Source organism: Lepidochelys kempii, chromosome 3 (genome assembly GCF_965140265.1).
Source record: "Lepidochelys kempii isolate rLepKem1 chromosome 3, rLepKem1.hap2, whole genome shotgun sequence".
Taxonomy (NCBI): Eukaryota; Metazoa; Chordata; order Testudines; family Cheloniidae; genus Lepidochelys; species Lepidochelys kempii.
In genome coordinates, this window is record NC_133258.1 from 192,231,803 (window position 1) to 192,361,067 (window position 129,265).

Here is a 129,265-nt window from a genome sequence, read left to right on the forward strand (position 1 = left end):
CCCCCCGATTTAGCCCCATTAAGCTGTTTGAGTTTCGCTTCTACCTCAGATATGGTGATGTCTACCTCCATATCCTCATTCCCATTTATCATGCTACCATTATCCCTAAGATCCTCTTTAGTCTTATTAAAGACTGAGGCAAAGTATTTGTTTAGATATTGGGCCATGCCTAGATTATCCTTGACCTCCACTCCATCCTCAGTTTTTAGCGGTCCCACTTCTTCTTTCTTTGTTTTTTTCCTATTTATATGACTATAGAACCTTTTACTATTGGTTTTAATTCCCTTTGCAAGGTCCAACTCTACTTGACTTTTAGCCTGTCTCACTTTATCCCTACATATTCTGACCTCAATAAGGTAGCTTTCCTTACTGATCCCTCCCTTCTTCCACTCCCTATATGCTTTCTGCTTTTTCTTAATTACCTCTCTAAGATGCTTGCTCATCCAGCTTGGTCTACAACTCCTGCCTATGAATTTTTTCCCCTTTCTTGGGATGCAGGCTTCCGATAGCTTCTGCAGCTTTAATTTAAAATAATCCCAGGCCTCCTCTACCTTTAAACCCATAAATTCTTCAGTCCAATCCACTTCCCTAACTAATTTCCTTAATTTTTGAAAGTCAGCCCTTTTGAAATCAAAAACCCTAGTTGCAGATTTATTTTTGTTAATCCTTCCATTCAGTTTGAACTGAATTAGCTCATGATCACTTGAGCCAAGATTATCCCCTACAACCATTTCCTCTATGAGATCCTCATTACTCGCCAAGACCAGATCTAAAATGGCATCCCCTCTAGTCGGTTCAGCAACTACTTGTTGAAGGAATCCATCAGCTATCGCATCTAGGAAAATCTGAGCCCTATTATTATTACTAGCACTCATCCTCCAGTCTATATCTGGGAAGTTAAAGTCTCCCATGATCACACAGTTTCCATTAGTATTTACTTTATTAAAAACATTAAAAAGGGCTCTATCCATATCCAAATTAGATCCCGGCGGTCTATAGCACACCCCAAGCACTATCCCAGGGGAGGCTCTAATAGTTTTCTTCCCCAATTTAATTATTGCCCAGACAGACTCAGTCATATCCATTTCATCGCTTCTTATTTCTTTACATTCTATCTCATCATTGATATACAGTGCTACTCCACCACCTTTACCTTTATTTCGGTCTTTCCTAAACAGCACATACCCTTCAATACCTGTAGCCCAGTCATGACTACTATTCCACCAGGTCTCTGTTATACCTAGAATATCTGGTTTCACTTCCTGCACCAGTAACTCTAGTTCCTCCATTTTGTTACCTAGGCTCCTTGCATTAGTGTACAAACATCTTAATTTTTGCTGTTTGGCCTCACTCACATTCTGTACCCTATTAGGCACGGTTATTTTACTACCAGTATAACCTATTAGACTTGTATCTACACTGCCCTTCCTCCTACCTACAGCTGTATCCACTCTTACTTCATTTTCTTTCCACTCTATGCTAAATTCTGGCGTGGAGATTACCTGGACATCTCCCAACCATCTCCCCCAAATTCCTAGTTTAAAGCTCTCTTAATCAGTTGTGCCAGCCTCCATCCTAGAAGTCTATTTCCTTCCCTACTCAGATGAAGTCCATCCCGAGAGAACTGTCCTCTATCCATGAATGCCTCCCAATGGCCATACATCCCAAAGCCCTCCTTATAGCACCACTGCCTAAGCCATCTATTGATAGTCATAATCTTGTCACACCTTTGTTGCCCTTCTCTAGGAACAGGCAAAATCCCACTAAAGATCACCTGAGCCTCAATTTCCTTAAGCGTCCTCCCCAGCCTAACATAGTCTCCCTTAATACTTTCCAGTGAGAATCTAGCCGTATCATTTGTTCCCACATGAAGGATAATTAGGGGATTCTTTCCCGCTCCCTTTAGAATCCTTTTTAACCTCAGGTCTACATCCCGTATCTTAGCACCTGGAAGACAGCACACCCTCCTATTTTCTGGATCAGCTCTGGTTACAGGCCTATCTATTCTTCTCAATAAAGAGTCCCCAATCACATAGACCTGCCTTTTCCTAGTGACGGTGCTATTCTCCAGTCTATCCCCTGTTCCCTCTGGCTGCAAGTTTTTTCCATTCCCATTCTCCCTTGTAATCCTTTTTAACCCATCCTGTATCCTCCTGGGGCTCATATTTGGTGTAATCTCCATTAACTCTTCCCCTTTTCCTATAGGACTAACCGCTCTTCTCTTCTTCCTTGCCCTGTCACCTTCAGTGACTACCTGCTGAGCCCCTTCTTCATTTTCCAACTCTGCAAACCTATTCTGAAGCTCTATTTCTCCTTCACTAGCCCGTCTTTTCCTCTGCCTAGTTCTTTTAGTCACATGCTTCCACTGACCACTTTCCTCACCCAGTCTCCCCTCAAAATTCCCTAGTCCTGCTTCCATCTGCAAGTCTGAGCTTTTCCCTTCAGATACCTCATGTCTTTGCTCCATAATCTGCTCAAACCCCTTCCTAAACTCTACCAGACTTTCCACCTGCATCTCCAAACCTCTGATCTTTTCCTCCATCAGCTCTATCAGACGGCATTTCATGCAGACAAAACTCTTACCAGGTGCCCCCTCCAGGATCATGTACATACCACAGCTTCCACATCCAGTCATCTTCATTGTGTCATCTGCTACATGGGTCACTCCCACTGCCACCTCTGAATCTGTCATAGCCTTCCCACCTAAATCCTGTTAATCTGGGAAACACAAACCACACCAAAACACCACCACCCACAGCAAAACCAAACCCCACACAAGCACCACAAGACAAAACTCCGCTGGAAGCAGGCGGGGCACACCCTGACTGTTTCCTAGAAGCAATGCACACATTGCTCTATCCAAGGACAAGGGCTAGATATGAACCCTGAGAACTTGATTGTTTGGACAGCAACTGTGGGAGGCTTTTTTAGCGTGGGCTCAAGGCCTGAGAACCAGGATTGTAGTAGATAGAGGATGGTAACTAAGCATATGAATCAACGTCATACATTCCTTTGTGTAGCAGTGTGTAATGCTTAGGGGGAGAAATATAATAAAAGGAGAAGGTGGAAGGCGGGGGGGCAGAACAGCCCATCTCCGCTGACCAGCCTGTTTGCTTGCATAAAGCTGTGTTCTGTCTCATCACTGAACAGCCACGCTGCTCAGAGACAATTAAAGCAGAGAAGCAGCAAAATTTGTCAACCATACGACTGGTTATGACTTATTTACTTGGTCTTAAAAGAGACCAACAAGGACCTGAGTCAACTCCCTGTCAGTAAGCCCCTGCTCAGCCAATCAGAGTAGAGGGGTGGGAGGTTGCAGGTTCTTACCAGAGAGCCCAAAGGATGGCCCCGGTCACCGGTGGGGATCACTGTCCAAGCACTATTTCAGTCCCACATTTTTGGGTGGATGTCCCACAATGGGAGCTGCAGAGCACCCCCCCCCAGGACACACACAGGGACACCCCTCTCCTGGTGGTGGGAAAGGAACAGGGGAAAGGACAAAAGAAGTAAGAGATGAAGAGAAAGGAGAGAGGGATGGAGGGAAAGGTAAAACCACAAAAGGGCAAACCCTAATGTACCCAGTGATTCTAAGGGACAAAATCCTAGGTGTTTGGCTGAATATTCTGCCATCTTAAACTAGTGTTTTCCATGCCTAGATTTCAGCTGGCACCAGATGGATCAGATGGAACAGGTTCCAAACCTCTCAGAGGCTCTTACCTTCTCAACAGGGACGTATGTTTTCTAGTAAAATCAGTAAAAGGAAAGGAGAAAACTTCAAAGAGGTTCCTGCTCGTGCTCACGTACGTGAATCCTAATACTCTCTCAGTCCTCAAAAGAGACCTCGAGAAGGAGACTTGCTGAAGCAAAGCCACAGGGATCTCTGACGTTCCCTGGACCTGCACCCCGTCCTGCCTGGCTGATGTTAGCATCTCTCTGTGAGGTCACCACCTCTCCATCACCTTTGACCAATAGGCTGAGCTCCTGCAAAAGGCCTTTGTGATCTCTCTGCCACACCCACCCCTCCCCTGCAGAGCTGATGTCCTGCCGCTGTCCAGACACTTTGGAGGTTTCAGCTACTAGTACCCTGTGGATCACCCCACTCAATGAGGGTTCATTCTGGGAAGGAAGCCGGCTAGACAGTAAAACATCAGAGGCTGCTCCCAATGCTACACTCAGTTTTTCAGAAATTAGGAGACTGTATGGCCAGAAGAGGCCATTAGAGCATCTCATCTGACCCCCTGCATATCACAGGCCTCCTGTAGACCACAATAGCTCCTGTCGGGGCAAACAGATTCCAGAAAGGCATCTAGTCTTCATTAAAGACATCAAGAGATGGAGAATCCACCACTTTCCTTGCGGGACCCAGGGCACTTCAGGACCCACACTTCCCCCTCTCAGTGATGCCTTCAGCCCCCAACTCCTTCAGGAGCCCATAGCAAAGAGACCCTCCCTCCCCCACAGTGTCCTGGACTCACCTGTCCCCACCTGGAGCATCAAGGACCAAAGTGGCAGCATCTAGTATCACTGGGGTTCATGTGGCTCAAGCCAGACACCTGGGCTGGGGACCCATCCCCACAGCACTGGTCGAGTGCCTGGGCCCAGGGTGTTCACAGCCCCCTCCTCACCCTCCCTGAGCCCAGCCTGGTTCCTCACCTGGAACAAAGCAGCGGCGCACCTCGGCCTGGCTGCTGCCTCAGGCCCCGGCGCTGCTGCTGTCCCATGGGGAGCGGGCCGAGCTGCTGGTGCTGGGACAGGGTTCCTCCACCTCCTGCCTTCGGGAGGCTGGAAGGTCCTCAGTGACTGGGCAGGGCGATGCCTCCTCCTGGGAATCAGGGCTGGGATGCTGGGGCCCGTGATTCCCACACAACAAGCCCCAGGGCAACCCTCCCCGGCTCCCCTCCTGGTTTGGGTCTTGCCTGCCCAGCCGCATCCTGGGACAGCTCCATTTCGGCCTGGCTGGTGCCTCTCCCACCTCAGTGCCTGCGCTGGGAGCGGGTTTCCTCCACCAGAAGGCTGGGCGCTTCCACCTCCTGGCTCGGCCGGGAACTCCTTCCCCGCCAGAGGGGACAAAGGGACTCCTCTGCTCTTGGGGAAGATGGCAGCTGTTTCCCTCAGGCTCTGAGGCCACCTGCAGAGCCTTCTTTCTCAACATCCTCAGGAGCCTGGCCAAAATGGAACCGAGCGAGGAGCAGCCGTGAGTCTGGGCCCAAGGCAGCCTCTCACTAACCACCCTGTTTGGTCCCTCCCCATCCCTGTCCCTGACAGAGCAGCTCCTCCTCCCCACACAGGGGTGCAGGGAGTGCAATCTACACACACTGCCAGGAGTTCATTGCATCATCTGTTCCCAGCGTTCCCGCTCGTCATCCCTGGTGCAGCAATCCCCGGGGAGTCTCCTCCTTTTCCAGCACTGGGGTTAGTCACAAAGACCACCTGTCAATTTGGACGAGCAGCTCCCTCCTCCATCCCAGGCCATACTCCCCCTCCAGGCTACAGAAGGAACAGAATCCAGGAGTCCAGATTTCTCCTGGGAAACCATTCCCCATGTCAAAGTCCCTAGGCATAGCAAGCCCTGGGTCTCCTTGTTTCCCACTGATGTCATGCTCAGCAGCTCACAGGGTCTAGCCCAGTTCAGAGACTCTCAGCCTTCGGAACAGTCTCCCACAAGGGAAGGACTGGGAGCCCCATTGCTGGGACCTTTCCAAACACATTGGAGATGGCTCTGGAGAAGACCCTCCCCTGACTGAAAGCGAGGGACTCCTGGGGTCGCTTTGCAAATCCGATCTCCTTTCGGAGAGATTCTCTCACCCTCTTTCTGCCTCTCCCCAGATGGACGGGGGATGCCACAGAGGAACCCTAATGCCACTCACTTGTTCTAGGTGATAAAGCGATGCATGGTGGATGTTCAAGGTTGCCAGCTGTTGCTCTCCCACCTCCTCATTCTCCAAGCCCAAGGCAGCCTGGAAAGGGTGGTGACCTGAGGAATTACCCTGCCGAGACACCAGGCAGGGTGGTGACACTGGGTGATCGACTGGCTGTGAAGAAAGAGTTTGTCTTATTGCCAAGGGATGGAGTAACTCAGCCAGCAGCAGGGGGTGCAGAACACTGCCCTAGTGCAGGGGAGACAGCGCCTCCCAGATCCTGACATCCCAGCACTTTACACACCTTCCTGGAGCCTGCTGCTTTTATCAATTTCAAAATAATAAAATACAAATCAAATAGAATATTTCAGCTCTTCGATTAGGTCATAATCTGATCTGAGTAAACGTGATAGGACACCTCTTATTATCTCCTGCTCCAAGTGATACTCTCCAATGGATTCCCATCCTCCCCGCACCTTAAGGTAGGTAGGAGCGGATTGTTATCCCTACTTGAAAGAGGGAGAAGCAAAGACTGAGAAAGGAGAATTGACTTGTCTTAGGTCACACAGCCAGTCAGTGGCAGAGTTGGGAATAGGACCCAAGAGCCCAGACTTTCAGACTAACCATCGCATCTTGAATTTCATACATTGAATGACCTGAATAAAGAAAAGGAGTACTTGTGGCACCTTAGAGACTAACCAATTTATTTGAGCATAAGTTTTTGTGAGCTACAGCATCCGATGAAGTCAGCTGTAGATCACGAAAGCTTATGCTCAAATAAATTGGTTAGTCTCTAAGGTGCCACAAGTACTCCTTTTCTTTTTGCGAATACAGACTAACACGGCTGTTACTCTGAGACCTGAATAAAGTGTTCTCAAATGAACAACCACAGTTCAAACTAATTATTCACAAAGTATTTTAGAAGAACTGGAATGTTAGAGAGAATCATGAACTGCTCAGAGACAATTCATGCAGAGAAGCAGCAAAATTTGTCAACCATATGACTGGATAGGTCTTATTTACTTGGTCTTAGAAGAGACCAACAAGGACCTGAGTCAACTCCCTGTTAATAATCCCCTGCTCAGCCAATCAGGGGAGAGGGGTGGGAGGCTGCGGGTTCTCACCAGAGAGCACAAAGGATGGCCCCGGTCACCAGTGGGGATCACTGTCCGAGCACTATTTCACCCCACATTTTTGGGGGACATCCCACAATGGGAACTGCAGAGCACCCCCGGACACACACATACACACATCCCTCTCCTGGTAGTGGGATGGGGAACAGGGGTAAGGACAAAAGAAGTAAGAGATGAAGGGAAAGGAGGGAGGAATGGAGGAAAAGGTAAAACCAAAAGGACACACCCTAATCTCCCCAGTGATTCTAAGGGACAAAATCCTAGGTGGGGAATAAAATTCTGCCACCTTAAACTAGTGTTTTCCATGCCTAGATTTCAGCTGGCACCAGATGGATCAGACTGAACAGGTTCCAAACCTCTCAGAGGCTCATACCTTCTCAACAGGAACATCTGTTTTCTCGTAAAATCTGTAAAAGAAAAGGAGGAAACTCCAAGGGGATTCCTCCTCACGCTCACGAACGTAAATCCTAATACACTCTCAGTCCTCAGAGAGAGACCTTGAGTAGGAATCTTGCTGAAGCAAAGCAAGGGGGATCTCTTGACGTTTCCCTGGCCCTGTGCCCCTGTCCTGTCTGGATGATGTCAGCATCCCTCTGTGAGGTCACCACCTCCCCATCACCTTTGACCAACAGGCTGAGCTCCTGCAAAAGGCCTTTGTGATCTCACTGCCACACCCACCCCTCCCCTCCACAGCTAATGTCCTGCTGCTGGCCAGATTCAATGAGGGTTCATTCTGGGAAGCAAGTCAGCTAGACACATGGGTGCAGGGAGTGCAATCTACACACACTGCCAGGAGTTCATTGCATCATCTGCTCCCAACGTTCCCCCTCGTCATCCCTGGTGCAGCAATACCCGGAGAGTCTCCTCCTTTTCCAGCACTGGGGTCAGTCACAAAGACAATTGGTCACTTTGGACAAGCAGCTGCCTCCTGCCATCCCAGGCCACACTCCCAAACCAGGCTAGAGAAGGAACAGAATCCAGGAGTCCAGACTTCTCCTAGGAAACCATTCCCCACGTCAAGGTCCACCTCAGCCAATCGGGGTAGAGGCTGAAGGGCGGGAGGCTGCGGGTTCTCACCAGAGAGCCAAAAGAATGGCCCCGGTCACTGCTGGGGATCACTTTCCGAGCACTATTTCAGACCCACATTTTTGGGTGGACATCCCACAATGGAAGCTGCAGAGCACCCCCGGGGGACACAAACACACACACCCCTCTCCTGGTGGTGGGATGGGGAACAGAGGTAAGAACAAAAGAAGTAAGAGATGAAGAGAAAGGAGGCAGGGATGGAGGAAAAGGTAAAACCACCCAAAGGACAAACCCTATTGTCCCCAGTGATGCTAAGGGACAAAATCCTAGGTGGGGAATAAAATTCTGCCACCTTAAACTAGGGTTTTCCATGCCTAGAACACTTGGCACCAGATGGATCAGATGGAACAGGTTCCAAACCTCTCAGAGGCTCTTACCTTCTCAACAAGGACGTCTGTTTTCTCGTAAAATCTGTAATTCCCTGTAGAAGGAAAGGAGAAAACTCCAAAGAGGTTCCTCCTCGTGCTCACGTACGTGAACCCTAATACTCTCTCAGTCCTCAAAGAGAGACCTCGAGAAGGAGACTTGCTGAAGCAAAGCCAGAGCGATCTCTTGACGTTCCCCTGGCCCTGCACCCCTGTCCTGCCTGGCTGATGTCAGCATCTCTCTGTGAGGTCACCACCTCCCCATCACCTTTGACCAATAGGCTGAGCTCCTGCAAAAGGCCTTTGTTATCTCAATGCCACACCCACCCCTCCCCTGCAGAGCTGATGTCCTGCTTCTGGCCAGACACTTTGGAGGTTTCAGCTACTAGTACCCCGTGGATCATCCCACTCAATGAGGGTTCATTCCAGGAAGGAAGCCGGCTTCACAGAAAAACATCAGAGGCTGCTCCCAATTCTACACTCAGTTTTTCAGAAATTAGGAGACTGTATGCCCAGAAGAGGCCATTACAGCATTTAATCTGACCCCCTGCATATCACAGGCCTCCTATAGACCACAGTAGCTCTTTTCGGGGCAAACAGATTCCAGGTAGGCATCTAGTCTTCATTAAACGACATCAAGAGATGGAGAATCCACCACTTTCCTTGGTAGCTAGTTCCTGTGGTGAATCATCCTCGCTGTTGAATATTTGTTCCTTATTTGAAATATGAATTTCTCTCTTTTCACCTTCCAGCCATTGGGTCTTGTGATGCCGTGATCTGCTAGATTAATGACCCCCTTCATACCCAATATTTTCTCTCCATTAAGGCACTTCAACACTTCAATGAAGTCACCTTTCAATCTTCTTTCAATAAGCTAAACAGGTTGAGCTCTTTCAATAGCTCACTAGAAGGCATTTTTCTCCACCCCTCAGAACATTTGGTGGCTCTTTGCTGCCCCAGCTCCAAGGTCTCAACATCTTTTTCAAATGAGAACACCAAAACCGTATTCCAGGATATGTCTACACTACGAAATTAGGTCGAATTTATAGAAGTTGGTTTTGTAGAAAGCGTTTTGATACAGTTGATTGTGTGTGGCCCCACCCAAATGCTCTAAGTGCATGTAGTCGGTGGAGTGTGTCCACAGTACCGAGGCAACCGTCCCCTTCCGGAGCGTTGCACTGTGGGTAGCTATCCCACAGTTCCCGCAGTCTCCGCTGCCCATTTGAATTCTGGGTAGAAATCCCAGTGCCTGATGGGGCTAAAACATTGTGGCGGGTGGTTCTGGGTACATATCGTCAGGCCCCCCTTCCCTCCCTCCTTCCGTGAAAGCAAGGGCAGACAATCGTTTTGCACCTTTTTTCTTGAGTTACCTGTGCAGATGCCAGATCACAGCAAGCATGGAACCCGCTCAGCTAACCTTCACCGTATGTCTCCTGGGTGCTGGCAGACGTGGTAATGCATTGCTACACAGCAGCAGTTTATTGCCTTTTGGCAGCAGACAGTGCAGTATGACTGATAGCCGTTGTCGATGTCGTCTTGGGTGCTCTTTTAACTGACCTCGATGAGGTCAGAGGCGCCTGGGCAAACATGGCAGTGACATTCAGCCAGGTCATTTCCCTTTTAAGTTTCCTCTCATGGAGATTCAGTCCTGCCGAGCACCCAGGAGATGATGATGGCTAGCGGTCGTACTGCACAGTCTGCTGCCAGCAAGATGTATAAAGAGAAATGAAGTGGCTCAAAACAAGAAATAGACCAGATTTGTTTTGTATTCATTTTCTCCTCCCTCCCTCCGTGAAATCAACGGCCTGCTAAACCCAGTTTTGAGTTCTATCCTTGAGGTTTTGAGTTCTATCCTTGAGGGGGTCATTCTGTTTCTCGCAAAGCCATCCCCTTTGTTGATTTTAATTCCCTGTAAGACAACCCCTTAAGCCATGTCGTCAGTCGTCCTTCCCTCCGTCAGAGCAACGGCAGACAATCGTTCCGCGCCTTTTTTCTGTGCAGACACCATATCACGGCAAGCATGGAGCCCGCTCAGATCACTTTGGCAATTCGGAGCACATTAAACACCACATGCATTATTCAGCAGTATATGCAGCACCAGAACCTGGCAAAGCGAAACCAGGCAAGTAGGCAATGTCAGCATGGTGACGAGAGCAATGAGGACATGGACACAGACTTCTCTCAAAGCACGGGCTCTGGCAATGTGGGCATCATGGTGCTAATGGGGCAGGTTCATGCCGTGGAACACCAATTCTGGGCTCAGGAAACAAGCACAGACTGGTGGGACCACATAGTGTTGCAGCTCTGGGACGATTCCCAGTGGCTGCGAAACTTCTGCATGCATAAGAGCACTTTCATGGAACTTTGTGACTTGCTTTCCCCTGCCCTGAGGCACACGAATACCAAGATGAGAGGAGCCCTCACAGTTGAGAAGCGAGTGGCAATAGCCCTGTGGAAGCTTGCAATTCCAGACAGCTACCGGTCAGTCGGGAATCAATTTGGAGTGGGCAAATCTACTGTGGGGGCTGCTGTGATGCAAGTAGCCAACGCAATCAAAGATCTGCTGATATCAAGGGAAATGTGACCTGGGAAATGTGCAGGTCATAGGCGATGGCTTTGCTGCAATGGGATTCCCTAACTCTGGTGGGGCCATAGATGGAACCCATATCCCTATCTTGGCACCGGAGCACCAAGCCGGCGAGTACATAACCAAAAGGGGTACTTTTCAGTAGTGCTGCAAGCACTGGTGGATCACAAGGGACGTTTCACCAACATAAACGTGGGATGGCCGGGAAAGGTACATGAAGCTCGCATCTTCAGGAACTCTGGTCTGTTTCAAAAGCTGCAGGAAGGGACTTTATTCCCAGACCAGAAAATAACCCTTGGGGATGTTGAAATGCCTATCGTTACCCTTGGGGACCCAGCCTACCCCTTAATGCCATGGCTCATGAAGCCGTACACAGGCAGCCTGGACAGTAGTCAGGAGCTGTTCAACTACAGGCTGAGCAAGTGCAGAATGGTGGTAGAATGTGCATTTGGACTTATAAAAGCTCGCTGGCGCAGTTTACTGACTCGGTTAGACCTCAGCAAAACCAATATTCCCATTGTTATTACTGCTTGCTCTGCGCTCCACAATATCTGTGAGAGTAAGGGGGAGACGTTTCTGGCGGGGTGGGAGGCTGAGGCAAATCGCCTGGCCGCTGGTTTCGCACAGCCAGACACCAGGGCGGTTAGAAGAGCACAGGAGGGAGCGGTGCACATCAGAGAAGCTTTGAAAACCAGATGCATGACTGGCTAGGCTACGGTGTGACAGTTCTGTTTGTTTCTCCTTGATGAAACCCCCTGCCCCTTGGTTCACTTTACTTCCCTGTAAGCTAACCACCCTCCCCTCCTCCCTTTGATCACCCCTTGCAGAGGCAATAAAGACAATGTTGCTTCACATTCATGCATTCTTTATTCATTCATCACACAAATAGGGGGATAACTGCCAAGGTAGCCCAGGAGGGGTGGTGGAGGAGAGAAGCACCAGGAGGGGTGGTGGAGGAGGGAAGGACAAGGCCACACAGCACTTTAAAAGTTTAAAACTTTAAAACTTATTGAATGCCAGCCTTCTGTTGCTTGGGCAATCTTCTGCGGTGGAGTGGCTGGGTGGCCAGAGGTCCCCCACCGCGTTCTTGGGCGTCTGGGTGTGGAGGCTATGGAACTTGGGGAGGAGGGCGGTTGGTTACACAGGGGCTGTAGCGGCAGTCTGTGCTCCTGCTGTCTTTCCTGCAGCTCAACCATATGCTGGAGCATATTAGTTTGATCCTCCAGCAGCCTCAGCATTGAATCCTGCCTCCTCTCATCACGCTGCCGCCACCTTTCAGCTTCAGCCCTTTCTTCAGCCCGCCACTTACTCTCTTCAGCCCGCCACCTCTCTTCCCGGTCATTTTGTGCTTTCCTGCACTCTGACATTGTCTGCCTCCACGCATTCGTCTGTGCTCCGTCAGTGTGGGAGGACAGCATGAGCTCAGAGAACATTTCATCGTGAGTGCGTTTTTTTCGCCTTCTAATCTTCGCTAGCTTCTGGGAAGGAGAAGATCCTGTGATCCTTGAAACACATGCAGCTGGTGGAGAAAAAAAAGGGAGAGTGGTATTTAAAAAGACACATTTTATAGAACAATGGGTACACTCTTTCACGGTAAACCTTGCTGTTAACATTATATACATAGCACATGTACTTTCGTTACAAGGTCGCATTTTGCCTCCCCCCAGCGCGTGGCTAAAAGTGGGGAACATTTCGTTCAGCCACAGGCAAACAGCCCAGCAGGAATGGGCACCTCTGAATGTCCCCTTAAGAAAAGCACCCTATTTCAACCAGGTGACCATGAATAAGATCACTCTTCTTAGGATAACACAGAGAGATAAAGAACGGATTTTTTTGAACGCCAGCAAACATACACTGCAATGCTTTGTTCTACAATGATTCCCGAGTACGTGCTACTGGCTTGGAGTGGTAAAGTGTCCTACCATGGTGGATGGAATAAGGCTGCCCTCCCCAGAAACCTTTTGCAAAGGCTTTGGGAGTACATCCAGGAGAGCCGCGAATGCCAGGGCAAATTTTTCATTCAACATGCTTGCTTTTAAACCATGTATAGTATTTTAAAAGGTAAACTCACCAGAGGTCCTTCTCTGCCTGGTAGGTCTGGGAGGCAGCCTTGGGTGGGTTTGGGGGGGTACTAGCTCCAGGTCCAGGGTGAGAAACAGTTCCTAACTGTCGGGAAAACTGGTTTCTCTGCTTGCTTGCTGTGAGCTATTTACAACCTCATCATCATCATCTTCTTCATCCCCAATACCTGCTTCCGTGTTGCCTCCATCTCCATTGAAGGAGTCAAACAACACGGCTGGGGTAGTGGTGGCTGAACCCCCTAAAATGGCATGCAGCTCATCATAGAAGCAGCATGTTTTCGGCTCTGACATGGAGCGGCCGTTTGCCTCTCTGGTTTTCTGGTAGGCTTGCCTCAGCTCCTTAAGTTTCACGCGGCACTGCTTCAGGTCCCTGTCATGGCCTCTGTCATTCATGCCCTGGGAGAATTTGAAAAATGTTTTAGCATTTCGAAAACTGGAACGTAGTTCTGATAGCACGGATTCCTCTCCCCATACAGCGATCAGATCCCGTACGTCCTGTTTGGTCCATGCTGGGGCTCTTCTGCAATTCTGGGACTCCATCATGGTCACCTCTGCTGATGAGCTCTGCATGGTCACCTGCAGCTTGCCACGCTGGACAAACTGGAAATTGAAATTCGAAACTTCGTGGGCCTTTTCCTGTCTACCTGGCCAGTGCATCTGAGTTGAGAGTGCTGTCCAGAACGGTCACAATGGAGCACTCTGGGATACCTCACGGAGGGCAATACTGTCTAACTGTGTCCACAGTACCCCAAATTTGACCCAGCAAGGTCGATTTCAGCGCTAATCCCCTTGTCGGGGGTGGAGTAAGGAAATTGATTTTAAGAGCCCTTTAAGTCGAAAAAAAGGGCTTCGTCATGTGGACAGGTGCAAGTTTAAATCGATTTAACACTGCTAAATTCGACCTCAACTCCTAGGGTAGACCAGGGCTTACTGATGCTGTGTCACCTCCCTATCCTGCTCACGGCTCTGCTCCTACGTCTAATGATGCCTTTACCCTGTTCACCACAACATCACACTGGGAGCTCATGTTGACGGGCTTCTCCACTGTGGCCCCGAAAACCCTTTCAGAGTCACTGCTTTCCTGGACACACTTCCCCATTCCAGAGGTGTGACCGGCATGCCCTGTTGCTAGCTATAGGACCTTGCATTTGGCTCTGGTCAAATTTCCTTGCTTTGAATGGGTCCAGTTTGCCAAATGAGCCAGATCCTTCTGTATCACTGCCCTCTCCTCATCAGTAATTACCACGCTGCCAGTATTTTGTCACCCATCAATATTATCAGCAGGGATTGTATGTTTGCTCCTAAATCACTGATAAAATTTTTTTTTAAAAATTTGTCCTTGAGAGCTTCTTCAGAGGCTTAGTACCCAGGACCAGCGCCCCACAGCACAGTGAGAAACGGACCCCTGCCCCTCCCCTGTCTCTGTCCTCCCTCCAGCGGCTGGGCGCTGTGACTCGCTCACCATAATTCTCTCCACCACAGCCACCTTAAAGCAGTGCGGCTCCAATGTGTCCTGTGCTCTCTGCTGTGCAGGGAGAAACGCAGGGTGGATGGCATGCAGGAACATGAGTTGCTGGTCCTCATCCTGCACCCACCAGGAGTGGGGTTAGGGGAGAGAGAGACAGTTAGCCAGGGACCTCCCTGCCCCACCCACACCAGCTGCAGGACTCAGGCCCGAATGGGGGACAGTGGGGTCCCAGCCATTATCCAAATCACCCACACCTCCTACACAAACAGGGTCAGGAACTGGGAAGGTGCATGTTGTGGGAGGAGACTCTGGCTGGTCTGTGACAAACAACCCTATTTCGGGGGTCCCAGATTATAGTGGAGAAAAATCCCTGTTAGAGCTGGTGGATCATCAGAGACAAAACGCTCTGCAGGGGGTCAGGGTGCTGGGAAGGGGTAGGACAATCTCAGTTCCAGCACAGCTGGGAAAGGTTTCTACCTTTTCTCAGCCTTGGAGCTACTCTCAGATGTTGTTCAGAGCAGCCTCCTCATGGCCATGTCCACGGCTACCTCCTCCTCGTCCTCTGAGTCCCTGGAGGTCCCTGCACCAGGGAGAGAAGGGAACAGGGTGACTCCTGCTGCCACGCAGGGGAAGGACAGGGGCATGGTGCGGCAATGTGCCCCCTTCCCACCTGCGGGACCCAGGGCAGATCAGGAACCACACTTCCCCCTCTCAGTGATGCCTTCAGCCCCCAACTCCTTCAGGAGCCCATAGCAAAGAGACCCTCCCTCCCCCACAGTGTCCTGGACTCACCTGCCCCCACCTGGAGCATCAAGGACCAAAGTGGAAGCATCTAGTATCAGTGGGGTTCATGTGGCTCAAGCCAGACGACCTGGGCTGGGGACCCGTCCCCACAGCACTGGTCGAGTGCCTGGGCCCAGGGTGTTCACAGCCCCCTCCTCACCCCTCCCTGAGCCCAGCCTGGTTCCTCACCTGGAACAAAGCAGCGGCGCACCTCGGCCTGGCTGCTGCCTCAGGCCCCGGCGCTGCTGCTGTCCCATGGGGAGCGGGCCGAGCTGCTGATGCTTGGACAGGGTTCCTCCACCTCCTGCCTTCGGGAGGCTGGAACGTCCTCAGTGACTGGGCAGTGCGATGCCTCCTGCTGGGAATCAGGGATGGAATTCTGGGGCCCGTGCTTCCCACACAACAAACCCCAGAGCCACCCTGCCCGGCTCCCCTACTCGGCTGAATCCTGCCTGCCCAGACACATCCTGGGACAGCTCCATTTCAGCCTAGCTGGTGCCCCTCCCACCTCACCACCTGCATCCGGAACAGGTTTCCTCCTCCAGAAGGCTGGGCGCTTCCACCTCCTGGCTCGGCCGGGAACTCCTTCCCCGCCAGAGGGGACAAAGGGACTCCTCTGCTCCTGGGGAAGATGGCAGCTGCTTCCCTCAGGCTCTGGGGCTACCTGCAGAGCCTTCTTTTTCAACATCCTCAGGAGCCTGGCCAGAATGGAACCGAGCGAGGAGGAGCCGTGAATCTGGGCCGAAGGCAGCCTCTCACTAACCGCCCTGTTTGGTCCCTCCCCATCCCTGTCCCTGACAGAGCAGCTCCTCCTCCCGACACAGGGGTGCAGGGAGTGCAATCTACACACACTGCCAGGAGTTCATTGCATCATCTGCTCCCAACGTGCCCCTTCATCGTTCCTGGTGCTGCAATACCCGGGAGTCCCCTCCTTTTCCAGCACTGGGGTCAGTCACAAAGACCACCTGTCACTTTGGACAAGCAGCTCCCTCCTGCTGTCCCAAGCCACACTCCCGCTCCAGGCTAGAGAAGGAACAGAATCCAGGAGTCCAGATTTCTCCTGGGAAACCATTCCCCACGTCAAAGTCCCTAGGCATAGCAAGCCCAGGGTCTCCTTTTTTCCCACTGATTTCATGCTCAGCAGCTCACAGGGTCTAGCCCAGTTCAGAGACTCTCAGCTTTGGGAACAGTCTCCCACAAGGGAAGGGCTGGGAGCCCCATTGCTGGGACCTTTCCAAACACACTGGAGATGGCTCTGGAGAAGCCCCTCCCCTGACTGAAAGCGAGGGACTCCTGGGGTCGCTTTGCAAATCAGATCTCCTTTCGGAGAGATTCTCTCACCCTCTTTCTGCCTCTCTCCAGACGGACGGGGGATGCCACAGAGGAACCCTAATTCCACTCACTTGCTCTAGGTGATAAAGCGATGCATAGTGGATGTTCATGGTTGCAAGCTGTTGCTCTCCCACCTCCTCATTCTCCAAGCCCAAGGCAGGCTGGAAACTGTGGTGACCTGAGGAATTACCCTGCCGAGCCAGCAGACAGGGTGGTGACACTGGGTGATCGACTAGCTGTGAAGAAAGAGTCTGTCTTATTGCCAAGAGATGGAGTAGCTCAGCCAGCAGCAGGGGGTGCAGAACACTGCCGTAGTGCAGGGGAGACAGCGCCTCCCAGATCCTGACATCCCAGCACTTTACACACCTTCCTGGAGCCTGGTGCTCTTATCAATTTCAAAATAATGAAATACAAATCAAATAGAATATTTCAGCTCTTCGATTAGGTCATAATCTGATCTGAGTAAACGTGATAGGACACCTCTTATTATCTCCTGCTCCAACTAATACTCTCCAATGGATCCCCATCCTCCCCGCACCGTGAGGTAGGTAAGAGCGGATTCTTATCCCTACTTGAAAGAGGGAGAAGCTAAGGCTGGGAAAGGAGAATTGACTTGTCTTAGGTCACACAGCCAGTCAGTGGCAGAGTTGGGAATAGGACCCAAGAGCCCAGACTTTCAGACTAACCATTGCATCTTGAATTTCATACATTGAATGACCTGAATAAAGAAAAGGAGTACTTGTGGCACCTTAGAGACTAACCAATTTATTTGAGCATAAGTTTTCGTGAGCTACAGCATCTGATGAAGTCAGCTGTAGTTCACGAAAGCTTATGCTCAAATAATATGGTTAGTCTGTAAGGTGCAACAAGCACTCCTTTTCTTTTTGCGAATACCGACAAACACGGCTGTTACTCTGAGACCTGAATAAAGTGTTCTCAAATGAACAACCACAGTTCAAAGAATTATTCACAAAGTATTTTAGAAGAACTGGAATGTTAGAGCGAATCATGAACTGCTCAGAAAACATTAATGCAGAGAAGCAGCAAAATTTGTCAACCATATGACTGGTTAGGTCTTATTTACTTGGTCTTAGAAGAGACCAACAAGGATCTGAGTCAACTCCCTGTTAATAATCCCCTACTCAGCCAATCAGGGTAGAGGGGAGGTAGGCTGCGGGTTCTAACCAGAGAGCCCAAAGGATGGCCCCGGTCACCAGTGGGGATCACTGTCCGAGCACTATTTCAGTCCCACATTTTTGGGGGACATCCCACAATGGGAACTGCAGAGCACCCCCGGACACACACATACACATACCCCTCTCCTGGTGGTGGGATGGGGAACAGAGGGAAGGACAAGAGAAGTAAGAGATGAAGAGAAAGGAGGGAGGGATGGAGGAAAAGGTAAAACCAAAAGGACACACCATAATCTCCCCAGTGATTCTCAGGGACAAAATCCTAGGTGGGGAATAAAATTCTGCCACCTTAAACTAGTGTTTTCCATGCCTAGATTTCAGCTGGCACCAGATGGATCAGACTGAACAGGTTCCAAACCTCTCAGAGGCTCTTACCTTCTCAACAGGAACATCTGTTTTCTCGTAAAATCTGTAAAAGAAAAGGAGGAAACTCCAAGGGGATTTCTCCTCACGCTCAAGAACGTAAACCCAAATACTCTCTCGGTCCTCAAAGAGAGACCTTGAGTAGGAATCTTGCTGAAGCAAAGCCACGGGGATCTCTGACGTTTCCCTGGCCCTGTGCCCCTGTCCTGTCTGGATGATGTCAGCATCTCTCTGTGAGGTCACCACCTCCCCATCACCTTTGACCAATAGGCTGAGCTCCTGCAAAAGGCCTTTGTGATCTCATTGCCACAACCACCCCGCCCCTGCACAGCTAATCTTCTGACGCTGGCCAGGCACTTTGGAGGTTTGAATTACTACCTGTGGATAACCCCACTCAATGAGGGTTCATTCTGGGAAGCAAGCCGGCTAGACAGTAAAACATCAGAGGCTGCTTCCAATGCTACACTCAGTTTTTCAGAAATTAGGAGACTGTATGGCCAGAAGAGGCCATTACAGCATCTCATCTGACCCCCTGCATATCACAGGCCTTCTGTAGACCACAATAGCTCCTTTTGGGACAAACACATTCCAGAAAGGCATCTAGTCTTCATTAAACGACATCAAGAGATGGAGAATCCACCACTTTCCTTGGCGGCTAGTTCCTGTGGTGAATCTTCCTCGCTGTTGAATATTTGTTCCTTATTTGAAGTATGAATTTCTCTCTTTTCACCTTCCAGCCATTGGGTCTTGTGATGCCGTGCTCTGTTAGATTAACGAGCCACTTCATAGCCAATATTTTCTTTCCATTAAGGCACTTCAACACTTCAATGAAGTCACCTTTCAATCTTCTTTCAATAAGCTAAACAGGTTGAGCTCTTTCAATAGCTCACTAGAAGGCACTTTTCTCCAGCCCTCAGAACATTTGGTGGATCTTTGATGCCCCAGCTCCAGTGTCTCAACATCTTTTTCAAATGAGGACACCAAAACCGGATGCCGTATTCCAATCTCATTCTCACTCATGCTCTGTCACCTCCCTATCCTACTCACCGCTCTGCTCCTACGTCTAATGATGGCTTTAGCCCTGTTTACCACAGCATCACACTGGGAGCTCATGTTGACGAGCTTCTCCACTTTGGCCCCAAAATCCCTTTCAGAGTCACTGCTTTTCTCGACACACTTCCCCATTCTGGAGGTGTGACCGGCATGCCCTGTTGCTAGCTACAGGACCTTGCATTTGGCTCTGTTCAAATTTCTTTGCTTTGAATGGGTCCAGTTTACCAAATGAGCCAGATCCCTCTGCATCACTGTCCTCTCCTCATTGGTAATTACCATGCTGCCAGTACTTTGTCACCCATCAGTCTTCTCAGCAGGGATTGTATGTTCGCTCCCAAATCACTGATAAAAATTATTTTAAAAAATTTGTCCTTGAGAGCTTCTTCAGAGCCTTTGTACCCAGGACCTCCTCCCCACAGCACAGTGAGAAAAGGCCGTCCAGCCCTGCTGGTACATAGTGGAGAAGCACAGAACAAACACACCTTTAAGACCTGTGCTGTCCATAGGCTCTGAAAAACATGTGGGGGTCAGCAGCTTACAAATGCACTACAGGCCTGTGTTGTAGACAGGTCCCAACGGTGTCTCGGTTTCCCACCCTCTAACATAGGGAGAACCAACAAAACCTTGATTAGCTCTATTTGATAGTTGGGGAAACCGAGGCACTCAGCATTGAAGACACTCACTCATAAGCCCAAATGCAGGAATACAAAATGGCAGGTCTTCTGATAGCCAGTCCTGGGACCTAGCCCCGCTTATCCTGGCCTCGCTACTCTAACTTTGGTCACAGCCTCCTTGGCTTTTCCTCCATGTCCCTTAACCCCACGTCACTGCAGAAGAAAGATTTTCTGTTAGCCAGCTGGCTCTAATACACGTGGATGTCATTCCAAAAGATGTGGTCTTGCTCAGTTCCATTTTATGGTTGGCGGAAGGAACCACTTGGTGACATTCTAGGGCCTGAGTTATACGGGCCAAAGGATTTCCTCTTCCATTGTGTCGTCAGCACCTTTGAGAGGAAGAAGTTGCTGTTAGCCCACAGCTTTCCGGTTTCAACCTGTCTCAGGGTGACATGGCCAGGAAAGGGGTTTGAGCTGAACTGCACCTAGCCCAGGTTATGCAGCTCCCTAGGGTGAAGGGAATAAGTGTGCGGGTCACGTGACAAGAAGCAGTATATGACTCAGACTCAGGCCTCTTGAGAGATATAAGGGCAGCCTGTGCTCAGCCAGGAGAGAGACCCCAAGGGGCGTAGGCATGGGAGGGGCTTGGATAGTCCTTGTAAGGTCAGGGACAAGCCAGCTAGGGGACAGGCTGAGAACTTAGGACAAGACCCTAGGAGGGAACGACATGGTAGTTCAGGTGACGGGGCAGACAGTCCACTTGGGTTAGGCTTCCAGGGCCAGACACCCACAGGTGAAGGTGATTGTCAGGGCTCCTGGTCTTCTTCCCCAGGGTAGATTTGATAGGGGAGAAGACTGATGCCGTAAGGGGGAAATAAGTTAACTCCTAGGTCACCCAGTGAGTTTATATCACGAATGCATAATCGGAAGGAGCCAATAGAAACATAGACTGCCCACAGAGGGAAAATGGAATGTCCCATGGAGGAAAGAGGCTCTCCCCGCCATTTCTTAACCTCGTGGGCTGTTCTCATGATCCCTTTCCTCCTTGGCTCTTTTGAAAGCAAGGTGCTCCTTGTTCCTCACTGCCCCATCTCCAAAAACTACTGCATGGTTCTCCTCATTCTGGCCCACTGCTGGCCACTTGTAGCACCCACTGTCCCAGGCAGCAGGCTTGACACAGCAGGTCTGGAAGTGTCTTCCAATGGAATGAAATAGAGGATATTTTCATTATATTGCCATGGGGAGAGGAAGAAAGAATAACCCACTTTCCTTTCTGTCTGTCCACAAGGCCATGATTTCCAACTTTGTGGAATGGGTCGATATCACTCATAAAGTCTCAAGTACACTCCATCTCATTTCTGCCCTTGGAGGATTCACACATAAACACCCTATGCAGGTGTGTGAGTAACATTGATTTTACTTTTAATCAATACCAAAGAAATTAAGAGGCTGGATCTGGCTGATGCAGGGTAGGCTCAAGTCGTCTTTTGGGGACTTTTCCCAGTACTGACTCTCACTTTGTTTCATGCTCCATCAAAAACTTCCAAACTTCACCTTCCGGGAGCAGAACAAAATCAGGACCCAAAGTAATATACTTTTGGTTAGAATGCAGCGTTCTGCAGGCAGCAGAGTGGATTCTCACCAACCCTCCTCTCGAATCCAGCAACAGAAAAGCCCGGAAGACACAGGGCAAAAGAATGCCTGCTGCACGAAGCATCATCTAAAGTCGCCTTCCAAGGAGTTAAAGAGAAGCCAGGATAAAAAAGGATTCAAAATTTACATTGTCACTGCTTCATGAGATAATAATTCGCTACCCAAAATATGCATCTGCAGCATTTGATCCGCGTCTGCAAGATAACAAAAAGCTCTCCTTGCCAAAATACGAACTCAGGCCTGCTAGGCCTTTTAGCCATTAACAGTATGAAAAGCTGTATCTTCAAGGTTTTTTCCCCTCTGTGTGGACTTGTGATGGGGAATACAAACCCCACATTCGGGAAGAAGGGGTTAAGGAGCTGCTCTGGCCTCAGCCAGCCCAGCTCCATCACACCTGCACGGGGTGCACAGACTGGACGAGGACTTGTGGGCAGACCAGGCAAGAGGAAGGACCTCTACCTTGAAGGCTCTGAAGGAAGGCAGGATCTCTCCCTCAGCAACTGCCTGAGGGAAGGGATGACCTGCTCCTGTTGCACCAGGGTTTAGTGTTCTGCCGCATCCACGAGGCAGCCACTGCAGAGGACCCAGCCACTGCCCCCCTCAACTCCCTGAGCTGTCTCATGCCCTGGCAGAGTGTCCTTACCTCCCCGACCCTGGCTGTGTTCCTGTAGCCCAGAAGCCTGCTCTCCTGGTGCCAGGCCCAGCACCACAGGTCTTTGGCCTCATGGATGGTCAGCCCCGGGAAAGAGACACACACCCACATCTGTCATTCTGGTTGCCGTGCTTGTGTCCTTCCAATCCCATTGGTGGCTGCACAGTGGGCAGAGTCCTCGCTGCGTGCCTGGCCCAACAGAATTGCAGGAAGTGGTGAAGAACGGAGATACAGAGAGACTCAACATCCAGACGGGGTCAGTCTGAGAGAAACTGCCTGGGGTCCCAGTCTCACTCTTCTATGGGGTGCCTTTTCCCAGCTGGGTTCCTTACCCCTCTGGTGCAGCAGCAGCTGGTAGAGCCGGTAAACCCCCTCCCTGGCCTGCCAGCTCATGTCCTTGGCTGGGTCACTGATGAACAGAGCCAGCTCTGCCACATGGTGACCCATCCTGGGGAATTCTGCTGCGTTCTAATGGAAGGGAGAGGGAGAGGGGACTCCATCAGCATTTCCCTGTCAGCTCCCAGTCCCCCCTGGGACAGGACTCTCCTTCCCCTCAGCCCCTCTGCAGGAAATGCTAGAGGATAGAAGCTAGAGCTAGACCCTTAATTTCCTCTGCTCCCAAGGGAGCCTGGAGCACAGGGATGTGGGCAGGGCCCTCCATGAGGACTTGCTTCCCCAGCTGCTCCAGGATGACACGAAGGCATGAGCCTGGAGCATGGTCCCCTTAAAAGCCCAGAGTCACCACTTACCAGGACAAGAAGTAATGGACTCAAGCCAAGCTCATTCTCTGCTCTCACTCTGCCTCCCCAAGAGGAACACTCCTAACCCACAGCCCCTGCAGCACCAGATCCTACAGCCAGTTGGAGCCAGCCCACCTATGCCTGGAGTCAGGAAGCTGGGGTCACAGGTCACTTACATCTAACTCAGGGAGGGTGATGGTGAATCTGAGGAGGGCTGTGCTGCTCCTATTAGCCCTGGCTCTCTCCTGCGACACCCTGGACATGATCCAGTAGTTCATGGGCTGCGGGAAAAGGAGGCAGCTCAGGATCAATGGGCAGGTACACGTATTGTGCAAATGCGACCCCCGCGTCCCGCATCCCCAGAGAGCTGAGACATTGTGCGCAGGGTGGAATATCTAATTCTTTGATTACAGGGCTTTAGAAAGGGATTGTTGCCCCCAGGACTATGCTTGTATCCTGCAGGTCACAACTTGTCATTGTCTCTCTAGATTGGAAGAATGTCTGGTGTTGGGGCTGGTCCCATCCGCCCTATACTCCCTCCCTGGCTCTCAAGTCCTTGGTTGGGTGAAGGGACTGAATGTGAGCACAATCCCCCCAGGAATCTCAGGGTCCCTTGGAGAGAAGGGCTGATTCTCTGGGGTCCTCCTGTTTCTCTAGAAAGGAGCCCATGACTCTTCTCTGAGGACGATCTTCTGGATCTCATAGGAGGGGTTCAGACTCTCACTCCCCAAGCCAGCCAGGGGCCCTGTGGTTACTGCGCAACAGAACCAGGCAGAGCTCTGGCTTGAAGTCCCAGCTCCTTCCTCAGTCCATCAAGGAGGAAGGGCCCGACACTGCATTGCACTGACTGCCCTGACCAAGGACAGACCACTGGGGGCCCAGCTAGGAGGACACACTGGAGAATGGATCGAAGAGTTAAGGTAAAATTGCCCCCACTCCTCTCATCGGGCTCACCTCCAAGATGTCGTGGAGCCTGTCGCTGTCTGGGGACTCTACCAGCAGGTTCCCCAGCAGGGCATCCATGAGGTTTGGCAAGACCCTATGCAGATCCTGCAAGCAAGGGAGAGCCATGGCTCAGAGCTAGGGAAACTGGGGCTACACCTGCCACAGGATGGGAAGAAGGGTCTCTGGGAAGCGCTGGTGAGATCCCCAAAACACATATCCTGGCCTCCCTCATTCACATCCCACTGCAGGCAATTAGCCAGGATTCATGGCAGGATGACAGCAGGCCCTTCGATCCATGATTTAAGCATGATCTACCTGGAGGTGGGTGGTGTCCTTCTCCGTGCCCAGGGTGAAGACGGCATGCGGGGCAGCTCGAAGGAGGTGGGTCTCTAGCTCTGGCTCCAGGGCAGCTGTCGTGGTGCTGGCAGGAGAGAGGAGCTGGTATTAGACCGTGCAGTGCGGAGACGGCACTGGTACCAACCCGGACGTGAAACTGCAGGGAAATAGGCCCAGACTGGCGAGAATGGAAACTGAGGCACCGAGCCAGGGAATGACAAGGCCAAGGTTTCCCAGACAGACAGTGGCAGGGTAGGAATAGAGCCTGTTCCCTGGACCCTGCTGCCCCCTCCTCTATCTGATTCTGGGAGTGAGCCTCTCCCCAAAGCCACTGCAAAGTAACTGGAGGGAAAAGAACGGCCCAGCCAGGAGAGTGTGAACCTTCCCAGCACCTCTGCCACAGGAGTCACCCTTGGGAGGTGAGCAGGGAGTGGGAGGGGCAGTGACTCCCAGCCGGGGGCCTCAGCAGCACCAGAATTCGGGGAACCGGGGGGAGGGTCTCGGTACCTGAGGTTGCCCACAGGAATCAGGGAGTTAGTGAGGATGGCGCTGGGTGGAGAGATATCAGGCAGCTCCTCAATGAGCTCCTGTGAGACCCAAAGGAGACAAAGGAGCGTGAGATTTGGGCCTGACTGACGCTTCTCAGTGAGGACATAACACAGCCAGCACCCCACACAGCCCGCAGGTCCCCCCACCTGCCTCCTGCTCCTCCGATTCCTATGCAGTAGTGACCAATCTCAGAATTTCTCCCATCTCTTCTCCCCAATCTTCAGCCCCAGCAATCCCTGCCCTCAGCTGCCCCCCCCAGCACCAACCATGCCCCATCCATTAGGCCGGGGTGACCCCTGCCCCTCCCATATCTCTGTCCTCCCTCCAGCGGCTGGGCGCCGTGTCTCTCTCAGCACAATAATCTCTACAACAGCCGCCTAGCAGCAGTGCGGCTCCAATGTGTCCCGCTCTCTCTGCTGTGCAGCGAGACACGCAGGGTGGATGGCATGCAGGAACATGAACTGCTGGGCCTCGTCCTGCACCCACCAGGAGTGGGGTTAGGGGAGACAAAGCCAGTGAGCCAGGGACCTCCCTGCCCCACCCACACCAGCTGCAGGACTCAGGCCTGAATGGGGGGTAGTCCAAATCACCCACGACTCCTACACAAGCAGAGTCAGGAACTGGAACAGTGCCTGTGGGGGGAGGAGACCCCGGCTAGTGTGTGACAAACACCCCCATCCTGGGGGTCCCAGATGATGGTGGAGAAAAGACCCTGTTACGGCTGGTGGATCATCGGAGACAAGACGCTCTGCAGGGGGTCAGGGTGCTGGGAAGGGGCAGGACAATGTCAGTTCCAGCACAGCTGGGGACTGTTTCCACTTTTCTTGGCCTTTGAACTGCTCTTGGGTGTTCTTGACAGCAGCCTCCTCCATGGCAACGTTCACCCATTCCTCCTCCTCGTCCTCCGAGTCCCTGGCGGTCCCTGCACCAGGGACAGAAGTGGGGAGGCTAACTCCTGTTCCACTCGGAGGAAAGACAGGGGCATGGTGGGGCAATGTGCCCCCTCTCCACCTCTAGGATCCGGGGGGGGGGATCAGACCCCACACTCCCACCTCTCAGTGATGCCTTCAGCCCCCAACTCCTTCAGGAGCCCAAAGCAAAGAGAGCCCCCCAGACTGTCCTGAACTTCCTGCGTGGTGCTTCACCCGCCCCAACCTGGAGCATCAAGGACCAAAGTGGAAGCATCTAGTATCAGTGGGGTTTATGTGGCTCAGGCCTGACACCTGGGCTAGGGATCTGCCCGCAAAGCACTGGTCGAGTGCCTGGGCCCAGGGTGGCTTCTCACAGTCCCCTCCTCACCCCTCCCTGAGTCCAGCCTGGCTTCTCAGCTGAAACAAAGCAGCAGCGCCCCTCCCTGAGTCCCAGGAGCTGCTGCTGTTCCATGGGGAGTGGGCCAAGTTACTGGTGCTGGGACAGAGACCCTTCACCTTCTGCCCTGGGGAGGCTGGAATGTCCTCAGTGACCGGGCAGGGCAATACCTCCTCCTGGGAATCAGGGCTGAGCTCCTGGGACCTGTGCTTCCCACACAACAAACCCCAGAGCCACCCAGCCCGGCTCCCCTCCTGGGTTGGGTCCTGCCTGCCCAGCCACATCCTGGGACAGCTCCATTTCGGCCTCGCTGGTGTCTCTCCCACCTCGGTGCCTGCGCTGGGAGCGGGTTTCCTCCACCAGAAGGCTGGGCGCTTCCACCTCCTGGCTCGGCCGGGAACTCCTTCCCCGCCAGAGGGGACAAAGGGACCGCTCTGCTCCTGGGAAAGATGGCAGCTGCTTCCCTCAGGCTCTGGGGCCACCTGCAGAGCCTTCTTCCTCAATATCCTCAGGAGCCTGGCCAGAATGGAACCGAGCGAGGAGCAGCCGTGAGTCTGAGCCCAAAGCAGCCTCTCACTAACCGCCCTGTTTGGTCCCTCCCCATCCCTGTCCCTGCCAGAGCAGCTCCTCCTCTCCACACAGGGGTGCAGGGAGTACAATCTACACAAACTGCCAGGAGTTCATTGCATCATCTGCTCCCAACGTTCCCCTTCATCATTTCTGGTGCAGCAATACCTGGGGAGTCTCCTCCTTTTCCAGCACTGGGGTCAGTCACAAAGACCACCTGTCACTTTGGATGAGCAGCTCCCTCCTGCCGTCCCAGGCCACACTCCCTGTCCGGGCTACAGAAGGAACAGAATCCAGGAGTCCAGATTTCTCCTGGGAAACCGTTTCCCATGTCAAAGTTCCTAGGCATAACAAACCCTGGGTCCCCTTGTTTCCCACTGATTTCCATGCTCAGAAGGTCACAGCATCTGGCCCAGCTCAGAGACTCTCAGCCTGGGGAACAGTCTCCCACGAGGGAAGGGCTGGGAGCCCCATTGCTGGGATCTTTCCAAACACACTGGAAACAGTTCTGGAGAAGTCCCTCCCTGGACTGAGAGCGAAGGACTCCTGGGGTCGGTTTGCAAATCCGATCTCCTTTCGGAGACATTCTCTCCCCTCTTTGTGCCTCTCCCCAGACAGACAGGGAATGCCACAGAGGAACCCTAATGCCACTCACTTGCTCTAGGTGATGAAGAGATGGATGACAGATGTCCAGGGTGGCCAGCTTTCGCTCACCCTCATCCTCATTCTCCAAGCTCAAGGCAGGCTGGAAAGGGTGGTGACCTGAGGAATTACCCTGCCGAGACACCAGGAAGGGTGATGACACTGGGCGATCGACTGGCTGTGAAAACAAGAATCTGTCTTATTGCCAAGGGACGGAGTAAGTCAGCCAGCAGCAGGGGGTGCAGAACACTGCCCTAGTGCAGAGGGGTGGGGGAAACCCCACCTCTCACTCCTGACATCCCAGCACTTTACACACCTTCCTGGAGCCTGCTGCTCTTATCAATTTCAAAAGAATAAAAGACAAATCAAATAGAATATTTCAGCTCTTCGATTAGGTCATAATCTGATCTGAGTAAACGTGATAGGACACCTCATACTATGCACTGCTCCGAGTGACACGCTCCAATGGATCCCCATGTTCCCCCAACCCTGAGTTAGGTAGGAGCGGATTGTTATCCCTACTTGAAAGAGGGAGAAGCTAAGGCTGAGAAAGGAGAATTGACTTGTCTTTGCCACAGACTGGCTGTGTGACCTCAGTTGGGAATATGACCCAAGAGCCCCGACTTTCAAACTAACCTTCGGACCTGGAATTTCATACATTGAATGACCTGAATAAAGTGCTCTCAAATGACCAACCACAGTTCATAGTAATTATTCAGAAAGTATTTTAGGAGAACTAGAATGTTAGAGCGAATCATGAAATGCTCAGAGACAATTAATGCAGAGAAGCAGCAAAATTTGTCAACCATATGGCTGGTTATGACTTATTTCCTTGGTCTTAAAGGAGATCAACAAGACTTGAGTCTCCTCCCTGTCAATAACCCCCTGCTCAGCCAATCAGGGTAGACGGGTGGGAGGCTGCAGGTTCTCACCAGAGAGCACAAAGGATGGCCCCAGTCACCAGTGGGGATCACTGTCCGAGCATTATTTCAGTCCCACATTTTTGGGTGGACATCCCACAATGGCAGCTGCAGAGCACCCCCCAGGACACACACAAACACACACACCCCTCTCCTGGAGGTGGGAAGGGAACAGGGGAAAGGACAAAAGAAGTAAGAGATGAAGAGAAAGGAGGGAGGGATGGAGGAAAAGGTAAAACCACCCAAAGGACAAACCCTAATGTCCCCAGTGATTCTAAGGGACAAAATCCTAGGTGTTTGGCTGAAAATTCTGCCATCTTAAACTAGTGTTTTCCATGCCTAGATTTCAGCTGGCACCAGATGGATCAAATGGAACAGGTTCCAAACCTCTCAGAGGCTCTTACCTTCTCAACAGGGACGTATGTTTTCTAGTAAAATCAGTAAAAGGAAAGGAGAAAACTTCAAAGAGGTTCCTCCTCGTGCTCACGTACGTGAACCCTAATACTCTCTCAGTCCTCAAAGAGAGACCTCGAGAAGGAGACTTGCTGAAGCAAAGCCACAGGGATCTCTGACGTTTCCCTGGACCTGCACCCCTGTCCTGCCTGGCTGATGTCAGCATCTCTCTGTGAGGTCACCACCTCCCCATCACCTTTGACCAATAGGCTGAGCTCCTGCAAAAGGCCTTTGTGATCTCTCTGACACACCCACCCCTCTCCTGCACAGCTAATGTCCTGCTTCTGGCCAGACACTTTGGAGGTTTCAGCTACTAGTACCCTGTGGATCATCCCACTCAATGAGGGTTCATTCCAGGAAGGAAGCCGGCTAGACAGTAAAACATCAGAGGCTGCTCCCAATTCTACACTCAGTTTTTCAGAAATTAGGAGACTGTATGGCCAGAAGAGGCCATTACAGCATCTCATCTGAACCCCTGCATATCACAGGCCTCCTGTAGACCACAATAGCTCCTGTCGGGGCAAACAGATTCCAGGTAGGCATCTAGTCTTCATTAAAGACATCAAGAGATGGAGAATCCACCACTTTCCTTGGTGGCTAGTTCCTGTGGAGAATCATCCTCGCTGTTCAATATTTGTTCCTTATTTGAAATATGAATTTCTTTCTTTTCACCTTCCAGCCATTGGGTATCGTGATGCCGTGCTCTGCTAGATTAAGGAGCCCCTTCATACCCAATATTTTCTCTCCATTAAGGCACTTCAACACTTCAATAGCTCACTAGAAGGCATTTTTCTCCAGCCCTCAGAACATTTGCTGGCTCTTTGATGCCCCAGCTCCAAGGTCTCAACATCTTTTTCAAATGAGGACACCAAAACCGGATGCCGTATTCCAATCTCAGTCTCACTCATGGTCTGTCACCTCCCTATCCTACTCACCGCTCTGCTCCTACGTCTAATGATGGCTTTAGCCCTGTTCACCACAGAATCACACTGGGAGCTCATGATGACAGGCTTCTCCACTATGGCCCCGAAAACCCTTTCAGAGTCACTGCTTTCCTGGATATACTTCCCCATTCTGGAGGTGTGACAGGCATGCCCTGTTGCTAGCTATAGGACCTTGCATTTGGCTCTGGTCAAATTTCTTTGCTTTGAATGGGTTCAGTTTGCCACCCACCAGTCACCCACCAGTGTATTTTGTCACCCACCAGTCTTCTCAGCAGGGATTGTATGTTTGCTCTCAAATCACTGATAAAAAATATTTTAAAAATTCCTCCTTGATATCTTCTTCAGAGCCTTAGTACCCAGAACCTGCGCCCCACAGCACAGTGAGAAAAGGACCCCTTCCCCTCCCATGCCTCTGTCCTCCCTCCAGCGGCTGGGCGCTGTGTCTCGCTCACCACAGTCCTCTCCACCACAGCCGCCTTGCAGCAGTGCGACTCCAATGTGTCCTGTGCTCTCTTCCGTGTAGCGAATCACGCGGGGTGGATGGCATCCAGGAACATGAGCTGCTGGGCCTTGTCCTGCACAAACCAGGAGTGGGGTTAGGGGAGAGAGAGCCAGTTAGCCAGGGACCTCCCTGCCCCACCCACACCAGCTGCAGGACTCAGGCCTGAATGGGGGATAGTGGGGACCCAGCCATTGTCCAAATCAACCACAACCCCTACACAAACAAGGTCAGGAACTGGGACAGTGCATGTTGGGGGAGGAGACCCTGGCTGGTCTGTGACAAACACCCCTATTTAGGGGGTCCACGATCATAGAGGAGAAAAGTCCCTGTTAGAGCTGTTAGAGCTCTGCAGGGGGTCAGGGTGCTGGGAAGGGGCAGGACAATCTCCGTTCCAGCACAGCTGGGAAAGGTTTCTACCTTTTCTCGGCCTTGGAACTGCTCTCGGATGTTCCTGAGAGCAGCCTCCTCATGGCCATGTCCACGGCTACCTCCTCCTCGTCCTCTGAGTCCCTGGAGGTCCCTGCACCAGGGAGAGAAGGGGACAGGGTGACTCCTGCTGCCACGAGGGGAAAGGACATAGGCATGGTGGGGCAATGTGCCCCCTTCCCACCTGCGGGACCCAGGGCAGATCAGGACCCACACTTCCCCCTCTCAGTGATGCCTTCAGCCCCCAACTCCTTCAGAAGCCCATAGCAAAGAGACCCTCCCTCCCCCACAGTGTCCTGGACTCACCTGCCCCCACCTGGAGCATCAAGGACCAAAGTGGAAGCATCTAGTATCAGTGGGGTTCATGTGGCTCAAGCCAGACACCTGGGCTGGGGACCCGTCCCCACAGCACTGGTCGAGTGCCTGGGCCCAGGGTGTTCACAGCCCCCTCCTCACCCCTCCCTGAGCCCAGCCTGGTTCCTCACCTGGAACAAAGCAGCGGCGCACCTCGGCCTGGCTGCTGCCTCAGGCCCCGGCGCTGCTGCTGTCCCATGGGGAGCGGGCCGAGCTGCTGGTGCTTGGACAGGGTTCCTCCACCTCCTGCCTTCGGGAGGCTGGAAGGTCCTCAGTGACTGGGCAGGGCGATGCCTCCTGCTGGGAATCAGGGCTGGGATTCTGGGGCCCGTGATTCCCAAACAACAAGCCCCAGGGCCACCCTGCCCGGCTCCCCTCCTGGGTTGGGTCCTGCCTGCCCAGCCGCATCCTGGGACAGCTCCATTTCGGCCTGGCTGGTGCCTCTCCCACCTCAGTGCCTGTGCTGGGAGCGGGTTTCCTCCTCCAGAAGGCTGGGCGCTTCCACCTCCTGGCTCGGCCGGGAACTCCTTCCCCGCCAGAGGGGACAAAGGGACTCCTCTGCTCCTGGGGAAGATGGCAGCTGCTTCCCTCAGGCTCTGAGGCCACCTGCAGAGCCTTCTTTCTCAACATCCTCAGGAGCCTGGCCAGAATGGAACCGAACGAGGAACAGCCGTGAGTCTGGGCCCAAAGCAGCCTCTCACTAACCGCCCTGTTTGATCCCTCCCCATCCCTGTCCCTGCCAGAGCATTCTCTCCCCTCTTTCTGCCTCTCCCCAGACAGACGAGGGACGCCACAGAGGAACCCTAATGCCTCTCACTTGCTCTAGGTGATGGAGAGATGGATGTCAGATGTTCAGGGTGGCCAGCTTTGGCTCGCCCTCCTCATTCTCCAAGCTCAAGGCAGTCTGGAAAGGGTGGTGACCTGAGGAATTACTCTGCCGAGACACCAGGCAGGGTGATGACACTGGGCGATCGACTGGCTGTGAAAAGAAGAATCTGTCTTATTACCAAGGGACGGATTAACTCAGCCAGCTGTAGGGGGTGCAGAACACTGACCCAGTGCCGGAGGGTGGGGGGGGAACTGCGCCTCCCAGCTCCTGACATCCCAGCACTTTACACAGCTTCCTGGAGCCTGCTGCTCTTATCAATTTCAAAAGAATAAAATACAAATAAAATGGAATATTTCAGCTCTTCGATTAGGTCATAATCTGATCTGAGTAAACGTGATAGGACACCTCATACTATGCACTGCTCTGAGTGACACGCTCCAATGGATCCCCATCTTCCCCCCACCGTGAGTTAGGCAGGAGCGGATTGTTATCCCTACTTGAAAGAGGGAGAAGCTAAGGTTGAGAAAGGAGAATTGACTTTTCTTTGCCACAGACTGGCTGTGTGACCTCAGTTGGGAATAGGACCCAAGAGCCCCGACTTTCAAACTAACCTTCGGACCTGGAATTTCATACGTTGAATGACCTGAATAAAGTGCTCTCAAATGACCAACCACAGTTCATAGTAATTATTCAGAAAGTATTTAAGGAGAACTAGAATGTTAGAGAGAATCATGAACTGCTCAGAGGCAATTAATGCAGAGAAGCAGCAAAATTTGTCAACCATGACTGGTTATGACTTATTTATGTAAGCAGTGTCAGGATGAGCTCCGCCCTGACATCTGGTGGTGAGGTGTGGCAAGTTGTGGAAAAGAACTTCAGGGGCCGAGCTCATTTGCATAGGCACACCCACCCCGCCCAGAATAGCTGCCCAAATGGTCACTTTGGCTGCTGTGGGATCCCCAGTGTCTCTGTTATTGGGGCAGGAAGAATAAATTGTTATTACCCTGATTATGGGAACTGTGCTTGGAACTGTACTTGGCCTTTTGTTATGATGGAGGGACTCACCATCAACTAAGTAGCACTCGCTAGGCAAGGGTCATGGGTTCCAAAACTCTGTGAATTGAGAGAGGTTTGGGGACAAGTATTAATACTTGGTGGTATGGGCCCCTTGGTGAGGGCCTTACATGTTAATTGCACTTCTTCCTCTCTCTATTGTAGAATGTCAGAGCTAATTTTGATTTCATTAGGAGTCTAGTTACAGGCAGCTGAGCTCACTTTGGGTTAATAGCGCACCAGTACTGAGGCTCCCCTACTACAAGCTGAATTCACCAAAGAGCTGAACTGACTAAAAGCTGAAATCACTGAGCGTTGTGTTAAGTAGTGGGGGAGCCTGAAGATATATTGTGGAGAAGTTTGCGGGACGGCGGGAGCTGCTTGTGGGCCGTGGAGCGAAGCTGAGCAAAGCAGTGCGTGGGGTGGCTGGTGGAGTGGAGCAGAGAGGAGCGAAGGCCTATGGAGCTGTGGGGCGGTCAGCTTCAGATCATGTAAGGTGCCTTTTACCCCCGCCCCCATCTCCACCCAGGTTGGGAGGTAAAGCTCTGCAGATAAACTTTTGAACTCTGGGGCTGCCCTGACCAGGGACAGAGACTTTTGGGTCATTGGACTTTTGGGACTTTGGGTGATTTGGGGTTGCTGGACTCAAGAACCCAAGGGAAAGGGCATGCCCAAATTTGCTTGGGGTGGGTTTTTTGCTCATGGGTTGTGTTATGAATCCTGTTGGTGGTGTTTCCGCAACATAATGCCACATTGTTTCTCTGTTATTAAAAGACTTTTTGCTACACTCAGGCTAGGTGCTTGCGAGAGGGGAAGTATTGCCTCTTGGAGGCGCCCAGCGGGGGTGGTATATACTTGTCCCAGGTCACTGGGTGGGGGCTCGAGCCGATTTGCATTGTGTTATTGGAATGGATCCCCTAGATATTGAACCCGGACCTTGTTGCTGCCACCTCTGACGGGCAGAAAGGTTGCATTTACTTGGTCTTAAAAGAGACCAACAAGGACCTGAGTCTCCTCCCTGTCAATAACCCCCTGCTCAGCCAATCAGGGTAGACGGGTGGGAGGCTGCAGGTTCTCACCAGAGAGCCCAAAGGATGGCCTCGGTCACCAGTGGGGATCACTTTCCGAGCACTATCTCAGTCCCACATTTTTGGGTGGACATCCCACAATGGGAGCTACAGAGCACCCCCCCAAGGACACACACACACACACCTCCTGGTGGTGGGAGGGGAACAGGGGAAAGGACAAAAGAAGTAAGAGATGAAGAGAAAGGAGGGAGGGATGAAGGGAAGGGTAAAACCAAAAGGACACACCCTAATGTCCCCAGTGATTCTAAGGGACAAAATTCTAGGTGTTCGGCTGAAAATTCTGCCATCTTAAACTAGAGTTTTCCATGCCTAGATTTCAGCTGGCACCAGATGGATCAGACTGAACAGGTTCCAAACCTCTCAGAGGCTCTTACCTTCTCAACAGGGACGTCTGTTTTCTAGTAAAATCAGTAAAAGGAACTTCAAAGAGGTTCCTCCTCGTGCTCACGTACGTGAACCCTAATACTCTCTCAGTCCTCAAAGAGAGACCTCAAGAAGGAGACTTGCTGAAGCAAAGCCACAGGGATCTCTGACGTATCCCTGGACCTGCACCCCCGTCCTGCCTGGCTGATGTCAGCATCTCTCTGTGAGGTCACCACCTCCCCATCACCTTTGACCAATAGGCTGAGCTCCTGCAAAAGGCCTTTGTGATCTCACTGCCACAACCACCCCTCCCCTGCACAGCTAATCTCCTGACGCTGGCCAGACACTTTGGAGGTTTGAATTACTCCCTGTGGATCACCCCACTCAATGAGGGTTCATTCTGGGAAGCAAGCCGGCTAGACAGTAAAACATCAGGGACTGCTTCCAATGCTACACTCAGCAACACTTCAATGAAGTCACCTCTCAATCTTCTTTCAATAAGCTAAACAGGTTGAGCTCTTTCAATAGCTCACTAGAAGGCATTTTTCTCCAGCCCTCAGAACATTTGGTGGCTCTTTGTTGCCCCAGCTCCAAGGTCTCAACATCTTTTTCAAATGAAGACACCAAAACCGGATGCCGTATTCCAATCTCAGTCTCACTGATGCTCTGTCACCTCCCTATCCTATTCACGGCTCTGCTCCTACGTCTAATGATGGCTTTAGCCCTGTTCACCACAGCATCACACTGGGAGCTCATGTTGACAGGCTTCTCCACTATGGCCCCGAAAACCCTTTCAGAGTCACTGCTTTCCTCGACACACTTCACCATTTTGGAGGTGTGACCGGCAAGCCCTGTTGCTAGCTATAGGACCTTGCATTTGGCTCTGGTCAAATTTCTTTGCTTTGAATGGGTCCAGTTTGCCAAATGAGCCAGATCCTTCTGTATCACTGCCCTCTCCTCATCAGAAATTACCACTCTGCCAGTATTTTGTCACCCAACAGTATTATCAGCAGGGATTGTATGTTTGCTCCCAAATCACTGATAAAAATTATTTGAAAAAAATTGTCCTTGAGAGCTTCTTCACAGCCTTAGTACCCAGGACCTGCGCCCCACAGCACAGTGAGAAACGGACCCCTGCCCCTCCCCTGTCTCTGTCCTCCCTCCAGTGGCTGGGCGCTGTGTCTCACTCACCACAATAATCTCTACAACTGCCGCCCTGCAATAGTGCGGCTCCAATGTGTCCTGCTCTCTCTGCTGTGCTGCGAGACACGCAGGGTGGATGGCATGCAGGAACATGAGCTGCTGGGCCTCATCCTGCACCTACCAGGAGTGGGGTTAGGGGAGAGAGAGACAGTTAGCCAGGGACCTCTTTGCCCCACCCACACCAGCTGCAGGACTGGGGCCTGAATGGGGGATAGTGGGGACCCGGCCATTGTCCAAATCACCCACACCTCCTACACAAACAGGGTCAGGAACTGGGACAGTGCATGTTAGGGGAGGAGACTCTGGCTGGTCTGTGACAAACACCCTTATTTTGGGGGTCCCACATCATAGTGAAGAAAAGTCCCTGTTAGAGCTGGTGGATCATCAGAGGCAAGACCCTCTGCAGGGGGTCAGGGTGATGGGAAGGAGAAGGACAATCTCAGTCCCAGCACAGCTGGGAAAGCTTTCTACCTTTTCTCGGCCTTGGTACTGCTTTCGCATGTTCTTGAGAGCAGCCTCCTCATGGCCATGTCCACAGCTGCCTCCTCCTCATCCTCCCTATCCCTGGTGGTCCCTGCACCAGGGAGAGAAGGGGACAGGGTGACCCCTGCTGCCACGCGGGGGAAGGACAGGGGCATTGAGGGGCAATGTGCCCCCTTCCCACCTGCGGGACCCAGGGCAGATCAGGAACCACACTTCCCCCTCTCAGTGATGCCTTCAGCCCCCAACTCCTTCAGGAGCCCATAGCAAAGAGACCCTCCCTCCCCCACAGTGTCCTGGACTCACCTGCCCCCACCTGGAGCATCAAGGACCAAAGTGGAAGCATCTAGTATCAGTGGGGTTCATGTGGCTCAAGCCAGACACCTGGGCTGGGGACCCATCTCCACAGCACTGGTCGAGTGCCTGGGCCCAGGGTGTTCACAGTCCCCTCCTCACCCCTCCTGAGCCCAGCCTGGCTCCTCACCTGGAACAAAGCAGCGGCGCACCTCGGCCTCGCTGCTTCCTGATTCCCAGGTGCTGCTGCTGTCCCATTGGGGGCGGGCTGAGTTGCTGGTGCTGGGACAGGGTTCCTCCACCTTCTGCCCTGGGGAGACTGGAACGTCCTCAGTGACTGGGCAGGGCAATGCCTCCTGCTGGGAATCAGGGCTGAGCTCCTGGGGCCCGTGCTTCCCACACAACAAGCCCCACAGCCATCCTGCCCGGCTCCCCTCCTTGTCTGAGTCCTGCCTGCCCAACCGCATCCTGGGACAGCTCCATTTCGGCCTGGCCTCTGCCCCTCCCATCTCGGTGCTTGTGCCGGGATCGGGTTTCCTCCACCAGAAGGCTGGGCGCTTCCACCTCCTGGCTCGGCCAGGAGCTCCTTCCCCACCAGAGGGGATGAAAGGACTGCTCTTCTCCTTGGGAACATGGCAGCTGCTTCCCTCAGGCTCTGAGGCCACCTGCAGAGCCTTCTTCCTCAACATCATCAGGAGCCTGGCCAGAATGGAACCAAGCGGGGAGCAGGCGTGAATCTGGGCTCAAGGCAGCCCCTCACTAACCAGCCTTTTTGTCCCTCCCCATCCCTGTTCCTGTCAGAGCAGCTCCTCATCCCCACACAGGGGTGCAGGGAGTGCAATCTACACACACTGCCAGGAGTTCATTGCATCATCTGCTCCCAACGTTCCCCCTCGTCATGCCTGGTGCAGCAATACCCGGGGAGTCTCCTCCTTTTCCAGCACTGGGGTCAGTCACAAAGACCACCTGTCACTTTGGACAAGCAGCTCCCTCCTGCCATCCCAGGCCACACTCCCAAACCAGGCTAGAGAAGGAACAGAATCCAGGAGTCCAGACTTCTCCTGGGAAACCATTCCCCACGTCAAGGTCCACCTCTGCCAATCGGGGTAGAGGCTGAAGGGCGGGAGGCTGCGGGTTCTCACCAGAGAGCCCAAAGGATGGCCCCGGTCACTGGTGGGGATCGCTTTCCGAGCACTATTTCAGCCCCACGTTTTTGGGTGGACATCCCACAATGAGAGCTGCAGAGAACCCCCCGACACACATACACACACTCCTCTCCTAGTAATGCGATGGGGAACTGGGGAAAGGACAAAAGAAGTAAGAGATGAAGAGAAAGGAGGGAGGGATGGAGGAAAAGGTAAAACCAAAAGGACACACCCTAATGTCCCCAGTGATTTTAAGGGACAAAATCCTAGGTGGGAAATAAAATTCTGCCACCTTAAACTAGTGTTTTCCATGCCTAGAATTAACCTGGCACCAGATGGATCAGATTGAACAGGTTCCAAACCTCTCAGAGGCTCTTACCTTCTCAACAGGGACATCAGTTTTCTCGTAAAATCTGTAAAAGGAAAGGAGAAAACTCCAAAGAGGTTCCTCCTCGCGCTCACGAACGTGAACCCTAATACTCTCTCAGTCCTCAAAAAGATACCTTGAGTAGGAAACTTGCTGAAACAAAGCCATGGGGATCTCTTGACTTTTCCCTGGACCTGCACCCCTCTCCTGTCTGGATGATGTCAGCATCTCTCTGTGAGGTTATCACCTCCCCATCACCTTTGACCAATAGCCTGAGCCCCTGCAAAAGGCCTTTGTGATCTCACTGCCACACCCACCCCTCCCCTGCACAGCTAATGTCCTGACGCAGGCCAGACACTTTGGAGGTTTGAGATACTACTACACTGTGGATCACCCCACTCAATGAGGGTTCATTCGGGGAAGCAAGCTGGCTAGACAGTAAAACATCAGACGCTGCTCCCAATGCTACTCTCAGTTTTTCAGAGATTAGGAGACTGTATGGCCAGAAGAGGCCATTACAGCATCTCATCTGACCCCCTGCATATCACAGGCCTCCTATAGACCACAATAGCTCCTGTCGGGGCAAACACGTTCCAGAAAGGCATCTAGTCTTCATTAAATGACATCAAGAGATGGAGAATCCACCACTTTCCTTGGTAGCTAGTTCCTGAGGTGAATCATCCTCGCTGTTGAATATTTGTTCCTTATTTGTAATATGAATTTTTCTCTTTTCACCTTCCAGCCATTGGGTCTTGTGATGCCGTGCTCTGCTAGATTAACGAACCCCTTCATACTCTTCTTTCAATAATCTAAACAGGTTGAGCTCTTTCAATAGCTCACTAGAAGGCATTTTTCTCCAGCCCTCAGAACATTTGGTGGCTCTTTGCTGCCCCAGCTCCAAGGTCTCAACATCTTTTTCAAATGAGAACACCAAAACCGTATTCCAGGGTATGTCTACACTACAAAATTAGGTCGAATTTATAGAAGTTGGTTTTGTAGAAAGCGTTTTTATACAGTTGATTGTGTGGGTCCCCACACAAATGTTCTAAGTGCATGTAATCGGCAGAGTGTGTCCACAGTACCGAGGCAACCATCCACTTCCGGAGCATTGCACTGTGGGTAGCTATCCCACAGTTCCCGCAGTCTCCGCTGCCCATTTGAATTCTGGGTAGAAATCCCAGTGCCTGCTGGGACTAAAACATTGTGGCGGGTGGTTCTGGGTACATATCGTCAGGCCCCCCTTCCCTCCCTCCTTCCGTGAAAGCAAGGGCAGACAATCGTTTTGTGCCTTTTTTCTTGAGTTACCTGTGCAGATGCCAGATCACAGCAAGCATGGAGCCCGCTCAGCTAACCATCACCGTATGTCTCCTGGGTGCTGGCAGATGTGGTAATGCATTGCTACACAGCAGCAGTTTATTGCCTTTTGGCAGCAGACAGTGCAGTATGACTGATAGCCGTCGTCAGCGTAGTCCTGGGTGCACTTTTAACCGACCTCGATGAGGTCAGGGGCGCCTAGGCAAATATGGGAGTGACTCAGCCAGGTCATTTCCCTTTTAAGTTTCGTTTCATGGCGATTCAGTCCTACCAGCAGTGCACTGTCTTTTAATCAGCAGCCAGTAGATGATGTCCAGCAGTCATACTGCACCATCCTCTGCCGAGCACCCAGGAGATGATGATGGCTAGCGGTCGTACTGCACAGTCTGCTGCCAGCAAGATGTATAAAGAGAGATGAAGTGGCTCAAAACAAGAAATAGACCAGATTTGCTTTGTATTCATTTTCTCCTCCCTCCCTCCGTGAAATCAACGGCCTGCTAAACCCAGTTTTGAGTTCTATCCTTGAGGGGGCCATTCTGTTTCTCGCAAAGCCACCCCCTTTGTTGATTTTAATTCCCAGAGGTCCCTTCTCTGCCTGGTAGGTCCGGGAGGCAGCCTTGGGTGGGTTTGGGGGGGACTAGCTCCAGGTCCAGGGTGAGAAACAGTTCCTGGCTGTCGGGAAAACTGGTTTCTCCGCTTGCTTGCTGTAAGCTATCTACAACCTCATCATCATCATCTTCTTCATCACCAAAACCTGCTTCCGTGTTGCCTCCATCTCCATTGAACGAGTCAGACAACACGGCTGGGGTAGTGGTGGTTGAACCCCCTAGAATGGCATGCAGCTCATCATAGAAGTAGCATGTTTGGGGCTCTGACCCGGAGCGGCCGTTCGCCTCTCTGGTTTTCTAGTAGGCTTGCCTCAGCTCCTTAAGTTTCACGCGGCACTGCTTCGGGTCCCTGTGATGGCCTCTGTCCTTCATGCTCTGGGAGATTTTGAAAAATGTTTTGGCATTTCGAAAACTGGAACGTAGTTCTGATAGCACAGATTCCTCTCCCCATACAGCGATCAGATCCCGTACGTCCCGTTCGGTCCATGCTGGAGCTCTTCTGCGATTCTGGGACTCCATCATGGTCACCTCTGCTGATGAGCTCTGCATGGTCACCTCTGCTGATGAGCTCTGCATGGTCACCTTCAGCTTGCCAAGCTGGCCAAACAGGAAACTGAAATTCAAAAGTTCGCGGGCCTTTTCCTGTCTACCTGGCCAGTGCAACTGAGTTGAGCGTGCTGTCCAGAACGGTCACAATGGAGCACTCTGGGATACCTTACAGAGGCCAATACTGTCTAATTGTGTCCACAGTACCCCAAATTTGACCCAGCAAGGCCGATTTCAGCGCTAATGCCCTTGTCGGGGGTGGAGTAAGGAAATCAATTTTAAGAGCCCTTTAAGTTGAAAAAAAGGGCTTCGTCGTGTGGACAGGTGCAGGGTTAAATCGATTTAATGCTGCTAAATTCGACCTCAACTCCTAGGGTAGACCAGGGCTTACTGATGCTGTGTCACCTCCCTATCCTGCTCACGGCTCTGCTCCTACGTCTAATGATGGCTTTAGCCCTGTTCACCTCAGCATCACACTGGGAGCTCATGTTGACAGGCTTCTCCACTATGGCCCCGAAAACCCTTTCAGAGTCACTGCTTTCCTCGACACACTTCACCATTCTGGAGGTGTGACCGGCATGCCCTGTTGCTAGCTACAGGACCTTGCATTTGGCTCTGGTCAAATTTCTTTGCTTTGAATGGGTCCAGTTTACCAAATGAGCCAGATCGCTCTGTATCACTGCCCTCTCCTCATCAGTAATTACCACTCTGCCAGTATTTTGTCACCCACCAGTCTTATCAGCAGGGATTGTATGTTTACTCCCAAATCACTGATAAAAATTATTTTAAAAAATTTGTCCTTGAGAGCTTCTTCAGAGCCTTAGTACCCAGGACCTGCTCCCCACAGCACAGTGAGAAAAGGCCGTCCAGCCCTGCTGGTACTTAGGGGAGAAGCACAGAACAAACACACCTTTAAGACCTGTGTTGTCCATTGGCTCTGAAAAACATGTGGGGTTCAACAGCTTACAAATGCACTACAGGCCTGTAGTGTAGACAGGTCCCAATGGTGTCTCGGTTTCCCACCCTCTAACATAGGGAGAACCAACAAAACCTTGATTAGCTCTATTTGATAGTTGGGGAAACCGAGGCACCTAGCAGTGAAGAGACTCACTCATAAGCCCAAAAGCAGGAATAGAAAATGGCAGGTCTTCTGATAGCCAGTCCTGGGACCTAGCCCCGCTTATCCTGGCCTCGCTGCTCTAACTTTGGTCACAGCCTCCTTGGCTTTTCCTCCATGTCCCTTAACCCCACGTCACTGCAGAAGAAAGATTTTCTGTTAGCCAGCTGGCTCTAATGCACGTGGATGTCATTCCAAAAGACGTGGTCTTGCTCAGTCCCATGTTATGGTTGGCGGAAGGAACCACTTGGTGACATTCTAGGGCCTGAGTTATACAGGAGGTGCCACTCGATGCACATAATGGTCCTTTCCTACCTTAACATCTGTCAATCTCTACATTTTCTGCTGCTAGGAAGATAACTCTGGACCTATTTTCTCTCATTCACTTTCAGTTGGAATGATTTAAATCCAGGCCAAAGGATTTCCTCTTCCATTGTGTCTTCAGCACCTTTGAGAGCAAACAGTTACTGTTAGCCCACAGGTTTCCAGTTCCAACCTGACCCAGGGTGACATGGCCAGGAAAGGGGTTGGAGCTGAACTGCACCTAGCCCAGGTTATGCAGCTCCCTAGGGTGAAGGGAATAAGTGTGGGGGTCACATGACAAGAAGCAGCATATGACTAGGACCCAGGCCTCCTGAGAGATATAAGGGCAACCTGTGCTCAGCCAGAAGAGAGACTCCAAGGGGAGCAGGCATGGGACGGGCTTGGATAGTCCTTTAAAGGTCAGGGATAATTTGTGTGCAGGTGGTTCCCAAGCTGGATTGGGGAAACTGCCTCCTATTTGCACCCCCCGCTTCCCCTCTCCCACAGAGTCGAATTCAGAGTTTAGAAACAGAAAGGGGTATTTCTCCAAGGTGCTCCAAGGGCTCTTTGAACACCATAGCTTGTTTACAAATATAAATGCACGGTGCTCTGAAAGGGTCCATGATGATAGGATCTGCCAGAACTCAGCTCTATTCATTTTAAAGAATAAAGGACATTTGCCCCCAGGATCACTATGGACGTTAAAGGTTTGAAGATTGCTCCAGTTATCCTGGGAGACCCATCTTATTCCCGGCTTCCCTGGCTCATGAGGCCATTCACAGGCCACATGGACAAAAGGAAAGAACTGTTTAACTGTTGCCTCAGTAATTGCAGAGTGACAGTGGAGTGTGTGTCTGTCCGTTTTAAAGGAAGATGGTGCTGTTTGCAGAATAGGTTGGAGGCAGGAGAAAAAAGTAAGTCAAAGATTATAGTGGCATTTGGTATTTTGCCGAATATTGGGGAGAGTAAGGGAGAAAATATTAGCAGTGGGTGGGAGGCTGAGGTGCAGAGACATGCTCATTGGGTCCTACCAGCAGCATGTGCTGCAACAGGGCACTTTGGCTTTGAATTGCCTCCAGGAGCTGCCTGTGCCTCTCCCTATATTTTTCCAAGCTGTCTTTGGCCATGGCGACACTGTCCCTGGCAATTGCCACCTTGTCTTTGGCCACTGTAACGATCTCCCTGGAAAGATCCCTGTCTGTTTCCCTGTCGGTCTCCAAATTCCACCTCCACTTCTCCACTGTTTTCAGGTATTCGTGGTAGGCGGGTAGGGAACTCTGCAATGAGGTCCACAAACATTTCAACTTTTTTTTCCCACTCAGGCTAGACAGCCAGTCAGCACTGATAGAGGCCTGTCCTTGAGAGTGTGGCCACTGAGCTTGCTGTGACTCAGGGACTAGGAAAAAACTGACAAGTTGTTATTGTTCTTATTCCCAAGAGGGTGGTATCATTTTTACATGCATTTCAGACTTACCCTCCTGGAGATTCTTCAGCGATGGTAAGTGCTGTGTGCATGAGGAAGGCTAGATCGGGATATTTGACTGTGCAGTATCTGCTCTTTGAGTTTGCCATTTGCATCCGAGACTGCAGAAGGCTGGGAATTGTGTAATTGGCATTGTAGTTGTGCTGTGCCTTCGAGGTGCTTATATAATGTCAGAGGGCTAAGTGGAAGGCATCTGGGAGCACGCTGGATTGCAAACCCCTCGACATCTCTGAAGGAGGCCACATATCCACTTTTATACCGGATTGTCCCCCTTTTTTGGTCCGATACACAACAGAGGACGTCATTTTGAAGAGCATGGCACTCCGCCCCCGCGGGCATGCAAGGTCACACTGGCAAGTGCAGGGTAGTGCACTCTTCCAAATGACACCCCACAGGTAGCTTGACCTTACACGCACCATGCGTATGAGGTCGCACAGGCAGGGGCAGGCTCATGCCATTCCTGGAAGTGCCAGAATGTATGGTATTTCAGGAACATGTGAGTGGCCCCTGTGACAGGTTTAGTCACAGAGATCCCCTTGGGACTCTCACCTGAGGTACTGCAATTACCTCTGAGCCCGTTTTCCCTGCCAGCCTGGGACTCCAGAACCCTGCCTTGTTGAGCCAGACATGCTAGCCTGCTGCAACCCAGACTCAGGGTCTGGGCCACCATCCAAAGCTGCAGACTTTAACCAAAAACAGCTCAGCGGGTTACTTCTCCAGCACCCAGACACCCAGTTCCCAATGGGATCCAAACCCCAAATAAATCCGTTTTACTCTGTATAAAGCTGATACAGGGTAAATTTGTAAATTGTTCACCCTCTATGTCACTGATAGAGAGATATGCACAGCTCTTTGCTCCCCCAGGTATTAATCACTTACTCTGGGTTTATTGATAAACAAAAGTGATTTTATTAAGTATAAAAAGTAGGATTTAAGTGGTTTCAAGGAATAACAGACACAACAAAGTAAGTAGCTAAGTTGCTACTAGATCTCTCAAGGTCCCTTCCAGATCTATGATTCTATGAAAAGTAGCACTAGAAACCAACTCCCCCCCAACCCCCGCCGCTCACACACACACACCTACCCACCTGATCTCCAAATGTCTCAGGTGGCTAGTGTGAGGTGGGAACAGACCCAGAAGAAGGGGAATATTTTCTCCCCAGTGAAAGAAGCTGTAAGTCTGGCAATCAGATCACCATTATCTGGGTTGAAAAATGTCACTTGCTCAGTTTCATAGTTTACATAGATCCGTACCTTCTTGGGTGGCTCACTCAGTGGCAGGGGGCTCTCAGGGGCGGTGAGAAGTGAGTAGTGATCCCTGGTCTGTTCTAGCCCCCAGATCCCCTCCTCAGGGGTAAATTTGATTTGTTCTTTCCTCCTCACAGACTCTCTGGCGACCCCTATGACCCAGATTCTCCCCATCTCCTCCACTTCCCAGTAAATTCTCCCTGAAGTGAATCCCTCAGAGCCCAGCACACAGAAAACTTGGTCAAATCTCTTGAGATTCTCACACAGAACCTGAGGTTTGGATTGCCATGTCACAGTCTTCAGGTCCTTAGACAGCTTCAGACCAGGATTAGCTGTGGATGGATCCAGAGTCACCTTCACTTCTGGAAAAGAGAATCAGAGCATCAGAGGCAGAGCTCAGCTCTGGGGGAGGACTTAGCAGCCCTGCTCTGGCCAGGACAGCCCCTAATTTTCTGTCTTGCTGCCAGGAGCTGACACTACTAGAGCTGGCCAAGGATTAACTGCAGCTCCCTCCGCCCAGGTACCTGGATCTGCTGCTGTGCTGTTTGCAGGTCTGGGATGGCCGGGTCTAGGCCCACCCAGAACTAAGGCCCATCCACTCAACTAACGGAGAGGAACCACTAAGCCCAGGCCACAGTTGAGTACCTGGGACAACAAAAGAGAAACCAGGAGCAGGAGTGAGCTAAAATATGAGGGATCTGGAGGGGGACACCAAGCAGAGAACCCCTGCCCGCACCCCCCCAGCCCCCACCCGCCACAGGCCTCTCAGAAGTCAGTGGACACTGGCCAGAGGTGTGATCAGACAAGGGAGAGTAAATAGGTCACACAGTCACAGAGCACCACCCCCGTCCAGCTTCCGCCTCCTGGCATGATGGATGCTGTCTTGGCCAGCACCAGGAGGAGGCTGAAGAGGAGGTCCTGTGACTTAGCTGCCTCTGCCTCTCTCCTCCCTTGCTGTCTCTTCTCCTTTGGTACTCTGCTGACACTGGTCCTGGCATTTGCTCACAGGCAGCAAACGAGGAGTGGGCGTATCACTACACTCCTGCCAGGACCCTTTGGCCTGCGCAGAGGTAAAGGGATCCCTGCCCGGCTTTGGGGGAAGAATGGGGTTTCTGTGGCACTAAAACCTCATTCAAAAAAAAGGGCTTGAATGCCACTCTGGAGTGTTCTGGCACCATTCCAGAGCTGCCTACCGCTGCCATTTTTTGGGGAAGATTGTATTGGCCAGGTGCACATTATTTGTAAATACGCAAATTAGCACAAGAAATAATTTGTAGACATTTCACACATGAAGCTTCACAAAATATTGCAGCTATGGTTGTAACAGCTCTGGCATTCTTCATGGGCATACACACACAGATTTGCATCAAAATAACTAAGGATGTGATATCAAACTGACTGAGTTATTTTGGTTCCAGTTACCAGGTCGGCAAACTCAAAAATCTACTAGGCCCAGAGAATGAAGTTAAGATCCCAGGAGGTTTCAAAATGCTTAAGTGACTTAGTCAAAACACTTAGTACCTCAGTTCTGCTTGGGGGCAGATGGCATGATATGGTATTGCCACTCTTACTTCTGCGCTGCTGTCTGCAGAGCTGGGCCCTCAGTTAGCAGTTGCCACTCTCTGGCCACCCAGATCTGAAGGCACAGGAGAAGTAAGGGTGGCAATACCGCAATCCCCCTAAAATAATCTTGTGACCCCTCTGCAACTCCCTTTTCAGTCAGGACCCCCAATTTGAGAAACACTGGTCTCCACCATGAAATCTGTAGAGTATAGGGTAAAAGCACACAAAAGACCAGTTTTCACAGGGGAAGATGAGATTTCACAGTCTGTGGTGTGTTTTTCATGGGCGTGAATTTGGTAGGGCCATAACTATAGTTATAGATATCTTGCTACTAGGAAGAAAATATTCAGCAACTTAATGATTAGATAATGTCAATACAGGGTCAATATTCGGCATAAAACAAGGACTAACCCAAAAATGCATGGCTAAATTCAGTGGAGAATTAGGTCCATAATGTCTAGGGAAAAATATCCCCTCACTACTCACCGCTTTAGTAAAGGGGCACATCCCTAGTCTATAAAAAACCTAGGGAACCATCTGTCTCTTCCCATCCCCACTGAAATTACTATTTTTAATCCTTTACTTTTCACGTGAGACTCATTCACTGTAAAAGAGGGGGAAGCAGAGAACTATTGGGGTCAGGTCAGATTTTGACATTGGTAAAACATCAGCTTTATTTACCTCGATATACTTGAGTTTTTCTCCAACCTGAAAACAAGCACAAGCATAGAGATGAGAACTCCCCTGAACACAGATAGTCTGAGTATGACAACAATTTTTACAGAGTTTAGACTAAAGATAAAAGGAACTTACAAAGATCAGTCTTGAGCTCGTCTAAAAAACAAATAAAAAGAAATTAATATCTAATAAATTACAAAGAAGCTCTTGTTCAAGTAAGTCCGTATTTTGATAATGGTTTTGCTCATAAAGAATTCCTTTACTTAGAAACTGAAACCGAAAACTTAGTTAACTTTAAGTTAAGGTTAATATTATCAAAACAAACTGTATAGTCTAGTATAGAGACAGACAGACAGATAGATAAGAGGATGCGTAGAACTCCTCCAATAGCTGTTTCACTGGAGGAATAGAGATGAGAACTCTACTGAACACAGACAGATTCATAGATATTTAGGTCAGAAGGGACCATTATGATCATCTAGTCTGACCTCCTGCACAACGCAGGCCACAGAATTTCACCCACCACTCCTACAAAAAAAAACAAAACCTCACACCTATATCTGTGCTATTGAAGTCCTCAAATCGTAGTTTAAAGACTTCAAGGAGCAGAGAATCCTCCAGCAAGTGACCTGTGCCCCATGCTACAGAGGGAGGCAAAAAACCTCCAGGGCCTCTTCCAATCTGCCCTGGAGGAAAATTTCTTCCCAACCCCAAATATCGCGATCAGCTAAACCCTGAGCATATGGGCAAGATTCATCAGCCAGATACTACAGAAAATTCTGAGTATGATAACATTTCTTGCACAGTTTATACTAAAGATAAAAGGAACTTACCAAGCTCAAACTGGAGCTTTACTAAAAAAACAAATAAAAATAAATTAATACATAACAAATTACAAAAGAGCTCTTGTTCGATGAATACACATTTACCTAGCTACTGAAACTGAAAACTTAGTTAACTTTAAGGGAAGGTTAATATTTTCAAAACAAACTATAGAAGTATATCTCTATATCTATATAGATATATAGATCAGGAGGATGTACAGGACTGGTCCAATAGCTATTCCATGGGTGGAATAGCAGCTTACACCTGCTGTCATCTAATGTAAGTAGTCCTTTAGCTCAAATGGTAGCGGGACATACTACAATATTAAAGGGCTGGGATGCAAATTTAATGATGTGAGCTGAAGACATCTTAATTACAGATTTTTTTAAAACTAAAAACCTATGAACCTATTGACAAACTATGTTGATATAATGAAGTGATCTGTAGCTCACGAAAGCTTATGCTCAAATAAATTGGTTAGTCTCTAAGGTGCCACAAGTACTCCTTTTCTTTTTATGTTGAAATAATGTTATTTAGGTTGCCAGGTCAAGCACTCAAAATTAGAAAATGCCAGAATTAAGTTTCCTTGTACAACTTTAATTCAGGCCCCTTCTGCATACTCATACAGTCTTTAATGAAATGATCACATAGTAGTTTTTTCACAGAACCCTTGTCTCATTCCATACACAGGCCTATTCAATCCCCATGTAAACCAAAAGGGCCTCCAGGACCAGAAAAAAAAACATGGATCAATTGATTCTGGGGAACAACAACTGAAAAAACAGGAATGGAAGTGCGGGTCACAGGTTTACAATCAGGGTTCCAGAGGGAAGACATGGAGCAGAGAACATTGGAAAGTGCACACTGCTCCTCAAAAGAGTCCAGGAAGCTAGCTGATACCGTGCAGAGGAATTCTGCCGAGAGATGTGAATTGACAAGTGCACAAAATTGAGTCCCACAGTCTTAGTCGCAGGGAACTCCTCCATCTAACCCCTCCTCCCTGGTTAATATATGGCCAACAGGAGGTTGAGGAGGAGGTTCCACAACTTCATGGAGCCAAGGATAGGAAATGCATAAATAAAAAGGTACAGGGAAAAGTGCAACCAGAACCTCAACAAGAGGTTCTGGAGGAGGCAGAAAAGGGACTGCAACCTGATGCACTGTAGGTATGCATGTGCCAGGGCCTCCATCTCACCACAATAAAAAACATCAGGGGAGTCTGAAAACCACATCAGCAACATGTCCATGAACTGGGGTTCAGCAAGAAGGCCTACACACTCAGTGACTACAATGGACCTGGCTGCAGAGATCAACTTCCAGGTCCTGAGGAGGTTCTTGTGAAAGACCAGCAACCTTGAGAGATCTTGAGGGAGACCACTTGGATGGAGATAAAACAGCAGCCAGTCATATCAGAGCCTTTGGAGGTGGCTGAGGAAGGTGTGCTCCATGTCAGACTATGCTCAGTATAAAGGAGATTCTACAGGGCCTCAAGTGGAAAGCATGGACTTTGTTGTGAATGCAACCTATGCTGTGCCCTCCCTCTTCCAGAGGGAGGCTCACAATACCTTCAGAGACCTAGTGCTTCCCCAGCCAGAAGAAAGTCCAGGACTTCCCTCTGGAGGTTGGCCAGAGTATCCAGGGGTGGGTTCAGGCTGTTGAACTGGTGTCCAAATGACTGGAGGATAGCTAATGTGATGCCAATTTTTGAAAAGGCCTCCAGAGGTGACCCCAGCAATTGCAGGCTGGTAAGTCTGACTTCAGTATAGGGCAAACTGGTTGAAGCTATAGTAAAGAACAAAATTGTCAGACACACAGATGAACATAATTTGTTGGGGAAGAGTCAACATGGTTTTTGTAAAGGGAAATCATGCCTCACCAATCTACTAGAATTCTTTGAGGGGGTCAACAAGCATGTAGACAAGGAGGATCCAGTAGATAAGTGTATTTAGATTTTCAGAAAGCCTTTGACAAGGTCCCTCACCAAAGGCTCTTAATCAAAGTAAGCAGTCATGGGATAAGAGGGAAGGTCCTCTCATGGATTGGTAACTGGTTAAAAGATAGGAAACAAAGGATAGGAATAAATGGTCAGTTTTCAGAATGGAGAGAGGTAAATAGTGGTGTCCCCCATGGGGGTGTACTGGAAAAAGGGGTAAACACTGGGTTATCTGTAGCACAAGAACAGGAGGCGAAAGAATGTTGTAGATGGTACTGCAGACTTGAAGTATCCTTTCTTTCACATATAGTGCCACTCCCTCACCAGCATGACTGCTCTGTCCTTCCAATATATTTTGTACCCTGGTATTACAGTGTCCCATTCATTATCTTCATTCCACCAAGCTTCTGTGATGCCTATTATATCAATATACTCATTTAATATGAGGCACTCTAGTTCACCCATCTTATTATTTAGACAGCTAGCACTGGTATATAAGTACTTGAAAAACTTGTCACTTTTTAGCTGTCTCCCATTACATGATGTAATTGAACGGGATTTTTTTTCATTTGACTGTTTCTCATCAGATCCTACCTGTATTTTATCATCTTCCATCCTCTCCTCCTTACTAGGACATAGAGAATCTCCATTAAAAGATTCTCCCCTAAGGGATGTCGCTGTCCGAAGGACGTGCTCCTCCACACCTGTCAGCTTCCCCCCAGCCCTTAGTTTAAAAACTGCTCAACGACCTTTTTAATTTTAAGTGCCAGCACTCTGGTTCCATTTTGGTTTAGATAAGTTCATGGAGGACAGGTCCATCAATGTCTATTCGCCAAGATGGTCAGGCACACAACCCCATGCTTTGGGTGTCCCTTAATCTCTGACTGCTAGAAGCTGGGACCGGATGACAGGGGCTGTATCACTCAATATATTGCCCTGTTCTCTTCACTTCCTCAGAAGCATCTGGAACTAGCCACAGTTGAAAGACAGGATATGGGGCTTGGTCTGGATCATTGGTCTGACACAGTATAGGCTGTTCTTATGTTCTTATTAGGAGCATCAAAGTATTTTGGTTCAACAGTACAGACACCTTTTGTTTCATAGTGTTAAAATGTTTGATTTCAAGTTGCTTGTGTTCAGTTATTTCATTTATACCTGTATATTACATTAAAATATTAAATGTGGAGCACAGACATAATACTATACGTATTATATAAATACAATATAATTTAAAAATAATATTTTAATATAATATAAAAGTCAAAACAAAATGAATTAAAACGATGATGTCAAAACAAAACATTTTGACGTTGTTTGACGTCACATTTCATCTTTTTCCTATTGAAAATTTCATCAAAACATTTAAATGAAACTTCATCTTTTGTTGGAAAACTCTTCAGTTACAAATTCTTTGACCAGCCCTAATTGTTGCAGGACTGTGTGTCCATAATCTCTTTCATTGTCCTAAACTCAAGGTTTAACTCAGGAAATAGCTATGTCTAGGAATCACTGGGCTACTTGTAGTCTGTCGACAGACTCCAAGAGGAAAAGGTTCAGCCCAGACCATTCATGGTGCCTTTGCTGACAGAGTCAGGGAGGGATATGACTGGGCTTCAACCGTGGAGAAGGGCATCACCAAGATGGCCCAGCCCCTCTCCTCCCAATGAGGTTGGCAGCCTTGCTGGCTGTGTTTAGAAAATCCTCCACGTCATCTTCCAGGCCAGTTTGGGCCTCAAACACCCAAGAGACACCCCCCCGGTGGTCTTTAAATTTCCATCCAGGACAGATCTGTGAACTGCCACAGGAGACCTTCTCTCCGCTGGTGAGTCCTTTCTTGCTCAGCCAATTGCACCTCTATCTGCCAGCCCATGAACTGTTCCTGCTGCTGACAGAGCTGGGTTTGCAGCAGCTGCAGCCGTGCAGTGGGGTCTGCTGCTATAGCTAGGCAGGATCATGAGGTTGTTGCATCAGTAGAAGAGATCTTCCATGATCCCTCATCCCATTAACCACATCATCCAGAGAAAAAGAGACAAACTCTCATTTTCCCCCCTCCTTTGGAGACATTTACATACAATTGCTAACACATTGTCACTGGCCCGAAACGTTTACCTCTCTCGCTCTCCATTTCTGATTTAAAGAAAAAAAAGGGAAAAATATGCAATCTCATGCTGTCAGGTACCTGAGGATAATTCAGACTGTAATTTAATGTAGCTGCGCTGTGATTATTAAAGAGATTGACTGACAGTGTGACATGGATAGACCTCACTCTGGAGGCCAGAATACAATCAATCAGAAGCTACAATATCTTAATGTAGATTTAGTTGTTGCTTTATTTTATGTCTTTGTAAGTAGATGAATTTTGATGCGTTCTTTCAAAATTATGATGAGAGCATCACCCTATGAGCTTGTTTTTCTCTAATTTGTCAAAAAGTGCAAATATGCCCTTCCTTATATCTTGCATACCATTCTGTAGGGCACATTTCAAAGAACATTACAACAAACACAAAACTTCCCCAAACTCTTTTTAAGCCTGAACTCCATGCTGAGCAGAGGTGCCACCAGCCTTCCCACCCCCCAAAAAAAAGTCAAAAAAGAAAGTATTTTAAACTCTCAAACTTTTATAATTGTGGAAATTAAAACTTATGGTTCCACTTTTAAAAATACTAAAAAATAAAACTACTGAAAACCATACTTAGTCACCCAAACAAATTGAACTCTAGCAAGAAGTCAATATAGGAGTAAAGCTTGTGAGTAGAGAACTGAAATCTTGGCACTGGTTCTCCAGCACACTTGTCTCTGATACTAAATGTGATCCTTCAACGTGACCCTGATCTCATTCTGTGTTAGTGCCAGAATGTTATGATCTCAGCTTTGGAATTTATATAGAAATGCTCAAGCTTAACTGGAAACAAATGGTTTTGTGTTGGAATATCCTTGTTTTGTGTAAGTGTAGGGACGTGGGTGTGCATGGAGTTGGCAAGGGTCAATGTTGGTGAGGTGGTGGGAAATGATTGTGGGGGTCATGGCAATGTGGAAAGGCAAGTAAGAGTCATGGGCCAGGATGCGACTCACGAGTGAGAGTGTAGAGGCAGAGTCAGGCAGCTGGCGGAGACCATCTGAAAGTTGAAGGGCAGAGGGAGACTTGGGCAAGGAAGACAGAGGGAGTTGGGGGATGTGTAATGTCAGGTCAGGTGGGTATGTGGATCAGGGAAGTTGCATCCCCCTGTGGAACAAGGTTTATAACAGGGAGAGGGTTATGACACTTACCAAGGTCATCAACGAGTTTCCCTAAAAACAAGAACAGAATGTATTGTAGGTTTCTCAATAGCACATCACATAAATAATTCCATAAGAGTTCGGGCTCAGGGCCTACCTCAGTCCCATAAAAGTCAATGGAAAGACAATTATCCCAAATGGAAAATGCTGTTAACTTTAAGAACTTGAGGCTGTGGTTAAAACAAACCATAAAATAATGTTCTAGTGAAGAAATTTACCAAAACACAAGTTTAAGATGTCAGAAAGGCTGGAAATTCTGCTTCTGATACTGACCTTTTCCCAGCCACTCTGCCCCAGCCACCATCTACATAAAGGTTATGTTATAAACTTAGGAGGATGTGAAAAACACCTTCACCTCATTGACATCCCAGTGAGTGACAGAGTGAAGGGTCACTGTAACGTACACTTGCCTCCACCCTATGCCTGTCCATGTGAGGCAAACTCCTGCCATCCTTGGGGATCTCTGGGGTGCACTGCAGAGACTTGCAGGGTAGGAGCAGGGCGGGCAGCAACTCTGCTTTGCATGTAATAACCACCGAGCTGACCATTCGTTCATCAGAACCCCTAACAGAAGGCACCAGCAACTTGTTCCAAACCTCGAGATGCCCCCCCACTGCAGTTCCCATAGAAGAGCCTTACCTTTCTCTGCAACATGCGCCGCTATGAGAGAAGAGGAGAGACTTGTTAGAAAGGGGGAGAGTCCAGTACAAATGCTGCACGGTCTACAAACCACTGGTTGGCTGGTAATGAACTGTATCAACAGACTTCCACTAGAACCACTCCCACTGACCCCCTTGTATTGTGTCTCACAGGGGCCTGCGCTTGCCTGTCGTAGCGATCCTCCCGCCTGTGGTTAAAGTTCTCCTGTTCAACTGGAACCCAAACCCTGTAACATATTTGTGCAGCCTCCTCAACTGACTTGGGGAATAAAGATCAGCTTGGCTGGATTGGACTGGTTCTGAGCTAGGCCCAACAGCATGAAACTAACCAAATCTCCTCAGCTACCCAGGCTTCAGTCACAGCCCATTTCAATACTCCTGTGGAGAACAGCCTCCTGTGCCTGACTGGGAGCCAGCCCCTGAGAATGGCTATCCACGCTGAACTTGGGAGTACAGAAAAATACAGAATTGCTGGAAAGGAGATAGTGAATCTGTAGCCCCATAGGATTGGGCACCATTGCTTCACCCCTGTGCAGGATAAAGAAAACAGGCTACAAGAGAGGAAATGGGACTGACACTACCAGAGCTAGCAGGCAACTTGTGAGTCTCAGACACTGCAGTGATGAACATCATGGGAAAGCCAATGAGGAAATGAATAGCTCCATATTCAGAGCAGGGTTTGGGTGGTGACTGTCAATAATGCCACGCTGCAGGAAGGGAAATAATAATTGCAGGTGTTATTTTTAAAGTGGTCTCTATTTAGCTAATCATTGGTCCTCTGCCTTAGATCTTGATAAGCTAAAGGAAGGGGGCGGCCACCTTCGTAGACAGGGCCCTGAGAGGCAGGGGTCTGAACCCTAGCCTGGGACTCGCACCACAGCTCAATTCCTGGCTCTACCACAGACTCTGTGTGAGTGAGGGCACGTCACCAAGGGCTTGTCTCCACCTAAAAGTTGGGCTGCTTTAACCTTGCTGCTGTACAATACCTGGCTGTGCTCTCTGCTAAGGGTTCTGAAGTGCACAAAACCAATCAGAGGCATATGTAAGCCCAGAACTCTCATTTCCAAGCCCACTGCAGTGTTCTTAGGCTAAGGGCATTTTGACAGGTGAGCATCTCTCTACTGTGCTGCGCAGGTGCTCTATTAGCACTCTGTTTTTCCAAAGGGAAGGGCTCATCATTTCATATTGTAAATCATGGACATTGGTTTTGGTATTTGGTTTCATCCGTTAGACACTACCTATGGGAATCCAGTGATATGTTTCATGTGGCTCCTTTTTTTATTCATTTATTTCCCAAGATATGGGCAAAAAAGTAATGGAAGACTTCAGATTTCCCTCACAAATTCCACCCGAGGGCCTGTCCTGAACTCCCAGTTTAGGGTAATCTGACTTTTCTTGAGAAATTTAGAGAGGGTGCAAAATGTGGCTTCACATAAAAATGTAGCTGCATCTTTAACTGTGGAGAAGCCACCTCCACTCTCATCTCATTTATATTTTAAAGCAAATCTCTGAGTACACTGTAGTGCCCCCTTATAACTTTACCTTTTGCCTTGTGTTGCTTCCAGAAGAAGTAGCTTGCTGTGAAAGTGAGAAAACCCACAACAACCAGGAGTATGTACACAGCCACCTTCCAGGGGTAGCCTCTCAGGAAGAATGGATCTGTAAGACAAAACCTCATCCTCATTAACTTGGAAACACTGACAGAACAGATGTGTGCGACCTTTGTGGTGATCATGGCATTGTGCCACTGGCTGGAAGCAGAGGTGGTCAGGAATTTTTCAACTAAATTGTTTTGTTTTTTTGGTCAGAAAATGCCACTTCATCATAACCAAATATTTTTACAGGAAAGGGTTCTTGGGTCCAGGATGGGATTTCTGGTCAAAACCACAGAAGGAGTGAAACCCTTGAATATCCACTAGCCTAGTGGCTAGGACACTCACAGAGGATATCCAGGGTCAAATTCCTGCTGATTTGGAGCAGGGATTTGACCTAGCAGACTATTGTGACTCTTCTCTCTCTTGTTTTTAATGAAAACTTTTGAAAAGTGTCAGTTTTGTCCCCATGGGGAAAAGGAATTTGTTTTGAAAACTAGAAAATCTTCATGGGACAGGAAACCATTTCCCTCCCAGCTCCAGTTTGTGAGAGCCCATTCTGGCTGCACAAAGGGGCCTTTTCTACACTACAGAAATTTTCCAAGCCTCCCTCTCCATTGTGAATGCCAATTCAACTCCAGGCATGTTAACTGTGTTAACAATATTAAGACACACTATTAAACACTCCTCCCCCCAAAATTAGCCATGTTTCATTATACTTCATCTGCAGCTTGGAAGGCCGGTTCATGAAGTCTAACCTCCCCTAAATTCACCACACATGGTGTTTAATGAATAGCCTCTGAGCAGCGCTATTCACATGCACGTTGTAAATCCAATATTTAAATTAGCCCTAAACATACCCCCTTTTTGGTGAGTGGCTGAACTGTGTGGCTTTGATGAACACCAACCTGCAATGTAGACCACAGACTCTTTCCATGGGTTGAGGTGGGAGTTCCTGACAGAGCAGGACAGATCCTGAATGGAAGTTTCTGTTGCAATAATGGAAATTTGTGCTTCAAACAGGCCGTTATCACGTTGAGTTATTTTTTCTGTCAGGGATGGTAAGTGCTTCCCACTGAGGTCTCTCCACTGCACCTGGGGCTCCGGGTACCATCCAGCAGACTCACACACCATGTGGATCCCTCCGCTCTGGTAGCTGTCAATAGAGATGCGAGGCGTAGAACCCAGACCTGGAGGGAAATGGAGTGAACCTGTGTGAACCCTACACAAGCATTATGCATCTCTTCAGCCTCGAAGGTAAGCATTTAATTCTTCAGGAGAAGGGAAAAGTGGATCATTGTCCCTCCTGCAGAAGGGCAAGAGCCTTTCGCTGTGTCACTGCTGGGCTCTGGCTGTGAGAAGTGTTTCATTATTGCCTGAGTCCTAAAGCTGGAAGCCTATCTCAATGTGAATAGCATATTTCAGCTCCAGGATAAAATGATAGGCCGTATCATTGAACAGAAAGAGCAGCCCAACTAAACCGGCTGTGAGCTCCAGGAAATAACAATTCCAGTGGCAGGCAGTTGAAGCCAGACAAAATATGGTGCAAATTTTTCACAATGTGTGTACTTAATCACTGGAACAAAGGACATGGTGGATTCTCCATCTCCTGTAGTCCTTCAATCAGAATTGTAAGTCTCTTCCTTAAAAATAAATTAATTAATAAATAATTGCTCTAGCTCACCCATAAGTTACTGGGCTGGATGTAGGAATCACTGGGTGAAATTCTCTGGCCTGTGTCATACAGAGGATCAGATTAGATGATCATAAAAGTGCTTTCTGGCTTTAACATCTATGACTCTATGGAATGTTTGAGGGGCTGAGGATTAGAAACCTTAAGTACCAAGCTGCAGTAGCAGGTGAGCAGTTACTGCACAGACTTAGTACAGAGTAAGGGAGAAGAGCATATATGGCCTGTTGCCTCTCCCCGGCCCCCACTCTCTCTCTCACACACACACACACACATTTGCGACCAGGACTCGTATGACAATTGTCTACAGAGATGACATGCAGAAGCAGATTGAGCCAGTGGTAAAAATTAAGTGCCAGCAGGTTAAGTGTTAACAATCTCAGATCCACGCAGGTGAAGATTTAACAGCAATCAGTGCTGTAATTCTCTACGCATGCCTCAGGCCTGTTTGTTTGAGAAGTTCAGTTATTTATTGGGACAAGTTTAAAGAATGAAGAAAGGGTGATGCAGCAGTATATTGTATTTATAGTCTCTTTAAAATTAGTTGTTTAATCACCAGAAGGCCTCCCATTTTCAGGGGTCTCTCACATGAAGCAGATACATGCACGGGCTGTATGCTGAAAGTTTGTAGGAGCCATCTTGTCATGTCATAACGAGAGCTCTGGTTTAAACTTTATATCCCTGGTCCTGCTCTGTTTCCTGAAGTCTGTAGCACACTCATAAGGAAGATACTCTCAGAAGCCTGACAATGTTAGAAAGCAAGACAAACCTAGTGTAGACACGGTTATACTGGCAAAAATGCAACCATTCCCCGTAAAACTTGATTTGCTCAGTGTGGGTGAAATAAGGTGGTACAAAGTCACTTTGCCAGTATAAGCCACCAGGAACACTTTGCCGGTATAGTGTATGTAGTACAAAGAGGGCCTGAAACATAAGCCCTTGTATCAGAGGCCTGGTGTGAGGCCTGAGGCCTGAACTAAAGTAGTTTTGTTGAAATAAAGCAAAGAAGCAAAGTCGGGTTTTGCCTGCTTGGAAGCAGACAGAATCTGGCAAGAATAGGGCTGATATTGCAGAAACACACATTCCTAAGTAATATTAGGCACAAATATATGCAAGCACATTCCAGAAAGGTGGCACCAGAACACCTCAATAGCAAACACGTTCCCCAAAGAGAACAGGAACACACTGAGCCATCTTAAGGAAAAGGTCAAGATGACAGCATGATGGATAGCAATTTTTTGATCCAACCAACATGTACAAGCTAATGGGTATCTCCTCGATACGTCAATGGGTGGCACCCTAATACGTCAGAGGGTGGCACCGTGGTACATACTGAGTAAAGTGTAACTTGTTTGTCTCTGTGTATAAAGATGTATCTCAGAAGGCGTGTCTTTGTCTGGCCAAGGGGAGAATGGAAAGTCCCGCCATTCACTGAGCTGGTCCATTTTCACGGGCATACATGTGTTAGTGCATTAGCACCATGTCTCGTCAGCAATAAACCTGACCAAGTATCTTTGCTGAAAACTGAGTCTGTAGATTTATTGGGTGGTTCAATCAAAGTCTGCTGTCTCTGCTACCTGCGCAGAGCTGAAAGAACACACACACAGCCAAGTATCTCTCAACATCTGACGACAGTGTACTCTGGGAACAAACTCCTCGGGTAGACCTGGGCTGTGGCACCATGGGCTGCTGCAGGTTTTAGTGACTAAGTTGCTAAACATGGGCCTTGTGAAGCAGCAGTGATTTCACACAAGGTGTAAGTTTAAAACCATCTAGTTAAACAAATATGGAACTGATTTTTCCATAAGAAAGGCCTTTTAGAATATAGAATATCATAGAATATCAGGGTTGGAAGGGACCTCAGGAGGTCATCTAGTCCAACCCCCTGCTCAAAGCAGGACCGATCCCCAATTAAATCATCCCAGCCAGGGCTTTGTCAAGCCTGACCTTAAAAACCTCTAAGGAAGGAGATTCCACCACCTCCCTAGGTAACCCATTCCAGTACTTCACCACCCTCCTAAGTGAAAAAGTTTTTCCTAATATCCAACTGTAGCGGGGTACTCACCCCGCTCCAGCCCTGAAGGGGTTAAAACAGCCCCGGGAGAGGGCTTCCCTGGGGAGCCAATAGTAAAAGCAGCCCTGGAGAGGGCTGTGGCTGAGAACAGCGAGGCTGATTGGGGGAAGCAGCCACAGCTGGGGCCATGCCCCAATCAGGGCCCAGCTGGCCCTTATAAGAGGGCTGTGGGCCAGAAGTTGGAGGAGTCTCACTCTAGCCCTGGAGTGGGAAGGGCTAGCTGCCTGGAAGTAAGATATCTGAGGTGGAGCAGTGCTGGGGAACGGCAAAGGAGCTGAGGAGCTCCAGCCTGGCAACTCTCCAGGCTGAGGCCTTGTTGCAGGCCTACAAAAGGTACTGGGGCTACAGAGGTGCAAGCCTGGGATTAGGCAGAGGCAGCAGGTCCTAACCCCTTGCCAATGATGAGTGGCCATTACAGTCTGCCCCAGTGAGTGGGGGCTAGTTGATGACTGGCAGTCACCACTGAGGCAACGTGGGGATAGAGCACTGGAGATTCCCTGGGATGGGATACCCAGACTGCAGGGGTACTGCTGGGGCAGCACCCCAAGGTAAAGGGGCACTGGGGTCTGGGAGGGACACAGTGGCAAGTGAGACATCAGCCTGCAGAGGGCACTCTGTAAACTGGAAAAGAGCTAATTCCCAGATGACCAGCAGGAGGTGCTGTGCCGGTGAGTCTCACCCTCACTACACCAACCTAAATCTCCCCCACTGCAACTTGAGACCATTACTCCTCATTCTGTCATCGGCTACCACTGAGAACAGCCTAGATCCATCTTCTTTGGAACCCCCTTTCAAGTAGTTGAAAGCAGCTATCAAATCCTGCCTCATTCTTCTCTTCTGCAGACTAAATAACCCCAGTTCCCTCAGCCTCTCCTCAGAGGTCATGTGCTCCAGCCCGCTAATCATTTTTGTTGCCCTCTGCTGGACTCTCTCCAATTTATCCACATCCTTCTTGTAGTGTGGGGCCCAAAACTGGACACAGTACTCCAGATGAGGCCTCACCAATGCCGAATAGAGGGGAATGATTACGTCCCTCGATCTGCCAGCAACGCTCCTACTTATACATCTCAAAATGCTGTCAGCCTTCTTGGCATCAAGGGCACACTGTTGACTCATATCCAGCTTCTCATCCACTGTAACCCCTAGGTCCTTTTCTGCAGAATTGCTGCCTAGCCACTCAGTCCCTAGTCTGTAGCAGTGCATGGGATTCTTCCATCCTAAGTGCAGGACTCTGCACTTGTCCTTTTGAACCTCATCAGATTTCTTTTGGCCCAATCCTCCAATTTGTCTAGGTCCCTCTGTATCTTATTCCTACCCTCCAGCGTATTTACCACTGCTCCCAGTTTAGTGTCATCTGCAAACTTGCTGAGGGTGCAATCCACGCCATCCTCCAGATCATTAATGAAGATATTGAACAAAACCAGCCCCAGGATCGACCCTTGGGGCACTCCACTTGATACCAGCTGCCAACTAGACGTGGAGCCATTGATCACTACCCGTTGAGCCCGACAATCTAGCCAGCTTTCTATCCACCTTATAGTCCATTCATCCAGCCCATACTTCTTTAACTTGCTGGCAAGAATACTGTGGGAGACTGCATCAAAAGCTTTGCTAAAGTCAAGGAAAAACACGTCCACTGCTTTCCTCTCATCCATAGAGCCAGTTATCTCGTCATAGAAAGCAATTAGGTTAGTCAGGCATGACTTGACCTTGGTGAATCCATGGTGACTGTTCCTGATCACTTTCCTCTCCTTGAAGTGCTTCAAAATTGATTCCTTGAGGACGTGCTCCATGACTTTTCCAGGGACTGAGGTTTTTCCAGGGACTTCTGTTTTGTTTGTTTTTAACTCGGTTTGGAACAGGTTTAATTAAACCAGTGATAGCTGCCTTTAAACAAGAGATCTCAAAGTCCCATCCTGCGGGCCAGGGCCATCCCTAGACATTTTTGTGCCCTACATAGCCCCCCTGTGGGGAGGGCTGGCCCCAGACCTCCGCAGGAAGAGGAGGGGGGCGTCCCCAGGCCTCCACAGGGGGGCTGGTCCCAGGCCTCTGTGGGGGTGCAGGAGGAGGCTTGGAGGGCAAGGGGGAAATCACCCCCTAGCATGAGTCAGTGGAGCGGAGCGGGTTGGGGCTGGCTCACTCCACTTCCCTGCTGCCCTGTGAGTGCAGGACACGCCTGACCCCTGCTGCAGTCCCCTGGGATGTAGCTCAGGGGAAGGGGTGGAGTGGGGGTGGGGCAGGGGCTTTGGGGAAAAGGCGGGGTGGGGGCGGAGCCAGGGCAGGGGCTTTGGGAAAGGGGCGGAGCAGGGGCAGCTTTCCTGGCTGGCTCAGCAGGCCGGGGGATTGACCTAATTTGGTGCCCCAAATTTCCTGGTGCCCTACGCAGCTGCACAGTTTGTGTATGGCTAAGGATGGCCCTGCCACTGGCCATCTGCAGCCCTAGAACCTCCCCACTGCGGCCCATGGAGGAGAGACGCATGCAGACACGCTGCCGGCAATGTCTGCTGCAGGCGTCGCCCCCTGTCGCTCGCTTCCCCCCCCCCGCAGCTCCCATTGGCTGGGGGAGAGGGACAGAGATACCATCACTAGTCGCTGGGCAGAGTGAGCCATGGAGGCAGCATCACTTTTTTCCACAATGAATATAAACAAGTCTAAATACCGAACACAACTATCTGACGCGCACCTTGATGCAATCCTGAAGGTTTCAACTGCTCAGTCACTGAGGCCAAACATCAACAAACTGACAGAACTGAAGCATTGCCCGGTGTCTGGCAAACACTAAAAACTCTCTGGCAGGCGAATAATTGTATAAAGTTATATGACAGTTTTATTATTTCTAAGAAATTTGAAATAAAGAACACACTATAAACACTTTCTTTTCTGAACACCATCTTCAGTGACATTATTGGCCCGCTGGGAGGATTTGAGGACTGGCACCGGCCCTGAGGTAAATTGAGTTTGAAACCCCTGCTTTAAATGGATATAGGAGCGTCCACACAGGAGTTTGCACTCATCTAAATAAACTGGATTAAAAACCAATTTAATTCCAACTGATAAAACTTTCCCATACTGTGAAGGCCAGAGGCTCTAAGGCCTGGTCTACACTTAAAATGTAGATTGACACAGCTGTGTCACTCAGGGGTGTGAAGAATTACAATAGAGTGCTTCTATTGCTAGCTCCTGTTGCTTGGGAAGGTGGATTACCTACAGCAATGGGAAAACCCTGCCATTGCTTTAGTCTAGGTCTGCATTCTGGGGTTGCAGCGGCATAGCTGGGGTGCCATGGCTGTGCCACTGTAGCCCACATAGTGTAGGAGAGCCCTAAGTCACATTTTGGCAGCCTCATTGTGAAGAGGCACCAGGAGCTGCTTGGCAGCTCTGCCTGGGGAGCTCATGGTGTATTTATTGCCTCAGTGAATATTCTCTCACTGTGCTGAGCAGTGGAAGCTGAGACCAAAAGGGTGAAATCCAACAAGGTTTATTAAGAGAACAATGAAGCAACACCCATACTTACAATTCCTGTTTCCTGTTGGTTTCTAAATAAAGACTACAGCTCCCAGCAATCAATGCTGGATCTAGCAACACCACATATCCCTTGTCTTAGAACAAACTCAATCTTACAGCAGTAATAATAATCCAATAACCTGCTACTATAATAATAAACAAATTATGTAATTAACAAATAAACAATAACTAAGAAGTAGTTATGTAACTGTAATTAGAATTCAAGTTATAATAGAAGACTGTTCCTTTAATAATTACAGAACACAGTCTCTAGCCAATACAGTTGGCTGTCAGACTCTAACAGCATATTCATCAGGCCCAATATCCTGTCAGTTATCCTGTATTGTCAGCAGCAAAGTAAAATAATTGGGGCTAATTAGGTAGTATGAACATTGCACTTTGTCTTAGTAAGCAGGGACAAGATGAACAGTGCTCCAGCCTGACCATCTGACAGCTTGTAAGTGTGAGGTCCTTGTGACGGGGTCCCTGGGGTGCAACATGGACTGTGGGACCACTGAGCCTTCTGTCCCTCCAACACAGGGTGCCCCTCACACTGTGATGCTGTGTCAAGCCACAAACCCCTGGCAGGCACTACACTTACACAGCCATCCATAGACAGCAACACACCCAGCTGAGTTACATGAACGCTTCTCCCAGTCACTCATGAACCGACAATAGAGAGGCCCCAGCCAATTCCCCCCAGCTCCACAGCCATGCACACCATGTACCGTCTTGCCCTGGTCAGAAGCCTAACCAGTATAAGTTCATTATCCAAACTGCCCCTTCTTTGATGTAAACTGAGCTGAGATTTCCCAAGCACTTCTACCAAACCACACTGTTTGAGGTAAAATATAAACTATAGAAAGATAGATTTTAAGTCATTATAGGTAGCAAGCGTAGAGATCAAAGTTGGTTACCTAAGAAATAAAAGTAAATTCACAATCTGAGTTCTATAAACTAGACAGGATTTCAATCAAGCAGTGTCTCACCCTGACAAATAGTATAGTTCCTCAATACACAGACTGGGACTCTTCTTCCAGCCTGGAACTGCCCACCACGTACAAAGTCTTTGTCCTCCAAACCTGTTTCCAGGTGTTGAGTTGTGGGGGGAGTGAGGTCAGGTGATGATGTCACTTCCCCTCTTTTACAGTTTCTTCCAGCTTGCTGGAAAAATCCTTTGCTGTGGTGTGGGGATCAGGTAGTCTCCATTGGTCAAGCAGTCTCCATTATCTACATGTTCTCTCTGAGAAGTTTCCATTGTATACAGTTTCTGAGATCCCTTCCTGGATGGGTGTTGATGAGCCAATAACCACTGTCTGCCTCCTCCATTGTTGCACCTGAAAGGTTGGTTGTTGGTGTTCCCAACCTCACAACATATTTCAGTAACACATACATAGCAAAACTTCATAACTTCTCACACCATGATAGCACATACAGTCCAACAGGATATTAATGTTCAACAGATCAAGACTTTTAAAATGATACCTCTCAGGGCAGACTGTACAAAACATATCATAATTATATGACAGTGATGAATATGGGAGGTCCAGGGTGCTACTCTGAGGTACAGAGTGTCAGTCCTTTTTAGAAACAATTTTCGGTTGAGAAGTGAACCTGGGTTCTCCTTTTCCTAACATTTGAGGTTTTCATACTTTTATAAATAAACCACATTTGAATTTCAATTCCCTGGCCCCACAACATTTATCTGCATCTTTTATTTTTGTAGTTTCCACTGAACTTTTTGTCGGATATCCGGCAGCAATGATATATGAGATATAGGCCGGTGTAATCCAGCAGTGTTTAATTTAGTATGCACCTCTCTACCGTGCAATAATTCAGCAGGTGACTTTTGCATTGTGGCATGGCGTGTAGCCCTGTAGATTTATAAGTAATTGTTATGAAGGTTGTCCACACTTTCCTTTCCAGCACAGCTGTCTGCAGACTGTCTTTCAAACTTCTATGGAATTGTTCAATTTCTCCATCAATTTGAGGGTAATACATGATGATTTTCTACATCTAAAGTTAAAGTGTCATAGAATCATAGAAGATTAGAGTTGGAAGAGACTTCAGGAGGTCATCTAGTCCAACCCCCTGCTCAAAGCAGGACCAACCCCAACTAAATCATCCCAGCCAGGGCTTTCTCAATTCAGGCTTTAAAAACCTCTAAGGATGGAAATTCCAACACTTCCCTAGGTAACCCATTCCAGTGCTTCACCACCCTCCTAGTGAAATCATTTTTCCTAATATCCAACCTAAACCTCCCCCACTGCAACTTGAGACCGTTACTCCTTGTTTTGTCATCTGCCACCACTGAGAACAGCTAAGCTCCATCTTATTTGGAACCCTCCTTCAGGTAGTTGAAGGCTGCTATCAAATCCCCCCTCACTCTTCTCTTCTGCAGACTAAATAACCGCAGTTCCCTCAACCTCTCCTCATAAGTCATGTGCCCCAGCCACTAATCATTTTTGTTGCATGCCACTGTACTCTCTTCAATTTGTCCACATCCCTTCTGTAGTGGGGGAGCCCAAAACTGGATACAATACTCCAGATGTGGCCTCACCAGTGCTGAATACAGGGGAATAATCATGTCCCTCAATCTGCTGGTAATGTTTCTACTTATGCAGCCCAGTATGCCTCCTTCTTGGCAACAAGGGCACACAGTTGACCCATATCCAGCTTCTCGTCCACTGTAATCCCCAGGTCCTTTTCTGCAGAACTGCTGCTTAGCCAGTTGGTCCCCAGCTCTAGCGGTGCATGGGATTCTTCCGTCCTAAGTGCAGGACTCTGCACTTGTCCTTGTTGAACCTCATCAGTTTTCTTTTGGCCCAATCCTCCAATTTATCTAGGTCACTCTGGACCCTATCTCTACCCTCCAGCATATCTACCTCTCCCACCAGCTTAGTGTCATCCACGAACTTGCTGAGGGTGCAATCCATCCCATCATCCAGATCATTAATGAAGGTGTTGAACAAAACTGGCCCCAGGACCGACCCCTAGGGCACGCCGCTTGTTGCTGGCTACCAACTAGACATCGAGCCATAGCTCACTACCCGATGAGCCTGATGATCTAGCCAGCGTTCTGTCCACCTTATAGTCCATTCATCCAATCCATACTTCTTTAACTTGCTGGCAAGAATACTGTGGGAGACCGTATCAAAAGCTTTGCTAAAGTCAAGGTATATCATGTCCACCACTTTCCCCATATCCACAGAGCCAGTTATGTTCCCTTCTGCCAGAAAGGTTTCAAATTCCAGTGAGGAAAATTGAGTTCCATTGCCCAACACAAATTTTTCGGGTTCCCTTCCCTGCTACAGTCGACACGAACTTGATGAGTGTAGCAGAGGTGACATATAATAATAATGGACATATAATATCAATGGCAAGCTTTTCCCATGCGGCATCTGGAAGAAGAACAGCCTGAAATGGTGCCACATGCATTACCACCATCTTGTCGTGTAACTGGCTAGTAATGCTTGTTTTTACAGCTGCTTCAACCTGAGCATGCATTCTCGGCCCCAATACAGGTCAGATAGACACAGTTTCATTCTTTCAGCCTCTTGATGTGTATCATGTGCCAGATGTATGAATTTTGTCTACAGTGTGTCTAGTATAATCAACCAGTCAGTACCTCATAATACCCATCCATCTTGTACAAAAATTTTTTGAGTACTCTACAGTAAAGTGGCAAAGCTAGATCAAGCATTTGGGGTTGTGTGGCCATTTTGTTATGAGCTGTTCCTGCAGTCTTTGTTGAATGGGGCATGCTAAGCAAGCAGCTTTGAATTATTCTTGTGTAACAGCTGTGGGGGTGCCTGCTATAAGTGCAACTATATTGTCATCATCTGTCTGTTCGTCAGGTGAAGGCAAGGGCAGGCAGGACAAACAATCAGCCATCACATTTTGAATTCCAGCCTTTATTCTGTGACATACATGAAAGACAGTAGTCTTGCTGACCATCTAGCAATTTTGCCTCCCACTCATCCAAATCCTTTAGAAGTTAACAGTGTCATCAAAGAGCTATGATCTGTATGCCACTTGAAAGTCTGGCCCCAGAGCTAAGTTCTCCATTTTTCCACAGTAAGCAAGTGCTTTCTTTTCAACAGATGAATACTTCCTATCAGCTTCTGTAAGTGTTCAAATGCAACAGTCTCCTCCATGTTGTCATCATGGATTTGAGTAAGTGTTGCTCCCAGTCCATAGTCTGAGGCAGGGTCAAACAATGCAAGTGCTGGACTATTTTCAATCAAATCTTTCACTGTTTCAAAACAACTCATGCAACAGTCATCCAGGCCAAGCTTGAGATTCCCTGGTGTATGTCTGTAATGATGATTGAAGTGTTGTTCAGAATAAACTTGGCATACCATGACGTAAAAGCTAAGAAAGCATGTAAGATTTATGTGTCTTGGAGGTGGTGCTTTTATAACCACCATGACATGGTCCAGGTCAGGTTTCAGTCCAGTTTCCAAAATTATGTGCCCCAGAAATAACAACTCTGTTTGTCAGAATTGGCATTTGGCCAAATTCAGTTTCAGCCCTGCTGTTTTGATGTGGTGTAGTACTGCATGGAAATGTTTTTCATGTTCCCCACAAGTCTTCTCAAACACAATAATTTCATCCAAATAATACTGGACTCCAGGCTGATTCTTCAGAATCACTGACATCTTTCTTTGGAAAGTGCTGGGTGCCAATACAAGTCTGTATGGTGCACGTTTCAAATGGAACAGATCCTCAAGCATAATAAATGCTGGGAGATCTCTCTGTCCTCCTGTAGTATAACTTGGTGATATGCATTCTGTAGATCGAGAGTAGAAAATATCTTTGTGCCACAAAGATCCACCAATGCTGCTTCTATGTGTGAGTGGATAGCTGTCAATCATAATGGCTTTATTAGCCTCCCTTAAGTCTATGCTAAGACAAATACCTCCAGTCTTTCTTTTTGTCACCACTATTGGTGAGACCCATTCAGATGATGCAATCTCTTCAATAACACCATTCTGTACTGATTTTTTAACCTCTTCTGCTACAGCATCCCTGACTGAGAATGGTAGAGAGGTAAATTCTGTCCTACAGCTGTCACTTGAGGTCAAAATTTAGTTTTGTGAGCAAATCCAAATGCACAGCCACGGGGCTCCTCTGTACCATCCTCCTTAAGAGCAGAGACCAGAGTTTGTGCTATAGTGGTGCCAGGTGGGGCAAAAGCAATGTGCCCATTGACTGCCTACATGTTTGGTGAGGGAAATAAATCGCTGTTTAGGATAGCAGTACCCCAGGCATAAGACAGAATTCTGCCGGTATGCGTTATGTATCAAAAGTCTCGGTTGCAGGTAGTCAACCAAGCACAGGGATGCGGTTCATCAAGTAGCATGCCAGGTGTAAGCTCAGCGCAGTAACTGACACATGTCCAAAGTATTGCAGGCAAATCAATTCAGGTAGTATAGAAACTGCTGAGCCCGTGTTCAACATTCATTCCACCACCTGGGGCTTCACTCCTGCTGCAGCAGAGACATGGACAGCACATGTTATTTTATCCACAATGTATGCGGTACTGCTTCCATCCACACTCAGTGCAGTAACTTCAGGCATGGTAACTGCACATACCTGTTGATTAGGCTGGGTTGCTTCAGCATCCCTTAGAGAAATGTCCGCTCTTTTTGAAGGCCACTGAGCTCCCCCTGCAAGCCTTCCTGTGTAGTCTGAAGTGTGGTGTGTACATTCAGAGTGGTGACATTCTTTTCCTTGTATGTTTTGAAATCATTGGGCAGGTTACTTCTTATTTACATTGCCATTGTCATTTTTAAACTGCCTTGTTGTAGTCCAGATGCAGTGGTTCCCCGGTTTGCATCGGACCCGCTGTACCTGAGCTCATTATTTTCACCTCCACCATCTCTGGCTCGATGGGATTAACAATAGTTATGGCTTTCTGTAATGTCAATTCCGATTCAAGCAGTAGGTGCTGTTATAACTATAAAGGGAAGGGTAAACCCCTTTAAAATCCCTCCTGGCCAGAGGAAAAATCCTCTCACCTGTAAAGGGTTAAGAAGCTAAAGGTAACCTCGCTGGCACCTGACCAAAATGACCAGTGAGGAGACAAGATACTTTCAAAAGCTGGGAGGAGGGAGAAAAACAAAGGGTCTGTGTCTATCTGTGTGATGCTTTTGCCGGAGACAGAACAGGAATGGAGTCTTAGAACTTAGTAAGTAATCTAGCTAGGTATGTGTTAGATTATGATTTCTTTAAATGGCTGAGAAAATAGCTGTGCTGAATAGAATGAATATTCCTGTCTGTGTGTCTTTTTTGTAATTTAAGGTTTTGCCTAGAGGGATTCTCTATGTTTTGAATCTAATTACCCTGTAAGGTATTTGCCATCCTGATTTTACAGAGGTGATTCCTTTTTACTTCTATTAAAAGTCTTCTTGTAAGAAAACTGAATGCTTTTTCATTGTTCTAAGATCCAAGGGTTTGGGTCTGTGGTCACCAATGCAAATTGGTGAGGATTTTTACCAAACCTTCCCCAGAAAGTGGGGTGCAAGGGTTGGGAGGATTTGGGGGGGAAAGACGTGTCCAAACTATATTTTTTCAGGAACCCAGATAAAGTTTGGTGGTGGCAGTGGAAGTCCAGGGGCAAAGGGTAAAATAGTTTGTACTTGGGGAAGTTTTAACCTAAGCTGGTAAAAGTAAGCTTAGGAGGTTTTCATGCAGGTCCCCACATCTGTACCCTAGAGTTCAGAGTGGGGAAGGAACCTTGACAGGTGCTCTCTAATACGTGGCACAGCTGTTTTCTCTATGAGCCGATCTCGAATAATTTCATCTGCCCTGTTGCCAAAATCACATGTGACAATCAGTTCCCTTAAAGCAGCAATATACCGATCTGTCAATTCCCCTGGTTTCCACGCTCGTGGAATTTATAGCATGCAGCTACCACATTCACTTTAGACACACACAAAAATTAATGCAGTAAGTGCTGTATCATATTTATTATTCAGAAGGGAAGAGTGTAAAATATACGCTGCCCTTCTGCTCCAAGGCACTAAATAAGCAAAGCACATTTTCTTGCTTCAGAGAGTTCTCTGTCATTAATTGCAAGGACATAGTACTCAGATACTCTTATACAAGCATTAAAGGCAACTGCAAGCTCTTCTAGGCTTTGAAGAAAGGGTGCAGGTGGATTCAGGGGCAGGAGAGCCATCCTAGTCACCAATTTGTTGAGCAGTGGAGGCTGAAACCAAAAGAGTGAAATCCAACATCAAGCAGCTCCAGAAGCAGCAGCTGCAGCAGCCGCTGGCCTCAGCACATCCCCTTCCTGCTAGTTTTCTAACCTCAAAGACTGCAGCTCCCAGAAATCAATACTGTATCTAGCAATATCACACTGTGCTCCGCTAGGCCTTGTTTGCACACTGTGGGGAGTTGGGTTGGGGACTCTCAAGTATTCACAGAATATCCCCACAAAGCATGGCAGGGAGGCAATTGACTGCATTGCCTTCATTGTAATAACCTGGAGCTATCCCCTCTCTGAGCACTGAGTATTTTTCCAGGGGAACCCCCTCACTTCACACGAGAGTCCCAAAGTGGATTTGGATCTCAGTCAGTGTAAGTCAAAGACAAAGAAACATAATCAAAATAAGAAATAAAAGATCTGGTCCTGCTGATGTAGATACTGCTCTCTCTGTAGCTTCCAGCCCTTTCTAGGATGGACACTTCAAGCCATCAAAAAAGGATGTTTCTCTTTCTCCTGCACACACTCTTAGAAGTTGTGTGGCAAGAAACAAGAGCCGATTTTAAAGTATTTTTCTTCACCTTTTTATCTCCTCTTGCTGTTTTCTCCAAAATTAAAGGTCTAATAGTCTTTAAAAGGCTTTCATAGGTTCATTCATAGATTCCAAGGCCAGAAGCGACCATTGTGATTCTGACAGCAGACCTTTTAGAAAAACAGCCAATCTTGATTTTAAAATTGCCAGTGAAGGAGACGCCACCACAACCCTTGGTAAGTTGTTCCAATAGATCAGTGGTTCTCAAACTTTTTTTTTTCACGGACCACTTTAAAATTGCTGAGGGTCTCAGCGGACCACATAATGATCTTTCCAAATGTTGTTTGTACCATTAACTGACTATTGTAAAGCACTTTGGATAACAGCGATATATAAAAAACCACCTTAATAATAATTAACTTTTTTTGTTCTACAAATAAAAGCACACAACTCATATTTTAATATAAGTATTCTTACCTTTCTAATGCAATGGATGTACCTCTCTCCCCTGCCGTGGCAGCCCCCAAGCTGGGGCTGGGAAGGAGAGGGGTCTCTCCCCCACCACAGCAGCCACAGAGCTGGGGCTGGGAAGGAGAGCCTTCTCTCCCCAGCAGCCACAGCCTTGGAGCTGGGGAAAGTCGCCTCTTTCTCTGGCCACTGCAGCCCTGCATGTCCCAAATTCCCCCCACCCCCTCTTCTCACCCCACTGCCCTCTCCCACCTAACCCCTAGTCCCCCCAAGACCACCACCTCACCTTACATGCACATTTTCTCCAGGGTCCAGGCACCTAATTAGTGGAGCCACGCCCGCGCAGCTTCACTAATTAGGTGAGTGGCCCTTCATTCTCTCATGTGCGGCCACCCAGGCGCGCACCTTAGAGAGAACTATCCGCGGACCCCCTGAATGGAGCTCACGGAGCACTGGTGGTCCACGGACCACAGTTCGAGAACCACTAATTAATTACTCTCACAATTAAAAAAAGTATGCCTTATTTTCAATCTGAATTTCTCTAGCTTCAACTTCCTGCCATTAGCTTGTGTTACACCTTTCTCTACTAGACTGAAGAGCCATTATCAAATATTTGTTCCCGTGTAGGTACTTATAGACTTTCTCACAGTTCTTGCACAACAAAGTTGTGAAAAAAACATCCAGAGTGTGGAGAGACACACATTGAAATCTGTCAGCTTATGCCCAGGGCATAGGCTCCTGATGGGAAATAACTGGTAGATAGAAGGGAATTCTGGATACTGGCATGAAAATAAGACACATCTAGTTCCACCTCAAAATAAATTATTATTCTGCTGAGAATTCAAATTAGCAGCCCAAGTTACTGACCTGACACCTTCAGTTCCAGAACGGCTTCTGCATAAAAGCTGTGTGATTGGAAGGAACAGATAAACTGCCCATGGTCAAAGGGGGTGATGTTGCGTATATGCAGGACAACGCTTCCATCCACAATACCATCCTTCAGAAGCTCTGTTCTGCCCCGATAATTTGGTATTTGCTGCTCAGGCTGATCTTTTCCATCCTGATACAGATGGACAGGTTCAGATGACGTGAATTGGTACCAGCGCACCTCCATCTTCTGAGCACTCATGCTGGGGGAGAGGTAACAGGGTAAAAGGGCATCTTCACCTGCAGAGGCCATGATGGGATGATCAGGTCCAATCACCTTGAAATTCACTATTAAAGGAACCAAGACAAACAGAAAATTAGACCAGAGGGGAGCTGGATTGTTTTCATAGGTAATAAATGCTGATCTCTCACAATTGCCTAGGCTGCAACTTGACCAACTAAAAGTGAGCTAATGGTGTCTCAGTGTATCTGCACTGGAAAACAGGTCAAGTTAGGACAGGCTTAGCTAGCACATTAGCTGACCATTGAGCTAAACTCACAGCCACTTTTCCTAGTCAATACCAATCCAGAGAGGATTAAAAAATGGGTGACCTCTGTTTCTAAATGTTGTGAGCTGGTTAATGTCTGCAACCAGAACAATTAACCTGTGGAAGACTGGTTTCAGAGTAGCAGCCGTGTTAGTCTGTATTCGCCAAAAGAAAAGGAGTACTTGTGGCACCTTAGAGACTAACAAATTTATTTGAGCATAAGCTTTCGTGAGCTACAGCTCACTTCATTGGAGGCAGACTGTTTGCTAGACTGGAACCAAGGCAGGTGGCCTCTAGAGAGAAGGATCATACAGAACACCTGAAAGGAGAGGCTGTCTGTGACATGCTGTGGAGCTTAAGGCCTGGTGTACATGGGAAAGTTTTACTAGTTATGCAGGTGTAATTATACTGGTATAACTCCTATGTGGACATCCTTATTCTGGTATAATAGTGACCTTTTTCAGATTGCCTTAAACCCTTTCCCCAGTGACATAAGCTAAACTGAAAAAAAGTATTTTGTTTTATATTTGTAACTTGCTATGTATCCTTTCAAATATAGGTATTTGAAAAACAAGAAAAAATAGTACAAAATCCTTCTTTACCCCTTCCACTTTTGACATTCTCTACTTGGTAGCACATCACACAAAATGAATTTACAGCATGTGTCAGTTACATTCAGCAGCACAAGATCCAGCAAACAGAGCTGTAAACAGGGGAGTCTGAGCGGGAGTTTACAATGGGAGTTTGGGGGGAAGACTAAGAGAGCCAGGGAGAGGAACAGACAGGCTAGTGACGGGAGTGTGTGGTGGTCTGGCAGTGTTTTGGTGCTCATTGAGGGTTTGTTTTGCTGTGGGTGGTGGTGTTTTGATTTGGTTTGTGTTTCCCGGACTAACAGGATGTAGGTGAGAAGGCTATGACAGATACAGAGGCAGTAGTGGTAGTGACCCAAGCAGTGGAAGACATAATGAAGACGACTGGATGTGGAAGCTGCGGTATGTACATGATCCTGGAGGGGGTTCCTGAAAAGAGTATCGTCTGCATGAACTGCCGCCTGATAGAGCTGATGGAAGAAAAGATCCGAGGACTGGAGAAGCAGGTGGAAACTCCGGCTGAGTTCAGAAGGGGGTTCGAGCGGATGATGGAGCAAAGACATGAGGAGGCTGAAGGGAAAAGCTCAGACTTGCAGATGGAAGCAGGACCAAAGAACTCTTAGGGGCGACTGCTGGGTGAGGAAAGTAGACAGTGGAAGCATAAGAGACTAACAGACCAAGAGAACCAGGCAGAGGAAAAGATGGGCTAATGAAGGAGAAATAGAGCTCAGGAACAGGTTTGCCGAGTTGGAAAATGAAGAAGGGGCACAGCAGGTGGTCACGGAAGGTGGAAGGGCAAGGAAGAAGAGAAGAGCAGCTATTCCTATAGGAAGAGGGTAAGAGTCAATGGAGAACACCACCAAATATGAACTCCAGGAGGATACGGGATGGGTTGCAGAGGATTTCAAGGGACAATAGGAATCGAGAGGACTTGCAGCCAGAGGGAACAGGGGATAGACCAGAGAATCGCACCATCATCAGGAAAAGGCAGGTCTACATGACTGGGGACTCCTTACTGAGAAGAATAGACAGGCCTCTAACCAGACCTGATCCAGACAACAGAAGGGTGTGCTGTCTGCCGGGTGCTAAGATATGGGATGAAGAGGGTCCTAACAGGAGCAGGAAAGAATCCACTAACTGTCCTTCATGTGGGAACAAATGATATGGCTAGATTCTTGCTGGAACGTATCAAGGGATACTATGCCAGACTGGGGAAGACGCTTAAGGAAATTGAGGCTCAAGTGATCTTCAGTGGGATTCTTCCTGTTCCTAGAGAAGGGCAACAAAGATGTGACAAGATTATGATGATCAACAGATGGCTCAGGCAGTGGTGCTATAAGGAGGGCTTTGGGATGTATGGCCACTGGGAAGCATTCATGGACAGAGGACTGTTCTCTCGGGATGGATTTCACCTGAGTAGGGAGGGAAATAGACTTCTAGGATGGAGGCTGGCACAACTGATTAAGAGAGGTTTAAACTAGGAATTTGGGGGAGATGGTTGGGAGATGTCCAGGTAATCTCTACGCTGGATTTTAACATTGAGAGGGAAGAAAACGAAGTAAGAAAGGATACTGCTATGGATAGGAGAACGGACATAAGGAGGAAGGGTAGTGTAGATGCCAGTCTAATAGGTGATACTGGTGTAGAATGTCTGTGCTAATTGGGTACAGAATGTGAGCGAAGCCAAACAGCAAAAATTAAGATGTTTGTACACTAATGCGAGGAGCCTAGGTAACAAAATGGAGGAACTTGAGCTACTGGTGCAGGAAGTGACAGCAGATATTATAGGGATAACAGAAATGGTGGAATAGTCGTCATGACTGGAGTACAGGTATTGTAGGGTATGTGCTGTTTAGGAAGACACAAATAAAGGCAAAGGTGGTGGAGTCGCATTGTATATCAATGATGAGGTAGACTGTAAAGAAATAAGAAGTTACGGAATGGATAAGACAGAGTCCGTCTGGGCAAAAATCACACTGGGGAAGAAAGCTACTAGAGCCTCCCCTGGGACAGTGCTTGGGGTGTGCTATAGACCGCCAGGATCCAATTTGGATAAGGATAGAGACCTCTTTAATGTTTTCAATGAAGTAAGTACTAATGGGAATTGTGTGATCATGGGAGACTTTAACTTCCCAGATATAGACTGGAGGACAAGTGCTAGTAATAATAATAGGGCTCAGATTTTCCTGGATGCGATAGCTGATGGACTCCTTCACCAAGTAGTTGCTGAACCGACAAGAGGGGATGCCATTTTAGATTTGGTTTTGGTGAGTAGTGAGGACCTCATAGAAGAAATGGTTGTAGGGGACAACCTTGGTTCGAGCAATCATGAGCTAATTCCGTTCAAACTAAATGGAAAAATAAACAAAAATAGATCTGTGACTAGGGTTTTTGATTTCAAAAGGGCTAACTTTAAAAAAATAAGGAAATTACTTAGGGAAGTGGATTGGACTGAAGAACTTGTGGATCTAAAGGCGGAGGAGGCCTGGAATTACTTCAAGTCAAGTTTGCAGAAACTATCAGAAGCCTGCATCCCAAGAAAGGGGAAAAAACTCATAGGCAGGAGTTGTAGACCAAGCTGGATGAGCAAGCATCTCAGAGAGTTGATTAAGAAAAAGCAGAAAGCCTACAAGGAATGGATGATGGGAGGGATCAGCAAGGAAAGCTACCTTATTGAGGTCAGACCATGTAGGGATAAAGTGAGAAAGGCCAAAAGCCATGTAGAGTTGGACCTTGCAAAGGGAATTAAAACCAATAGTAAAAGGTTCTATAGCCATATAAATAAGAAGAAAACAAAGAAAGAAGAAGTGGGACTGCTAAACACTGAGGATGGAGTGAAGGTTAAGGATAATTTAGGCATGGCCCAATATCTAAACAAATACTTTGCCTCAGTCTTTAATGAGGAGCTTAGGGACAATGGTAGGATGACAAATGGGAATGAGGATATGGAGGTAGATATTACCACATCCGAGGTAGAAGCCAAACTTGAACAGCTTAACGGGACTAAATCGGGGGGCCCGGATAATCTTCATCCAAGAATATTAAAGGAACTGGCACATGAAATTGAATGCCCATTAGCAAGAATTTTTAATGAATCTGTAAACTCAGGGGTTGTACCGTATGACTGGAGAATTGCTAACATAGTTCCTATTTTTAAGAAAGGGCAAAAAATGGTGATCTGGGTAACTACAGACCTGTTAGTTTGATATCTATAGTATGCAAGGTCTTGGAAAAAAATTTGAAGGAGAAAGTAATTAAGGACATTGAGGTCAATGGTAACTGGGACAAAATACAACATGGTTTTACAAAAGGTAGATCATGCCAAACCAACCTGATCTCTTTCTTTGAGAAGGTAACAGATTTTTTAGACAAAGGAAATGCAGTGGATCTAATTTACCTCGATTTCAGTAAGGCATTTGATATGGTTCCACATGGAGAATTATTAGCTAAATTGGAAAAGATGGGGATCAATATGAAAATTGAAAGGTGGATAAGGGACTGGTTAAAGGGGAGACTACAACTGGTCATACTGAAAGGTGAACTGTCAGGCTGGAAGGAGGTTACTAGTGGAGTTCTTCAGGGATCGGTTTTGGGACCAATCTTATTTACTCTTTTTATTACTGACCTTGGCACAAAAAGTGGGAATGTGCTAATACAGTTTGCAGATGACTCGAAGCTGGGAGGCATTGCCAATACAGAGAGGGACCGGGATATCATACAGGAAGATCTGGATAACCTTGTAAACTGAAGTAATGGTAATAGGATGACATTTAATAGTGAAACGTGCAAGGTCATGCATTTAGGGATTAATAACAAGAATTAATAAACTGGGGACACATCACTTGGAAGAAACAGAGGAGGAGAAGGACCTCGGAATATTGGTTGATCACAGGATGACTATGAGCCACCAATGTGATATGGCTGTGAAAAAGGCTAATGCGGTCTTGGGATGCATCAGGCGAGGTATTTCCAGTAGAGATAAGGAGGTTTTTGTACCATTATAGAAGGCACTGGTGAGACCTCATCTGGAATACTGTATGCAGTTCTGGTCTCCGATGTTTAAGAAGGATGAGTTCAAACTGGAACAGGTACAGAAAAGGGCTACTAGGATGATCCGAGGAATGGAAAACCTGTATTATGAAAGGAGACTCAAAGAGCTTGGCTTGTTTAGCCTAACCAAAAGAAGGCTGAGGGGAGATATGATTGCTCTCAATAAATATATCAGAGGGATAAATACCAGGGAGAGAGAGGAATTATTTAAGCTCAGTACCAATCAATCCCCTCCATAAGCTTCAAGTCTAAACTTCCTGATGGCCAGTTTATATCCATTTGTTCTTGTGTCTTCTTGGAGAAGGCACATATGCAATGGGGCAGCCTAGCCCACGTCACAGCAAGGATCTTTCTAGCAGCTAGAAGAAAGCATAAAAGAGAGATCGTGACATCATCTCTTGGCCTCTCTCCCCGTCACCTCCATCTCAACTCTTGGAAGATCGTCTAGAAGACAAAGATTTTTAACTATGGAGATTGGTCCCAGGCTGGAAGGATGTCCATCTGTGTATTAAGGAACTGTAAGCTACCTGTAACATCTGTTAGGGTGAGAGACTACTTAATTCAAATCTTACCTAGTCTTTTAAAGTTAAAATTTAGACTGCATTTCTATATTTATTACTTAGGTAACCAACTTTGATTTCTATGCCTGCTACTTATAATCACTTAAAATCTTAGTTAGCCTTTTTTGCATCTCCATCACATTGTTGACTTGTATTTAAGGCAAAGATTTTGGTATGGGTATTTTTAATAAAAGTCAGGGGCAGGCGGTGGGCAATAAACAATAAATCATGGAAGCCCAAGCTCCGCCATATGGGGCTGGAGCCTCAGCGCCACCTCCCCGGACTGAAGCCTTAGCTCTGCCGCCCAGAACTGAATCATAATTTTCAGGAAGTCACGGATTTCCCATAAAATCATGGAATCCATGACCTCCATGACTGACTCGTAGCCTTATTCATATTCAATCGGTGATCCACCATAAGCCCTGGATCCTTTTCAGTAGTGTTACCACCTAGTCATTTATTCGCCATTTTGTAACTGTGCATTTGCTTTTTCCTTCCTTCCAAATTGAACAGCTTTGAACTTGTCTTTATTGAATTCCATCCTGTTGATTTCGGACCAATTCTCCAATTTGTCCAGGTCATTTGGAATTCTCATCCTGTCTTCCAGAATTCTAGCAACCTCTCCTAGCTTGGTGTCATCTGCAAATTTTATCAGCATACTCTCCAGTTCATTATCCAAGTCATTAATGAAAATATTCAATAGTGATAGGTAGAGTGGCACAAGTTTAAGGTGAAACATGATGTAAAAGTCCACTGAGTACAGGTTACACTGAGACCAAGGGGAGTAAAAAGGAAGAAAAATCAATATCTTCCCCTGCCTCCCCTCCAAAAAAAGGATTTTATTTCTCAAATTTACATAAAATGCTCTTCTTATGAATTGTTTCAAAATAACAAAAGATCAATGGTATTAAAACTGTTGAGAGAAAGTAAAATACACTCTGTGACAAGAGGCTTCCTACCTGGTTCCCGTGTAGAAACACGGACAGCAAAAAAGAAAATGAGGTAACTGGACAGAGAGGGGTTGCCCATGGCACAGTGCGAGTGGAAGGAAATCCTCATCTTCATTGTAACGTGATCCAGACATCAGAAAGGAAAAGAAAAAACAAATGCCAAGTGAGCAACATGCTGTAATTCAAATTCATTGAGCACAAATACAAATTCATTGAGCACAATATGAACCCTAGGACATGTGCTAGTTAATAATTGCATCAAAATGTGCATGCTTGCTACTGTTTTTGTCAAAAGACATGTTACAAGACATAGCAAAACTCAGCTTCACCGTTCACCATCTCAAATTACAGTCCAATATTCTGGACAAAGGCCTTAATACTAGCATTTGCAAAATTCATTGAAAAATATTATCACAAAAATCACTAAATTTTGTAGAGTAATAGTCTGGTTGTAGAATTACAAAGAGAAAGTCACCAAGAAGAAAAAACCCTTAATGTATTTTGTATCTGTTTTTATAATGCAGTGTGAGAAAAGGCATTGCAATTTCTAGGTCTGGGTCACTTGGATAAATACAGATCATCTAAAGTCATTAATGAACCTTTTCAAGTAGAAAAAGAAGCATTTTAAAAACAAATTAAAGGATGAGAACTTCCTGCCACCTACCTCATGAACCCAGGAGAAACTTCCCAGCAGTTACAGGATCACTGGGACATTTCCAGCTTCTCACAGTCAGTGAAATGGACCCTTGGTCCGGTAGGTGCCTTACAATGAAAGAATTCATATTACAGTATAAAGCAAAAATAATTTAGGAAAAGAGAATCGGTTCAGTATCATCTGTCCTTGTGCAATTTTATGATAATGTTTTGTAAATAGCAGCAGAATTTACTCTTTTCTCCTGCATGTTGCAAGGTTGAAGATGCAAGTTAAATTGTAAAGCAGAAAGCCACCATTATCATTTAGATGGTGATATGAAATTAAAGAGTCCTTATGGAAATCTGCACGCAGCAATGTGCTTATCCTCTCAAACCCAGCAGGTTTAGCCTCACACACATCCCTGTTGGATCAGAGTCTGCTTCATCCCAGTATGATGGAGTGATGATAGTCACTCCATAGTTTAAGACTCTAATAGTTTCCTTTATAACCCTGATTTTTGACCCTACACCTATAAACTACAGGAAGATCCTATCACCTTCAAAACTGGAATGTTAGATCTGGGGCTGAAGTAAACTATATCTACTAAATTTGATGTGAATTGGACAAGTGGTTGCTGAATTATAACATCCTGTAAAAGAGGGTTCACCAAAATTAAAAAAATCTTTTTTTGCTGCTTTATAGCATAAAAAACAAATACAAACACGCATTTTGTTATGGTTCCCTGGTCCCTCTGCTCCCTGTACCCTCTACAGCAGAGGTTCAGGGGCTGCCCCACATATCTGATCCCTGGCACAGCACCCTAACCCTCTGAACATTCTGCTTTACGAGACTTGCCCAATGCTTGGCTCTTCCTGCAGCCTCTTGTCTCGTTCACGTGGCTGGGCAGGGGTAGCTCCATTGCACAGACAGCATAGCTAAGCACATAGATTCGGCACACTCATTGCAAAAGGCAGTGGCTAGCTAGGAGTGACTTGGGTCTGCCCCAGGAGAGACTGACGTTCTGTTCCTAACTCTGCTAGAAGTCACCTTGGGCAATGTCTCAGGTCCTCAGTTAACACCTCTGTTAGAAGGGGGAGGCCTCCTAGAATAGGGACATGGGGTGGTATTCACAAAGGTACTTACGTGCTCGAGTCCCATTTTTAGGCATTGCTGAGACCCACAAAACCACTGCTTGGCTGCTCCCCAACTCTGTAGGTGCCTTAGCTCACTTGGCTGCTCAGTGCCAAAGTTTCTGCAGCACATATTCCCTATGTGCCTAAGTTTCTGCCTCCGTGCATGTGCACTGCTGCCTCCTTCTAGGGTTCCAGATTCCTATCCCCTACCTAACCCCCAAAACAAACCACACCACTGGGAGACAGCAGCACCATGTTCAATCCCCGCTCCTTCCTCAGCAGAGAGGGGGATGTAAACCATGGGTTCCCATATTCCAGGTGAGTCTCTCTAGCCCCTGGGCTAACCATTATTTTGTGTGACACTAGGCAGCCCGAGCCCAGATTGGGCCCCACACCCAAGTTGGGCAGAGGAGCACTTATCCTCCCTCGGCTCCGGAATCACCAGCAGACCTAAGCACATTCCTGCAGTCTGTCTCTGAGGGAGGGGCAAGGCTTAGCACACACCCCTTTTGCTTTGCTTCCTCTGGTTATTCACATAGCTGGAGTAGTGTAACTTAGGTCAACTTACCCTGGTAGTGAAGACAAGCCCAAAGATTGTGACGTGCAGAGGAACGTTAACACTAGAGGTGAGACTAAACCACATGATCTCCTGGCTCCCAGCCCACTACACCTCTCTCTAGCCTCAGGGTGTTAAACTCATTCTGTGCATGGGGCCAAATTCCATTTTTATTATGATCTCTGTGCCAGGGCATCCATTTAGGGCTCACCACTCTCCTCATTCCAAAGTGGTGCCCCCATCAACCCCAATGGTAGACTGAGAGCAGAATGCAGCCTTTATAGAGTAAATTCACTGTTCATTATCATCAGTGTGTTACTTCTTCAAGACCTTTGTTATCACGCTCACCATCACTCAGTGGGGAAAATGCTCACCACTATTCTCTCTGTCCTATCTTCCTTTTTCTCTATTTCTTCCCTTACTTTGCGGGTCTCCTCCTGTCTTCCCTCAGCATTCCTTCCCTTCCGCTACCACCACTTCACCTTCAGGACTTCCCACCCACCCCCTTCCCTATCCCAGTGGCTAAAATGGGTGAAATAGTTAATGCTAAGGTACTGACAGAAAACAACCCCACGTGCACACCCTACACACCATTGCAATAATGTTTGTACAAGGTATGCCTTCTGAGGTGTCATTTAAAAACTTATCGTTTGCTGATCAATCATATCATGGCAAAATGTGTGTAGGAGTGTTTTATGTTAAATTATCAACATAAACTAAAATCATAACTAAAAATATGTTTTCTAGGTAAATCTGGGGAGTGGCCAAACTACTTCCTCAGAGACAAAGGGCAAGCTGACACCTCAGCCAGGTGAAAACAAGGATGATGGACCAATACCTGCTAAGTGGCCACTCTTTGGCACGGAAGGGGGAGAGACAAAAATCTACATCCTGGCAAAGAAAAAGCATGGAGTTTCCATCCACACAGACTGCCTGTCACCTTGCTCCCAGCTGGAAATGCTTCTCAAAGGGCGGACGGGATTATAAAAAGGAGGGGTAGACAACTCTAGGGTCCCTCCTCTCTCTCTCTCTCTCTCTCCCTGCCAATCACATTTTCTCCACCTGAAAAGACATAGGAAGCAACTGTTGGACTATAGGGAAGGGGTCCTGACTTAAAGAATTTGGTCTATAAGACTGCCGACAGCATAGGTGAAAAACTTGGCTTGAATCTAATATAGTTTGTTAAACTAGACGTTAGTCAGTTTTCTGTCTTTATTTTTCTTGTAACCATTTCTGACTTTAATGCCTCATTACTTGTACTCACTTAAAATCTATTTCATTGTAGTTAATAAACTTGTTTTAATGTTTTACCAATCACAGCCCAGGAGCACCCATGGAGTCAGTGCCTATGTACAAGAGGGTTCTGTTTGAACTTCACTGAGAGCAGTTCCAGAGCACTGACCCTGTGCACACCATGAAAAATGGCACGGGGTCTTAGTTGGGGAAAGAAAACTGAGCCTCCTTCCGAATACAGTGAAACGGAGACACAGATCCAGCTCTTGGTCTGCAAATAAAGGGTGGCAATGTATCTACTGCTTTCTGTATAGTGCTGTACTAATCTCTGGTTGATAATCTTAGATTAAATAATTCCAATTGAGCCTGATATTCAACAATCTTGAGTCACTAATTCAGACATGCAACACTACTTTGTAAATGGAGATAACCACACATTCCTTTGTTTAAGATGGACCTCTTTAACAACTTTTGCCTAGGCAGGTCTCTGTGGTTTTGAACGTGCTAATAACATAATACAGGGGGATGTCATAACTTTACATGTAATGTTGCTACAAACATTTCACCAGGATATTACTGACCAGTGAGATTTTTTCAGAAGATACCTCACAAGGCATATTTTGTACAAAGATTATTACAATGGTGTGTAGGATGTGAACACAGGGTGCATTCCCTCACACCGACACAGTAGATCTCAGCAGAGGGAGTCCAGTGGCGTGATTTATGTGTCTCCTCTCCTTCAGCGTGTAGCACACTTGCCAGACAAACCAAGGGGGAACCCCAAGAAAACATGAGACAATATTGGCCAACATGCATCCAGACACTAGATGGATTCACCACGTTCTGGTTTTTAAAAAGCAGGAAGGAGTGTGGGGAAACATACTGCTTCATTACCGCATAGTTTCTCTCCTTCATGCAGTTACTCAATCCTTCATGCTGCCACGTGGCTTTTGTCTTTTCAAACATTATTTTTTATTGAAACACACATGGAAATATAGCGTATCTGGAGTGACATTTCCCTCAGTGCTTTACCTAAAATTTTATTGTAAACCCTCAGTTGAAGAGTGTCATGTTCAGGGTCTCAAAAGTGTGTGCGTGTGTGTGGGGGGGGGTGTTAACGGCAGAAACCCATCTCAGTGGCTCCTTGGGAGGAAAAGGAGTCAAAGGGGCCAGCTAGGCCCTGGCAGAGAGCCCAGGGCTGGGGTTACCTGGACAGACCCCTCAGATCGCCTCCTGTTGCAGCAAGCAGGGGTCTAGACGGAGACACCGCATGCAACAAGCTCAGAGTCCATTGGTCCTAGCTTGAGTTACTGAGCCCCTACCACAAGGATCAGGCTGTCCCTCCCTTGCAGATCAGGGGAGTCACAGGAGGGGACTCCTTTTATTCCTATGATGTGAGTAAAAAAGCATTTGAAGGCTAGTGGGTGTTGAAATCAACTCATTTGTCAGGTGCTCCAGCTCTGCAATGCCTTGTCCAAATAACTCCAGATTTCCCCACAAACACAATCTCACCCCGACCTTCGGCAGAGCTGACTTATCTTTTGGAATTTAGAGAAGATGCAAAAGCTGTCTTTAAACAAAAACTTTGCTGCAGACTTAACTCTGGAGAGGCTGCTGCCTATGTCTCCAGCTCTCCTCCAAGGCCCACGCTGATTTCTGCCAGCCGCTACCCTGGTCAGGGTTTCCAATGGCAGAGGGTTTACCAGGAATCCAGGTTACGGTGGCACTTGTTGTGTTCACAGCACACACAGAGAGAAGTTAAATAGCAATAACTTTTCTTCTAGGAATTCAGAACACACAAGAACGCAACACTTAGAGAGACAGACAAAGCTGGCTGCTCCCTATAACAGGGATGGGGCGGAGAGGAGATGGGGCATGGGATGGGGAAGAGAAGGGATTAGGGGAAGCGGGGGCAAGGGGAAGAGGCAGAGGTTGGATGGGAATGAGATGGAGTGGTGGGGAAGGGGCATGGGATGGGGAAGAGAAGGGGATGGGGAAGCAGGGGTGGGGGGAAGAGGCACTGGGGACAAAGAGGATGAGGTGGGAAGGAGATGGAGTGGTGGGAAAGGGGCATGGGATGGAGAAGAGGTAGTGGGGATGAAGGGGGTGGGGTGGAGAGGAGATGGGGCAGTGGGGAAGGGGCATGGGAGAAGAGAGGAGGGGATGGGGGAAGCGGGGGTGTGGGGAAAAGAGGCAGTGGGGACAAAGGGGGTGGGGTGGAGAGGAGATGTCACAGTGGTGAAGGGGCATGGGATGGGGAAGAGAAGGAGACAGGGGAAGCAGGGGCAGGGGGAAGAGGCAGGGGTCAGATGGGAATGAGATGGAGTGGTGGGGAAGGGGCATGGGATGGGGAAGAGAAAGGGATGGGGGAAGCGGGGGCCCAGCATGCGGAGCCCCTTGGCAGCAGCTGGGGCTCCCCTGTTAAGCAGGCCCATCAAACCCTTACCCTGACAAGCCCCACCTCCCCTGCATCTGTACCACCCCGATGAACCCCCCCAGACACCCTCCCCACTGAGCCCCAACCACCTACCACCTGGACCCCCACCTTCCCTGCACCCAGACACACACACACACACCCACCCTGCTGAGCTCCAACCACTTTCACTTGGCCCTCCCTGCAGACTCCCATTGCTCCATGTTAGGATATAGATATTCAGGCCTGTCTGTAAAGGCCTATACTCTAAGAATTTAGGTGTATTCCTATCACTTGGCTAGTTAGAGGTATAAAAGAAAGAATCAAAATCACTGTCTGCCAGTGTAAGGGCCTTCTCTTACTGTGACAGTCTGAGGCCCTGTTCTTAGGCTAAGGCCTTTGGCTAAGCGACAGAGGCAGCCATAAGCTGGGAAGTGAATGGTCACATCCTCACATTCCAAACTAGTCACATTGAAATAAGGTGCTATTCGGCTGTTAGGAATTTAATCCTGTCCTTATAGTGCCTATCACCTCCAGAGAAAGGGAAGTGCCTAGAAGCTGTAAAAGGAAATTGAGGTTGATAGTTTTCTGTCTGGTAAGAACTCACTTATCAATAGACATAGCTGGGAAACTCTTATGTCTTTACAGATGTAGTTGTGAAATCCTCACTTCTGTATTGTTTTGTCATTATAGTTCCCACTTTGCTATTGTTTATTGGCATGGTCTCTGTCTGGTTCTGTGATTGCTTCTGTCTGCTGTATAATTAATTTTGCTGGGTGTAAACTAATTAAGGTGGTGGGATATAATTGGTTAGCTAATCCATGTTAGGATTGGTTAGTTAAATTTTAGTAGAATGATTGGTTAAGGTATAGCTAAGAATATTACTATATAAATTAGGGGCAAACAGGAAGTAAGTTGGGATTCAAAAATAAGGAAAAAAGGAACTTGTATTTAAGCTTGCTGGAAGTTCACCCCAATAAACATCGAATTGTTTGCACCTTCGGACTTCGGGTATTGTTGCTCTCTGTTCATGCGAGGACCAGGGAAGTGAGTGGGTGAAGGAATAAGCCCCCTAACACTCCTGCACCTGGAACCTCCCTGTGCATCCAGATCCACTGAGCTGCCTGCACTCAGACTGCCCCACACAGAACCCTCTTACCCCCATCTGGATCCCCCCACACTTGGATCCTGCTGCCAGGCTGAGCCTCCTTGCCCACATCTGGTGTGCCTAGCACAAAAGGGGCAGGGCCCCAGGGTGTTTCTGTGGCAGGCGTGGCCCTTGTGCTGGGTCAGGGTCAGGTTCAGCCTCACTGCCAAGTCCCTGTCCTGGGGGAGGCTGCGGGGTATTCTCCCAACTCCATGCAGCCAGTGGTCTGTGTTCCCCACTGCCATGGTGGAGCTTCCACATTTATTTATTGTAAAAAAAAAAAAATGCAGAATTTTGAAATATTATGCACAGAATTTGATGTAGAATTCCCTCAGGAATAAGGGGCACTGTACAGCTGTGATGGTGGGAATGTGAAGGGTGTGCTGGACAGTAGGGGATCTGTAGGTGGGGGAGCTGGGCAGGGGGTATGGCATGTAGGGTGCTGTGCAGTTGTGGTGGGAGGTCAGCAGGAGGAGTCTCTGGGCAGGGGGTGCTGGGCATAGGAGGTCCGGGGGCATTGGGATCTGTGGGGGAAGTCTCTGGGTGAGGGGGTGCTGGGTATAAGGGCAGGGCACTGGGCAGGGGTTCAGTGTGGAAGGGGCACACTGGCAGCGCAGGGCTGGGTGGGCCAGTGTGTGTCTAACAGTTGTGAATTTGTAAACAGTGCCCTCGTGCTGGACTGAGTGGGGCCACTCCCACTGCGCCTCATTGCCCCCAACTGGCCCCTCGCTTTGCAGACCGTCCCCCATCACATGCCCTATTCCTCAGTGGGGGCCCACAAATATGTTTGGTGCCGGGCCCACAAAAAGTTAATCCGGCCCTGGGCCCAACGTGCTGGAATTGACCCCTCCCTGCACCAGCCTTATTGAATCTGGCCTACGGCATTTCCCTTCTTCTAGTCTCTTAAAGCAGAATTTCAGTGGAGTGAGCTGATGGCAAATACACACAGTCACCAGAGAAGGAGAAAGCACACACTCCTCTGCAGTCTCTAATTCCAGGAAATCATGCAGAAGAGCGAATAAACAAACACTATTTCAGTCTGTTACAGGGTAATGGAAAAGGGCCCCAAAGGTCTCTGAGCATTTTAAACATTTCTGCACCAATATTGAAAGTAGGTAACTGAGAGCCCCAGATGGACTGCTGCCCATAGGAACAGCTTCTACGAAGAATAACAGAGCCATCACCCACAGCAATTGAGGGCTGACACTCACCTGCCTGCTGGATCTTACAGGGATGGGCTTCCAGCTATAGCTGCATTGCCCCCGGGCATGTCTGACTCCAGTCTGTTCAGACAACTATTGCTGGATAAAGTACAGCAATTTTATGGGAACTGAAACATTCTCCATGCACCCAGCAGCTCTCAACTTAAAGTGAAAGTGAAAACACACACACAGCCCTAGGGCAGTGACAGTTTTAGTTTTTAAGGCTTTTCCCTGCTTGCTCAGAGTCACAGTAATCAGTTGTATTTCTGTCGTACACACACACACACCCCTCCCCCCAAGGCTGTCTGCCCCTACGAGCACTACACTTTTCAGACCGAAGCAGTGTGCCAGAGGGGTGCAGAACTAATCAGACCTCAGCAGTAGTCCTTGGCCAAGTTAGGAAAGGCCTCCCTATGGTTGCAGGTAATTCACAAGTTTTCTGGTGCAAAATAAAACAAACTCTCTGAGAAACAGGCCACATTCTCCTTCCACAGTGGGGAACAAACAACAAGAGCCATATTCTGCCTGGCCTTCACGCAGGTGGGTAGTGTGAGTTTAGAGAGGCTTTCCCTCCCTGCTTGCATGGCCTAGATAAAGTCCCCCCAACCCTGTGCCAGCAGGACTAGAGCAGGGCAGGCAACCCTACGAAGTGGTGCAGCAGTTGGCATGCTCCCACTGCATGTGCTCTAACCCAACCAATATCCACCTACCTCCAGAGCTCTTTGTCCTGGTTTCTAATCAGAAAGGCCCTGTCTGGCTCCCCGGTACAGGAGAAGGGACCAGCCCCTTCACCAGAGCCTAATGGGTCTTTCTTTATTTGATAGAGTTATGGGGGAGGGTTGAGGGTTGTTCCTGGGTGGCTAGCAGGGCTGTTTTGCAGCTTTGATTTATTGCCTGAGTTCATTCATTGCGTGTGGGATGATGCTTTCCTGCTGGGTGGGCACCATTAGCTGTTCATAGAATATCAGGGTTGGAAGGGATCTCAGGAGGTCATCTAGTCCAATCCCCTGCTCAAAGCAGCACCAGTCCCCAATTTTTGCCCCAGATCCCTAAATGGCCCCCTCAAGGATTGAGCTCACAACCCTGGGTTTAGCAGGCCAATGCTCAAACCACTGAGCTATCCCTCCTGTTGGAACCCTAACGAATTGGTCAGGCACCCAGAGCTCTTTGCAGGTGTATTTTGGTTGGTATTTCATGCTAAGAAAGGCTAATAGTAAATAACAGAACTTGTTTTCCATGTTTTCCGCCAGGGGAGGTGTCAGAATGCAGCAGTGTCCCACAACTCAGCCAGCCTGCCCAGGAGACTGGGCTCCCCCACGGAGGCTCCCCCACTCATGTTCACACCAGGGCTGTCCGCCTCTGATCCAAACATTCCATGCGAACTGCTGCTGGAGGCTGGAGGATGCAGGGAGAACTGGTAGCTACAGGGCGGTGAGGTTCCAGCTCCATGCAGCCTGCTGCTGCCCCATCCACCTGCGTTGGCATGTGAGTACACAAATGAAGGATGCTGCACAAAGCAAACAAGGTGTGGCCAGTACCCACAGTACCCAGAGACAGTATTCGCACAGAAAGAGTCTGATTGGCTCAGTGCCAAGTGGGATAGCTGGTCTGGGCTGGTCTCTCGCACCAAAAGAAGCTGGGCTAATAAAAGATATTACCTCACCCACCTTGTAAAACAATAACTGGAAATCCAGGCTCAGAGCTCAGGGTCCTTCTAGCGTCTCTCTGCTCTTCCCCATCCCACCCCCCAATACACAAGGGACCCCAGGCTTCCAGCCCTACCTGCAGGGTTTCAAAAGTGTGTGTGTGGCAGTGGTGGGGGGGAGGGGGAGGGTAATGGCAGAAACCCATCTCAGTGTCTCCTTGGGAGGAAGAGGAGCCAAAGGGGCCAGCTAAGCCATGGCAGAGAGCCCAGGGCTGGGGTTACCTGGACAGACCCCCTCAGATCGCCTCCTGTTGCAGCAAGCAAGGGTCACTGCACAGATCTGCCCTGATGTCACCTCCCCTACTGCCATGGATCCATACGATTGGTGCTACACTCTGGCTTTGGAACAGTCTCTCAGGAAGCCCTTTGATGTGCCAGACCCCTCCCCGGAGGTCTCACTCCTTCCTCCAGGGTCATCACACGGCTTCACTGCCTGCTGTGACTGGACCTCTGGGCCTTCAGCACTCCTGCTTCACACCAGGAGCAGCGTTCAGCGAATCCAGCTGAGAGACTCCTGATATGGACTTGTCCACACTTCAGGGATTAAGGCACCTCACCAAGCATTTGCAGTGACATTCAGAGCATTGACAACAGAGTGATCGCCTGTTCCGAATTTGGCAGGACAGTCTCGAAAGGCAGAGATCAAGCCCTGGTCCCAGGCTGAATGACTCCAGGACAGCTTCTCCCTCTGGGTCATTTGTTGCTAGGTGTCAATGCCTGAGCAATTCGGTTTGCCATCTTCTTCTCAACTGCTCCATTGGTATGGGGAGAAAGCTAGGTGACATCCACATTTGTGTCTCTTAGCCTGCCTTGAGAGCAAAAAGTCATTTTTCATTTTTCACTGGATAACAATGCAGCATATGGGGTAAACTGAGGCACACACAGAATTCATAAAATTATTACCAAAAAATCCCCACTTCATCATAGCTCTTCCCCCTTTGAGACTGAACTGAGCAGGGTCACATTAACCAAGGACCTGGGGAACTCTGAATCCCAAATGTTATCCATAGATGTCAGCATCTTTCCAGCCTCCTTGGTAGGTGTCCTACCAGGAACTTCCAAGATTCTTATAGCTTAGTTGCTAATCAATCAAGGTCATGGTTTTCAAGACACAATTCAGCACAGTGTCATGTCCTCCCTTAGGTCTGGTCTGGTCGATGACACTAGCAGGGTGTACATGGGGAGTTTTCATTGGGCCCCATCCCCTTTTGCCACCCCAAAATTTTTGGGTTTGGAGCTGGACTGCCACTCCCTCCTCCCCATCTGCCAGGGAGTAAGGAGGGCAGTGACCCCACATTCTTCCATGTGTCAGCCATCTTGGCTGCAGCCTGGGGTGCCCTGACCTCTAGGCTGGTGTAGAAAGTGACCCCTTAAGCATTTGGTCTTAACCCAGCCATATGTCTGGGGTTCTGGTTTCCAAGGATCTGGTGAGGCAGGTGTGCAGGGTGGTCCTGCACATTGACTGGCCCCCTCTGGAGTCATGTCCCAACTCCAGAGCTGTGCATATGCAGGGAGCCCATTTCCCCTCTTGGAGTTAACCTGTTGCCCTCACCCCCAGGACAGTCCTCTCTCAGCTTCCCTTCCTCCACCCCCTGCCTGGAGGGCTGTGGTTCAGTTTCTCTTGGTTAAGAGAACCTACCATGGCCATGGCAACACTCCAACTCAGCGTCTTTGTTACCAGCAGTGACCTTCCAGCTGCTTTACCTTCTCTGGGGCTTCTCCCACTCCTGGAGAGGGCAAACATGTCTGGCGGTCATCCTTCCCTTCCCTTGTCTCTCCATGCTCAGCTGGGGTTTCAGCTACCACCATGATCAGCTCTGCCTCTACTTCCCCAGTAAGAGTAGGCTGTGTGTCCTGAGCTTAACAGCCTTTCTTGTGTGCTGAAAGCAAGGGGGAAAAAAACCCTCCTTCTCCCTGCCAACCAAGCTATTTGCATTGTCATCCCCACCTCCTTTCTGAGCCTTCTGGCTTGCTTGGTTCGAATCCTCAGCTGGTACAGAAACTGGGACTGAATTTTGTCTCAGAGTGATAGTCATTCCCCAGAATGATATCCTGGAGAACCCCAACTACCCCCACACCCAATCCCTCCTGGGTCTGCACAGGGACCTGAGCCATCACTTGGGCAAATAGCTCCACACCTGGGACTTTAGCCCAGGTCACAGTCCTTCATCACTTGATGGGGTTGCACCACACAGGGTGTGACAAGGGGTCTCTCTGTCCCAGAATCTTTCCACCCCGGATGTCTTTCCATTATCCACCACTTCCACTCCCACTGGGGGTCAGCTGAGTAAACTAGCCCATGTATACTGGTGCCTGGAGTGGGAACCCACCCATCCCTGCCCCGAGAAGCTGAAGGGGTGACTGCTTTCCTCCAAATGTTCAGTCACGTAATTCACTCTCCGAGCGTGAGCTACAGGTTGCCTAAGAATACCTAAAAGCAGCATATAGATAAATCACTGATCACACCTCCAGTTGCACCAGGTATTGCACAGGGCACCACATTCTGAAAACAAAGGTAAGAGAAGACTACAACTCCCACGCTGCATCAGGGCCCGCTGTTCAAAACACCACAGTTTTGACATGATGATTGTTTACACGGCTCTCATGCCAGCCCTTCCCTCCTGCAGACTGGGTACGGGATGGGAGTAAAGGGAAGTCTTTAACCAGCAACCCAAACCCATTCCTTACCTAGGCCTGCAGCAGAGCCAAGGTGACATGAGAGGCATCCATGGAAACAGCAGAGCTCTCCCTTTTAAAAATGATGGAGCCATGGCCCCTTCATTGCTGTGCCCCTGGGCCCCACAAGCATTGCCCCGCCTGCTGGCCAGTCAAGGTAATACATAGAGTGGGTTTCCTATAGAAGAGCAGTGACACCCAGTGGCCAGCAGGGGCAGTGCCAGCCCCTCCCTAGTGCAGGGGGTGGGCTGAAGTGGGCTAGAGTTGTGGGGGCTGTGCCCGCCCCCTGCCCCCCCCCCCACCTGTCTCCATGGCCCTGGTCCCTGCTCCTCAGTTTAGTGCTAGCACCGCCTCCTTCCCCCCACCCCCTGTCCAGGTTGGAGGCCGGAAGCTTGGAGCTGGACAGTGCGGGGCAGCTGCTGTGCTGGCTGGTACTCACACCACCTTCCCCCCAGCATTCTGACTCCCAGGACCCAGCATGATTCTCTTCCACCCCTCCCCATCCTCCCATATTGCAAGCTCCTAAAACCAAGCAAAATTAGCAGATGATACAGAACTACTCAAGATAGTTAAGTCCCAGGCAGACTGTGAAAAGCTACAAAAGGATCTCACAAATCTAGGTGACTGGACAACAAAATGGCCGATGAAATTCAATGTTGATAAATGCAAAGTAATGCACATTGGAAAACATAACCCCAACTATACATATAAAACAATGGGGTCTAAATTAGCTCTTACCACTCAAGAAAGAGATCTTGGAGTCATTGTGAAGAGTTCTCTGAAAACATCCACTCAATGTGCAGCGGCAATCAAAAAAGTGAACAAAATGTTAGGCATCATTAAGAAAGGGATAGATAATAAGACAGAAAATATCATATTGCCTCTATATAACTCCATGGTATGCCCACATCTTGAATACTGCATGCAGATGGGGTCACCCCATCTCAAAAAAAGGTATATTGGAATTGGAAAAGGTTCAGAAAAGGGCAACAAAAGGATTAGGGGTATGTAATGGTTTCCGTATGAGGAGAAATTAACTTTTCAGTTTGGAAAAGAGACAACTAAGGGGGAATATGATTGAGGTCTATAAAATAATGACGTGTGTGGAGAAAGTAAATAAGAAGGATTATTTACTCCTTCTCATAACACAAGAACTAGGGGTTACCAAATGAAATTAATAGGCAGCAGGTTTAAAACAAGCAAAAGGAAGTATTTCTTCATACAACGCACAGTCAACCTGCGGAACTCTTTACCAGAGGATGTCGTGAAGGCCAAGACTATAACAGAGTTCAAAAAATAACTAGATAAATTCATGGAGGATAGGTCCATCAATGGCTATTAGCCAGAATGGGCAGGGATGGTGTCCGTAGCCTCTGTTTGCCAGAAGCTGGGAATGAGCGACAGGGAATGGATCACTTCATAGAATCACAGAACTGGAAGGGACCTCAAAAAGTCATCTAGTCCAGTTCCCTGCACTCAAGGCAGGATTAAGTATTATCTAGACCATCCCTGACAGGTGTTTATCCATCTTGCTCTTAAAAATCCCTAGTGATGGAGATTCTACAACCTCCCGAGGCAATTTATTCCAGTGCTTAACCACTCTGACAGTTAGGAAGTTTTTCCTAATATCCAACCTAAACCACCCTTGCTGCAATTTAAGCCCATTGCTTCTTGTCCTATCCTCAGAGGTTAAGAACAACAATTTTTCTCCCTCCTCCTTGTAACAACCTTTTATGTACTTGAAAACTGTTCTCATGTTCCCTCTCAGTCTTCTCTTCTCCACAATAAACAAACGCATTTTTTTCAGGTCTTCCCTCATAGGTCATGTTTTCTAGACCTTTAATCATTTTTGTTGCTCTTCTCTGGATTTTCTCCAATTTGTCCACATCTGTCCTGAAATGTGGCGCTCAAAACTGGACACAATACTCCAGCTGAAGCCCAATCAGCGCGGAGTAGAGAGGAAGAATTACTTCTTGTGTCTTGCCTACAATACTCCTGCTAATATATCCCAGAATGATGTTTGCTTTTTTTTGCAACAGCATTACACTGTAGACTCATATTTAACTTGTGATCCACTTTGACCCCCAGATCCCTTTCTGCAGTACTCATTCCTTGGCAGTCATTTCCCATTTTGTATGTGTGCAACTGATGGTTCCTTCCTAAGTGGAGTACTTTGCATTCGTCCTTATTGAATTTCATCCTGTTTACTTGAGACAATTTCTCCAGTTTGTCCAGATCATTTTGAATTTTAATCCTATCCTCCAATGAACTTGCAACCCCTCCTAGCTTGGCATCAGTTGCAAACTTTATGAGTGTGCTCTCTATGCCATTATCTAAATCATTGATGAAGATATTGAACAGAACCAGAACCGATCCCTGTAGGACCCCACTCATTATGCCCATCCCACATGACCGTGAACCACAGATGACTACTCTCTGGAATCAATTTTCCAACCAGTTATGCACCCACCTTATAGTAGCTTCATCTAGGTTGTATTTCCCAAGTTTGTTTTTGAGAAGGTCATGCGAGACAGTATCAAAAGCCTTACTAAAGTCAAGATATACCACATCTACCACTTCCCCCCCATCCACAAGGTTTCTTACCCTGTCAGAGAAAGCTGGTTTGACACGATTTGTTCTTGACAAGTTTATGCTGACTTATTTTTCACCTTATCATCTTCTAGATGTTTGTAAATTGATTAATTATTTGCTCCATTTTCTTTCTGGGTACAGAAGCTAAGCTGACTGGTCTTTAATTCTTCGGGTTGTCCTTATTTCCCTTTTTATAGATGGAAACTATATTTGCCCTTTTCCAGTCTTCTGAAACGTCTCCTGTGTTCCATGACTTTTCAAAGATAATTGCTAATGGCTCTGATATCTCCTCAGTCAGCTCCTTGAGTATTCTAGGATGCATTTCATCAGGCCCTGGTGATTTGAAGACATCTAATTTGTCTAAGTAATTTTTGACTTGTTCTTTCCCTATTTTAGACTCTGATCCTACCTCATTTTCACTGGCATTCAATATGTTATACGTCCAATCACCACCAACCTTCTTGGTGAAAACTGAAGTCATTAAGCATCTCTGCCATTTCCACATTTTCTGTTATGGTCTTTCCCCCCTCATTAACAGGCCTACTCTGTCCTTGGTCTTCCTCTGTCTTCTAATGTATTGGTAGAATGTTTTCTTGTTTCCTTTTATGTCCCTCATTAGTTTGATCTCATTTTGTGCCCTGACTTTTCTAATTTTGTCCCTACATATTTATGTTATTTGTTTATATTCATCCTTTGTAATTTGACCGAGTTTCCACTTTTTGTGGGACTCTTTTTTGAGTTTTAGATCATTGAAGTTCTCCTGGCTAAGCCAGGGCCGTCTCTTGCCATACTTCCTATCTTTCCTACACAGTGGGATAATTTGCTTTTGTGCCCTTAATAATGTCTCTTTGAAAAACTGCCAACTGTCTTCAGTTGTTTTTCCACTTAGACTTGCTTCCCATGGGATTTTACCTACCAACTCCCTGAGTTTGCTAATGTCTGCCTTCTTGAAATCCATTGTCTTTCTTGTGTTGTTCTCCCTCCTACCATTCCTTAGAATCATGAATGCTACCATTTCATGATCACTTTCACCCAAGTTGCCTTCCACTTTCAAATTCTCAACCAGTTCCTCCCTATTTGTCAAAATCAAATCTAAAACAGCCTCCCCCTAGTAGCTTTCTCCATCTTCTGAAATAAAAAAAAATGTCTCCAATACATTCCAAGAACTTGTTGGATAATCTGTGCCCTGCTGTGTTATTTTCCCAACAGATGTCTGGGTAGTTGAAGTCCCCCATCACCACCAAGTCCTGTGCTTTGGATGATTTTGTTGTTTAAAAAAAGCCTCATTCACCCCTTCTTCCTGGTTTGGTGGTCTGTAGTAGACCACTACCATGACATCACCCTTATTTTTTACCCCTTTTATCCTTACCCAGAGACTTTCAACAAGTCTCTCTTATTTCTATCTCAACCTCACTCCAAGTGTATACATTTTTAATATATAAGGCAACACCTCCTCCCTTTTTTCCCTGCCTGCAAGCAGTATCCTTCTATACCAATATTGCAGTCATGCATATTATCCCACCAAGTCTCTATAATTACCTTGATGATTACCTGTTGTGTTCATTCCCTCTGGGGCACCTGGCATTGGCCACTGTTGGAAGACAGGATACTGGGCTAGATGGACCTTTGGTCTGACCCAGTATGGCCATTCTTATGTTCTTAAGCCTGTCGGGATGCACACCTGCCCACGTCCTATGAAGGGAGACAGGACAAGGGCAGACAGGGAGAAGAGACGGTGGGGGGAAATAGGAAATTAACTCAGAGCTGGTGGATACTTTCCTGGATCCAGACCTCTGCTGGGAAAGACACATTACTACTATCTGTCTCCATTGGGAAGTTATCTCCACCTGCACCTCAGCTGATCAGGAACCATTTCTTAGAAACCCAGGCTGTAGCAGGGTTATTGGCCTCCAAAGCACCCTCTTGTGACCTGGGGTAAATCTGCACAGCACTGCCTCAGTTTCCCTTTTTTGCTCAGGGCCCTTTACAAGTCCTCACAAATTAGATAAATAATAAAAGCATTCCCCTTCTAGGGTCCATTTTAATAAATCCTGCAACTTCTCCACCTCAGTACCAAGCTGAGCACAGACCTTCAGCCCTGACTGCATGCCTTTCCTGCAGAACTGAAACACACTCCTCTTCCCTTGAGTCAAGAGTCCCCAGCCCTCCTTCCCGGAGCTGGCTTCAGTTCAGTCTCTGTCCTGGTATCTGGAGCCCCAGCTCTCCTGAGAGAGGGCTTCTCTTCCTTCCCTCCCTGCAAGAGCCAGTTTTGCTCCTTACAGCACACTCCTGCAGCTACTTCCTCGCTACAGCTACAGCTTCTCAGGCATGTGCCCTGCCTGAGGCCCACTTAGCTAAAGTTAGGCTCCCACCTGAGTTCCCTTCCCCAGGGTCAGTTTCCATATGATTCCACATAAGGAGGATTATTGGCCACATACTTTCAGATTTACGATGAAACAAGGGCTTTTCTGTCCTTATGGAGCACCTCTATGCTTTGCCCGAGGGAGAAGGCTCTCGAAAAAGAAAAGCAAACAGGGTGAGGCAGGGAAGTAGCTTCCTACTCCGTAAAGCCTGCATCACACACACACGCCCCCCCGCTAGTAAAGGGCTGTTAGAAAGAGTTCTCCGTCTCCCAGCGTGTAACACCCGGGGATGACAACCCACGCCTGCCTTTGAGCCGGTGAAGGCAAAGCCCCGCAGAGCAGCCAGGCATCCTGCTGGTGCCGACACTGGACCCCAATCCCCCGCCCGCCTTCGATGGCTGCTTGTCGTGGTGCCCTTAGGAGCCCCAACCCCTAACACAAGCGCCCGGACGCTGGTTTGTGCCGCCGACTTTGTGGTGGGAGATTCCCCGGGGCTCTGGCTCGGAGGGCAGCCGCGTGGCCTTTGCCCCCCGAGGGCCTGGCCGGGCTGGGGCAAACCCTGGTGCACGCGAGCAGGCCAGCCCCTGGGGAACGGGCAGTACAGCCACACGGGGCCGGGCCGCAGCTGGAGGCGGGGGGGGGGGGGTCTAGGGCGACCCTCGGGCCCCGCCTGGACGACGCCGACCCCACAAGAGCGGCAAACGCAGCTCGCAGCGGGGCGTGCGGCTGGAGGTGATGTTGCCCCAGCGCTCTCGCTATTAGAGTCCAACCTGCAGCTGGGACCGGAAGCTAGGTTGCCCCGGTGCGCCAATATTAGAGTCCCACTGTGCCCGGGACCGGAAGTGACACCTCTCAGCCCCCCCCCCAAGGGATTCCCAACGGGAACAGTGGGCGGAGGTTGCCCCGCTTCCATAGAGGGGAGATGGGGAGCTAGTGGAGAAGGGCGGGGCTGGCGGCATTGAGACTGGGGGCACTGAGGAGGGGCAGCGGTGTGGGGGTCCCGGCTGCAGTGCAGCCAGCTGGAGCCTGCACCCGCGCGGCGCCCTGGGGCTGGTGCAGAGCGGCCCGCGGGGGGGGGCCTTCCCAGCGTCACGGCAGCTTCCGCGTCCGGCCTCGCACCACCGGCGCCTCGCTCTAGAAATGGGAAGGCGGGGCGGGCCGGGCAGCTGCTGATGGGAGTTGGAGGCAGGGGAGACACTACATCTCCCATGGTGCTACGGGGCCCGCAGTGGCTGATGGGAGATGGAGGCAAGGGAGACACTACATCTCCCATAGTGCTACGGGGCCCGCAGTGGCTGATGGGAGATGGAGGCAAGGGAGACACTACATCTCCCATGGTGCTTCGGGGCCCGCAGTGGCTGATGGGAGATGGAGGCAGGGGAGACACTACATCTCCCATGGTGCTACGGGGCCCGCAGTGGCTGATGGGAGATGGAGGCAAGGAAGACACTACATCTCCCATGGTGCTACGGGGCCCGCAGTGGCTGATGGGAGATGGAGGCAAGGGAGACACTACATCTCCCATGGTGCTACGGGGCCCGCAGTGGCTGATGGGAGATGGAGGCAAGGGAGACACTACATCTCCCATGGTGCTACGGGGCCCGCAGTGGCTGATGGGAGATGGAGGCAGGGGAGACACTACATCTCCCATGATGCTTCGGGGCCCGCAGTGGCTGATGGGAGATGGAGGCAGGGGAGACACTACATCTCCCATGATGCATTGCCTCACTCCCCTCTCCCCGCCCCCTCCCCCGCCACTGCTTCTTATTGCAGGGGCAGCCTCACCCAGTTACTGAGCTTATGGCCCCTCCCCGGCCCGGAGCCCCCCGCCCCCCTAGGGTTTGCAGGTGGGGTGCCCTGGGAGGTTGGGGTCAGGGGAAGATGGGAGGGTTGGCAGGTGCAAGGGGGCTGGGGAGCAACCAGGCGGTGAAGGTGGCCACTCACATGGTCCCAGAATGCCGAGAGACGGGGCGGGGAGGTAATACCTGTTATTGGAACAACTTCTCTTGGGGCGAGAGACAAGCTTTTGAGCCAGGCAGGGCGGGGAAAGGTGCTCAGAGCATCGCAGCTAAATACAAGGTGGAGTCCTCTGCCCAGAACAGCAGCCATTCCAGAGCTTCTGGGGACAGCGTGGGCCCATCCACACCCGAATGACCAGCCCTAGTGCCTAACCCAGAGGTGGTGCCTCTTAGCACAAGGCCTCCAGTGGTCACTGCTCCGCTGGGGGTGGTACACACAGGGCACTGCCTGGCCTAGCCACCAGGGGGCACTGCCTGGCCTAGCCACCAGGGGGCACTGCCGCAATGGTTGTCGGAGGAGGCAATTCACACAGGCCACTGCCCTACCTGGCCACCAAAGGTCACACAGCATGCACTGTCTTATCTACCAGGGGTCACTACGGCAATGGTGGGGTGGGAATACCTGCAGGACTCTGCTGTTCCTGGCCACCAGGGGGCGCTGCCACAAAGGTGTGGGCAGATACATTTAGGGCTCTGCCACGCGATGCCACTTGGGGGAAGGGCTGTCCTCCAATTGATGGAGATACCCAGAGGGCAGTGCCCCAGCTAGCCAGCAGAGGTCACGATCTCTGTGTGTGGCGGGGGGGGGAATAACCAGAGGGCACTGCCTCACTTAGCCGCCCCGGGTCACTGTCCAAATGGGGGAGAAACACGCAGTGCCCTGCCCCAGCTGGCCAGCAATGGTCACTGCCTCATTTGGGGACATGTACACAGGGTACTGCCCCATTCTGGCACCAGTGGACAAGTCCCCGTTGCAGAGCAGTGATATGCACTGGGAACAAGGGTCACTGCCACAATGGGGTTGGAATAGACCCAGGGTACTGCCTGACCTGGCCACCAGGGCTCACTGCCACTATGGTGGGGGTGGGTCACACAAGTAATTGCCCTCAGTGGCTACCAGGAGTCGCTGCAGAAATGATGGGGTGTGGGTGGGGGTAATACATACAGGGTATTGCCCCATCTGGCCACCAGGGGTCACTGCTCCAACAGGGAGGCACCTCCAGGGCACTCCCTTGCCTGGCCAGCAGGGGTCACAGTGGTTGTGGTTCTTAGCATATGCAACCTGCCGCAAGTGGCATGTGACCAGGATTCATCACCGAATTTGGTCCGGCGGTTGGATCATTAGATTCCCTGGCCTGGGCTGGGCATTCACGGGGTGTGTGACATGCATGCTGATCTATGCCCTGCAGTGGGGGCAGTGGGGATGCACATAGGACACTCCCACACCTGGACACCACATGGAGATATACAAAGGGCACTATCCCACCTGGCCAGCAAGGGTCACTGTCCCAGTGGGAGAGATATTCACCATGCACTGCCCAACCTGGTCACCAGGGGGCACTGCAGCATGACACACGCCCGCTGAGTGTGGTGGAGCATGTCCATGTGTTATTCTGCACTTTAAGAAACAAGCCCAATGTCACAGATTAATTTTATTTACATTTGTGACAAAGAAGTTACAACCTCCACCTTGCCATGCACCTGCCCTAAGCTGGCGCAGTGTCCCTGAGCAAAGCAGCTGCCCCAGAACAGAGAGACTTAAAGGGGAAGGAGCTTTAATGGGCAGCATTGAGACGCTGCTTAGAGACCCTGGTGAGGGGCACACGCAGCATTCATACAAAATTTTATGCAAACTCCCCACTTCATCACACATATGAGTTAAAAGAAAAGGAGGACTTGTGGCACCTTAGAGACTAACCAATTTATTTGAGCATAAGCTTTCATGAGCCACAGCTCACTGCATCGGGTGCATTCCGATGAAGTGAGCTGTAGCTTACAAAAGCTTATGTTCAAATAAATTGGTTAGTCTCTAAGGTGCCACAAGTCCTCCTTTTCTTTTTGCAAATACAGACTAACACGGCTGCTACTCTGAAACATATGAGTTGTAACCAGAGTCCATGGAGGACAAGTGTGGAAAGAAAGAACACACAGAAAATTGGCATTTCAGCACACACAGGTGAAAAGAAACAGCACAACGTCTCCTTCCCCCACTCGACTCCCTGCCTCCTTGCTCTCAGCAAGAAAGAACTGGAACTAGGGTTCATGCTCAGGAAAACGGTGCACATCCCTGAAGGCAGTGCCAAAGCAAGCAGCAGTGCAGAAGTATCTGCCTAACAGTTGAACTTTGCATTGGAAGGCCTGGCTACAAGGGGGGGCTAAGGCATATTTTGGGGTGGATATAACTCATGTGTTTCCCACAGGGCAGCAGTGACACCTGGTGGCCATTTATGGTAATGCACAGAGTGTTTCCCCTGGAGCAGCAGTGACATTTGCACTGGCATGGGTGGGTATGGGGGAGGGGCTAGCCAAATTTGGGGGTATTTATAAGCCACTGCACAACCTCTCCCACCACCATCCCTGATCTTACTGAGAGTAACAGCCCTCTGCTCTCATCTGACATTCCCTGGCATCTGTCTCAAAGACAGGCTGTCCTACGTCTTGGTCTCAGGCCAGAGCTGAAATTATTCTCTATCCATTCTCCCTTGCAGAAAATAAAACCCACAAAGACCAAATTCGTGGCAGAAACTTCAATGGTATGTGTCTCTGGTGCTTGCTATTCCAGAAGGACTTTTCCTACATCTCCCCAAAGCAGTCATGGCTACTCCCCCGCACAAAATCATCACCCCACACAGCATTCTATTGTCCTTTTCCCTCGCCTTCACCCCACTGGGGTTTGCCCTACCCAGAATGCTCATGTCCTCTGAAGCAAGCAAAAGGCAGTAGAGAGGAGGATGAGAATGCCGTGACCAGGGAATATCACCCAGTGATGTGGGAGGAATAAATTTAGGACTGAGCAGCTCTGCTTGCATCCAAGTTGGACAAGTTAACTACTGAGACAGGGCTGCAAAGACTGTTGTCTATGGAGAGAATTTATGTTAGTCTGGGATGGTCTTGAGGAACAGCTTTTGCCTCTAAATGGGGCACCATGACCTGGGGGGAGCCCATTCAGCCCTGTCAAGGAGTTGTAGCCGGTGATGGAGTCTTCTTGAAGTATGGTAGCTTCCTGAAAAGCAAATTTCCATTTGCTCTTACTCCACAGCTCACTGTCTGACTTCTATCCTCTGGGATGGGCTCAAGATGGCTGCTGCTTCTCTTGATCTCTGCCAGAGGCTGGCCATTCTCTCATCTACACAATGTCATGAGGAACTGAGACGAGAGAGAGAGAGAACACTTGTACCCTAGGCCACCACTGGTGCAGGGAAGACAGACACACAAAATTGTCTCCTGGCTACTGCTCCTTGGAGCCCCCTTTTCTATTTCCCTCCAGCCTACCCAGTGCCTGAAATGGTCAGAACTGAAAAGGAAGTATAGCTCCCGTGGGTCTCTCCACACCGTGAAGTGAGAGAGACCCAGGCCTACCCGGGATGCTCTGGTCCTCTGAAGAAAGGGATGATGGAGTATGCACATCAAGAACAATGTGATGTCCAATGATTCACATCCAGTGATGTGAAGGATAGACCAGCAATAACCGAGCATCTCTAGTTGCACTCAGGCCTCCCTTCTTCATATTTAGTCCTGGGGAAGCTGGGGTAGGGGACAAGCCCAGACAATTACAAGCCAAAGGCAGAGCTCCTCCTTCCACAGAATGGGTCCTGCGGAAATAAGAAGCATCTCACTGCTCTCAGGGAGGGACCTTGCTACTCAGACACTGGATAGAGAGACATAATTTTTTCCAAAATTGACACCTACTCTTCCTTTGTCCTTGTCACCACCAGACAGGACTTGAGAGCTACTCAGTGCCAACCCCCACCCCACCCCCACCCCGTTTCTTCCACTATCCATGGCACCAGTTAGTGCAGCAGCCGCCCTGCCCTATCCAGCTCAGCTCTGCCTTCTGGCCTCTGACCTGGGCACTACATTACACAATGTTACTGTTCCCACAGTGCCAGGCTCCAGCTGTACTTACCTTTGTGTCCTTGGGACCTTCTAAGTCCTGAAATCAGCCCAGAGAGAAAGAAGTGAAAATTCCTGTGGGAGATTCATGCTGAGCCACATTCAATGCAACATTAAGGCCATTAACTACCCTACAGACATCTGCCGCATGGCTGTGTCTGTCGAGGGGCTGACGGGGTGTGATCTCAGATGGACAGAGCTGTGCCAGGAAAAGTGCCTAGTGGAGACACAGTTATACCAACAACTCTGTGCTTTTACTGTTTTAGCTTGTTTCACTGGTGGGGGTGGGGATTTACAAAGTGCCTAAATGCCTTTTGAAAATGAGACCTAGGTGCCTAAATCCACTAGGCATTGCTATGCTGAGCGCAGCAGCACCTAAATACCTTTACAATCTGGGCCCACATGACTTGCCCAATAACCCGATTTTATAGGGACAGTCCCGATTTTTGGGTCTTTTTCTTATATAGGCTCCTATTACCCCCACCTCCTGTCCCGATTTTTCACATTTGCTGTCTGGTCATCCTACCCAAGGGAGTCCTCAGTGGCACAAGGAACTGAACGCAGATCTCCCATATTAGCATCCTACCCCTGGGCCAGCCTTCCTCTGCAAGACATGCTCTCAGCTCTCTCGAGCTGTGCTGGCATCCCCAGTGAGGGCTAGGTGACAGGGTCAGGCCAGATGGCTACAGGAGAGTGGTTTTCTTTGTTGTTGTTTTTTTTTTCACGCTTAGTTCAGTTTTATTCATTGCTGAGTAGAGTAAAAAGACATCTGATTACACTGGTAAAAACTCAACCATAGGATTTAAATCTGTACACAAAAAAACACTAAACATGCAAAGGGAACAATATCCTGCTAATACAACTTCATTTGCTGCTGCATTTGTCTAATGTTAACAATTATAAACAGAGCAGTGCAACTAGGATTTGGAACGATCCTTACAGTGTTAGAGTGTCAGGCACAAAACTTCACTTCTCTTCACACCACTGGTTCTCTTTGCGTACCTGTGCTTCTTCCTCTTCAGTGAAGTCATTCTTGATATTGAAGGTCTTGCGAATTTCCTCTGGAGTTTTCCCCTTAATCATATTTGCAACAGTCTTGCATGTGACATCGAGCAAACCTTTAATGTCTAAGTAATTTGCAGCCAGGATAAGTTCAAAAAGTGTTCCTTGGTCTACTTTCAGGAATTCTTGGTCCCATACAGGGAAGTCATCTGTTCATTTTTCCTTGTTCTCATCGTCCTCAGGGGGAGGTGGATCATCCTTGTGGTGGGTGCACATTGAATCACCTTTTTTAATATAGCTGCATTAACATTTGAAAGAGGGGCTGGGATCATCATCTCCTTCATCGTCCATTCCCAGATCTTCCAACATAGTAGTTACAGATTGCTTTGCAATTTCAACATCAACTTCAAAAATTTCTCCATCTGAACTCCGCAGTTTAATGGAAGGCATCATGAGACGGCGCCCAGCTCCACGTCCCTCCACGCTGACCGAGACCCGGTGGTGTTAAAAGGCAGATATATTAGTCCCCGATTAAGCAGGTCCATTTTCCCTGGGTAAGGTAATAGGGGCAGTTCCAGAATAAGAAGGAACTTGCTGGAATCAATTAGGGCAGGCTGGCTAATCAGGGCACCTGAGTTTAAAAAGGACCTCACTCCAGTTTGTGGCGTGCGTGCGAGGAGCTGGAGCAAGAGGCACTAGTTGCTGAGAATGAGAAGGCGTACTGCTGGAGGACTGAGGAGTACAAGCATTATCAGACACCAGGAGGAAGATCCTGTGGTGAGGATAAAGAAGGTGTTGGGAGGAGGCCATGGGGAAATAGCCCAGGGAGTTGTAGCTGTCACGCAGCAGTTCCAGGAGGCACTCTAGACAGCTGCAGTCCACAGGGCCCTGGGCTGGAACCCGGAGTAGAGGGTGATGATGTTTTACCCAAAGCATTACGCTAATATAATGGGTTATAAAGAGAGCATGTTGCCTAGTGGATAGAGCAGTAGACAGGGAATCAGGGCAGCCTTGGTTCTAGTCCTGTCACTGGACTTTTGCAAGTCACGCCCTATCTGTGCCTTGGTTTCCCCATCTGTAAAATGTCAGTAATGATACTGATCTCCTCTGTTAAGCACATTGAGATCTACTGCTGATAAGCTCTGATCCCGGTAGCTTGTTCCCTTGGTGACAGATAACTGGGTGTTCCTCTGCATCCCCAGTTCCAGGCATCCATTCTCCTCAGCTGTAAAATGGGTACCCTGCTGCTTATGTTTTCCTGTCTAGAAACTCCCCCCCACCCCCGAAGACTAACACTCAATCTAGTGAAAAAATCTAGTGAAGGTGAAAAAACCCCAAGGTCTTGTCAATCTGAGCTAGGACAAAATTCCTTCCCAACCCCTAATCTGGTGATCAGTCTGAGCCTGAGCATGTGAGAAGGACCCACCAGCCAGGCATCTAGACAGAGGATTCTCTGTATCACCTCAAAGCACTGGTCAACCCAATTTAGTGTCCCATCTCCAGCTGTTGTCCATCCCTGATACTTCAAAGGAAAGCAAAAAACGAACACACAAAAAATCCCAGAATACAATTGTGCACTGGGGAAAGAAATTCCTTCCTGATCCCTGCAGGTAACTGGCTGAAAGCCTGAAGCATGAGAGTTGACTATAGTCAATATCTTAGATAGAGGGGGTGTATGGAGATGGATAGATAGATAGATTAGATAGATAATGACAATGAATGAGCTGCATCTCCTCACAAGGTCCCAGCTCTGTGGTGTTTCCCTGGGAGGCCTCCCCACCCTGCTGTTACACTGACCTAATGAACCATGTGGGGAGCGTCTTTTACCCACAAATCCCCTCAGTGCTGCCAGCAGACTGCTCCCTTGAGGAAAAGCCTTGGTCCTCCTGCCCAGCTTGTGGGAAATGAGCACCAAACCCTGCAAAGTCTCCTTCTCAGCCCTGCAAGGGACACGAATGTGTTTGTTTATCTCATGACTACATCCTAAATTCCCAACCCGTACAGCATCTAAAAGGGCCCTCAGGGTGAAAAGCAGCCCCCCAGCCCCATTAATAGTGCCTGGAGCCAGCCTGGCCCCCAAGGAGGGGTTCTGCAGCCCAGAGTTGTGGGGCAATCCCCTCTTTAAGGATGGTTCACAGAGCCACAGCGGCAGCAGCCCCAGGGCGATGGGGACAGAGGGGGTTTGGATCCAGAGCGTGAGACCGTCCTACAGTCGTGGGGCTGGGTCCGTAGCCTGGTCTCTGAACCTCTTCCCAGCACAATGGGCGCGATGGGCAGATGGAGCCCGGACGTACCTGCTGACAGCATTTCTGACACCCTAGAGGGGAACGAGAGACAGAGCAGAGTCAGTGCCCTGGGACCAGCCCGACCACTTCTGCCCCAGATGGGTCCCTCTGCTCTCTCAGCCCCAGCCCTGCCTGCTGGGGAACTGCTCATTCCCAGGCTTCCAAAGCTTTGGGTTCATGTTTAAACTGAACTGGGAGTCTCTTGGCTTTGTAATGACTGGGGTTTGGCTGGGGTTTCTAGCAGGCACGGGCGGGGGTAGCATAGGCCGGGGAAGGCTGTGCCTCCCCAAACAGCCTGGCATGGCCCTGTCCACGCTCCACCTCCAAGCTCCCTCCTGCCTGCTTCCAGTTCCCTTCCTGCTCTGTTGTCAGTGGCCGAGAGGCTGGGGGAAGCAGGCTGGGGCCGGTGCACAAGGCCCCAGGGCTGGACGTGCTGGGGCTGGGGGCGCTCCGGCCACATCGCCTGCCCGTCCGCCCTGCGCTCTGGGACTGGAGCTGGGAGGGTGCGGGGGGGGCGGGGGGCTGGCAGCAGTGGGGGGGGTGTGTTCTGGGCTCTAGTGGGGGAGGGGGAGTGGAAGGGGCGGGGCCTCAGCCAGAGGGGGAGGGACCAGGGGCTAGCTTCCCCCAACAGCTCGTTCACCTGGAGGGCCTATGAGAGTCAGGTGCCCAAGTCCCATGGGAAGTCAGGGGGCACTGGGGGCTCCTTGGGCTCTTTGAAACCCAGCAAACCCAGAGGTAGAGCAGTGTGGTGGCTGTGGACACTGAGCTGGGAATCAGGCGGGGTGAAAGTGAGCGGGTACGGTGTACCGGTAAGAAGCCGGCACCAGCCCGTACAAACCCCACGTTAAAGTGCTGCCACGGCAGCACTTTAACGTCCCTGCCTCTTTTGCCTCCCCCGCCAGCAGGGTCCATACCGGTAGGGCTGCCGATGGCGGGGGTGGGGTGGGGGGCAAGAGGGCAGCTGCCTCGGGGCCGGCCATTTAATAGGGCCCGGGGCTCCCGGCCACCACCGCTGCTACTGCAGCAGCGGCCAGAGCCCCAGGCCCTTTTAAATCACTGCTGGAGTCCCGGGCGATGGGGGCCAAGCAGCAGAGATGGGCTGGCAGGGGAAGGCTGACCCCCCCAACCCCGCCCCTTCCACCGGAGGCCCCTCCCCTTCTGCCCATCAGTCCCCCCATCAGTAAGAATTTATTATTACTTTCACCCCTAGAATTAGAACATCTGGGTTCTGACACCCCCTCTGCCACTGACTGGGGACAAGTCCCTGTTTGCCTCAGTTTCCCCTCCCACCCTGCATCTGCCTGGTCTGTTCAGAGTGTGAGTCCTTCAGGACCAGGCTGGTCTGTGTAGTGCCTGGTACAATGGGGCTCTGATCCCAGCTGAGGCCACCAGATGCCACTGTGATGCGAGTTAATGGAACAAGAAACTGAATATCTCCCAGGGGCCAGATCCTCAGAGGAGCTGAGGCACCAACACAAACAGCTGGTTTGTGGAGATGCTCAGCACCGACCCAAACGTGTTGTCATGGCTACGGATCAGCTGCCCTTCTGACCCCGACCCCTTCTATGGGTGCGCTAAGGGAACATCTACACTGTGAAAAAAGACCCACGGTAGCAAGTCTCAGAGCCTGGGTCCACTCACTCAAGCTCGTTCTGCAGTGTAGACGTTTGGCCCAGGCTCTGAGACCTGGCAAGGGGGGAGGGCTTGAAGCCTGGGCTCCAGCCCAAGCGGGAAAGTTGACATGGCTATTTTTAGCCCAGTAGCACAAGCCTGAGTCAGTGGAGCCAGGCTCAGAGACTCCCAGGTGTCGATCTGTTTTTGCAGTATAGATGTACCCTGAGTGACCCAGACAGCTGTAAAGCCTCATGCCTTTACTTGCCTGGGTGGGATCACATCGTTCTCCCAAGCTCAGACCAGGTTTTAGGTTCCAGCCACCCCGTGGCTCAACAGTGCTTACGCAACAGGTCCAGCTGGGTTTGGTACCCGCAGTTCTGCTCTCGGAAGCTTGGCCAGTGGTGGATAGAGCCTTGATTACCAAAATTCTGTCTACAATTATCAATAGCAACAAAGCAGAACATAAGGGGAAAAGTTCCAAAGGCAACAAAAGGCCTAGACACTTCTGTCTTCCCTAACAGCTCAGCCCCCTTGGCAGGGAGCCCAGGCACGGCTGACGTGCTCCAGTCCCGCCTCTGTAGCCTGGATTTGCCGTGCGTGAGTCTTCCTGAACTCCAGCCAGGGGCCTGCTGTTCTTCTGTTTTCTGAGCCTGGTTAGAGCCATCCGGGCAGCTCTGCAGGAACTAGAGCATCGTAGTTGCGGGTGTGTGAAGTGAGAGGGTGTTGCCCGGGCTCCTGTCCTGCCCCGGCCGGCACACAGACAGAGCCCCAATGAGGGAACTCCTTACGTGCCTTCACCAGCCATTGCAATAGCCCAGGCAGCTCCTGACACCAGAAAATCCATCTCCCTGGCTGAGCATGTGCCGCCCTGACGCTGGCCTTCTTTGGGAAAAGGGCAGCGTTATCCCTCTCCTGCTCCCTTGCCACAAGGCGGCAGACACCAGTCCGGAGGCCTTAGCCTGTGCCAGTCCCTCCTGTAGGTACATGCCCAAATTCAAGAAGTGCTCGTGTGATTCGTTCCAAGCTCGTGTCATTCTCCAATGGCCCACAATGTACCCACTTGGGGCTGCCACCCCTTGTGTGGGGGGAGGGGGCAAAACTCTGGCTGATGGTGGATGTTCAGCTGAGGCCTTCACTAGGTTCCCCATGGTTATTGCTGCCCCTTTGCCCCTCATGGCAGGGCCATGCAGTCTGCGCTCCAGCTACCCCGCTCCAGAGCTCACCCCTGCCCCAGAGCTCACATAGGATGTCGCTCGCCTGCCCAAGGCGGCGCTGCCAGGAACCCACCCCTGGGAAAAGGAGCCTGGCCGAGGCATTGAGCCTTGTGGCGTTCCCTGGTGTTATCTGGACCGGTGATCTACTAGGTCACTCCAATCCTTGACTCTGGGAGCCAGCCTTAGTTCTGAGAACCCCCACTCCTGGGCTGTTCCTGCACAGCCTCTGGCATGTCAGCTGCTCCCAGCTGCGGGAGTGAGCACTTTTGGCCAGCCGCTGCTTGGATTGTGCAACCGAATGACACTAGCCAATATCTCCGGTCCCAGACACAACCCTAGGAACCTCCATTTTGCAGTTTTTCAGATTTTTCAGGGGAGTTGTTGGACAAAGGGAGGAGGGGTGGTTCAGACTTTGCGGGGGTTCCCTCATTTGCAGAGGCAAGATGAAAAATGAAAGAAGATTGAGAAAAGGGAAGTTAACGTTTTCCCTAAAGACCTCTGAAAATTGAAAAAAGGCAAAGTAATTGTTCCTCTTTTAAACCCACAAAGTAAAAGTGAAAACTTAGCATTAGCTCAACCTTGACGCCAGTTATTCTGCCGTCCTGATTCTGCAGAGAGCTGTGTGTGCTCTACTCCCAGCAGAGTCACTCAGGGAGGCCACCCTGTCACATCTCCCAGAAGTGTCTACATCTACACGGATTGCTCTGCTGTACCTCCTACACCCACAACTACACCCAGGAGAGCTCCATGGAGCCCACTCTGCAGGTGGCCTCTTAGCTTTCCCTCTCACCACTCCCAGCCCAGCCAGAAAAGCGGCACACAAAAGTGTTGAGGAGGTGGCAACTGGAAGAGCTCCCGTGCTAGAGAAGGTGGCCCCACCAACAGGCATTCCTACACTACCTCCCCAAGGTAGCCTACGCATTTCAACCTGCCATGATCTCAGGCAACCTCCAGCTTCCCTTGGAGCCTTTCACCACCACCCAGGCAACCTTCATGCTTCTCATCACTGAACCCTCCCATCCAAGCACCTTCTACTACCCACCCTAAACATCTCTTCACCTCACTTCCCTAGAGCCTCCACCCAATCATTCAGCCTACCTCACAGCAATGACCCTCACATCTCAGCAGCTGCCCCAGAAAACTCATCCCACCCACCGCTCAGCTATCTTTCCTTCTCACCTACCCTAGGGAAGAGGCTACATGTGTGCGCATAAGGAGGACTTTTTCCACTCTATTTCTGGGGAGGGCAGGGAGAATAGGCTATTACACACACACACACACACACACACACACACACAGCTAGGGTGGGGAAGGAAGTCAGTGAGTTTTCTGTCCTCCGTGAGAAGTATCACACATTTCTGCCCAGAGGTTGGTGAGTTTCTTGTGGTGAATGTATCTGAGTTTTTGCCCTAATTTCTACATTTCCATCTGATGTGTGATGTGCCTCTCCATCTATGACTCCTCTCTTACAGCAGTCTAGTTTCCAAGGGTGGGGCTGCTAGCATGAGTTTGTTTCACAATGAAGCAGAATGTGGGTCTGAAGTCAGTGGTTTCACTTGCCACAGAGGAGAAATACATAGAAGTGACAAGTATGTGGCATTAGGGGTATGAGTATAATTATAAAATTTCTATACTAGTCAGATTCACTGTAGGAAACACAGAATAAGTGGGCTTTTTAAGAGACAAAGAAATAGATTCCATGTAGAAGTCATGATTCAGTGGATGCTATCTTGTTCCTATTCTGGATTTAGGCCAGCTGTATGCCACATCTTCATCAGATCAAGAGATCTTCCAAGTGGGGTGTTTAGTCAGAAAGGGGCATTTTTAATTAATTGCATCCCAAATGGAGATTCTACAGCCCTGACACTGACTAAAATTAGAGCTGTTTCAAGGTGCAAAGAATATTTCACACCTTTGATGGAATAAGAGATTGAAGAGGCTCCTGCATGATAGAGCACACATCTTTCAGCATATATCCCAATATAAAACAGTGTGAGGACTGCGGTGTGCTTTTGGGGCATGCCCTGCAAATATTGTACCCATTAAAATGCATGGTATCTTGAGGCAGATATCACCCTGCTCCCAAATGTTATGTGCAATTTAAAGGGAAATTGCATTCATGCATCTCAGATTAGCATTGAAATTTCAAAGAATAAGCACATCTCACTGAATAATCTCTGAAATACAATTGAATACACAGAGACATTGATATTTGGTGTCATCTTTTGACAGATCAAGCATTGGGATACCCCAGAAGGGTACAGGTTTCTAACGATATACAATACATTTGACTCAAGACTCAAGTTCACCCATAACCAGCCTTGGTTAGAGTTCCACCTACAATCATGAATCAGCAATGTTAACTTTAGGTTTGAACTGTAATCTTCTCAGCAAAGCTGGGTAACAAGCTGCTTGGATTTCTCTGGATAGCCATGAAAATGTTGAGGCTCCTGTTTGTCAATGCTCTTGGCGTTTGAAAACATCCCTCTAAAAATCATATGAGAAAGCACCTGGCACAGTGGCACCCTCATCCTAATTGGGGCATCTAGGCACTAATGCAATACGTCACAATGTTTTCTAGTAGAGCTACTAGTCCCCCACTTCCAGTACTAGCAAACCAGTAAGCATGAACCTCGTCTATGGGTCTGACCAAAAGCACCCCTGTATCTTACCCTACACACTACTGTAATAATCTTTGAACAAAATACACCTTGTGAGGTATCATTTGAAGACTAAACTCGCTGGTCAATGACATCATGGTAAATGTATATAGCAACATATGTAAATTCTTAAATTCCCCTCTGATATTCTTAGCATGTGTTCAAAACCACATTCTTCTGCCTGGGCAGGGCTATTCTGGCTGAAGAAATGTGTGTTCACCTCAATTTACATATAAGTAGTTGTGATAAATAAAGTGGAGGGGAGGTCCCTTTTATGGACACCCAGCCAGCCAGTTAGCTATAAAATCCCTCTTGGTAGCTGTTCTCTGCTTGTTTTACCTGTAAAGTGTTAACAAAGTTCCCCGGGGTAAAGGAAAAGGAGATGGCACCTGACCAAAAGAGCCAATGGGAGGGCCAGAACTTTTTTAAATGGGGAAAGAAACTTTCCCTTTGTCTATTCTCTCTGGGCTGGAGGGACAGAGCAGCCATGCTATAAGCAGCTTTTTGCCAGGTATGATCATAAATCATCAGATCATACCTAGAACTACTTATCTGAACTCCAAAATGTGTAAGTAGATCAGAATGTTTAGCTAAACGCAATTAGGTTTATTTTTTAAGGCTTGTGGATCGCCTCTGTGCTAACCCCTGATGCTTTTGCTTGCTTGTAAGCTTTAAGCTGAACCCCCCCATCCCCCACCCCCACCCCCCGCCCCAAAAAGCTATTTTGGATGCTTAATTTTTGTAATTGTTTCTTTTAAAATCTAGCAAGAAGCCTAAGTTCCAGATGGATTGTTTTCCTTTTTGTTTTTAATAAAATTTACCTTTAAGAACGGCATTGGATTTTTGGTGTCCTAAGAGGCTTGTGCATGTTGTTTGATTAGCTGATAGAAAACAAAGGAAATTAGCTGTGGCTTTCTCAGCTCTTCCCTGGAGGGGGGTGGTAAAAGGACTTGAGGATACCCCACAGGGAGGAATTCCCCAAGTCCTCCTTCCTAGGTTCAAAGGGGATGGGGGTTGCATTTGGGTGGTCTGGCAGTGTTTACCAAGCCAAGGTCAGAGAAAAGCTGTGACCTTGGGAGTTTAGTACAAGCCTGGAGTGGCAAGTATTAATTTTTAAAATCCTTGTGGGACCCCACTTCTGCACTTGGAGTGGCAGAGTGCAGATTCAGCCTTAACAGTAGTAAACAGGGTCCTCAAGACAGCAGGGAGAAGAAATGGCAGAAGACAAAGCAAATTTGCAAATTTGCACATCTGCAAACACAGGTGAGAAGAACGAACCTGGAGCCTACACAGTCAGACTCCATATCACCTTCTTTACTGTTGCTTTGAGGGATAACCCTCAGAAAAATCCATTTAAAAGGTTTAACTGAACTGTAAAAGAAAGGGGTATAAAACCCAAAGTTCTCTCTCTTTCACCTAAGATGACAAAGGAACCAGCCTCTTGACTTCAAGACAAGATCCTGACCTGAGATTTTGGTCAGCCATGTTGCTGGGAATATGTGGTAAGGATTTTACGTTGAAACCAATCTAGCATGTTAAGTTTTAGCTACCAAAAAGCTTCTTTATTTTTCCTCCGCCATTTCTGACTTTAATACCTTATAGTCGTACTCACTAAATGAACTTATTGTAATTTTAATCTAAACTAATCCAGTATTGTTTAAATTAGGGCTGTCGATTAATCGCAGTTAACTCAAACAAATTAATCGCGATTAATCTCACTGTTAAACAACAGAATACCAGTTGAAATTTATTACATTTTTGGAGGTTTTCTACATTTTCAAATACATCAATTTCAATTACAACACAGAATACAAAGTGTACAGTGCTCACTTTATATTGTTTATTACAAATATTTGCACTGTAAAAATGATAAAGAAATAGTATTTTTCAATTCACTTCATACAAGAACTGTAGTGCAATCTGTTTGTCATGAAAGTTGACCTTACAAATGTAGTTTTTTTGGTTACGTAAATGCACTCAAACAAAACAATGTAAAACTTTAGAGCCTACAAGTCCACTCAGTCCTACTTCTTGTTCAGCCAATTGCTAAAAGAAACAAGTTAGTTTACACTTACGGGAGATAATGCTGCCCACTTCTTAATTACGTCACTTGAAAGTGAGAACAGGCATTTGCATGGCACTTTTGTAGCTGGTGTTGCAAGATATTTACATGCCAGATGTGCTAAAGATTCATATGCCTTTCATGCTTTGGCCATCGTTCCAGAGGACATGTTTCCACACTGATGACACTCATTTAAAAAAATGCGTTAATTAAATTGGTGACTGAACTCCTTGGAGGAGAATTGTATGTCTCCTGTTCTGTTTTACCCGCATTCTGCCATATATTTCATGCTATAGCAGTCTCAGATGATGACCCAGCACACGTTCTTTTTAAAAACACTTTCACTGCAGATTTGACAAAATGCAAAGAAGGTATCAATGTGAGATTTCTAAAGATAGCGACAGCACTCGACACAAGATTTAAGAATCTGAAGTGCTTTCCAAAATCTGAGAGGGACGAGGTGTAGAGCATGCTTTCAGAAGTCTTAAAAGAGCAACACTCTGATGCGGAAACAATCCGAACCACCAAAAAAGGAAATCAACCTTCTGCTGGTGGCATCTGATTCAGATGATGAAAATGAACATGCCTCGGTCTGCACTGGTTTAGATCATTATCAAGCAGAATCCATCATCAGCATGGAAGCATGTCCTCTGGAATGGTGGAAGCATCAAGGGATATGTGAATCTTTAGTGCATCTGGCATGTAAATATCTTGCAACGCCAGCTACAACAGTGCCATGCAAATGCCTGTTCTCACCTTCAGGTGACATTGTAAACAAGAAACAGGCAGCATTATCTTCTGCAAATGTAAACAAACTTGTTTGTCTGAGTGACTGGCTGAACAAGAAGTAGGACTGATGGGACTTGTGCGCTCTAAATTTTACATAGTTTTGTTTTTGAATGCAGGGGGTTTTTTGGACATAATCCTACATTTGTAAGTTCAACTTTCATGATCAAGAGATTGCACTACAGTACTTGTATTAGGTGAATTGAAAAATACTATGTCTTTTTTTTTTTTGCAGTGCAAATATTTGTAATCAAAAATATAAAGTGAGCACTGTACACTTTGTATTCTGTGTTGTAACTAACTGACATCAATATATTTGAAAATGTAGAAAACATCCAAAAATATTTAAATAAATGGTATTCTATTATTGTTTAATCGCGCGATGTATCGCGCTTACTTCTTTTAATCGCTTGACATCCCTAGTTTAAATTGAATTGTTTGGTAACTCCAGTTAAAGTAACAAACTGTTGAATATTGACCCTTTGCAGGGGCAATGGATCCTTAATATATGAACTGTCCAGGGCTGGACAGTGCACAGCACACATTTTGAGAAAATCCAGGACTCACCCTGCACGTAGTAACCAAGCCTCATGGGAGCCAGAGTATGACTGGAGTGTTGTGGACAGGCTGCTGACCAGGGCGGTAGCTATACACAGACACACAGGGTGTGACCTGCATGCTGTTGGCTGTTTGTGAACAGCCCACGTTGAGATCTACAACAGCACAGAATTGTGAGGCACAATGGTGACAGCCCCTCACTGGCCTGGATTGTACCCCGGGATGTAACAGTAGCAGGTTGGGAACTACAACAGCAGCAAAGCATTGAGACACCCAGTGTTTCAGAGCATGCAGTGACAACCTGTCACTGGTCTGGAGTGCAGCCCAGAATGTGACAATGGGTTTGCAAAGAAGTTTGACTATGGGACAAATAAGTTCAAAGCACAGAACCTGCAAACCCATGTCATTCAAGTAAAGATTTGTTTTGAACCAAACTTGGAAGTGTTAGTACATTAGAACCACAGAATTGTGCAATTTTTAAACATCATGCATAAGACAACAGAACAGGAAACTGTCCAACATGACAGGTGCATCCGATGAAGTGAGCTGTAGCTCACGAAAGCTTATGCTCAAATAAATTGGTTAGTCTCTAAGGTGCCACAAGTACTCCTTTTCTTTTTGTCCAACATGAGTATATCTATAGCATTCTCTGACCTATTTTACGGATTCCAGACAAGTAACAAACATGGTGCATGCTGGGAGTTTCTTGGTAACTTCGTAGCATCTAGGATGTTCCATGCCTTGGACAAGTGGTGGTACTACAAGACAGGTGACCTACTGTATCGGGTGATGTATCGCTGACCGGCATGCCACAGGCCAAAAAACGCTGCTCTCTCCACAGCTTCCTTTTAGGAGCCAAACTTCTTGGTGAAAATTGACAGTTAACGTGTCCTGAGTGGGATGGGGGTGGAAGGAAAGGAGGATGAAATTATATGTAACAATCTTGAGCCATTAACACTGAACTTAAATATAAAATGGCAAGAGAGTCCTCACAGCAGCCCTAACTTGCATTTCACAATCTGCGTATAATACCACATCCTTGCAAGAGTCTACTCACCTATTAAGATACAAACGTATTCTTCTCAGGCAAATGAGTGAGTAAAGTATTACTAGTTTTTTTCCATTATGCTAAAGCAGGGAGTAGTTTTTATGCCTTGTCTGGAAAAATGTACATGACCGTTTCGCAACGCTCTATTAAGATATACATTTAACAGCTTAACCAATAATCAAAAATAACACACTCCACCTCGTGCGGTTGACCTAATGGTGGTGAGAGAATATTAATATTTACATTTCCTGACTGTTGCAGCTTTTAATTCAGACTTAATATGGTGTGTTCACACAGGCTTTTTTCATTCAATTCTAATTAGTCATTACAATGCGTAAGTGCAGGTACATTATTTATATAAGTGGAAGGTACATCAAGGCACTTAGATGAGGTTGCAGAAGTGTTTATAATAAAGGATCAGAGCTGATTATACTTTTTCAAGTAAGATTCTGGCAGGTTTTCATCAATCTGGGAGAAAGTTGGTTGTTGGGTTTTTTTTAAGTTTGAGCCAAAACAGCTCAGTCATTTTTGAGATGAAGAAAGTGAAGATACTTTTTCAGTGACATAAAATAAAATGAAAATGGACTTGTTTTTCATATTTCCAGTAGGTTAGTGGTAGACGGTAAAAACCTTTACATTTAGGTTGAGTTAATCACATATGCAGTGTAGGGACAGTGCTCTGGTGAAAATGTATTGTGATTTGTTAAAGTTATGGGTTATTTTAATATCCCGTGTGCATGCACATTTCATAGGGTTCTGTTACCATCAAGTTCTGCATGGGTGTAACAGCTTAGGAAAATTCTCTAGCACAGCTCCACAGTTACAATGAGGGAGATCGTTGAGGTGCTTCATTCAAGGTGTTGACAGCTGTACTTCTAGATTGTTCAAGACAGCTGCACATAGGACTACATAGAGCAGTTAATAGGGTGCTTGTCAGTGACAAGGCTTCAGTTGTTACCAAGTAGGGGGTGCTCTCATTGGCCAGGCCACAATGATCCAACTCCATCTTTCTCATCCCAATGGGAGTTGGGACCAACATGCTTAAGAAGCCCTGTATTGTTCTATATGTTTCACTGGGTGGTGCAACCTGGTTCCTCTTCTGATGTGGGCCAGTCAGAAAGCAACCACGTTTCTGGCAAAGATTTGAAACGCCCAACCAGGGCAGAAGCAGTGTCCCATCTCAATGAGAAAATGAGGTGTCTCTCTTACAGCTTCTTGCAGCTCTGTCTGGAAAATTATATTATCTTAATGCAAAACCTCTTGTGACATCCTCGTTTGTGAGAGACATGTTGGACCATACTTTGAACACATGCTGGCTTACCTTCAGTCAGTAACACTTCTGCAAGTTACTGTCCATGGCCCCCTTTACAGTGTGATCCTGTGGCTAACTTTGCACAACTCCATGTTCTTTACCTCTGCACTCTTGGTCATCTGCAGAAATACCCATCTTGAAGTTAGAATAGAGTCTTTATGTGAAGTCTCTTCAAACTTCTGAATAGTTCTGTCATTGTTATTTAGATCATTTTTAGTGCATATAAAGTCATTTGATTCATTTTCTCGGTTCATGTCTAGTAGGATAACAATGAATGAAAGACTACAAAATAGCTGTCCACACCTCTGTACCAGTACCTGATATTCCCTACACGCCAGTGATTTTTTGAAGCAGCCCCACTACCTAATCTGAAACTCTCCCTGCAACTGCCAGTCATATAATTGATCAGGCCTTATGACATTTTGGTTGATTCATCTTAAAGAGTTACACTTCACGTTGGCTTCTGTGGTGGGACAGTGCCCCACCCCCATGCCAGATTGGGTGACAACAGGCCAGAGCGGCTGCGCAAGGCGGCAGCCAATCAGGGAGGGCCTGTTAGAGAGCCAATCAGGGCCAATATTACAGCCAGCCAATCAGGGCTAGGCTAGGCCCTATATAAAGGCTGCCCAGGAAGGGAGCAGGCAGTCTCTCCTAGGCTTTCAGAGGGTGAAGGTCTAGCTCTTGTGTGAGGAGACTAGTGGCCAGGCCAGCGAAGCGAGAGCAGAAGGGAACTCCTACCTGGTACCTGCTGGGTTGTGGGCCCTGAGAAAAAGGGCCTAGCTGGTGCAAAGGGGCTGAAGGGGAAATGCTCCAGGGAGAGAGATGGACAAAGGGAGAGAAGGAGGGCAGGCAGGAAGGCTGCTGCCAAAGGATCCCTGGGTCAGGACCCAGAGTAGAAGGTGGGCCTGGGTCTCCCCCTTGTACTTCTACCTGGCTGTTTGGAGTGGCCATGATAGACTGCACCAGACCACTGCCAAAAGGGGTTAGACTTTAGGGTGTGGTTGGCTATTGTGGCTGGGGTGAAGAGAAGGACTGCTGATAACACCAAACCCCTGGAAGGTGGTGAGACTGGAGCAGTGGGCACTGCTGGAGGGCAGTGTCCTGAAGAGGATGCTGGGAGCAATGTGGGTTGAGATGCCAATCTAGGGTGAGAGATGGACAGGATACCACTGGCAGAGGGCGCTCTGCATGAACTGAGCTAATTTCCAGAGTGAACAGCAGGAGGTTCTGTGGTGGTGAGTCCCAACCCTGTCACATCTTCTCAACATAATATTTGAATATATTGACTTCTTTTCATATAAAACAAAAATATAAATATAATATAAAATTCCTTGTTAGATTCCTTTTTTAAAGAGTAGCTGTATATTTCTTAAAATAGTTGGCATGGTCCAAACTATTTGCAATACTTTATGGTCAGGTTACCAAGACAATGAAGTTTCATCAGACTGAGGGGTCTGTTAGAGTGCCTTTGGAGATCATAAAATTTAAGGTATAGTTTATTAAATCTTAATGGACATCTTTTAGGTTTATTTATCAATGTTACACTTATACTATATCAAACTGCACATCTTGACCTACTGTGTATTTATTACAACTCTATAGGTGTAAAACATATAAAATAGAAAAAAGGTGTCCTTTTTTTTAAAAAAAGGAAGCAACTTCACAACTCAGCAAGCGTTTGTGGTTAAGCTTAGTTGGTTAGCTGTTGTAGCTACTTGACCTGTGGGGAAAAATTGAAACAGCATCTGCTGCCTGACATCCTTTAAAGTCTTAGGCCAGAACCCTCAGTGTAACTTAAGCCTATGTGTGGCAATTAATAAGCTCCATACTTTCCGTATCTTGACTACAAAAAGCAAACTTTTTAAATAGTAAACTAGAGAAGACATGAGACTTGTGCTGTTTACTGATAGTCTATAGACTTGTAAAAGCACTCTGCTCATCAATGGTTATATCTGAAGTGTGTAGTTTTGCCTGTGAACTGTGTGCACTGAAAATGCATATTGGTGTGTAAGAAGCTAATATGTGCTAGGGAATGAATGAAAACACACTTAAGTACGTTGTAGATTGCAATCTGATTAACTTTTTCAAGTAAATATTTCACTTAGTTTTTATTTTACTTTTGTATTAAAGTATCTGTTACATAGAAAATAATATATTCTATACCAAAATAATACATTAGAACACTAAAATTGCATAATGAAGGACTCAAAAGTCAGGAAATAGCAAAATTAGAGCTGTCTGCATACCTTTGATTTTTGTTTTCTTTGACTTTTCATTTTGATTTCTCATTGTATATGCATTAGAAATACACGCTACAGCCAATTCTTATTGACTAAACTAAAATGTATTGGAAAAACAAGAGTGGTTTAAAAGATCAATATACATACAGACATGAGTTCAATTCATTGAGGTGCAGATTCATAGCAGAGATCTTTCAGAAATAGTTCATAGGTTATAGTCCAATGTCCAAATATCACATTCAGGGTATAACAACATAACTGGGACCTCAATCTTGTGACTCAAACTTCCCCTGATGAAGCTTAAGCAGATCTGAGATGACAGAATACAGCAAAGATTGGGGCTGTTGATTACATCGTTGACCCTACTCATACATATGTAAATACACAACCACAATTATCATCTCCCCACATGTCTTTTGAGGGTTATTTTGCAGGATGTTTAACTCTTTCTAGCCATGCGTCTCACCCCCAATGTGAGACTGGTGTGGAAGGGTGAAATTAGATCCTAGATATACCTTAAGGACCTTCCAACATTGATATGAGCTGTGTTTACATTGAATTCTTTGTAAGGCCAAATTACTGATGCATGCTTTGGCCCCAGCCAAAACTTAGTCCATACTTTGGTGAAACACTTTAGTGATTCCAGGGTTTGGTCTATGTGTTGAACTAACAGCCATTAATATTAGTTATAAAGCACTTACTCTGGCATTCAGTGTTGTACCTCAGTTCCCCTTCTGCACAGCAGTTCAAGCTTGTAGTGGTTTTTTTGCTGTGGAAAGCTCTAAGCATTAGCTATGAAGCCTCAACTTTAGTAGTCTTTTTAATACTTAGTGTGTTCTTGTTGAACCAAACAGCAAAACCCCTCCAATGCATTAAGGATCTACAACCTATCCTAAAGGATGACCCAACACTCTCACAAATCTTGGGAGACAGGCCAGTCCTTGCCTACAGACAGCCCCGCAACCTGAAGCAAATACTCACCAACAACCACATACCACACAACAGAACCACTAACCCAGGAACTTATCCTTGCAACAAAGCCCGTTGCCAATTGTGCCCACATATCTATTCAGGGGACACCATCACAGGGCCTAATAACATCAGCCACACTATCAGAGGCTCGTTCACCTGCACATCCACCAATGTGATATATGCCATCATGTGCCAGCAATGCCCCTCTGCCATGTACATTGGTCAAACTGGACAGTCTCTACGTAAAAGAATAAATGGACACAAATCGGATGTCAAGAATTATAACATTCATAAACCAGTCGGAGAATACTTCAATCTCTCTGGTCACGCAATCACAGACATGAAGGTCGCTATCTTAAAACAAAAAAACTTCAAATCCAGACTCCAGCGAGAAACTGCTGAATTGGAATTCATTTGCAAATTGGATACTATTAATTTAGGCTTAAATAGAGACTGGGAGTGGCTAAGTCATTATGCAAGGTAGCCTGTTTCCTCTTGTTTTTTCCTACCCCCCCCCCCCCCGATGTTCTGGTTTAACTTGGATTTAAACTTGGAGAGTGGTCAGTTTGGATGAGCTATTACCAGCAGGAGAGTGAGTTTGTGTGTGTGTATGGGGATGGGAGGGATGTGAGAGAACCTGGATTTGTGCAGGAAATAGCCCAACTTGATTATCATGCACATTGTGTAAAGAGTTGTCACTTTGGATGGGCTATCACCAGCAGGAGAGTGAATTTGTGTGGGGGGGGTGGAGGGTGAGAGAACCTGGATTTGTGCTGGAAATGGCCCACCTGATGATCACTTTAGATAAGCTATTACCAGCAGGACAGTGGGGTGGGAGGAGGTATTGTTTCATATTCTCTGTGTATATATAAAGTCTGCTGCAGTTTCCACAGTATGCATCCGATGAAGTGAGCTGTAGCTCACGAAAGCTCATGCTCAAATAAATTGGTTAGTCTCTAAGGTGCCACAAGTACTCCTTTTCTTTTTTCGAATACAGACTAACACGGCTGTTACTCTGAAAATAATCATAAGGGTTTCTATTATGTACCACTCTTAACATGTTCAAGGGCTTTTCCAAAAGACCATGCACATTACATTTTTACGGTTCTTGGTATCAGCAACAAGTCATTGGCAATAACATTAACATTGACAATTATTTCTGTCATGCAAAGCCTTTAGACAAATCATTCTTTACGTCAGCTTGTTCAATATCCCTTTTGAATCTTCGTAGCTTTTTCTTGACCTCAGGGTGTTTCTTAACATAGACTTTCACCTTAACCACTTCCTTGGGGGTTTTGGTATTTTAGGGTTAACCTCTGGCTTTTATTTGCAAGGTTTAATCCTTCCCTTCCTCCCTATCCAGAAGAATCAAAATCTGAACTTTTTTTTTGTGCAACAGACTCCGCTGGCAGGCTGGGTGCATCCTCTTTGCTAATGGCTATGGGCAAGTCAGTCAGGTAATCTGTATCAACACAGACACTAGCTTGTTTACTAGTTTTCAGATCCTCAAACTTTACCAATTCCAAGGCTGGCCTCTGTCTTAAAGAGATACCATCCAGTTTCACTAGCATGTTAGACTCAAGGTTCTTTTATCCTTCCCTTACCAACCTCTACTTCCACATGGAATCAGGTGTCAAATCCACTAAGACTACAAGTCATATCCAAAACATCTAGAGATGCAACTTTGCCTGCTCTCCCCTGCATCCTTATAATCCAGTAACCCGATCTTTCCTCAGTACCTGAGTCATCAACTGCTTACTTAAAGAATCAACATGGAGACATTCACGTTCCAACAACATTGTCTCCCCAACAAGCTGGTTAAGCTTATAGGGCTGTTTTAAATTCCCTAAAACAATTATTGCATTTGAAAAGATTTCAAATGCAATCTGCACTTCTAAAGCAAAGTCAGTAGGTCTATACACCTCAAAGACTCTGGCAGTTAACTGGAACAAGTCTCCCAAACTGTTGCTTTCTCTTTACAGTGACTCACCCTGAGTTAACTCAATCAAATCACTTTCACATCCATCAATTGCAGCAAACTGCTTGCAAAATCTATCCTGAAGATATTCCTCTTCAGGAATCTTTCTAAACAGCCCATTTTTCAAAGAAATTCTGCCCTTACCCTTTACATCTAGGGCTTGCTGTAAAAGAACATCTTCCTGAGCAACAGACTCTCTGTTTTTCACTTAAATCCAGAATCACCTGTGTCCCAACAGGAGGATTTTCACAAAACCCCCTTTCAGGTAAACTGCTAGACTTCATAGTCACAAGATTAGAAACATTCTCTTCCTTATTACCCACTAACAGTGTGGAAACTTGTAACAGTCAAATCACCTTCATGCTTTCCTTGTGCCCTGGCTAGGATATAACCCTGATCAGACAAGGTTGTCATATCTTTACCCAGAAACACACCTGCAACAGGCAAAATAGAAGCACCAGAATTGAGCATTGCATGGGAGCTATATTTGACATCAACTAGATGCAACCTAGTTGCAATGTCATCATCCCTAGCAGACACAAATTTAGGACCGCTTCCTTCCTGGGCTTTAGTTTATAGCCAGAATCAACTCTGGGTCAAATGATAAATTTTCAGCCATCATAGGCTGACAGGCTTTCTGTGTGCTCTACAAACAGAAAATATCTGGAGAAATATTCCCCTTTAACAGACAAACAGCTTCAGATATCCTTTCCTTTGTCCCAGCACACATGGCTATTCACAGACAACTGCTTGGAGACTGGGGTAGCTCCCTTCATAGGCAAGTCATTATCCCTAACAGACAAAGGAACATTTCCTTCACTGTCACAATTCTCCACACTGGTAACAGGTAAGGTATGGGGATACTCATGTTTCACTAACCTTGCCCTCCCAAACTGCTGATTAGACAATGCCAGCAGCCCAGAATGCTGCCTATGTTCATCTAAACTTTCTTTGCATTTCCCTCCCTTAACAGATAAGCTGCTGTTTTCCACAAACGTTGTCTTACTACACTGAGCTACTTTAAGCACATCACTTTTACCTGGGTCAGGCTTACTTTCCCAAGCTTTACTGCCAACAATTTATCACTCACCAAGAATGTCTCCCTTTCTTCCTTCCTTCCTTCCTCCCTCAGTTAGGGCTTTAACCTGATCACCAATTTTAATTTTCTCTAGAGAAACGTCTTCCTGAGCCTTATCTAATGCCAGATTCACTTCTGAGATACCAGACAGACACTTAGGAATTTTTTCCACATATGCACTGCTTCTTTGCACAAACAGCTATCTTCCTCATACAAACATATGGAGAAACCCTTCATAGGCAAATCTTTTCCCCTAATAGACACAGGTTCAGGATTAAAAGAAAAGGCATACTTGTAGCACCTTAGACTAACAGATTTATTTGAGCATAAGCTTTCATGAGCTACAGCTCACTTCATTGGATGCATTCAGTGGAAAATACAGTGGGGAGATTTATATACATAGAGAACATGAAACAATGGGTGTTACCATACACACTGTAAGGAGAGTGATCACTTAAGGTGAGATTACCAGCAGGAGGGTGGGGGGAACCTTTTGTAGTGATGATCAAGGTGGGCCATTTCCAGCAGTTGACAAGACCGTGTGAGGAACAGTGGGGGGTGGAATAAACATGTAAATAAAAAGTTTTACTTTGTGTAATGACCCATCCCCTCCCAGTCTCTATTCAAGCCTAAGTTAATTGTATCCAGTTTGCAAATTAATTCCAATTCAGCAGTCTCTCGGAGTCTGTTTTTGAAGTCTTTTTGTTGAGTTGCCACTTTTAGGTCTGTAATCGAGTGACCAGAGAGATTAAAGTGTTCTTCAACTGGTTTTTGAATGTTATAATTCTTGATGTCTGATTTGTGTCCATTTATTCTTTTACATAGAGACTGCCATGTACATTGGCCAAACCAGACAGAGGGGCATTGCCAGCACATGATGGCATATATCCTATTGGTAGATGTGCAGGTGAACAAGCCTCTGATAGTGTGGCTGTGATTAGGCCCTATGATGGTGTCCCCTGAATAGATATGTGAACACAGTTGGCAACAGGCTTTGTTGCAAGGGTAGGTTCCTAGGTTAGTGGTTCTGTTGTGGGGTGTGGTTGCTGGTGAGTATTTGCTTCAAGTTGGGGGGGCTGTCTGTAGGCAAGGACTGACCTGTCTCCCAAGATCTGTGAGTGATGGGTCATCCTTCAGGATTGGCTGTAGATCCTTGATGATGCATTGGGGAGGTTTTAATTGGGGGCTGAAGGTGATGGCTAGTGGTGTTCTGTTTATTTTCTTTGTTGGGCCTGTCCTGTAGTAGGTAACTTCTGGGTACTCTTCTGGCTGTCAATCTGTTTCTTCACTTCAGCAGATGGGTATTTTAGTTGTACGCTCGATAGAGATCTTGTAGGTGTTTGTCTCTGTCTGAGGGGTTGGAGCAAATGCGGTTGTATCCCAGAGCTTGGCTGCAAACAATGGATCATGTGGTGTGGTCTGGATGAAAGCTGGAGGCATGTAGGTAGGAATAGCGGTCAGTAGGTTTCCGGTATAGGGTGGTGGTTATGTGACCATTGCTTATTAGCACTGTGGTGTCCAGGAAGTGGATCTCTTGTGTGGACTGGTCCAGGCTGAGGTTGATAGTGGGATGGAAATTGTGGAAATCATGGTGGAATTCCTCAAGGGCTTCTTTTCGATGGGTCCAGATGATGAAGATGTCATCGATGTAGCGCAAGTAGAGTAGGAGCATTAGGGGACAAGAGCTGAGGAAGCGTTGTTCTAAGTCAGCCATAAAAATGTTGGCATACTGTGGGGCCATGCAGGTACCCATAGCAGTACCGCTGATTTGAAGGTAGACATTGTCCTCACCCATAACTATTTCACATTTGGGGACAAAGTCACAAAGCTCAGCCACCAGGTTTGCTGTGACATTATCGGGGATACGTTCCTGATGGCTTGTAGTCCATCTTTGTGTGGAATGTTGGTGTAGAGGGCTTCTCCATCCATAGTGGCCAGGATGGTGTTTTCAGGAAGATCACCAATGGATTGTAGTTTCCTCAGGAAGTCAGGATTCAGGATTATTTCTTTCTGTGGCTGGTTTATGTCATCGACTTGACTGAACAAAGTTTTAATAACATCCCCAATCAAAAGATCCTTAAGCAATGACTTCCTTACACCAGCTAACTTCATGTATAACACCATTCCGTTCAAGATGGATTCTTGCTAAAAGTACACTTGGATTGCAAATTCACACTTTGATCTGGTAAATCTTCCTCTTTGACAAAATCTGCTTTAACAAGTGATGTTAGAAGCTGTAATTTGCCCTAATCAGCTTTTACCATTGACTTTTACATTCCCTGCACAAGTTATGGGGTTACCTTCACCAAGTTCACAGTAAAAGCATTTACATAAGGTGGCAGTGTTTGCGGTAAATTTGGTATCCACATACAACTACTTAGAGTCCAACAACATACCAACATTGTTACAAACTGGATAGTCTATCCCCATCTCTGCTGTGGAGAGGAGCTGACTTTCCAGGATGATATAGTTCCTGTTCCTTTATTCTCTTGAGCTGAAGTTTAAGTCTGTCCACTTTTGCCTTAGCTTCTAGTTCTGCAATTAAATATATGCCATTCTTTGTTCATGTTCAAAACACTGGTTCTCTTTCAGCAGCTTCTCCTTCCATATCTGCTATTTTTTGCTTTTGTCCAAGTTCTAGGTACTGGTTTCTCACTGCAAGCACTTTCATTGCATCTGCTTCCATATCACTGTCAATTAACAGTTTCTTTTATCAGTTCCTGCTCTGGGGCCTTTTTTCTTAAGACAACCCCTTCTGTGAGCACAATTCTTCCAAGCTTTATCTGTTAGGATCTTGATCATGGGACACTGTAATTTTTAACCCTTAAACTCTCCAATGTCAAAATTTAATTTTGACAAGTATGTGGTTCTGATCCAAAACACCAATTAACCTGTGGTAATGTGTATTCAAGCACAACTACACCACTGTGACCGGGGTCCTCATGGGGAGCCAGCTGTGGTCACTCAGTTAGGGTGAACTGCAAAGAATGGGGCAGACAATCCTCATAAAGCTGGTGGATATTCCAATACCTAGATTTACCAAGCCAGCATAAAACAACTTCTTTCTTACCTCACTGGTTACTCAAGTCCAAACAACACATTCCCTTAAAGAGATCCAGCCTCAGGCCTCCATCCAGGTACCCACATCAAATATGATGATTTCTGTAAATCTTATTTCATCATATAAAATAACAGGGGTTCTACCAATCCCAAAGAATCTGACACATTACCTCCCAGGTTAGTGAATGTTTCAGATCTTACCCAAATACATGCTACAGCCAATTCTTATTGTTTAAACTAAAATTTATTAAACAAAAGTTAGAGTATGGTTAAAAGGTCAATATACAGACATGAGTTCAATTCATTTAGGTGCAGATTCATAGAGAGGGTTGCAAAGAGTGCTTTCAGAAAAAGTTCATAGTTTATAGTCCAATGTGAACTATCACATTCAGGGCATACCAGCATAACTGGGACCTCAATCTTGTGACTCAAACTTCCTCTGAAGAAGCTTAAGCAGATCTGAGATGACAGAATCAGGACCCAAGGATCTTTTTATACAATTTCATGTCCTCTTTGACAAGTTAGGATTTCCTCTGGGAACAAAAGGTGATTAGGATGACTTTGAAGGAGGTCCATCACCAGTACTTAACTATATGAATTAACATAAGGCTATTTGCTTGTTCTTCCACCATTCACAGTACATTTCGAAGACAGACTAATACGGAGAGATCCCATGTTTACAATTCATTTAAATGATACCAGAATACAGCAAAGATGGGCTGTTGATTACATTGTCGACCCTACTCATACATATGTAAATACACAAACATTATCTCCCCACATGTCCTCCCCACATGTCTTTTGAGGGTTATTTTGCAGGATGTTTAACCCTTTCTAGCCATGTGTCAAACTCATTACACTAACTAGGCCTAGTACAATTTGAGAGGAAATTATGCTTCCTTACAGCACAGTTAGTTGAGAGATCAAAGAATTCAGCATAAGAAAAAAATCATGCACGTTATGTGGTCAGGAGAATAGACCACTCTTCAGCTTACAAGCCAATAGAAAGTGTCTTTTTGTCTAAAGATTGTATCACTATTTGAACCTTTTGGTTAAAGTGGCAACTGCCTAACAGCATACAGAATTGATAAAACTCCAGATAAGTATTTTGATTGTATTCTAACTTATCTGCCTGTTATGTTTTGGCTGTAATGAGTGATAGCCAAGATTTGATATTTATACATGCATAGACCCTGAATATGAATAGACTATGAGTATCACCTAGACAAGGTGATTTTGAATTAAACTGACCTCTGATAATACAGTAACTTGTCTAAATTAATTCTATTGTAGAATTGGTTAATTGAACTGAACCCTTGCATAATTCCATTGGCACAAGCTTGATTGTAAATAAGGATATCTATTTAAGGATTCATAGTTCCTTGCAGGTACCAAAATCACCTGTCCAGACTAGTAGAGAACTAGGATAAAAATTGGCTTTTGTAACAAGATCGCAGTAATACCTTGAATGAATTACACTGATTTATGATCTCTTGAAATTCACAACATCCCATGTTGAGTTCAGTTTCTGACATCATGAACACTATGCTCTAACAACCTTTGTTTTACTTTCTGTAATTTCTCTTTTGCACTCAGAGCTATTTTGGCTAATGAAACAAATACATTATAACAGTTCATCACTTTATTATACTGAGAGCAGTTAGGACTAGTAAGTGATTACACAGCTCTCCAACTGAGAGGAGAGAACAAAACCATGTGTGACAGGTTTCAGAGTGGTAGCTGTTAGTCTGTATCAGCAAAAACAACGAGGAGTCCTTGTGGCACCTTAGACTAACAAATTTATTTGGGCATAAGCTTTTGTTGGCTAAAACCCACTTCATCCGATGCATGGAGTGGAAAATACAGTAGGCAGGTATACACAGTACATGAAAAGATGAGAGTTGCCTTACCAAGTGGGGGGTCAGTGCTAATGAGACAATTGAATTGTCTCATTAGCACTAACCCATCACTTGATAAAACCATATGTGTGACAGATTCCCTCTTAACAGCATCATCAACTTCCATAGGGCCAGATTTTCATATGCCAAAAGATGCAGATTGGTGTCTAGTGGGATATTGAAAACCACTAACCAGGTTGGGCACCTAAGTCTCATCTTTAGGTGCCTAAATACATTTGAAAATCCTGGCCTTTAGAGAACTCTGGAAACCCAAGTGGATCCATCCATTGTAGAGTAACTACCAGAGAAATAGGTCCACTCTCCACTATACCCCTGAGTCCCAAAGGAATGAAAGAGGAGGCCTGTCCTCAGAGAACCATTTTAGTCATGGCAGTGATACTGCTTGCTCTCTTCAATCCCATACCAAAAATGAGGTCCAGACCATTCTCTAAGTGTTGAGCTAGTAATCACCTTGGCTTATCCCATGGTTGTCATGAAGGCCATGAGATCCTGTATTAAACTACAAGGGTATTGAAGTCGCTCACAGCACCACCAGGTTAGCTAAAACCTAGGACAGGAAATCTGGGGTGCAGTGGGATAGCATGTACACTGCCACTATTGATACTCCCTCTCAGACACACACACAAAGGAGATACGCTTGGAAGAATCCCTTTAGAGGGAGTTCTCCTGCATATGAGGTCAGATACAAATTGCATGGCCTGAACAGACCACCACCAACCCCACCCTCAGCAGAGACAGCAACACTGAAATATAGGCAGCTGAATCATCCAGCCACATCTAGGTAATGCAAACAAAGGCAGACACCAATCAAGGTTTCCATAGCTAGAGCAGTGACTTTATTAAGAATTACCAGCTGCTTCTCTCACTGACTTATACAGGGTGAGTGTTTTTTGTTCTGTGGTTTTGCAGTTCTACAGAGTATTTTCAGATATGTACGCTCAAACTATAACAAGCCGGCAGCCACAAACATTATCAAGAAGCATGGCTGAGTGAGCAGCCTGTATCTTAATCTTCAGGCTTTCCTTTAATAGCAGAATGGGCCAAACATTAGCAATCCTGTCAGCTTGTAGGAAGTGCTTGTTGCAAGCTGATTTCCCATGCGGCGTTTTACAGGGAGACTAAGACAAACTGACACATCCATCCCTGACTGCTGCTCCTGGGGGAGTGTTTTCTGGTTTATTTCTGAGATGGAAGACCATTGCCAAAGAACAAAAGCTGACCTCACTGGGACAATTCATTTAGGTAATGGAAACTGGAAATGCATTACTTGTATACAAACACAGATTCAGCCTGTATATACAGGAACAACACATTTGCCAAGCATGGGGTCATCTTTTGATTGTGATAACTAAAGATCCGTTAGGGCAAGAGCCAAGTGTGTTCATAGGGCAACCATTCTCAGCCTTGGGGTCATGAACATTTCTAGGGTCACAGCATTACCTGTAGAACCTAAGGAGATATTTAAAAAATGTTGTAGGCCAAATTGTCCCTACTGTCTCCACAGGTGGAAGGACATAAAACTTATGGCTGCAGGTGGGGAGGGAATAGAGTGTGAAAGGGGGAAGTGCTGTCACCATGGTATCATCTTCGCGCCCCCACCCCCCCCAACCTAGTTTCTCTTAAGCCTGGATCCCATGACTCCACACTTGCAGATCCCTGTGTCCACGTGGAGTCTCAGGGGGTTGTGCATGGTGCAGGGGTCCATCCAGGTGCAATCTCATGCAGGATCAGGGCCAAAGTCAAGTTGCAGCTCTGTGATATGAATGCACCTTCCAAACGCAGTCACTGGAGTGAGGAGCTGCTGCAGGAGCCAATGCTGTCCAGAAGCTAAGGGCAGCTGGTGGGCAATACTGAGGCACATGGCCCTCAGGCAGATGACTGTGGACTCTTGCAGATCTCCTTAGACATTCATTAGTGTGAACTGCTTGCCCATTCTCCTGCATGGAGGTGGGGCAAACTTCTACTTCTCTGGAAGAATGAAAAGAACTGAT

At 47.9% G+C, this 129,265-nt stretch overlaps 3 protein-coding genes and 1 pseudogene across 10 annotated transcripts; all 4 read right to left on the reverse strand.

Annotated features, from left to right (window-relative positions):
- Window positions 1-11,891: 11,891 nt before the first annotated feature.
- On the reverse strand, window positions 11,892-30,603 carry LOC140908850 (uncharacterized). The gene is made up of 12 exons (XM_073336746.1): window positions 30,545-30,603; window positions 26,426-26,615; window positions 24,750-24,829; window positions 24,222-24,327; window positions 23,916-24,011; window positions 23,138-23,242; window positions 16,765-16,929; window positions 15,551-15,719; window positions 15,056-15,158; window positions 14,573-14,695; window positions 13,101-13,506; window positions 11,892-12,548 (listed from the first exon to the last, which is right to left on the reverse strand). The coding sequence occupies exons 1-8, from the start codon at window positions 30,601-30,603 to the stop codon at window positions 15,591-15,593; spliced, it is 930 nt and encodes a 309-aa protein (XP_073192847.1). The 3' UTR covers window positions 11,892-12,548; window positions 13,101-13,506; window positions 14,573-14,695; window positions 15,056-15,158; window positions 15,551-15,590.
- LOC140909645 (uncharacterized) lies at window positions 26,526-37,202 on the reverse strand. Its single transcript, XM_073339439.1, has 9 exons — window positions 36,408-37,202; window positions 35,915-36,017; window positions 35,432-35,560; window positions 31,725-31,886; window positions 31,358-31,547; window positions 30,545-30,647; window positions 30,078-30,200; window positions 27,322-27,486; window positions 26,526-26,615 (listed from the first exon to the last, which is right to left on the reverse strand). The coding sequence occupies exons 1-3, from the start codon at window positions 36,907-36,909 to the stop codon at window positions 35,443-35,445; spliced, it is 723 nt and encodes a 240-aa protein (XP_073195540.1). The 5' UTR covers window positions 36,910-37,202; the 3' UTR covers window positions 26,526-26,615; window positions 27,322-27,486; window positions 30,078-30,200; window positions 30,545-30,647; window positions 31,358-31,547; window positions 31,725-31,886; window positions 35,432-35,442.
- Window positions 37,203-43,958: 6,756 nt separating this feature from the next.
- On the reverse strand, window positions 43,959-96,707 carry LOC140909646 (butyrophilin subfamily 1 member A1-like). 8 transcript variants are annotated; one of them, XM_073339443.1, is made up of 14 exons: window positions 95,650-96,707; window positions 94,751-94,903; window positions 86,248-88,748; window positions 78,585-83,256; window positions 77,930-78,029; window positions 71,223-71,570; window positions 55,783-56,064; window positions 54,825-54,941; window positions 53,263-53,283; window positions 52,615-52,635; window positions 47,423-47,443; window positions 46,725-46,745; window positions 46,593-46,619; window positions 43,959-44,710 (listed from the first exon to the last, which is right to left on the reverse strand). In XM_073339443.1, the coding sequence occupies exons 5-14, from the start codon at window positions 78,027-78,029 to the stop codon at window positions 44,205-44,207; spliced, it is 1,464 nt and encodes a 487-aa protein (XP_073195544.1). In that variant the 5' UTR covers window positions 78,585-83,256; window positions 86,248-88,748; window positions 94,751-94,903; window positions 95,650-96,707; the 3' UTR covers window positions 43,959-44,204. The 8 variants fall into 8 exon arrangements, with proteins under 8 accessions (XP_073195544.1, XP_073195543.1, XP_073195542.1 ...); XM_073339442.1 differs by having other exon boundaries at window positions 78,585-78,682; window positions 86,248-88,752; XM_073339441.1 differs by having other exon boundaries at window positions 86,248-88,752.
- Window positions 96,708-102,204: 5,497 nt separating this feature from the next.
- Window positions 102,205-102,938, reverse strand: LOC140908343 (S-phase kinase-associated protein 1 pseudogene; annotated as a pseudogene).
- Window positions 102,939-129,265: the final 26,327 nt, after the last annotated feature.

What these genes read in the sequence shown, in the direction of transcription:
- LOC140908850 (XM_073336746.1), bottom strand. Translation starts at nt 30,603, where the DNA reads ATGGCCATGAGGAGGCTGCTCTCAGGAACATCCGAGAGCAGTTCCAAG. An exon ending in AGTTCCAAGGCCGAGAAAAG is followed by an intron (nt 26,616 to 30,544) that starts GTAGAAACCTTT and finishes CATTCTGGCCAG; the next exon opens with GCTCCTGAGGATATTGAGGA. An exon ending in CTCCCAGCGCAGGCACCGAG is followed by an intron (nt 24,830 to 26,425) that starts GTGGGAGAGACA and finishes TGGGTCTCACAG; the next exon opens with GAGCTCATTGAGGAGCTGCC.
- LOC140909646 (XM_073339440.1), bottom strand. Translation starts at nt 78,035, where the DNA reads ATGAAGATGAGGATTTCCTTCCACTCGCACTGTGCCATGGGCAACCCC. An exon ending in GTCTGTGGTCTACATTGCAG is followed by an intron (nt 54,942 to 55,782) that starts GTTGGTGTTCAT and finishes TTTGTCTTACAG; the next exon opens with ATCCATTCTTCCTGAGAGGC. An exon ending in CGAGCTCAAGACTGATCTTT is followed by an intron (nt 46,620 to 46,724) that starts GTAAGTTCCTTT and finishes GCTTGTTTTCAG; the next exon opens with GTTGGAGAAAAACTCAAGTA.
- LOC140909645 (XM_073339439.1), bottom strand. Translation starts at nt 36,909, where the DNA reads ATGATGTTGAGGAAGAAGGCTCTGCAGGTGGCCTCAGAGCCTGAGGGA. An exon ending in GCGCCGCTGCTTTGTTCCAG is followed by an intron (nt 36,018 to 36,407) that starts GTGAGGAGCCAG and finishes TCCCTGGTGCAG; the next exon opens with GGACCACCAGGGATAGGGAG. An exon ending in AGTACCAAGGCCGAGAAAAG is followed by an intron (nt 35,561 to 35,914) that starts GTAGAAAGCTTT and finishes CACTCCTGGTAG; the next exon opens with GTGCAGGATGAGGCCCAGCA.